Here is a 106,626-nt window from a genome sequence, read left to right as displayed (position 1 = left end):
TCCATACAGTTTTTTACAACCTTGACTTTTTTTTTTTTTCTTGATTAGAGGGACTACTAGGGAGGAACTGGGTTCCTTTTGACTTTGATTCAATAATTTCTCAGAAGCCCAGTTTTAGCTGCCAGGAGTCTAGTTATACCCACTTTTCATCCACTTCACCAAGCATTGAGTTTTGTCCAGAGATTTGTGAAGGAAGAAATAGAGAATGCAGTTTGTAATTTATGATCGGTGATTGCTGAACTCATCAAGCTTCACAGAGTGTAATGCTTACCGTATTTTAATTATTCTCTTGCAGATTTGGGACCCAAGTTAGACTCTGATTTGGAGTTCAAAACCAGCCTGAGCAACCCAGCAAGACCCCCATCAAGAAAGAAAGAAAAAGGAAGGAAGGAAGGAAGGGAGGGAGGGAGGGAGGGAGGGAGGAAGGGAGGGAGGGAGGGAGGGAGGAAGGGAGGGAGGGAGGGAGGGAGGAAGGGAGGGAAGGAGGGAGGGAGGGAGGGAAGGAAGAAACAAGGAGGGGGGAAGGAAGAAAGGGAAGAAAGGAAGGGAGGGAGGGAGGGAAAGAAAGAGAGGGAAGGAAAGCAGGAAGGAGGGAAGGAGGCAGGCAGGCAGGAAGGCAGGGGAGGGGGAATGGGAGGAAAAGAAAAAGAAAGAGGGAGAAAATAAGGAAGGAAGGAAAATAAAGCAGGACAGAAAGAAAAGAATAACCTTCTTGATGATACAGAAATCCTGCTCACACATCCCGCAGCTATAGTAGCATACACATGCAACTTATAACAACGATGACTATTTCTGCAACCCAAGCTGGCCGCCACCACCAATACTGTGCAGTGAGTAGTTGAACATGAGTGCTTTTCCAATGACCTCAGTGCTGTTGGCTCTCTATCCAGTATTCATCCTGGCTGTGACACCTGTCCATAGTCATACATGTCAAGAACTCTATACGATTATGCAATATGCCTAATGTGAAACGCCAAAGGAATGCAAGCCTCTGGCAGTGATCTCCTCAATTCTGCACGAGCATCTACTGTTTGATCCACCAAACCCACTTTGGAGAATTTATCGTACAAATGAACCTGCTCACCTACAGAAAGGTGTGGGTACAACATTACGCATTACAGCATGAATTTGTTCCTAACGTCCAGAGATTGGAAACAAGCCAAAGGTTCATTAACAGGAGTCTGGTTAGATACAATGTGTAACTATGAAGTCTGGTTAGATACACTGTGGTACTATGAAGTCAAATTAGATACAGTGTGTTACTGTAAAGTCCCATTAGATACAATGCAATGCTATGAAGTCCCACCAGATACAATGTGGTACTATGAAGCTGTGAGAAAGAATAAGGAAGCCCTCTATGTCTGGCTACAGAAAGACAGGCAGTGTCATGTAATTAGGAGAGGAAGAGCAAAGTGCAGGCTGCCTTTAGTGTAAAAAAGAGAGAAAATAAGAAAGCATATTCATATTTGCTTACATGTTTTGCATAAAGAAATTCTAGGAAACGTAAACCACAAAGGAAAGTATTTGTGGGGATGAGGTGGTGAGAGGATGGGAACAGGACAGATTTGGTTTCAGAAAAAGAGGGGTTTGGTTTTGTTGTTTTACTGTATTATATATTTACTGTATTATTTTAATATTTGATTATTTTTGACCACAGTGAATATACTACATATTCAGGGTTAACAAATTAATTTACAACTACAGCCGAAAGAAGAGAAGGAGGAGGAGGAACGAAAGGAGGAGAAGAAGGAGGAGAAGGAAGAGGAGGAGAAAGAAAAGGAGGAGGAGGAAGAGGGGGAGGGGAGAGGGAGAAGGGTGAGGAGGAGGAGGGGGAAGAAGGGGAGGGGAGGGGAAGGGAAGGAGTCAGAGGGGAGGAAGAGGATGGGGAGGAGGAGAAGGAGGAGGAAGAGGGGAAGAAGGAGGGGGAGGAGGAGGAGGGGAGGAGGGGAGGGGAGGGGAAGGGAAGGGGCAGAGGGGAGGAAGAGGATGGGGAGGAGGAGAAGGAGGAGGAAGAGGGGGAGGGAGGGAGGAAGAAGGAGGAGGAGGAGGAGGAGGGGAACACTGACCCCTCAGGTCTCTCTTATTGAAGACTTTCTCTCTCTTGGTTTTGCTGGGTAGATACAAACCTCAGTGGCTCACAGTGGGAGGGACCTGCACGCCCCTCTTCTAACCACCCCTCCTGGGCTCATTTGTGCGCGCGCACACACACACACACACACACACACACACACACACGCCAGCCATGCTCAACTCATTTTGGTTTCCTCAGCACCTCCATTCCTTCTTGCCCCTTGCTTTGCATGGATTGTTCTCTTTTCTGGAAAGTCTGCCTTTGCCCTCCACCCCACCCTGCAAATGTCACCTCCTCCAGGGTGTCTCCCAGATTTCATCAGGTTTATAAATGATAAATGACGCTTGTGCCTTCAACAGAGCACCCAGCTCTGTGTCTATGTGTCTCTCTCTCACTAAATCAAGACCCAGTGGAGGGTAGCTCTGTCTTCTTTTCATCTTTATGTACTTTGCCCACATTCAGCATGTACCTCAGCTTGGGAACTGTTTGTTGAATGAATAAAGAAAACTTAATTAGTATAGTAGACTTAGACTTAGTTTACTTAGTGCGCTTTTCCTTTGAAATTCCTGCAACACTGGCCTGCACAGGCACTGGCTGGACGCACAGCCTTAGAACAAGTGTGTCCCTCTCTAAAGGGAAGTAGTTTTAAAGAGCGGCAGGATATTGACTCCTCCACTGCCAAAAACATGTGAGGACACAATCATCTCTCTTTTTTATTTATTCACCTTGTGGGAATTGTCATTACAAAAACTGGAAAAAGGCAACTGAATTTCAGACCCTCAATGTAATACTACATTGATGCTTAATCTTTTCTTAGGATACTGAATTCCCATGGTCTTGAATTCTGTGTGGCAGAAGAAGCGAGTTCCAACCCATGCATTTCCCCTTCGTCATCTCTATTTTTCTATCCCAAACGCCTCTACAAGGATCTTCCCTTTTCGAAAACCCTGTTCTCAAAAACTGGTTCAACCATCCTCCAGACACACTAACACTATTTATCCCTCAAAAAAAATTTAAGGTTCATAATGTTTAGTAATATGTTTATTATATTCCTGAAGTCATCAGAAGGCACAATTAGCATTAATTTTGCCTTATTTCCTAAAAGTGCACACACACACACACACACACACACACACACACACACACACGCCAGCATTTGCCTTCATCTTTGCTGTTCTGAATTAATGTGTAATTCAGTGCCAGGCAAACAGTTCTGAAGAAATATTTACCAGTTGAGCAATGATTTGTTTCTACAGAAATACTTAAATACTGAAAAAAAAAAAAAAATCTTAGCCCAAACTCGAGAATCATTTTTATTTCTTTGGGAAAGATGCCGAGAGCAGCAAGTTGCATCCTAGTTTTCTGGGCTTTAACCTGGGACCACAGCAGACCAGGGACAGGACAGAGGATGTGCTGACACTCTGGAGTGAGCCGGAGCTTCTGCCCCACCTGCCCCCACACCCCACGCCAGGCCTCCACCCTCGTGCTTTCTTTGACTCTAAGGCATGAAGACAGAGAAGCCAGAAAAACATGAAGCTAATCCCCAGGGTGTGTTTTCTCCCTGCAGAGTTGCCAGGTGTGTCAGACAGATGTTGGGGCATCTCCAGAGAGTTTTCACCAAAGGCTGCAGGCATGTCTTTGGAAGGGTTTTGGCTAACATTAGGCAGTGCTGGTTTTGTGGCTGATGCTCAGAGATACCAAGCCCTGACAAAGAGTTCTTTAGGTGACATCGGGTTCTTTAGGTGGTGCTGATGGGCAGGTTGCCCGACGGGTGGGGAGGAAAGCCTCTTCTCGTGAAATACATGTCGCATGTTTGCATCTCCCAGGAACAGACTTGAACAAAAGATGTAATCTTTCCTGTACATCTCAGAGTTATCTGTATACAGAGATCACATTCCCTTGAGCAGAACAAAATTTACTGTTGCCAATGCGTGATAAACTCTGGGTTTTCTCAAATATCAAAGCGTTGCTTTTTCAGTCAGTTCAGGGTTCCTCACCTTCCCACTTATCCATTGGGTTGGCTCTAAGTTTCATGAAGTCATCAGGATGTAGGGTGGGGGTGAGGGAGGAGCCACTGGTCTTGTCATCACCTGTGTTATGGGCTGAATATTTGTGTCCTCCTCAAATTCCTTTGTTGAAGCTCTAACCCCCACTGTGATGGTGTTAGGAGGTGGGGCTTTGGGGAGGTGACTAGGCTTAGATGAGGTCAGGGGGACAGAGACCTCATGATAGGATGAGCATCCTAGTAAGAAGAGGAGGACAGGACCAAAGAGCTCGTTCGCTCTCTGCCTCTCTCTCTCTCTCTCTCTCTCTCTCTCTCTCTCTCTCTCCCCTTCTCACTCACTCTCTCTTTCTCTTGTCCACACACTTTCTGTCATTCTCACTCTCTCTGTCTCTGTCTCTCTTTGTTCCCTCCCCCATTCCCCTACCACCGAGAGAAGGCTGCTGACTGCCAGCCTGGAAGAGAGCCCTCACCGGGAACAAAATCAGCTGGGGCCTTGAGCTTGGACTTCCAGCCTCCAAAACTGTAAGACAGAAATGTCTATTGTTTAAGCCCGGGAATGTCAGAAATGTCTATTGTTTAAGCCCGGGGCCTGTGGGGTTTTGCTATAGAAGGCTGAGCTGACCAATGCAATCTGTTCACGCTGGTCTGTGCGCCAGCATGTCTGGGTTAGAACCATGTCTGCCTCGGTGCTGGACTCCACACAGTGCCTCAAGTGCCCATCTGGCCACCAGTTATAAGGATTATCCCTGTCAACCTGCAAGACGTCTCCAGGATTGCTGCTTTTCTGTACCCCATTCCACCTCCTTGGTCACCTAGGGGAACGTGGGCTCCTTCCTTCTCCATCAGGAGTGAGGGCTTGTCATAGAGTCCACAGACATGTCGCCAAAAGCACAATCCACAGAAGAAAACGATCAATGAATTAGACTTCGCCAAAATCTAAAACTTTTGCTTGTAAAAGTTCCTGCCAAGAGGATGAAAACATCAGCTACAAACTGGAAGAAAATATTTGCAACCATGTATTTAACAAAAGACACCTATCTAGAAACTTTTATAGCTGTAATCCCAGCTACTTGGGAAGCTGTGTCAGAAGAAACGCTTTAACCCAGGAGGCAGAGGTTGCTGAGATCACACCACTGCACTCCGGCCTGGGAGACAGAGTAAGACTCCATCTCTCAAAAAATAAAAACTAATAATTATTAAATGAAATGAGTAATTTGCACTATGCAATATAGACATGTAAAAAACCTGTACCTGTACCACCTAAATATTAAAAGAGAGATAATGCCCAAAGACATATTTATTTTGTGTAAACAGGGTCAGCCTTCAGAGTTCCAAGAAATTAAAGAAAAATGTAATTACTGCCAATATTTTAAAACTGGAATATCGCAAATTAAAAATTCATACTTTCACTGGTGCAGTAGCTCATACCTGTAACCCCAGCACTTTGGGAGGCTGAGGCAGGCAGATCACTTTGAGGTCAGGAATTCAAAACCAGCCTGGCCAACAGGGTGAAACCCTGTCTGTACTAAAAATACAAAAATTAGTGGGATGTGGTGGCGGGTGCCTGTAATCCCAGCTACTCAGGAGGCTGAGGCAGGAGAATTACTTGAACCCAGGGGGCAGAGGTTGCAGTGAACTGAGATTGTGCCACTGCACCCCAGCCTGGGTGACAGAGCGAAACCCTGTCTCAAAAAAATAAAAATCTTATTTTAAAAATTAAAAAATGGAAATAAATAAAATGGTGAATTTGATGTCATATAAATTTTGCCTCAATGTTTAATAATTATTTTTAAAAACAAAAGAAAAACCAACCTGTCATATTCCAGTAGTACTAGTACAGTGAACTGACACAGGAATTCAGATTTTAAATTTGCAACAATTGCAGGTAGGCTGGGACGGAGACGTGGAGAAAACTGTGAAATAATAGAGTGTGTTTTCTGAGTCAATTTGATGGTTGAGCTCCGCAGTGATAGCCCATCTATTAGGGGCTTGTAGCAGCCAGTAATGAGTTTCAGTGACATGAACATTCTTGAGATGAAGATGGTTCTTTTGTGGCATAAATTCTTCAAAGCAGTTCAAGAGTTTTTAATTTAGTGAAGATCTTTGCCCCTGCAATTCCCAGATGCAAATGTGTAATCCTACTAAAATATCTTAAATGTCTTATTGACAATGTTAATTCCTAAGACATAGAAAAACCCTGACAGTGGTCTATATGGCTGTATCCAGGCACTTTGTTTGAAATTAAATGTGTGCATCAATTACATCCACAATGCAGAATAAAGGCAGCGAGAGTTTGCATGCTAATGATAGCAAGCCTTTCTATGTTGCTTACATATGCAAGGCATAGTTCTAAGTGCTTTACTTACAGTAAACTCAGTTAATCCTCTCAACAACCCTACAAGGTAGAGGCTGTGATTATCCTGACTTTACAGATAAGCAGAGAAAAAGACAGGTTAAGAACTTGCCCAAGTTGATATGGCTAGTAAGTGGTAGCCCAAAGTAGTCTTACTTTGTTTTACTTCTTCTTCCCAAAATACTGTTTAAGCCCCAGGAATTTAAGCCTATGTGTCTGTGTGCACATGCATGCATTTGTTTAATGTCAGCTTTCAGAATTTATGACATGACACGATCTTTGTCAATGTGTCTGTGTTCCAAAAATACAAAGGATTCAGGTGGACATGTTGGCTCACACCTGTAATTCCAGTGCTTTGGGAGGCTGAGACAGGAGGATCACTTGAGCCCAGGAGTTCAAGACAAGCCTGGGCAGCAAAGTGAGGCCCCATCTCTACATATATATATTTACAAAAATTAGCTTGGCATGGTGGTGCATGCCTGTAATCCTAGCTACTTGGGAGGCTGAGGTGAGAGAGGATCGCTTGAACACAGGAGATCAAGGCTGCAGTGAGCCAAGGTCATGCCATTGCATTCCAACCTGGGCAACAGAGCAAGACCCTGTCTCTGAGAGAGAGAGAGAGAGAGAGAGAGAGAGAGAGAGAGAGAAGAAAGAAAGAAAGAAAGAAAGAAAGAAAGAAAGAAAGAAAGAAAGAAAGAAAGAAGGAAAGAAAGAAAAAGAAAAGCTCCCCAGAGACTATTATGAATATCTCCATGCACACAAACTGGAAAGTTTTGAAGAAATTGCTACATTCCTGGAAAAAAACAACCTCCCAAAACTGGATCAGGAATTGAAATCCTGAACAGACCAAGATCTAGCTCCCAAACTGAATCTATAATTTAAAAATCTACCAACAAAAAAGAGCCCTGAACCTGATGGATTCACATTTGAATTCTACCAGACATAGAAGAATTCTACAGAAACCTGGTACCTATTTTACTGAAACTATTACAAAACTCATTCTACAAAGCCAGCATCATTCTCATACCAAAATCTGGCAAATATACAACAACAAAAAATAATAATAAAGAAAGAAAAAAAGAAAAGAAAACTATAGGCAGATATCCCTGGTGAATATAGATGCAAAAATCCTCCACAAAATTCTAGTGAACCACATCTGGCAGCAGGTCAAAAAATTAATTCACACCATGATCAAGTATGGTTTATTCCTGGGATGCAGGGTTGGTTCAATATGTGGAAATCAATAAATGTGATTCACCACACAAACAGAATTAAAAACAAAAACCATATGTTTATCTCTATAGATGCAGGAAAAGCTTTCAATAAAATCTAGCATCCCCTCATGATTAAAAGTCCTCAAGAACCTAGACATTGAAGGAACACACCCCAATAATGAGAGTCTTCTATGACAAACCCACAACTAACAGCATGCTGAATGGGCAAAACCTGGAAACATTCTCCTTAAGAACTGGAACAACACAAGGATTCCCCTCTGACCACTCCTATTCAACATAGTACTGGAAGTCCTAGCCAGAGTAATAAGGCAAGAGAAAGAAATAAAAGATATCAAAATGGGAAAAGAAGTCAAATGATTTCTCTTTCCTGGTGATACAATTCTGTTACTGATGATACAGTAACTAAAACAGCACAGTGTTGGCATAAAATGAAAGAAAGGAAGAAAGGAAGGAAGAAAGAAACAAAGAAAGAAAGAAACAAAGAAAGAAATTCCTAGATCCTATAAGACAGCAGCCACCCCTTAGCCATTCCTGTAGTCCTTTGATCCGTCCATAGTGATCAATACCCTGTCTAGCATATAATAGGCACTTGACACAGTTTTGTTCCATTGAACCCTCCAGTGAATGAGTTCCTTTATAAAGAGCCATGTCATAACAATTATAGTGATGACTGACATTTATGTATCACTTACTGTGTTCAAGACTGTATTTGAAATGCTTTACAAAGACTGAGTCTTTACAATAACCCTATGAGATAGGTATGATTCTTCCTGTTTCACAGATAAGGAAACTGATGCCCAGAAAGGTGCAGCAACGTGCCCAAGGTCATAGCTAACGAGTAATACAATCTCAGGTTGTCTGCCCTCAAATCCCGTACCCTTAACCACAACGTACACTGTCTCACGGGCCGTACAGTCTAACAGCGTCTGCTGCATGCAGAAATACTCAGTAACTATTGATTGGTTGATTGGCTGCTTAGTTTCCTGTAATGAGTATCTACATCGTCTGTTATGTAAGTGCAGTTTCTGAATAATACGTTATAGATGAATCACCCTTATATATTCATTCTGTTTGTACATTTGGTATCAGAATCGATCTATAACGGTTTTCATACATGACTATGCTTTGGGAGAGGAAAAACTACATCCTTGGTTCTAGTGCTATTGAGGGTGTATTTATTTAATACTAGAGTAATAAAGCCCCTTATTGTATTATTTTTTTTCTTTTTTTTTCTTTCTTTTTATTGCATTTTAGGTTTGGGGGTACATGTGAAGAACATGCAAGACTGTTGCATAGGTACACACATGGCAGTGTGGTTTGCTGCCTTCAGCACGACTTAGTCCTTTACACCCGCCCACTGCACGTTTCATCAGTCCCCAGCATGGGGCGCTGCTTTATCTTCCAAGTCCTGGTCCCTTCCTTAGCACAGGTTCGGGCCATCAGCTGGAAACAGGCGAGCACCTCCCGCCATCTAGCGGAGACTCACTTTGAAGACTATTTCAAGGGAATGGCTGCTCCCCTAGGAGCCTCCTGTGGATACCGTCCAACCACCACAAGCAGAGCTACACATGAAAGTAACAGCAGAAACTCTGAATAAAACAGGAGTCTTTCCCCCCATAAGCGGTTGCTCTAAAGTTATTTTCCCAAACTCTCCCAGGTTGCTGCCCCTCGTTCCTGAGTCCACACAGCAACTTCCTACGGAACACGCCCTCTCTGAGTCTAGAAAAGAGCACTGTCCTGATCCGTTGACCACAAAGACTGACTTTCTGCACTGTATGAGGAAGGGGCTCCCAGCAGAGTCAGGGTCACCTCCTGGTGCCTCCGGAGAGGCTGCAGGTCGTGATGGAAAGCACAAAAGTGTGTGGGATCTAACGAAACTAAAGAGCTTCTAGAGTAAACAGTCTACAGAATGGGAGAAAAATTTTGCAATCTATCCATCTGACAAAGATCTAACACTCAGCAACTACAAGGCACTTAAACAAATTTGCAAGAAAAAACAAACAAACAACTCCATTAAAAAGTGGGCAAAGGACATGAAAAGACACTTCTCAAAAGAAGACATACATTTGGCCAAAAAACATGAAAAAAGTTTGACGTCACTGATCATTAGAGAAAAGCAAAAAGAAACCACAGTGAGATATTATCTCACACCAGTCAGAATGGCAATTATTAAAAAGACACATACAAAGAAAAAAGAAAAAAACAGATGCTGTCAAGGTTGTGGAGAAAAAGGAATGCTTTTACACTGCTGGTGGGAGTATAAATTAGTTCAACCATTGTGGAAGACAGTGTGTTGATTTCTCAAAGACCTAGAGCAGAAATACCATTTGAGCCAGCAGTTCCGTTACTTGGTGTATAAGGAATATAAATAATTCTATTATAAAGGAACATGCAAGTGGATGTTCATTGCAGCACTATTCACAATAGCAAAGACATGGAATCAACCTAAATATCCATCAGTGTTAGACTGGATAAAGAAAGTGTGGTACATATATTCCATGGAACACTATGCAACCATATAAAGGAACAAGACTATGTCCTTTGCAGGACATGGATGGAACTGGACACCATTATCCTCAGCAAACTAATGCAGGAACAGAAAACCAAATACTGCATCTTCTCAGTCATAAGTGGGAGCTGAGTGGTGAGAACACACAGACACACGGCCAGGAGAACACCACACACTGGGACCTTGTGTGTGGGGGGGAGGAGGGAGAGCATCAGGAAGAATAGCTAACGAATGCTGGGATCCCTCGGTGATGGGATGGTCCGTGCAGCAAAGCACCATGGCACACGTTTACTTATGTAACAAACCTGCACATCCTTCACATGTACCCCTGAACTTAAAAGTTGAAAGAAAAAAAAAAGAAAGAAAGAAAGTACAAATGTTTAATGCATAGTGACCCTTCCTCAGCGAAAGTCACTCACCTTTGCTATCTATGCAAATGTTATTTGAATGTGCTATTCTGAACTCCCAAGTTTGAGGGCCCTCCCAAGCTTCTTGCAAATTCTGGGGCTTATCCTCACAGTCACATTGACTTTCCTTCATGCTCAACTCCCAACCTCAGCACTTTCCTCCACTGGCTGATGTTATTCTACACCAAGAGCCAGTTTCCTTCTGCTTCCAGGCACAGGAAAGACTGCCATCCCCCCACCCAACTGAAATTAAGCATGGCCACGTGGCTTGCAGTGGCCAGTGAACTACCAATGGAAGACATGCCACACGTCCAGATGGAAGCATTTCCCCACGTGTCCTCCATGTTTCTCTGCTCCCTGCCACATGCCATGCCTCTCAGCCGGGGCCTCCGGAGTGAGGGCCACACATTTTTCTTGAAATGTGTATGAATAGCATATTCTTGTACAACAGTTTTGAATCTCTATCCTGACCTACCTTCAATGGTTTACCTCTAATTTGGTAAAGTCTTTTATATAGTATTTCACCCAGAATTGAATGCAATGTTTTAGGTATGGTCTACCCTGGAGAATGCACTGAGACTTTACTGTAGTACTTCTAGAATTTATATTCAGCACATCTTCTTTTTCATCATTTGTGTTTATTTCAAGCATATTTCATTTGAACCAGTTTAGGGAACTCTAGGGCCCTGTTTCTTAACACTAAATTAATGTCTTCTAGTTAACGTCATTATAGTCATCAGAGCTTTTCTGGTTGGATTTGTTCAAACAACTGGTTCTATAATTAACCAGATGAAAATTCATTCCAATTTCATTTCCCACCTCGTCCATGATAAACACATTACAGTCAATTTGTGCTTGTCGAATCTGGATCTGCCAGTTTAGAAACAGCACAGGAAAGAGAAGTAAAATTAGTTCAAATTAATGTTCAATCAAGCACTCTATCATCACCAATTCTTAGGCAGTCAATGGCCCCTTGCCATTTGCAAGCTCTAAAATCCAAGGGAAGAATCCAGCTACGACATATGGGAAGTGTTTATGGGTTACGTGTGTGTTACCAGCTCCCGGGTCTGCTGAAAAATTAGTCTGCCTCTCAAAATCTGATGAGGACTGACCTATGTCTCTGGCTTGGCCTCAAGCCCAACATCTGTTATGCCTGAAGATGGTGTGGTTCCTGCTGCCTGCTGAGACCCTTCTGAAGGTCTTGGGAGGCTGTAGTGCCTCATGCCTGTAATCCCAGCACTATGGGAAGCCTGAGCAGGACGTTCTGTTAAGTCCAGAAGTTTGACAACATAGTGGTACCCTGTCTCTACAAAAAAAATAAGAGGGTCTTGACTGCATCCTCTCTGCCCAGCTTTATTTCCAGACTCTCTGCCCCCTTTTCCCCCACCTCCTGGACTCCGGGGCCCAGGCTGTCTTCCTCCGGCCTCGTTGGTCTGCAGACCCGCCCACCGCGCACTCACGCTCCGTGCCCAGTGAGCTTCCCACTTTGTTTCCATCCCATAGCTACTGAGCCTCAGTCATTAAACCCCTCCCATACACACGTGTCAAATTGTTTCCTTTTCAAAAGTGTTCTCAAACCATCCTTTTAAACGCGGCATGTGATTTTCTTTTATTTTTGTAATACATTTTACTTGCATGTGATTTTTTAAATCGAGTCTACTACAAACTCGCCAATCTACATTTACAGAAATCTAAATATTTTCCTTTTTGAAAATTGAAGTAATCTAATAGTCATCATTTACAAGCACTTTGAATTCAGAACTTCTTTCTGTGCCCTACAGTATAATTAGTCTGGGAAACAATTCTTTAAATGACGTCAGGCCGGATGCAGTGGCTCACACTTATAATCCCAGCACTTTGGGAAGCCAGGGCAGGCGGATCACCTGAGGTCAGGAGTTGGAGACCAGCCTGACCAACATGGCGAAATCCTGTCTCTACTGAAAATACAAAAATTAGTTGGGCATGGCGGCGTGCACCTGAAATCCCAGCCACTCGGGAGGCTGAGGCAGGAGAATTGCTTGAACCTGGGTGGTGGAGGCTGCAGTGAGCTGACATGGCACCACTTCACTCCAGCCTGAGCAACAGAGTGACTCTGTCTCAAAAAAAAAAAAAAAAAAAAAAAGAAAAGAAATGTAGAGACAAGATCTGGCTATGTTGCCTGGGTCTCAAACTTCTGGCCTCAAATGATCCTCCTGACTTGACCCCCCAAAGTGTTGGGATTACAGGTGTCAGCCACTGTGCTGACCTGTTTTAACACTGCTAGTAGTAACTAGCAGTTAACTAACACAATGTGTTCCAGAAACTGCTCTAAGTCCTTCATACATGCTCATAGGTGAGTATTATTTATTATTCCCAATTTTCATATGAGAACATTGAGGCACACAGAGATTTTCCCAAAGTCATGAAGCCAGCTCGTTAGTCAGAGAGGCAGACTGGGTAAGGGGTTGATGGGGAGGCTGTCAAATCACGCTGTTCAGTCCAAGTCCCCGTGCCACCACCCATCTGGGCCCTGCATCTTGACCTTCCCACTTCTCCAGGCACAGCCTGGCCGCACACATAGCCTGGAGAAAGTCCATTTTCTACACATATTTGAGCTCTGATGCCTTCTTTCCAGTTGTAAAGACTTTTTCTCACAGCTTCTTCAAGGATTGCCTGTTTTAATTTCCAAAGATGACACTTGATTACTCTGCTACATCTTTTGCCCTCTCTTGGCCACATGACTTAACCACTCTGAGCCTTTCATCATCTTTTCAACTAGAGGATTCAGCGAGAAAACCTCTCATGTCCCTGGTGGCTCAGATATCCAAACACACCCTTCGCCCTGTCTACACCTTGGAGGGAGCCACAGTTACTCATGTGAAGGTGCTTCCCATCCTGTACCTGAAATACCGGCACCGGATCTTGTGTGATGGTGAGACCACCTCCAGATGGGACTCTTTCCTCACCAGAAAATGCCCAGACACCCTGGGAAGAACAGCAAAAGCTGCTAGACTGGAATTGACCTATCATGGCTGGTCACATGGCTACTCTACTCTTGATTTCTCTACTCTGGCAATGGATTTGAATTTGAACTTCAGAGGCAAGGAAAACAGAAGAGGAAAGAACTGAAATGCTCAACAGCAAAGCCAAGTTTCCATGGCCTAAGAACCAATGAAAGAGTCCACTCCCTGCTCTCTAACTTCCCTTTTCTGGCTTGTGATACTGCTGTTCAGTTTCAAATATTTTTCTTCAAAAATGTCTTCATCTTCTGGCCCTAAATGACACAAACCCATACCTGGCCAGGCACACTGGCTCACATGCAACCCCAACACTTTGGGAGGCCAACGTGGGTGGATTGCTTGAGTCCAAGAGTTCAAGACAAGCCTGGGCAATGTAATGAAACCTCATCTCTACAAAATATACACACATGCACAAATTAGCTGGGTATGGTGGTGTGTGCCAGTAGTTTCAGCTACTTGAGAGGCTGAGATGGGAGGATTGCTTGAGTCCTGGAGGTCAAGGCTGCAGCGAGCTATGACTGCACCACTGCGCTCCAGCCTTGGTGGCAGAGTAAGACCCTGTCTCTATTAAAAAACAAAAACAAAAAAACCACACCTCTGAATTAGAGAGGGCAAAAGATGTAGCAGAGTAATCAAAGGTCATCTTTGGAAATTCAAACAGACCATCCTTGAAGAAGCTAAAACAAAAATGTCTTTACAATCACAAGGAAGGCATCACAGCTGAAATATGTGTAGAAAACTGACTTTCTCCATGTTATACGCAACCTGACCCACCAAACAAGCAGGTCAGGGTCCAATACAGCTATTTTTCCAGCGAATTCATCCAGCTTTGACTTTGGACTTTTACAAACATGCTCTTTCACAATGATAGGGCTGGAGCTGAATGCTATAAATGTGAGGCCGCTGTTCTCATACCATCAGCTAAGCCACAATGACTTACACTCAGTGATGAATCTCAAGTTTATTGATATTTGTCAGAATTCCCAATGAGTACTAAATGTTATCTCTTTGTTCAAACATTATGAAATATTGTGAGATTTTTTTTTCTTATAGATTTCCTACTGGTTTTCACATACATGAAAGTGAATATTCTTGTGGCATTTATAGTAGTGATTTCCATCCTGTAAATCAGAGGCATTTAAGTAACAGTGAATATTTTCTGTTCACCATGTCACAGCTGCCCAGGCATGATGGGAGGGGTTGGCAGTGGGGTGCGGAGTGCAAGGGGAGAAAGATCTCAGGTTCAAGACCCAGTAGCCTGAATACACAGCCTACTCTGTCGTGCTTCTGAACATTGAGAGTTAGCAAACGCTGTTGTTGATTCTGTTTGTTCGTTTTTGTTTTTGTTTTTAAGACTTTGGGATCAGGCCAAGCGCAGTGGCTCATGCCTGTAATTCCAACACTTTGTGAAGCCAAGGCAGGTGGATCACTTGAGGTCAAGTAATGATTTAACACACTTCATATGGTTCTTCAATCGATTTTTTTTTAAAAAGCCAGGTGCAGTGGCTCATACCTATAATCTCAACACTATGGGAGGCCAGGCAGGAGGATCACTTGAGGCCAGAAGTTCAAGACCAGCCTGGGCAACACAGTGACACTGTGTCTCTCAAAAAAAAAAAAAAAAAAAAAAATTAGCTGTGTGTGGTGGCACATGCCTGTAGTCCTAGCTACTCAGGAGGCTAAGGCAGGAGAATCGCTTGAGCCCAGGAGATCTAGATTGCAGTGAGCTATGAGCACATCACTACTGCCCTTCAGCCTAGGCAACAGAGTAAGACACTGTAAAAATAAATAAAAAGGAAAAGAAAAGAAAGAAAAGAATTTAAAGATAAACAAGTACGTAGACGTGCCAGGCACCAGGAAGGGCTCAGTAAATTTTAGCTGACATCATTATGATGTCTGGACCATGAATGAGAAGGTGTAATGTGGTATGTTTCCAGCCTGGGCTTTCTCCAATTCTGAGACTGGGCAGTACTGATTTGCCACTGACCTGAGCCCGGCTGAAGTGGGCAGCAGAACCAACACTGTTACCTTAATCAAAGACATTCACGAAGCACCCTCGCTGCAGACCTGGTAACAGGTAATCAGTCAGAGAGGGGGGAGCATGCGCAGTGAATTCTTTGCTCAGAAAAACCACCCTGTGTCTTCTCCCACTTTTTCCAAATTTTTTCTGCTTCAGTTTAGATCAGAGGATTTTGTTTCTTGGAATAGTTCCTCACTTGGACCTTTAGAAAGGATGACAATTATCTTTAGGTCTCTCTAATTTTAAAATGAATAGAAATCAGCAAAACAAAACAAAACAAAAAAGCACATCCATCTGCCCCTGACTTGTCTGTCCTCACACTGAGCAACTGCTTCTGACTTTCCTGTTTGAATAACCTCTGGGTGTTCGATCCACCTACACAGCTCAAGTTTGAGCTCCAGAACAAATATTTGTCCCAATTTTGAACAAAGTTAGAGAGCTTTTTTTCCTCTTTTTTTCTCTTTCTTAAAGCGAACTGTACTCCTCTGCTGTTCCTTTGAACTTGGTTCAGTAGGAAGAAGTGATATCCTCCCCAGACCATCTGCTTTGGGGAGCTTGGCAAAACTGTCCAGCAAAATGAAACGACTCACGTGCTTTTTCATCTGCTTCTTTCTTTCTGAAGCACCAGGCTTCGAAATCCCCATAAATGGACTTTCCGAAGTAAGTACTTCCAGATCGCTCCTTGCTGCTGTCCTGTACATACGCTCAGTAAATAGGCGATTGCAATTGCCATACCATAGCCCTATTCTGTGTGTAATAGAAACTTACAATAAAATTCACCTGAGTGCAAGTAGTTACTGTTATAATTATGGGAATGTGTATTTACCTTTTAAAGCATTAACAGGTTTTGCCTGAGAATTAAGTCAAGGTCATTGGGTAGGCATCAGAGTGTAGTATTTATGGAGTGACAGCTACTCACTCCTCATCTAAAAAATGGGGATAAAAATAGACCTAACCCAAAGTTTGCTTTGAGAATTAAATGACACAGTGTAAACTATCTAGCAGAGTACCTGGATGAGTAAGTGCTTAATAATTATTAGCTATTATGATGATGAAGAAATATTATCACTCTTTTACTAGGGGTGTAAGAAAAGTCATTATCAAAGCACACTGTTTTTCATACCTAAGTGAACAATGACATTTGTAATAAGGGCACTTTAAGTATTCCTACTAAAGGGGAAGATGGCAAGCAGGATGGAAAAGTACAAGAATAATTCCCACGGAGCGTAGGTCTCCACAGTTGTCCCCTAGCCATCTCCAACATAAGGAAAGTCTTGGGCTGAAAGGCTGTTTCTGAAAATCATACAGGAGCTATTTTTATGCCAGAAAAGCAAAGTGTGTTATAGGAATATCCCAGCAAATGCAAAGGCTTGTAATACTTGCAGAGTGGATTACCTATAAAAATGCCAGAGGATATGATACCATATTTACAAAGGAAAATATCACTCTGTCTGCCTTGAAACTATCGTATTTTCCAACACTTAAAAGCCACCAGAGTGTGTTGGAAATCTCAAACTGAAGCCAAGACATCCAAATGCGTTTGTGCTTTTTCAGTCATTTCTAACTGGCATTCCTTTTATAAAATACCTACATTTTTAACTTGGGGAGATGTATGGTTTATGTCTGCCCAGTCAGGCACTGCAAAGGCCTCTGCGGTTTACCCAGAGACTTCCCCAGATACCCACCTAATCACTGGGTTGTCCTGATCCCTGTCTTACCACCTGTGGGCAAACTCAAAACTGAATTTTCACATCCAACAAATGTGAAGGTGTTACCTTCCACTTGGACACCTCTGAGACATAGCTAGCAAATAGAAATATATTGAAGAAATCATTTTATGCTAAATTGTGATTGTCAAGAGGTAGAAAAAATAATATAAAATGATGAATACCACCAGCTATCTCTTTAGCGCTAGATACTTTTTTAAGTATCTATTTTTTTTTTAAATTAAAATCCCATTTTTTTAAGTTTGTAGAATATGAAGATCTGGTGGAACTGGCCCCAGGCAAATTTCAATTTGTGGAAGAGAACCAGAGATATCAGGTATGGTAAGCTTTACTTCCAATAGGCAAAATAAATGAAAGTGGTTATGGCAAAAGAACTGAGGTAAGTGTTAAGATGCCTTCTGCTAGATTTTCTTTCTTTCTTTCTTTCTTTTTTTTTTTTTTTTTTTTTTTTTGAGACAGAATTTCACTCTTGTTACCCAGGCTGGAGTGCAGTGGCGTGATCTCGGCTCACCGCAACCTCTGCCTCCTGGGTTCAAGCAATTCTCCTACCTTAGCCTCCAGAGTAGCTGGGACTACAGGCACCTGCCACCATGCCCAGCTGATTTTTGTATTCTTAGTAGAGACAGGATTTCACCATGTTGACCAGATGGTCTCAATCTCTTGACCTCGTGATCCACCCGCCTCGGCCTCCCAAAGTGCTGGGATTATAGGCGTGAGCCACCGCACTCAGCTGGATTTTCTTAAGAGCTTGTTTTTTTTAGCAGAGAAGAGTCCATTGGTCTTATACCTTGGTGGAAAGATCACCCAGGTGAAATAAACAGAGAAATTAACACAGCTGCTCCGCACCCTTCACACCATAATGGTCAACTTAGTACCTTAAAGAATACATGGCAAGGCACAGTGACTCCTGCTTATAATTGCAGCACTTTCAGAGGGAGGATCGCTTGAGGCCAGGAGTTCCAGACCAGCCTGGATAACATAGCGAGGCCCTATCTCCGCCACCCAGTTAATATATGTATTAGCTGGGTGTAATGGCATGCACCTGTAGTCCTAGCTGCTTGAGGAGCTGACTTGGAGGATCACTTGAGCCCAGGAGTTAAAGGCTGCAGTGAGGTATGATTCCACCAGCCTGGGCAACAGAGAGAAACCCTGTTCCCAGCCCATTTAAAAAAAAAAAAAAAAAAAAAAACAGAACACACAGCTGTTTTCTTTAAAACTTAAGATTCTGACATTATTTCCTGCCTTATGAGGAAGGATTTTGTTAGGAAGGCCTTCTTATTTTAGCGATGACAGACACTCCCACTTGCAGCCTCACATTCTCCTTCCTCTGGTTACTGAGAACACCTGAGAAGGAGAACTGGCCACACTGGAAGTTGCAATCCTGGAGGCCACCAGCAGCAGTACAGACAAAACCTTCTAATTAACGGGGTGAGTTTTCCAGAACACCAGGAAGGGCTGGCTTGGCTTCTTCCCTGTGGAGCCCACATGCTGAGAAAGGAGATATTTACAGAAGCAGCAAACACTAAGCCGATCAATGACTTATTTTGTATGGGTATGAACTTTTGACTTTCTGAAAATCCAGGGGTTTTTTTTGTAGACCAATAATATTAAAACCCAATAAGCAAGACTTCATGTCACAACTTACTTAGCCACAAGACAGAAAAATTCATCATTGAGGATTGCATTCAGGAAGTCTATAAGAAGAGGTCAACCACTGACCTCACCATGTCACACAGCACCCACTAGAACCTCAGATCACCCCAAATCAGGCAAACTGAGCTTATATCCAACACCCAGTTTCTTGGACCTTTTTTTTTTTTTTTTTTTTGGTGGAGTTTTGCTCTGTTGCCCAGACTGGAGTGCAATGGCATGATCTCAGCTTACCACAACCTCTGCTTCCCAGGTTCAAGCGATTTTCCTGCCTCAGCCTCCCGAGTAGCTGGGATTACAGGCATGCACCACCACACCCAGCTAATTTTGTATTTTAGGTAAAGATGGGGTTTCTTCATGTTGGTCAGACTGGTCTCAAACTCCTGGCCTCTGGTGATCCACCCACCTCAGCCTCCCAAAGTGCTGGGATTGCAGGCGTGAGCCACTGCGCCCAGCCGTCTTGGACCTGTTATTAACAGCTCACCAGACATTACATGTTCACCCACTACTCTTAAGCCACTCACTTTCAAAAGCAAGGGAATTGCCTTTGTCTATGTCTGCAGGACAGTCAAGTGTGTGGATAATCTCCTGGCATCGTGGTTAAGAGCATAGAATTTTGTAGGTGCCAGTCACTGTGCTTGGCTCTGGGGTTACACTGTAGAGGAAATACATGAAAATCTCTGCTTTTATGTAGCTTAAAGGAATACACAGACGTTAGTCAAATAATCCCTCAAATAGAATGAATCTTTATGAAGCAAGCTCTGCAGGAAGGAATATGCTCCTGCAAAAACATTTAGTAAAGGAGACGGACCTAGTCTTGGGGTGTGTGGAGGAATTCTGCTGGAGCCGAGGTCGGAGGCGTGAGTCGGAGTTCTCTATATGAGGGTTGAGGAACCTAGCGGGAGCAGGGCAGACGGTGGGAACAGCATGCCCACAGCCTCATGGCAGAATGGAGTTTCTAAGTCTCCATTCAACTGAATAAAAAACGGAGCAAATAGCATCAAGGGGATATATGCTACCCAGGGTGCATTTGGTTGGCTATTTTTATTTAAAAGTTATTTGTTCTAGCATTATATCCAAGAATGACATGCAGGCAACCAAAACTTGTTGAGAAACTCACCAGTGGGAAAATAGTTTTCAAGAATGTTCAGTATTTATGTCTCAGCTCCAGTGAATGAATTGAAGAAAAATTTAAAAAAAAAAAATTTTTTTTTGACTGAGGAAATGGTTTTGGCCCTCAAGGTAGTAAGTGACATACAGTTGGAGAATGATTTTCTAACTTCCTTTCACAGAGGAGCCTTCCAGGAGAATCGGGAGAAACCATGGTAAGTTGACTTTGATGATGTCACAGATTGAATGATTTTCCTGTTAACCATTGCTGGGAAATCAATCTGGGCATCTCTTTTATCTTTGTCACGGAGTATTTACCTGACTTTCAAAATACTGCCTTGCCCAACTGTTTGGCAGTGTTTCTAAAATTCAGCTTTAAAAAGTGCAGTCTTTTCAGACAGGAGAGAGGCCACCAAGAAATGAAGGATTTCTTCTCTTTGTCTTCTTGAGTTTTGTCATATAGCATAGGCTCCATCCCACTATATAAATTTATGTATTTATTCCAACTTAACCATTTGGATTTATGTATTTATTTTTATTTATTTATTTATTTATTGAGACAAGAGTTTTGCTCTTGTCACCCAGGCTGAAGTGCAATGAAACAATCTCAGCTCACTGCAATCTCCACATCTGGGTTCACACAATTCTCCTGCCTTAGCCTACTGAGTAGTTGGGATTACAGGCATGTGCCACCATGCCCAGCTAATTTCTGTATTTTTAGTAGAGACAGGGTTTCACCATGTTGGCCAGGCTGGTCTTGAACTCCTGACCTTGGGTGATCCGCCTACCTTAGCCTCCCAAAGTGCTAGGATCACAGGTGTGAGCCACTAAGTCTGGCACCATTTTGATTTAAAGTATGACACCTGACAGCTTTGGAGAATAAAAGAGTGCCTGTGGGAAGGAAATCTTAAACACAAAATGGCCCAGTTCCCTGAGATGTTCAGAGTAGACTTTCCTGTGGCAAGAAAACAGCCAGCCTGAGGAAGTGGTTTATGTTGTGCTTCCTGCCCTGAACTGGTGAAAACCTCCAGAAGTGCACAATTCAGGGGGAGGAAGGACACCTAGATTAGCCTGGATTTTATTTTAGCTTGAGGTGAGCTGCATGGTCAATGAGTCGAAAGGTTTAATGTTGGACTGCAAAGTGTGGGGAATGAGACCTGGTGTTTGCTGAGATCAGTAAATTCTTTTGGAGAAAAAAAACAAAATCTAGTGGGTCCCAGAGTTGTCATAGACCTGAAGGAGCTTGCTGCTCTCAGGCACCTCCTGAAAGACGTGGGTTTCTAGGACTTTGCCTTTGAGCAGCATACTTATATAAGAGATTCTTCACACTGGAGCTGCTTTAAATCAGTAGCGGTCAGGCAGGGAAGTCCAGAGTGTTGGACTGATACCTGCATCGGAATGCCCTGTCCAAGATCAATGCCCTTTGCTTACACCCATCAGTGTCCTCCTAGCTTGGTTTGACTTGGGGGAGAAGAAAATGACTCCAGGTGAAATTGTAATAGACATACAATCTTAATTTGTCTATTACAAATTAATAGGCAAGACTACCTTGTCTATTAAGGTAGAGAGTTGTAGGGAGGGTTGCTGGAGGTCACATGTGGGTTTTCACCCCACAGCACCTCTGTCTGCCCCTTACTGAAGATGCAACCAGGGTCCTCTTTCAAGCTCGCAGTCCAGTATCCTTTCCCCAGCTGGTGGTCCTGCATTTGGAGCTATTTCCTGGACTTCCTTGATCCGATCTGGCTTTCTAGAACCATTTTCTACTTGTATTTTAATGATTTTTGAAAAATCATTATTTATAGATTCCTAGGGCTGAAAATGCTTTTTAGCTCAAGGTATCTTGAAACGAAGGCAGATTTCTGCTCATTGGATGTTCCAAGAAGTTAGGGGAATGCTTAATCATACCGGAGTTCCGTCCTTACCAATGCCCTGGAATTGTTCTGCTAGTAAAACAAGTAAAATGCAGTGCTGTTAACATCAAATGCACTACACCTGATGAAGTTCTGTGTGGTTTTCCATTAGTACAGTTATGCTTTCTTGCCAATTTCAGGAAGAGGTTGATCAAGTAACTCTTTATACCTATAAAGTCCAGTCTACCATTACTTCTCGGATGGCCACCACCATGATCCAGAGCAAACTGGTGAACAACTCCCCGCAGCCTCAGAATGTGGTGTTTGATGTTCAGATTCCCAAAGGAGCCTTCATTTCCAACTTCTCCATGTGAGTAACTTCTGTGTAGAGCCAGAAATTGTGTGTTCTCTACTCACAGAATCAAAACCCCTCATGGTTAGAATGGACCTTCATGGTCAACTGTCCCAGCGGCTCTCACCTCCAGAGCTGTGGACCATCTGGATGTCAGGGGTCATTGTGACCCAATCAAACCATTGGTCCCAATGGTTTGATCCTGTTCAAAGCATTAGACTTTGTGAATTATTTACTTTTTATTTCTAATAAGTAAAAGCAAACTTAAGGCTATCTCTATGGTAGCAACCTCACACTTACTTGTATTTTAATATACTTTCTTGGGAGGAGAAAAATATACTGGGTTGCTTAGGCTTATAGGAAACCACATAAAAGCATGTGCACAGCAGTCAGTGTCATCTGCCATATGTTTCTCTATGGGAAAAAAAAAGTTGAGAACCACAGATTAAATCCAATCACTTATCCTGTGCTTGACCTCCTCTATAACACCCCTGACAAGTATGTGATGATTTGCTTAATGATAAACTCACTGTTTCCCAAGACAATCAACTCAATGGTTGACAGCCTGTTGAGTCATTTCTTGCACTTAATTTAAACATTTTCCACTTTCTGTCCAATGACTCTAGCGAGAATCACATAGAATTTTTTAAAAGTTCTCTGCAAAATACATATTGAAGTGCTCACAGATGAAATGTGCCATCTGAGCTTAGCTGCTTCTTTTTTTTTTTTTTTTTTTTTTTTTTTAGCTTAGCTTCTTAACAACTGAGGTGGAAAGCATGATGGTATAGACCAATTAAGATTGACTGAGTCCTCATAATGGTGTAGATCAGTGATGGCTTCATGGACATCACATATTAGTCTCTCCATTTTCTATGTGTGTGAAATTTTTCATAATAAAAGAAATGTTAAACAACACCAATACTTTCCAAACAGTTAATGCCAGTTATCCACTTGGAGGCTTTATGTATCAAAAGTAAATATTCTGTGTTCCTCCAAGTGATTGAAATGATTTCTATGTCCAAATATCAAGGTGGCCATCCCAGAGTATATTCCAGGTGATCAGTGTCCCTCTTAAATTGCCAAGAACACAGCACAGAATCATGCAAAAAGCCTAGCTATTATTTTTTATGAAGACGTTAGGTTGAGTTACTTTTCATCCACTTTTTTTTTCTTTTCTTTTCTTTTCTTTTTTTGGAAATGGAGTTTCACTCACTCTCGTTGCCCAGGCTGGAGTGCAATGGCGTGGTCTTGGCTCACAGCAACCTCCACCTCCTGGGTTCAAGTGATTCTCCTACCTCAGCCTCCCGAGTAGCTGGGCGCACAGGCATGCGCCATCACACCTGGCTAATTTTGTATTTTTAGTTGAGACAGGGTTTCTCCATGTTGGTCAGGCTGGTCCCGAACTCCCGACCTCAGGTGATCCACCTGCCTCGGCCTCCCAAGGTGCTGGGATTACAGGCATGAACCACTGTGCCAGGGCCCATCCACTTTTGCCTTTCATGCGCCAAGGTAATCAGTGATCATTGTGGATAAATAGTAAAGGGTTCAGCCACCATGCACTCTGGCTGCTGAAAGTGGCAGTCATGTGAACGCTATTTTCTCAACAAAACCGAGTAGCCAGAAAAAGGCATAATGTCACTTTGATTGTTATCCTTTGAATTGGCTTTAAAATGTATCACTTCTTTTGTCTGCCTTTTCTAAAAAATAAAGGGAGAAGGAAAGGCTTTTCTGTAGTGGTATTAGAAGACCCCATGTCTAGAAATGACATTGAAAATTATTTTAATAAATTTCTGTTTTTAAACCACATCATCAGAACTTACTCTAAAGATCTCTTATTTCTGTTTTCCCTCCTTTTTTTTTTTTTTTTTTTTTTTTTTTTTTTTTTTTTTTTTTACTTTAAGTTCCAGGATACAAGTGCAGGATGTGTAGGTTTGTTACATAGGTACACATGCACCATGTTGGTTTGCTACATCTATCAGCCCATATCTAGATTTTAAGCCCTGCACATGTTAGCCATTTGTCCTAATGCTCTCCCTTCTCTTGTCCCCCACCCCATAACAGGCCCCAGTGTCTGTTGTTCCCCTTCCTGTGTCCATGTGTTCCCATTGTTCAGCTCCCACTTATGAGTGAGAACATGTGTTTGGTTTTCTGTTCCTGCGTTAGTTTGCTGAGGATGATGGCTTTCAGCTCCAACCGTGCCCCTGCAAAGAACATGATCTTATTCCTTTTTATGGCTGCATAGTATTTCATCCTTCATTCTTTTCTTCTATCTCATTACATAGAAGATTTCTTCTATCTCATTACATAGGAGATTTGAAGTGCAAAGGACAGAATCGTGAAACATGCATTTACTTTGATCTCCCTCTGTTTTGGGTCAAATTTTTAAGACCAGAGAAGAATTTAAAATGAGCTGTGTAGACTGATGTACCAGCCAAAATATCCCTTCCACCTTTTTTATCAAGATCCCGAATATTCCATAGGAGGTGATTTCCTTTGTCCTAAAGACTCCTTGGCCTTTGAGGCTTAGTTATGATCTGATGGAAGTGTGATGGCCTTGACCAGCAGTGTGACCTTGAGCAAGAGTCAACTGTCTCCTGGGGTCTGATGTCTCTCATCCAAAGGGGCAAACCCAGAAGTGTGCCTCAACACACGTGCTGTTGGCATTTGGGGCAGGAAAATTCTTCAGTGGAGCTGTCCCTCACATTCCGGGATGACTAACGTTCTTGGTGCCCTCCCACAAATGCCAGCAGCACTTCCAGGTCATCTCAACAACCCAAACTTCACACATTTCTAAATTGCTCCTTGGGAAAGACATTGCCCATTTGAGTACTAGAAGTTCCCATTTACTTCCAAAGTTTCAGATTCTACTGCTCTGACCAACCATTACTTGGTAAGGATTAGGTGCTAGCCAGCTAAAAGTATGGTGGAGAGAGATGAGATGCACAGAGAAGACAGGTCCCCAAGGGAGGTGGTTTCTGGATAAACACCAGCATGGCAGGGGATCCACCAGCACCTTCCCCCGTTTTTCTTTATTCTTTTCCATCCTTGCAGAGGAGCATAATATTCTGTCTTCATCAGCTCTGGCTGCTATGACTTAGTACTGTAAAACACATGGCTTATAAATAGCAGAAATTGATTTCTCACAGTTCTGAAGGCTGGGAAGGCCGAGATCAAGGTGCCCAAAGATTTCATGTCTGGTGAGGGCCTGTTTCCTGGTTCAGTCAGGATGGAAAGAGATGAGAGAACTCTTTGAAGTCTCTTTTGTGAGAGCACTAACTGCTATTCCTGAGGGGAGCGCCCTCATGACCACCTCCTAATGCCATTGCACTAGGAAGTAAGGTTCAACATACACATTTGGGGGAACATGAACATTCAGTCCTTTAAATACCCCACAGCTATTATGCCAAATTCTTTTTCTTTTTCTTTCTTTCTTTTTTTTTTGTCTTTGAGATGGAGTCTTGCTCTTTCACCAGGCTGGAGTGCAATGGCGCAATCTTAGCTCACTGCAACCTCCACCTCCTGGGTTCAAGCGATTCTTCTGCCTCAGCCTCCTGAGTAGCTGGGACTACAGGTGCGCACCACCATGCCTAGCTAATTTTTTTTTTTTTTTTTTGTATTTTTAGCAGAAACAGGGTTTCACCATATTGGGCAGGCTGGTCTCGAACTCCTGACCTCATGATCTGCCCACTTCAGCCTCCCAAAGTGCTGGGATTATAGGTGTGAGCCACTGCACCCAGCCAGCTATGCCAAATTCTTAACTCATAGAATAACGTGATGAACCAAAAGTAACGAGATAATTCGGAATTTATCAGTCACCTCTCTAGTCACATTTGTCATTCGAAGGGAATACCCAAAGAGAACCATGCTTAATCTAAAAGATGAAATTCAAAAATGAGGAAAAATCTAAAGACAATGGCACACGAGGGAAAGGTTTTAGGATGGAAGCCTACCTAACCCCTCTCAAGCCACACTGTCCAATAAAGAAAGTCCTGTCTATGGATGAGTCAAATGCTTCCCTTCTTATTTCTTATAAACATGAAATGATCACTGCCCTCATTCATTAAATCAGCCTTGTTGGGTTGTTTGCTTGCTCTTGTTTGTTTTGATAATCACTATTCTGGGCCTGGCGTGGTGGGTCACACCTGTAATCCCAACACTTTGGGAGGCCAAGGCAGGTGGATCACCAGGTCAGCAGTTTGAGACCAGCCTGGCCAACATGGTGAAATCCCGTCACTACTAAAAAATGCAAAAACATAGCCGGGCATGGTGGTTCGCACCTGTAATCCCAGCTACTCAGGAGGCTGAGGCAGGAGAATCACTTGAACCCAGGAGGCAGAGGTTGCAGTGAGCCAAGATTGTACCACTGCACTCCAGCCTTGGCACAGAACAACCCTCTGCCTTGAGGAAAAAAAAGATTACTATTCTGACCAACTGGTTGCCTTCTGTCATTTTCTAGGACTGTGGATGGCACAACATTTAGGAGTTCTATTAAGGAGAAAACTGTGGGCCGAGCTCTCTACGCACAGGCCAGAGCAAAAGGCAAGACGGCTGGCTTGGTGAGGTAAGGCCTGGCGGGCAGGGCTTCCCTTGCATCTCCATGGTGCCTTCCTCTCCTGCTTCCTTCCCGCAGCAGCAAACTGGCCTCCAGAAAGGCCCAGCACCTGAGCCTGAGGCAAACTCGTGCGGTCAGTTGGTAGAATGAGGCAGTGCAGTTTCTATCTTCCTAAAGGTCCCTCTTCAACCAGTGGGTTTCAGGTGATCGATCACATGTTTGTTGTGCTTACACCCCTTAGCTTGCAGGTAGATGGATGTTCTGTAAATAAACACCAATTTTTCTAAAGAGTGAAGAGAGGGAGGAAAGTTTGAAATTTGCCTTAATGATTTATTCTGCCTTTTTTTTGTTTGTTTTCTTTTGAGATAGGGTCTTACTTTTTTGCCCAGGCCAGAATGCAGTGGTGTGATCCTGGCTCACTACGACCTTGAAGAGGAATGCCTCAGCCTCCCAAGTAGCTGTGACTTAGGGTGCACCACCACGCCTGGCTAATGTTTTTAGATTTTGTAGAGATAAGGCCTTTCTTCATCGTCTAGGCTGGCTTTAAGCGATCCTTCCACGTCGGCCTCCCAAAGTGCTAGGATTACAAGCTTAAGCCCCCATGCGGGGCTGCGACAGGGTTTTTGCTTTGGGGTTTTTTTGCTGTTTTGTTTTTCTGAGATGGAGTTTTGCTCTTGTTGCCCAGGCTGGAGTGCAATGGTGTGATCTTGGCTCACTGCAACCTCTGCCTCACCGCAACCTCTGCCTCCTGGGTTCAAGATATTCTCCTGCCTCAGCCTCCTGAGTAGCTGGGACTATAAGCATGCGCCACCACATCTGGTTAATTTTCTATTTTAGTAGAAGAGGGGTTTCTCCATGTTGGTCAGGCTGGTCTCGAACTCCTGGCCTCAGGTGATCCACCTGCCTCAGCCTCTCAAAGTGCTGGGATTACAGGCATGAGCCATCTATTTACTTATTTCATTTTTAAAAATTATTCCTTGTTTATTCTAACACTGGAATCACCCTCATTTGGTAATTTTGCTGTTTTTTCTTGGAAATCATAAACACCTCAAAATCAATGATCACATTGAACTCAATATGTCTGTGACTAAAATTAGGCCTTATGATAGAAAACCACACTTAGACCAGGCACGTTGGCTTACACCTGTAATCCCAACACTTTGAGAGGCCGAAGTGGGTGGATCATCTGAGGTCAGAAGTTTGAGACCAGCCTGGCCAACATGGTGAAACCCCGCCTCAACTGAAAATATAAAAATCAGCCAGGCATGGTGGCAAAAGCCTGTAATCCCAGTTACTAAGGAAGCTGAAGTAGGAAAGTTGCTTGAACCCTGGAGACAGAGGTTGTAGTGAGCCAAGATCATGCCACTGCACTCCAGCCTAGCAGCAGAGCAAGACTCCAGTTCAAAAAAAAAAAAAGAAAGAGAGAGAGAGAAAGAAACATACTCAACTTAATGCAGTAATAAAGTTTTTCTTTTTGAAGAGCTTCAAAAATATCAAGAACTCCTCCAGTGAGCCTGAAATGCAGTATAGGAAGGGTGTGCTGTCTTTGAACCCTCCAACCTTGGGTTTGAGTCCTGGTCCCACAGTGGACTGGATATAGGGTCTTGAGCAGGTGACCCATCCTCTACAAGCCTAACGTTTTATCGTCGGAAAAGTCAGGGTAATGATCTCCATCTAGCAGAGGTGCTGTATCAGTGATGATAGAGGTCAAGTTCCTGGCCCAGGATAGGGGCCAATCCCTGGAAGCTTTTTGCAGATAACACTCAAGTCGGTAAGAAGCTCTGGGAGCAGGAGATCAGGTAGGAGAGGAGACTGAAGCTCTTGCTGGGATTCAACTGATCTAGAAGCTGCACCATGTCTAGTGTGCCTACTGTTCACTTTCGTGAACTACTGAGCAGGTCGGATCGTCCAGGAAAGTCTACACCCCCTCTGCCTAGGTTTTGGGTCTTGCCACTCAATCACGTGTCTGTTGACTTTTGTTGGGGGCTTTCACCTTTAGGAGCAGGGCTCTTGACATGGAAAACTTCAGAACGGAAGTCAATGTCCTCCCAGGGGCAAAGGTGGAGTTCGAGCTTCACTACCAGGAGGCGAAGTGGAGGAAGCTGGGCTCCTACGAACACAGGATCTATCTGCAGCCTGGACGGCTGGCCAAACACTTGGAAGTAAGCATGGATCTGTAGGGTGGGCAGTGACACTGTCCTTTGATAGTCCCTGACCCTGATTTATACGTTCTGCTGTCACCACCACTTGTGGTGTTGGATGCCACTCAACTCTGCAAGACAGTGGGATGTGTTGAAAATAGGGTGGGTTTGGAGTCAGCACATCACTTCCTTACAGCTCTCAATCTCCTTAGCAGCCGTGTTATGGTGGTTTCCAAGGTCTGCGATAACAAGTTACAGCAAACGGCACAGCTTAACACAACAAAAGTTGATTCTCTCACAGAAGTCTGAAGTCAAGGGGTCTGCAGAGCTGCCCTGTCTCTGGAGGCTCCAGGGGAGAACCTGTTCCTTGTTTTTCCTGCTGCCTGGCAGCTGCTGGCATTCCTTGGCTTGTGGCCTTGTCAGGTCACTCCAATTTCTTCTTCGGGGGTCCCATCCTCTCCTCCTCTGAGCATCTCAAATGCCCCTCTGCCTTTCTCTCACAAGAACACTGATTAGATTTGGGGTCCACCAGGTAGTGCAGGATGATCTCAACTCAAGATCCTTAACTGCATCTGCAAGGACTCTTCATTCACGTTCACAGGATCCAGGGGTTGGACATATCTTTAGAGGGAGGCCACCATTCAGCCCAAGACACTAATCTCCAAGAACAAGTTATCCTGAGTCTCCGCTGCCTCATATATGAAGAGAACTGTAGCTGGGTGCAGTGGCTCATGCCTGTAATCCCAACACCTTTGGAGGCTGAGGTGGGCAGATCACAAGGTCAGGAGATCAGGACCTTCCTGTCCAACATGGTGAAATCCTGTCTTTAGTAAAAATACAAAAATTAGCTGGGCTTGGTGGTAGGAGCCTGTAATCCCAGCTACTCCAGGGGCTGAGGCAGGAGAATGGCTTGAACCTGCGAGGTGGAGGGTGCAGTGACGGAGATCGCGCCACTGCACTCCAGCCTGGGTGAAAGAGCAAGACTCTATCTCAAAACAACAACAACAAAAAATCCTGTAACAGACTTTTGTTTCTCAGTTCTTCTTTTTACTTTTATTTTAAGTTCAGGGGCACATGTGCAGGTTTGTTGTATAGGTCAACTTCACTCCACATCACAGGGGTTTGGTGTACAGATTATTTCACCACCCAGGTAATGAGCATAGTACCTGAGAGGGAGCTTTCCGATCCTTACTCTCCTCCCTCCCTCACCCTTGAGGAGGCCGTGGTGGCAATTGTTCCCTTCTTTGTGTCCACGTGTACTCAGTGTTCAGCTTGCCCTTAGAAGGGATAACATGCAGTGTTGGGTTTCCTGTTCCTGTGACACGTGGCAATGACAGGCGCTCGATGAAGGTTAAGTGGGTTGTCTCCCCGACACCCCAGCCATCATCACCGCAGGGGAGCGGTGCCTAGGGCACCCACTGCCTTGCTCTCCGTCTGAACTCACCTCTGCTGTCCTCTTCATCTCTTGCTGTAAAGACTAAACTGCTCTTTTCTTTGCTCAAATTCTTGTGACATCATATGAGCATTTAGTGTTAGAGGCTGAGCTAGGCAAGAGAAAACCTGCAAGACACACGGGCCAGCATGCATACAGGCTGTGAATCGCCGGGAGACACAGGAGATGAAAGGGAATGAATGAATCATGATGAAACTGTAATCCTCATTTGGAAAGCTGCATGGCTGATCAATAATACCCACTGTTGGGCATCGCTTCCCTGCCAGAGTCCATGCTGTTGAGTTTCTCTCTGGGTCACTCCTAGCACAGACCGTGCTTTTGCAGGAATTGATAAAAGATGCCCTTCCTCCAGGCAAATGTGGCCCCATGCCAGGGCACATGACTTGGCCAAGATGCTCTGTACAGCTAAGTGTGGGATGCTGGGTGTTTTTCCAGTAGTGATGATGGATGGAAGTCAGTCACCCACATTCTCTTGCTCAGTGCTGTGAATCCCATGGCAAATAATGTGAAACAATGCTTAGATGTGATTAGCATCTATGCCTAGAATGAGACAATCATGGAGACTGTCAACAATAATTAATAAAAACTGAGTGACAGCCTGGGCGGCACAGCAAGACCTCATCTCTCCTGAAAAAATGAATAAGTAAATTAGCCAGGCATGGTGGTACACCCTGTATTCCCACCTACTTGGGAGGCTGAGGGAAGAGGATAGCTTGAGCCAAAGCAGTCAAGGCTACAGTTAGTTGTGATCACCCCACTGCACTCCAGACTGGGTGACAAAATGAGACCCTATCTCAAAAAAAAAAAAAAAAAAAAGAAAAAGAAAAAGAAAAAATAGCAGCTAAGTAACTCAGAAACATAGAGTCAAATACCATGTGTTCTTACTTGTAAGAGGTAGCTAAATAATTTGTACACTGGGGTATAGGTTGTGGAATGATAGGCGTTAGAGGCTCGGAAGTGTTGGGGGGGAGTGGGGAGATTCGGAAGTGTGGGAGGGTGGGAATAGGGTGAGGGGTGAGAAATTACTTAATGGGTGCAAGGTACATTACTTGGATGGTGGTTTCACTAAAAGCCTAGACTTCACCCCTGTGCAATATAGTCATGAAACCAAACTGCATTTGTACTCTTTAAATGTATACAAATTTTTCAAAATAAATACATGAAAATATAAATAAACAAATCATAGAATAAAATTTAAAAAAGAAAAAAATGGCAGCTCTGACTATGGTTTTATCAAGGATCACCAAAGGGGATTTCCCCAGATGAGCTCTGTTCAAAGCAAGAAGACAGAGAAGAAATAAAAGGACCCAAGATTTGCGGAAAATGGTCTGTTTTTGACAGGTCTACAGACCAAATGCAGTACTATTTAACAATGACTTTTCTTTTTTTTTTTCCCCTAACAATGCAAATGCTCTTATAAATAAAAAGACTAGAATAGAATGAAGAGGGAGAATTGACTCCTGGGGGAGCCAGGTGGAAGGGGAGTTCTGAGTTGGCAGAAGGGAGTTAAGCCTCCGTGGTGAGATGAATCCCATGACAGGGAACTTCCAGATCCTGCAGGAGAGATTCTGGAGCTGTGCTGGGAAAGCCTGCGGAGGAGAAAAGTATCAGAGGACTCATCTGTAATTTTACTTCTTGCTTGAAAAGACTTTAAAGACTTTTAATGCTTTGGGCAATTCTCTCTCACATCTCTAGGTAGACGTGTGGGTTATCGAACCCCAGGGAATGAGATTTCTTCATGTTGCTGACACATTTGAAGGCCACTTTGATGGTGTTCCAGTCATTTCTAAAGGACAACAGAAGGTACCCTAGCCCTATACATTGCCAGGGATCCATGGGTGCCCTGGCTTGTGGGTTCTACTCTCCTCTTGTGCTCTGTGGAATAGGAAAGCAGGCTGGTATTGAGCTGAGGGCACTGTCTGAAGAAGTGGTGATCCCCCAGCAGAGTCGAGGGTCTCCCCAGGATACACAGCTCAACACTCCCAAGGATTTCCTTCCATTTTGACCAGAGAGTGTCCCTTTGTGTCCCTAAGTCACCTACTTGAGCTGTAGCTAAAGGGCAGCTTTCACATCCTATATGGTGGATTTTCATTCACTAACCCTAGCAAGAAACGTTCAGCTCTCTCTGCTTCAATGGCCAATGATAACAAACTATGACTCCTGTGAGGACAGACTCCTCTAAGAACATCAGAACAGTTCACAAACTCTTTCCAAAGTGGGCAGTTGGCCCTTCTATCGGGGGGGTAGGAATTTCATTGGCTCTCTTCTAAAAAGGCCTGAAACCTTGCAACCCCCACGGCGGGCTGGAGACGCTCCCTGCAAAAGCCCTGGCTTGTCCTTCCCATTGGTAATGGGCCCACTGGTGTGGCCGGAATGCAGAACGTCCCCTGGGCTGCTCCTCTCCCCTGTGTCCTCGAGAAGGGGCCACGCCAAACTCTCACTGGAAGGGGCTACAGGCAGAGGCTGTGACGTCGCTGTTCTTTCCAGGCTCACATCTCCTTCAAGCCCACAGTAGCACAGCAGAAAATATGCCCCAGCTGCCGGGAGACTGCGGTAGACGGGGAGCTGGTGGTGCTGTACGACGTGGACAGAGAAGAGAAGGCTGGTGAACTGGAGGTGGGTGCAGGCTGTCTCCGGTTCAAGCTCATGCCGAAGAGCTGCTCCTTTTTGAAAAAACTCCCAGGCATGTTGGTGGTTTCCAGCTGACAGGGCAAGTGTTTCTAGTTGCCGAGAAGGGACTAGAATCATATTCTTTAAATATACCGCTAAGCATTATCTTTTGTGTCTTGAAAACTGAGTAAGACATCATCAGGTTTCACGCTCTTGTCCCAGGAGGTGATTCCTGGACCTCATATGAAGAGCAATGGGAAATTACAGAACAGGAATTTTAAATAGGCTCCTTTGCAATTAGACAGTCTAAGAAAACACAGAGATTACGGGGTGAGGAAGAAGACACATCCACAGCCCAGAAAGATATAGAGCGAGCGGTAAATTTCTGGGTCAAGGTTTATCGTGAGCTTTCTGGAAAAGTTTCCTTTCCCCTTTGGTCATGCCTTAGATGTGTGTCTCTCTTTCCTTGTACTAAGGTACTGACCCTTAGAACGTACCCCAAACCCCAAGAGTCTCTCTAGGGACAGCGAGCAGAGCACACACCCTGCACCTGGACACTGGTGTTCTGGAGAGAGGCGGCCAAAGAGCAGTGGAAAGAGAATTAGGTGAGCCAGTTGTCAAGCCTGCAGCAGAAGACACAGAGTGGTCAGGAGTCCAGCTGGGGTAGCCTTTCATTAACTTCCAGAAAAATCCAAATTTTCGAAAGTGGTCCATACACGTCCTTGGTGATCTGTCCTGCTGATTCTCCAGCTAGTTCCCTGAATTATTGGATTCTGCGTCTGCATCTTGCTGAACCATGTATAGAGCCCCAAGTATGCCAATTTCTCTCATCTCCAGAGCTGTGCTGTCTGGAACTCTCTTCCCCATTCCCCACCCCGTCAACCTGGCCTAGCTCTCAAGAGGACAGCTAAGCCTGAGCTCATCCTCAGGTTGCAGTGGAGATGCTGTTTCCTAGAGAAGCGTTCCCTGCGTGAGTCAGATACACAGCTGGCTCTTGCTGAGCCTTTTACTTCCTAATCATGGTGATGAACACGCTGCGCTGCACATCGCCTCCACTTACCCTTATCCTCTGCTGGCCCTGAGCCTCCTGAGGGTGGGGGCTCTGCCTGGTTCACCACTGGCTAGCAGGGCACCTGGAACAGGGGCTCTCTGTAAAGACTGAGTGACATGGAGTAGCATGGCGTGGCATGGCGTGGCATGGCAAGGCGTGGAGTGGAGTGGAGCAGCGTGGAGCAGAGCAGAGTGTCATGGCATGGAGTGAAGTGGCATGGAGCAGTATGGCATGGAGTGGAGTGGCATGGCATGGAGTGGAGTGGAGCAGAGCAGAGTGTCATGGAGTGGCATGGTGTGGAGTGCAGTAGAGCAGAGTAGAGTGGAGTGGCATGGTGTGGAGTAAAGTGGCATGGAGCTGTGGGGCATGGAGTGGAGTGGAGCAGAGAAGAGTGGAGTGGTGTGGCATGGAGTGGAGTGGCATGGCATGGAGTGGCATGGTGTGGAGTGCAGTAGCGCAGAGCAGAGTGTCATGGCGTGGAGTGAAGTGGCATGGAACAGTATGGCATGGAGTGGAGTGGAGTGGAGTAGAGTGGCCCGGCATGGTGTGGAGTGTAGCAGAATGTTCCGGTAGGAAAGCATGGACCCTCACAGCAGAGGATGTTGGAGAACAGGCAGGAAAATATGGAGGCGAATGCACATCAAGCTCCACCTCCTCCTCACTGTAGCCCATCTCTCCTCTCTGAGTCCCCAGGTCCCCATCTCCCGACCTTCTAAACTTGAATCATTATTTGACTCACAAATACGTTCTGTTTTTCAGGTGTTTAATGGATATTTTGTCCACTTCTTTGCTCCTGACAACCTGGACCCAATTCCCAAAAACATCCTCTTTGTCATTGATGTGAGTGGCTCGATGTGGGGAGTTAAAATGAAACAAGTAAGTGTCCCCTTATTTGCAGTGTGGGGAGGGACTCCCTATATTCTTTGATCCCCACCTAAAAATGTGCAATTATTCTGCTGGATGTGATGGCTCACACCTGTAATCCCAGCACTTTGGGAGGCGGAGGCGAGCAGATCACTTGAGGTGAGGAGTTTGAGACCAGCCTGGCCAACATAGTGAAACCGTGTCTCTACTAAAAATACAAAAATTAGCAGGGCGTGGTGGCGCACACCTATAATCCTAGCTACTTGGGAGGCTGAGGCAGGAGAATTGCTTGAACCCAGGAGGCAGAGGTTGCAGTGAGCTGAGATTGTCCTACTGCACTCCAGCCTGGGTGACAGAGTGAAACGCCATCTAAAAAAAAAAAAAAAAAAAAGTGCAATCATTCTGTCTCTCCTCCCTACTTAGGGCTAAAGCTCAGGATCTGTGGTTACTGACTGTGGGTGTAAACCTTTCCCAAAATTGTGTGATTATTGTGTTTCACAGGACATACACCATCTTCTAATCATTCCTCCTGTGTAAAATTCCCTTCCTTCTCTTCCCCCTCTTTCCTGTCTTCCTCTTTTCCACTCTCTATACAATATTTCCTTGAAAAATTGTCTCAAAACTCCCCTTTTTGAAAAATGTAATTTCTGTATAACCCCTTCTTACAATGACAGTCACATTCTCTTTGCTCTTCTACATAATATTTTATTTTAATATTTTGTCATTGTCCACATATAACTATTAAATCTGTATATGCATATTATTTCTAATTATACTGTAACTCCTTGAGAGCAGCTATCCCGTCTCATGTTTTCAGCTCGGAGCTCAGTATAGACTTACTCAGTGAAAAGTGAGGTGTATAGATGCAATTTTAAAGACCAAACAAGGAAATGCCTTAATTTACCCATCATTCCATTCATCCATTCAACCAAGTTGGACAACCATCTAACCATTCATTCAGCAACTATTTTTGACCACTTAAGAGTTCACTACTACTCTAAGATCTGTAAGCAACCTAAAAGAAGCCCCTGTCTTTCGCAGACCCTATCCGTCCGGGTCTGTACTCCCAGGCAGGGTTTCTCAGCAGTGGTCCTATTGATATTTTGGATGGAGTCATTCCTTGTTGTGGGTGGGCTGTCTGGTGCATTGCAGGGTACTTAGCAGCATGGTCTGTGGTCTATTCACCAAATTACGGTAGCACAACCTCCCCTGCATCCTAACAATTAAACATGACTTCAGACATTGCCAAGGGTCCACTGTGGGAAGTAATTGTCCCTGGCTGAGAATCACTGCCCTAATACAACAGGTTATTCACTGCCTCCTTCCTTCCGTCATTCATTCATTCATTCAACAAATAGTTATGAAGCACCTACTATGTGTCATACACTTAGTTCATCCATGAGCAAAACAGATCCAACATGTGAAAATAGAAACCACACAAAAAAAAACTCATGCCTGCCCTCAGGGTGCTTATGAAACTTACATCTGGGGGAGAGGGGACAGAAAATAAACAACACACATACAAGTACAAATGTACAAGTATGTTCAATGGCAGCATTATGATAAAAGTTTTTTTAAAAAAATAGAAGAGTATGTTAGAAATCAAGGGTGGCAATTGGAGGGGGATGAAATTTTGAATAGTCTTGTCATCTAAATATGGGGTTTCCTGGAGAAGACCCCTAAGGAGATCCCTAGAAGGTAAAGAGAAATCTGTGCAGATACCTAGGGGAATGCCAATGCAATGAACAGCCCGTGAAAGGGTTCTAAGTCGAAAGCGTGCAAAAAACAGAGAGAGGTGCCAGTAGAGAAGGGCAGTGGGAGACGAGATCTGAGAAGCAAGAGGCAAGGTGGCTCATGGAATACCTGTGCAGTCATTATCAGAACTGGCCCCCACAAATTGTTCTGAAGGTAGTGTAAACAGTATATCCTGAAAGGTTAGCTGTAAGGCAAGGGAAGAAAAGAGAACTGACAGATACCCCAGGACTTTAGCCTGAACGACTAGAAGGATGGAGTGGCCATCCATGAGTTGGAAAAGACTAAGACAGAATCAGACATGGCAGGGAATGTCATTATGTCTGAGATGTCTATTAAAAAAAAATAAGTGGGGGAGAAAAATCAAGAGAGGATGAGCCCCTGGAAGACAAATGAGGAATTTGTGTTCAGGAGAGAGATGGGAGCATTTGCTGGTGACAGGTTGAGTTGCATGAGAAATGAAGATGGACCATTGGATTTAGCGACATCAGCATCACTGGTGACCTTGGCAAGGGCAGTTTCAGTAGAGTGACAGGGATGAAAACCCAAAATGAATGGGCTTATGAGAGAACAGGAAGAGAAGGCTTGGAGACGGTGCGTTTAGACAATTCTGCCAAGAAATTGTATTGCAGAAGAAAGCTGAGAAATGAAGAAAGTGGATGCACATGAGATTTGTAAAAGGCTGAAAAATAACATGTTTTTATGTTGATGGAAATGTACCAATAGAATAGGGGAACTGAAGTGACAAAGGACGATGGCTAGAGCCATGTTCTTCAGTCAAAGAGAGGGAATGAAATCTAGTTCATGAGTAGACGGGTTTGCATTAGGTGGAAGTACTGCTAGCTGTTCTTTATTACCGGGTAGAAAAGAAAAATGTATGGTACAAATATTGCTAGTTGGGATTTTACGGTAGTGGGAGTCTGTGGGAATGTTCTTCTGTCCACTTCAGTTTCTGAGTTGTGTTGGAATCAAAGTCATCACACATAAGCTAGAGAAAGAAGGTGATGGTTGTGGTTTAAAGAGAAAGATGAGGAAATAGTTTAAGAGACTGGGTGAGTAGATGGACTTGAGAAATATGTTTTATTTTCAGGTATCAAAAAGGTAGCACTCAAACTTCATGAACCTTAACTTAAAGACTAATCAAACTGGTTGTGCATAGCAAAATAAGATAGTAAAGTATCAAAAAGCCAACAATACATGCTCAGAATAAATAAGGTGTACGTCTGCACTGACTGAGGTGGGCTCAAGAGGTTTTCTGGAAGAAGTTTAGTTTGAGTCGAACTTGAAGGATGACCAGGATCAATTATTGGTCTTCCTAGTTCCTCTGAGGCTCAGATTTTCTGTAATGGGACCCATCTCTATTCTCTATTGAAATAGACGGTGGAAGCAATGAAGACCATATTGGATGACCTCAGAGCGGAAGACCATTTCTCTGTGATTGATTTCAACCACAATGTTCGAACTTGGAGAAATGATTTAATTTCAGCTACTAAAACACAGGTTGCAGATGCCAAGAGGTATATTGAGAAAATCCAGCCCAGTGGAGGTGAGTGCCTTGGGCTAAAGCCCGGAAAGACACTTCCTTTGGGTTCAAATCATGATTCACTTAAGAAGTATTATCCTATCACAGTGGTCTTTGCCCAATCTTCAAGGGCCTGCCTTAAGTAATACATTTATTGGCAATGGATGAGTGCTAAGTTTGCAGTGAAAGTAGAATTTGTAATCCAGCCCACACAAACTCTGAACCGTTCTAATCTATCTCAGTAAAAGGTTCAATGACACTGGCCTTCTTTATTGCTTACATAAAACATAAAATGTCACTGTCTTCAGAGTATCTCAGCAACGCTGATTTGGATACTTTAATCTGGTGTTTAACAAACTAACAGTCTGTGCTTTGAAAGGGCAAATTCATCTCTAAGGGGATAGTTTACCTCAAAGTGAATCTTTCACTGCACTGGGAAACCACCAGCCTGAGCACAGCTTGCGTCACTCGGAAAGCAAGCAAATGATTTTGGCATTGAATAAACAACATATAAGTGATCAGCAGACATTGAGTCTGAATTCAGGATGGGATTTTCTGTGTGGTGAGAACGCATAGCCAACATTTCATTATACCACCTCAACAGGCACAAACATCAATGAAGCACTACTTCGGGCCATCTTCATTTTGAATGAGGCCAATAACTTGGGACTGCTGGACCCCAACTCTGTCTCGCTGATCATCCTGGTTTCTGATGGAGATCCAACAGTGGGCAAGTGTCACTTCAACTTTCTCAACGACAAACACTTTCACTCTTGTTCCTTAGAATGGTGGTTTGCCTAAAAGGGGGACTCTGATGCCATTTGCCTGAGTTTCTAGAACATTTTAAACCCATGCTTCCAAAAGGAGGTCTTATGATTCTGCAGCCCTCACCCCTTAAGCTACTGCTCAGACACTTTCAGCAAGGGTGCACTTGAATGCCTCAGTTTCACCTCCACAATATGTGGAAATTTGAGTATGAATTTTAATAGTGTGTGGCTAGGATTGCTGATGCATTCTAGGGAAATGCATTTATTTCCTCAACTTGAGCAATGTGAAGATGGGGTGTGGGGTGGCGAATGGTGAGTATTGATCCCGGATCTCCCAGCAGTACCTCTGGAGGCCACAGTGGCAGGGTCCCTACTGTTCTCCTCACTTCTCCCCGCTGCAGCTGGAGAAATGACTGCTCTCTGACACAACCTTTCAGTTAAACATTTTTCTGTCTACAAAATGGCATCAACATCTCCCTACTTCTGTTATTTACTTTTATTTTTGTTACATTATTTGATTTGATTTGATTTATTTGTTGAATCAGGGTCTTGCTCTGTCAACCAGGCTGGAGTGCAGTGAGGCACACATAGCTCACTGCAGCCTCAACCTCCCGTGCTCAAGTGATCCTCCTGCTTCAGCCTCCTGAGTGGCTGGGACTACAGGTGTGCACCACCACACTCGGCTAATTTCTTTTCTTTCTTTTCCTTTTTCTTTTTCTTCTCTTTTCTCTTTTTTTTTTTTTTTTTTTTTTTTTTTTTGAGAGATGGAGTCTCACTATGTTGCTCAGGCTGATCTTGATGATCTTGAACTCCTGGGCTCATGCAGTCCTCCCACCTCAGCCTCCCAAAGTGTGGGGATTACAGATGTGAGCCACTGTGCCCAGCTATCTTTGTTTTACTTGTGTCTTTATCCTGGCTACTGTAAGTAATAGTGAGTGCCAGGTTGTGTTGCCTGAGTATGCTGTCATACAGACCAGGACTGGGTCTGATACCTCCTGACACAGCTAACAGAATGAAAATGCACGAGGCAGTAACAGTGGCAGCCAGAGCTTTAGAAAGCCAGGGAGCAACCATCTTATTAACAACCAGACTAGAATGAGCCTTTGTTATGTATCTGTTGTAGAGCCAGTGATTTTTCCCTCAGATCACATTACTTTTAAAATTCAAGTTTTAAATAAAATCCTAAGGTAGAAAAGGACATACAGTTTAAAATAGTAAACTGGCCGGGCACGATGGCTCACACCTGTAATCCCAGCACTTTGGGAGGCCGAGGTGGGTGGATCACCTGATGTCAGGAGTTCAAGAACAGACTGGCCAACATGGTGAAAACCCATCTCTACTAAAAATTCAAAATTAGCTGAACATGGTGGCATGCACCTATAATGCCAACTACTTGGGAGGCTGAGACAGGAGAACCGCTTGAACCCAAGAGGGGGAGGTTGCTGTGAGCCGAGATCGCACCACTGCACTCCAGCCTGGGCAACAGAGTGACACTCCGTCTCACAAAAGTAAAAATAAAAATAAACCATAATTTGGTTTAATTATGGTTTTTCACTTCTGTTTCTCATCCATCCAGTTCCTGTCCCTGGAATCAGTCACTGGTTGCCAGTTTCTGATGTATCTTTCCACAGATAGTTCATGCTTGCCTGTATACTATATATACATGTTTGCAGATGTGTGTGTATGCATACATACGCATGCATACATTTATACATGCATGCATGCAAACACATCCTATGTACCCTGATAGCTACTTTGTTTTTTTCCTCCTCTAAACATGTCCTTGAAATTGTCTGGGATATATACATAAAGACTTGCTGTGTCCTGTTTAATAACTGCATAGTATCTCACAGTTTCAATGTACCATCATCTAACCAAGAGCCTTCATTGGTGTATATTTATGTTGTTTCCAAAATGTTGCTATTCCCAAATAATGACCCACACTTCATTTCAACATGTATGAGTGCATCTCTAAGAAAATCTCCTAGAAATTGTGTTACTGGGTCAAAGGGTAAGTGCAGTTTTAATCTGGACAGATTTTACTAAACTGCCCTCCTTAGAGTTTCTAAAAACTTTATAACATTACTTCTTCATTCCTTTCCTTTATGTCATCACCAACTTTAGGTGAATTAAAACTGTCAAAAATTCAGAAAAATGTGAAGGAGAACATCCAAGACAATATCTCCTTATTCAGTTTGGGCATGGGATTTGATGTGGACTATGATTTTTTGAAGAGACTCTCCAATGAAAACCGTGGAATTGCTCAAAGGATTTATGGAAACCAGGACACATCTTCCCAGCTTAGGGTAACATTTTCTTCTGTTCTCTTTTTTTATTCTTCACTGGAAATCATTTAACTATCCATGTCTGTTGCATACATGAGACATAACTGAGCTTAACTCAAAATGGTCATGATCTCAGCCATATTTGGTTGCAAGGATCAGGGAAGTGCTCAGTTCCTTTCTCACGTTTCCCTCCACCCTCATATTTCTGCAGTAACAATGAGGTATGAGGCAGACATGGGAATGGCTTTCCTACCCTCTGAACAAAATCTTCTGAGCATCATCAAAGCTCCCTGTAGCTCTCCCGCCCCACTGGCAATCGGTCTTCTTATCATCATGGCCAGCGGTTTTCCCTTTAAAGTGCATTGGCATCTTGGTATCAATTTTTCACAATGTAAATTTTCTTAACTATTAAGATACAGGTCGAATGCAGTGGCTCATGCCTGTAATCCCAGCACTTTGGAGGCCAAGGTGGGAGGATCACTTGAGCCCAGGAGTTCAAGACTACCCTGGGCAACATAGTGAAATCTGTCTGTTCAAAAAATAAAACACTTTTCAATTAAAGTATATATATTGAAAAGATACAAACTGCTTGTTTGTTTTGACTAAATAGATGAGAAAATGACCTAAGAAAAGAAGAACACATCTTTCCCCACCCTTTGTCAGTACCAGGCATCATATTTAAATCTGGGAACAAGTAAGAGATAAAATTCTAACTTGGGGAATAGTAACCCAGCTGACTTCTTTAAAAAATTAATTATTATTATTATTTGAAACAGAGTCTTGCTTGTGTCACCCAGACTGGAGTGCAGTGGTGCGATCTTGGCTCACTGCAACCTCTGCCTTTTAGGTTTAAGCAATACTCATGCCTCAGCCTCCTGAGTATCTAGGACTACAGGTACACGCCACCATGCCTGGCTAATTTTTATATTTTTAGAAGAGACAGGGTTTCACTATGTTGGCCAGGCTGATTTCAAATTCCTGACCTCAGGTGATCTGCCTGCCTCGGCCTCCCAAAGTGCTGGGATTATAAGTGTGAGTTACTGCGCCCAACCTCCATCTGACTTTTATCATAAGTTTGTCCACGACTTTTTCACACTGACCATAGCAGGAGGGGGAAAAAATGCCGGGCTCTCAAATCAAAGGTAATGTTCTCAGCAAGTTTTCTCTCTGTTTTGTTTTCTCTCTGTTTTTAATCTGATAATTATGAGCATTTTCTCTTGCCCCAGACGTCCTGTGTGAATAAATTAAGAGGTATCTGCTGATCCTTCAAAGAATCTCAGAGTAAAATGTTTTAGATCAGCTGGGCGCCTAATCTCTGTACTTTGGGAGAGAGAATCCCGCCAATTTTAGCACTTTGGGAGGCTGAGGTGGGCAGACCACAAGGCTAGGAGTTTAAGACCAGCCTGGCCAACATGGTGAAACCCCATCTCTAATAAAAATACAAAAATTAGCCAGGCTTGGTGGCGGGCATCTGTAATCCCAACTACTCCAGGGGCTGAGGTGGGAGAATTGTTTTGAACCTGGGAGGTGGAGGTTGCAGTGAGCCGAGATCCACTGCACTCCAGCCTGGGCAACAGAGGGAGACATCGTTTCAAAAAAAAAAAACAAGACAAAACAAAACAAAGAAAAAAAAATAAAATATAAAATGCTTTAGATCTGCAAAGCAGTATAAACATAATTTCTCTCTTCTCTCTTCTCTCTCTCTCTCTCTCTCTCTCTCTCTCTCTCTGTGTGTGTGTGTGTGTGTGTGTGTGTGTGTGTGTGAATTGCAGAAATTCTACAACCAGGTCTCCACTCCATTGCTCCGGAATGTTCAGTTCAACTATCCCCAGACAGCAGTCACGGACGTCACTCAAAACAGTTTCCATAACTACTTCGGAGGTTCAGAGATTGTGGTGGCGGGAAAATTTGACCCTGCTAAATTGGACCAAATACAGAGCATTATCACTGCAACTTCGGTACTTCCTCTTATTGGCTTATTCTACTAATTGGCCCCTAGATACAGGCCCTCTTGAATGTCAGTTCTGCTTGCCCGGAATCATACATGGGGAGCAGAAGCCGTCAGTGATGGAGAAGGCAGGAGAATATCTCTGCCATCTTCCCAGCTGTTCCATGCATCCTTTCCACCCAAGCCCAATCCCAAGTACAGGAATACATTTGCTTCCTCAGTAGCCTTTGCCTTCCATTTCTTTTTTTTTCCCCCATGCATTTGTAGCAGGTATTAAAAATGTGAATTGATTAACTATAATTCCATTCCCAAGTGTCTCTCAACTGACCCTTCCATCATCTAGGCTAACACGGAGTTAGTCTTGGAGACCCTGGCCCAGATGGATGACTTGCAGGATTTCCTATCGAAAGACAAGCATGCAGATCCCGATTTCACCAAGAAACTGTGGGCCTATCTAACCATCAACCAGCTGCTAGCTGAACGGTAAGAAGAGAAGGGTACCCACACCACGAGGTCTGCAAAACTGAAATGTCCACCATAAATAGGTGAAGTCATACACAGAGAGTTTGGAAGCAAGAAAGACAGCAAATTAGTACTGGCTTGGATTATTAGCCTCCACTAGTTCTGAACACTTTAGAGAAAGCTGGGTTCGCTCTTTTTTCTTCTTTATTGAGGTATACATATGGTAAAGGGTGTAAGATGAATGAATTTTAAGTGTACCATTCAATGGATTTTGATATCATCCGTGTAATCATCACCCAGATCCAGATGCAGGTTTCCTTCTCCTCCCTCAACGCCTATACCCCTCCTCCAGGGGAAACCACTCTTTCAATGTCTGTGGTCATCACTTTTGCCTGATCTTGAATTTCACATAATCATGCAATCTGTATTCCTTTGTTCCTGGCTTCTTTCCCTCAATATGATGTTGGTGAGATTCATCCGTGTTGCTTCATGTATCAGGCATGTATTTACATTTACTCTTGAAAACAGCTTCTTGTCTAAAGAGAAATGAATGGTTATTAATGATTGTGATGTTCCCTAAGAGAGGCCTCGTCCATGCTCATCTATGTCCCCTCTAGCTTCTCAGCTGAGCTACGTCTCAACTCTCCAGGATAAAAACTGTACCCCCAGAGCAATGGATGGTTCTTTGACCACCTGCATCAAAATTACACGGAGCTGTTTGATGAAAGTTCCCATTCCCAAGCCTCCTTCCACCTATTAGCTCAGATTCTCAGGAAAAGGGAACAGGGTCTAAATGGGGCTGGGAAAATGAAATGCAGTTGTATGACTGAACTTCCAGAGAAAATCCCTGATGCCGATGAGATTAGAAGAAATACGCAAGGCTGTGAACTCTGGCTGTGAAGTCAACGAGAAATAGCTGCCTCTCTGACAGAATCGCATTGGATGTATTTGCAGGCATATAGCAAATTGCTGCAGAAGTTAAATATTGTTTGTAAAACAATCTCTAATAAAAAGATCAGCAGTTGCCAAAGGTTGAGGGGAGGGAGATAGGTGAGTGGGTGGAGCACAGAGCATTTTTAGGGCAGTGAAAATGTCCTATATGATACCAACTATGGACATCTGTCATTATGCGTATAACCAAACCCATAGAATGTACAACACCAAGCGTCAGCAACGTTAGCTCTGTGGATTCTGGGTGACGATATCTCAGCTTTTTCCATTGCAACAAATGCACCACTCTGATGTGCGATGGATGTTGATAGCAGGGAAGGCCGTGTGTATGCAGTGGGGACATAGAAAATCTTGATACCTTCTGCGTAATTTTACTGCAAACCTAAAACTGCTCCAAAATATAAAGTTAAAAAAATGCCTTAGGGGCTGGGCACGTGGCTCACGCCTGTAATCCCAGCACTTTGGGAGGTTGAGGCAGATGGATCACTTGAGTCCAGGGGTTTGCGACCAGCTTGGGCTACGTGGCAAAAGCCCATCTCTACAAAAAATACAAAAATTAGCTGGGTGTTGTGCTGTCTACCTGTAGTCCCAGGTATTTGAGGGAGGAGGAGGGGCTGAGGCCGCAGGATCGCTTGAGCCCGGGAGGTTGAGGCTGCAGTAAACCATGACTGGGCCACTGCACTCCAGCCTGGGCAAAACAGCAAGACCTTGTCTCAATAATAATAATAAATAAGTCAATAAATAACGCCTTGGGACTTAGCTAGATAAAATACTCAGCTTCTGGAAGACTGTGAGTTCTGTTTCTCGGTTACTTTGCGGCCCCACCACGCCCCCAGGTTGGACCTCTGAGTGGTAAGGTGCAGGGTTGGGAAGCTGACCGGCGCTCCCCTCAAAAGCAGCCATGCTCCATAACACCTCTATTTGTTAAGTACAGAAGTCTGGCTCCTACCGCTGCCGCCAAGAGAAAAATTACAAGATCTATCCTGCAGATGTCTTTGGACCACCACATTGTGACCCCGCTGACCTCGCTGGTGATCGAGAACGAGGCCGGGGACGAGCGCATGCTGGCGGACGCCCCGCCCCAGGATCCCTCCTGCTGCTCAGGTCAGGGCTGCACCTGTGGGGACAAGTGGCCAGGCAGCTCTCCTGCCCCGGGGGGATGTCCTAGCGCCTCCGCTCTGTCCCACCCCAACCCACCTCTTCCTCCCAGCCCTGGGCCCTCCTGTGCCCAAGCTCTTCCTGCCAGCTGGGAAGAGGTTGGATGATCGCTGTGGTCTTTGATCGTTTTGCTTACATGTTTCCCAAGAAAATTTATGAAAACCTAAATACCCCTTCCAACATTTTTTGACATCAATATTTGAAATGTTTTATCTTAGACTGGGCAATATAGTGAGACTCCACCTCTAAAGAAAAAGATTTTTTTTTTTATTAACTGGGTGTGATGGTGGGCACCTGTAATCCCACCTGTTTGGGAAGCTGAGGCAGGAGGATCTCTTGAGCCCAGAAGGACCACGGCACTCCAGCCTGGATACCATCACAGCTCACTGCAGCCTCCAATTCCTGGGCAACAAATATAATTTCTCCATGAAATTAACATAACCACAATATATTATAAATGTTGACCTTTTAAATTGAAACTGTTACATCACCATTTTCAATACATCTAATGAAACAGAATACCTAATTGGATATTCACTATTCATTCATTTAAAAAAAACACGTGACATTTTGTATCATGTATTGATATGAATGAAAATTGGATATTCATTCATTAAAAAAATACATGAGCAAATCCTATATTACAATTATTAGAAATTGGCCAGGCAAGGTGGCTCATGCCTATAATTCCAGCACTTTGGAAGGTGGGGATGGGTTAATTGCTTGAGCCAATGAGTTCGAGACCAGCCTGGTCAACATGGCAAAACCCTATCTTTAGAAAAACTACAAAAATTAGTCAGGCATGGTGGCCCATACCCACAGTCCCAGATACTTGAGAGGCTGAGGTGGGAGGTTGCTTGAGCCTGGGAGGTGAAGGTTACAGTGAGCCAATCAGGCCGCTGCACTCCAGCCTGAGTGACAGAATAAGACATTGTCTCAAAAAAAAAAAAAAAAAAAAAAAGTTGCTGAAAGTTTTATATTATTCCTCTTTCTAGTTGAACTTGTATTTCCACTCCACATGCCCAGCAGAGCTATATCCTTTAGTAATATATTTTTATGCTTCTTTTAGTCATCACATCACTTTCACTTCTCTATAAGAAAAAAAATGCTTACAAATTTTCATTTCAATTAAAAATTTAATTTAAAAATCATAACTATAAGATTCTGAGAATTCAAAATTCTCTTCTGAACTGGGTGTGATTATATTACTACTAGTAGCCAAGTGAACAAAATAATATGAATATATTATAAATTTGATTACATGTAAGAAGTAAAACTGGAGTGGAAATAATCTATAATCTCTTATTGAGAAAAATGTGACTGGGTGTTTTTCACGTAATCATGCGTTAAGTATTATTTATGAATGGTTTGACATGATTCAGCATCAATTCTACTTTTAAGGGAACTTGTGTGGGCAGAAGTCCCAATAGACATTGGTTGGCATAGATGAGCAGATAGAAATGGCACGTGTCTGGTTATATTCAGTTAGTTGCTTATTTGAACTCTTCCAAATTTGTATGCCAAAACCTGCATATGGATCTAAGCGTTCAAAAAAATGTGTATGATTTATCAGCTGACAACGTGAGCCCTTCTTGGATTTTGTTGAAAGCAAAGAATTGGAAGCCCTGTGACTTGTGAAAGGATTCGATGATCGGAGTCAGGTTTTTGGTCCTACACCAATATTCCAGTGGATGTTTTGGTTTCTGGGGAACTTTGTGGGAGGGGAGTGGAGAAGAGCAGTCCTGCTTGTAAACTAGGAGAAAAAGGCTTCTTTAGGAAAGAGTCCATGTCTAAACTGAGACTAAATTGCCTTTAAAATGGTCCATGCTCTCTGCGTCCTGCAGGAAGTCTCCAGGCACCCCCGAGAGTGTACACACCCAGGGCTAGGAGACCTCAGATTTATAAGTCTTTCTCTTCTCTTTCTTAGAGACTGGTCCTACTGAAACATATATACATATAATACATATACATATATATATATATATATATATTAGATACTTAGGGGCTAAATGTGTAAGTTACGTGGGTATATTGCATGTTACTGAGGTTTGGGCTACAAATGACCCCGTCACCCAGGTAGCCAGCATGGTGCTCAATAGTTTTTCAACCCTCCCCCCACCTCCTCCTTTCCCTACCTCTCTCCTCTGGAAGTCTCCAGGGTCTATGGTTTCCATCTTTATCAGAATAAAGGTTCAGGATTCGGAGGTCAGGAGTTGGAGACCAGCCTGGCTAACATGGTGAAACACCATCTCTACTAAAAATGCAAAAATTAGCTAGGCATGGTGGTGAGCACCTGTAATCCCAGTTCCTCAGGAGGCCGAGGCAGGAGAATTGCTTGAACCCAATTGCTTGTCCGTGTAGTCCCCAGTGTTTACTTCTCAGTGTTGTACCCAAGGTAAGAGAACATGTGGTATTTGGTGAAGTTTATTAGGAACTCCTTACATACAGAGAGAGATCCAAGATGGCTGGTCACTAGCAGCTCGGGATTGCAGCTCCCAGTGAAAGTGCAGAGAACGAGAGGACGCCACACTTTCAGATGAATTTTTGTTGCTCATGCACCAGGAGATTCCATACAATGGAAGGATTTTCTGCATTTTTAATTTCGTTCGAGCATGACACCAAGTTTACTGCACCTGGTCCAGGGCTCAAGGAACTCTGACTCGTGATGCCCCAGTGACAACAGCCTGGAGCCTCACAGCTAAATAGATAGATTCCTTTCGAGACATGGCTTTCTCAAAGAGAGATAGCCTGGTTATCAGATAGCAAAAAGTGCCTTTTGTTGTCATGTGAAATCTCTCTCTCTCTGGGAAACTAAACTGCTCGGCTTGTTTGGTGAGTGAACAGGGATGGAACCCGGGCCTTCTCCTGGACTTGGCTCCCAGGCCTGCATTGTATTCACGGGGCCCTTCCCCAGCCCTATAAAGCGGTTCCTCCCACTGCCACCCTTGCTCAGGTGCCAGACTCCATAGAGAACTGTATCCCAGGGCCCTCCCGCAGCAACATGCCAGAGGGAGCCCAAGAGAACTCTGGAATAAAAACAGGAGAGAAGTCCGGGTGCGGTGGCTCATGCCTGTAATGCCAGCACTTTGGGCAGCCAAGGTGGGCAGATCACCTGAGGTCAGAGGTTCAAGACGAGCCTGACCAACATGGAGAAACCCCATCTCGATTAAAAATACAAAATCAGTCAGGCTTGATGGCGCGTGCCTGTAATCCTAACTAAGTGGGGAGGCTGAGGCAGGAGAATCACTTGAACCCGGGAGGCGGAGGTTGTGGTGAGCAGAGATCGTGCCATTGCACTCCAGCCTGGGCAACAAGAGTGAAACTCCATCTCAAAAAAAAGAAAAACAGGGGAGAAAAACCTAAGCTGACAACATCTGGTGGAGCGTAAAACAGATACTTGGCATGGTGAGCAATTTCCATGGAAACGTAAACCTGGAAACTAATAGATGCAGGTTTTTCTACACAGGGGCCCTGTATTATGGCAGCAAAGTGCCTTCAGGTTCCATCCCGTCGTGGGCCAGTCCTTCCCCAACGCCGGTGACCTCCATGCAGGCAGAAGGAGCTAAGGTGCTGGAGTCCACGCCACCCCCACATGTGATGAGAGGTAAAGTTTCCACACTGCCTGCACATCCCAGAACTCAACCGACCCTCATCCTGGAATGCATTAAGTGTGCAAATGAGGCCGGGTGCAGTGATTCACGCCTGTAACCCCAGCACTTTGGGAGGCCAAGGCGGGCGGATCACCTGAGGTCAGGATTTGGAAAATTTAGCTGGGCATGGTGGCATGTGGTTGTTGCCTAGCTACTCAGCAGGCTGAGCTGGGAGGATCACCTGAGCCTGGGAGGTCAAGGCTGCAGTGAGCCATGATTATGACATCGCACTCCAGCCTGGGTGACAGAGGGAGATGCTGTCTCAAAAAAACAAACAAACAAAAAAACCAACAACTCTATTTTTCTACACACGTGTGTGTGTATGTGTTTCTTATATATGTGAGTGCATATTTGTGTGTATTTCTTATTCCTTATGTCTTTCTTATTCATTTTTGATCTCTAGCATCTCATCTAGAACATACATTTTTAGCTACAAAATAAATATCCACTATATTTGTAAACTAACGTAGTATTCTGACGAAGGCTCCCTGACAAAGGGACAATGGACTGTGAACCACTGGGTCTGTCCCCAAGGCCTGGAGGAGTACTAAGCATACACTAGAAGCACAATAAATGCTTGTTCAGGTTAAATAAAGATGTTCGGGGATGACATACTGCTCAGAATCATCTTCCTGCGTATGATTTTGTTGACATTTGCTTTGTATATTTTCCAGTTGAAAATGACCCACACTTCATCATTTATCTGCCAAAAAGCCAAAAGAACATTTGTTTCAACATTGACTCCGAACCTGGAAAAATCCTCAACCTGGTTTCTGACCCAGAATCAGGTAAAATAAAAAGAAATTATATACGTATTAGGCAGTTAGATCATTGCCATTCTTTCCTGTCACTACCTGGGATTTCTTTCTTTCTCCCTTAATAGAAGTTTTATATATTTCAGTGATAATTAGTGAGAAATTAAATTATAAATATATTATTAACTATTTTGAACAACTATAGTTCAAAATATGTATTCTCTCTCTGAGTATGAACTAGCAGATCTTGTTGTGACATAATTAATTTAAATACCAGCCAGGTGCAGTGGCTCACACCTGCAATCCAGCATTTTGGGAGGCTGAGGTGGGTGGATCACCTGAGATCAGGAGTTCAGTACCAGCCTAGCCAACAAGACAAAACCCTCCCCCACTACTAAAAATACAAAAAAATTTTTCCAGGTGTGGTGGCATACACCTGTAATCCCAGCTACTCAGGAGGCTAAGGCAGGAGAATTGCTTGAACCCAGGAAGTGGAAGTTGCAGTGAGCCAAGATCAGGCCACCGCACTTCAGCCTGGGCAACAGAGTGAGACTCCATCTCAAAAGAAAAAAAAATTAACTTAACTACTATATGATAGTAATTTATTTAAATTAAATTTTATTAAATTAAATAAAATTTAATTCTGTGCCTGACATAAATTTTATGTGATATAAAATCATTAAATTAAATTGTATATTACATTAACATAAGTTATAAAATGAGAATCACAAAGAAAATGTTATGCAAATCCTGAAAGAAAATTTTAATAATTTTCCAATATTGCCAAGTTTCATACATTTGAATTATAGTGCCCACACATCCAAAAACACAGCACACAAGAGAAAAAAATCATTCTTTCTTTTCTGTAGGAATTGCAGTCAATGGTCAGCTTGTTGGTGCCAAGAAGCCCAACAATGGAAAACTAAGCACCTATTTTGGGAAACTGGGATTTTATTTCCAAAGTGAAGACATGAAAATAGAAATCAGCACTAAGACCATCACCCTGAGCCGTGGCTCTAGCACTTCGACCTTGTCCTGGGCCGACACCGCTCAAACTGTGAATCAGAGGCAAGTATGGTTCCTTCTGAATTCGGGCCTGTCTTTAACACATGACTGTCTAAATAAATCCAGGCATCAGTGACATCAGCATTAAAAAAAAATCATCCACCAGGCACAGTGGCTCATGCTTGTAATCTCAGCACTTTGGGAGGCCACGGCGGGCAGATCACAAGGTCAGGAGATCGAGACCATCCTGGCCAACATGGTGAAATCCCATCTCTACTAAAATCTACACAAATTAGCTGGGCATGGTGGCGCATGCCTGTAATCCCAGCTACTCAGGAGGCTGAGGCAGGAGAATCGCTTGAACCAGGGAGTTGGAGGTCACAGTAAGCTGAGGTCGTGGCACCACTGCATTCCAGCCTGGCGACAGAGCAAGACTGTCTCAAAAAAAAAAAAAAAAAATCATTTTAAATATAAGGAACTTGAGGTTCAGAAAAGTTGTTCTCACACTATGCTGTTCCTGGCAGTGGGCACTGCCCTGGTGTGTTTTTGGTCACCGTTGGGTCCCAGGAGCACTAGTCTAGTGTCTGGCATCAGTAAGCACTCAATATGTGTGTCGGTCAGTGAGCAAATCTGAAATCCACAGCTGACTCTGTCACAGAGTGAGCTCCAAACGCCATGATGTGTCCTATGTGAAGAACCTTCCCAGTGAGTATCTGTTAATAGATCATTTATCTATAAACTATTGTAAGCGCTTAGATAACTAGCGGAACTGAAGAGTTCATATTAGGGGTGAGGAGAAGGACTTTCTAAAAAGGTCTGTTCTGAAATGGTTTAATTCCACTTGGACTTTCACACCAGGGTTCTGACCTCAGTGAAGAAAGAAAAAGTGGTAACTATCACTGTGGATAAAGATATATCCTTCTCTGTTTTACTTCATCGTGTTTGGAAGAAGCATCCCATCAATGTAGACTTTCTGGGAATCTACATATCCCCTACAAACAAGTTTTCACCTAATGCACATGGACTCATAGGTAAAGTGTCTTTTTACGATCTGGCAAGGGTGGGGCCACGCTAATTCTCTAGCAGGTTTGGCTGACAGTGGTTACAAGTTGGAGACATGGCAGGTGTGGGCTCAAGAGCACAGAGAACCAACATAGCAGTGTGGGGTCACTCGGAAATGTGACAGCAGGACCTTTTGCCATTCCAGACAAGGGTGTCCAGGGCCAGGATTTCAGCATCACAAACTAGGCAAGTTAAGACAAGGAACAAAGTACACATAAGATATATGTACGCAATGACTGCTATTTATACAAAATTTAAATCTGCAACATGTTTATGGGTTATTAAAATTATCTAAATTCTTAGGTTCTGTATAGTACACATGTATTGATTTACAAATAAATGATTTATTAAGTGAAAAAAAAAAGACAAGGAACAGATACATTTTAAGTTTTACGTTAAAGATTTTTTTTCTAACTGAAGTGAGGTGAACATATTTAGGACATCAATGATAACAAGCAGAACATCCTGGACAACTGTCCCTAGTATTTTAAGAAGGGTCAAGTATAAAGCCTGTGGCATCACAAACAAACCTTGTTCTTGTGAGCTGAGCTGAGCTCTGCTCTCAGGCGCTGAGCTCACTCTCCTGCCATCAGGGTGCTGGATTTACTTAACAATCCATTCCAGGGGTCCCTAAACTGCGGCCCCCTGAGGCCATTTATCCGGCCCCCCACCGCACTTTAGGAAGGGGCACCTCTTTCATTGGTGGTCAGTGAGAGGAGCACAGTATGTGGCGGCCCTCCAAAGGTCTGAGGGACAGTGAACTGGCCCCCTGTGTAAAAAGTTTGGGGACGCCTGCATTAGACCAACCTCATATTTCAAATAACCATGAGCTCCAGGCACGGTGGCTCTTGCCTATAATCCCAGCACTTTAGGACCTGGGCAGGCAGATTACTTGAGAAGTTCAAAACCAGCCTGGGCACCCCATCTCTACCAAAAAATTCAAAAATACAAATAATTCAAATAATTAGCAGGGTGTGCTGGATCCTGCCTGGAGTCCCAGCTGCTCATGAAGCTGAGGTGGGATCACTTGATCCCAGGAATTGGAGGCTGCAGTGAGCTGTGACTGCCACTACCCTCTAGCCTGGGTGATAGAGGGAGACACCATCTCTTAAATTAAAAGAAAAAAAAAAAAAAAAAAGGCCAGGTGCAGTTGCTCACTCCTGTAATCCTAGCACTTTGGAGAGTGGACTGAGTCCAGGAGTTCAAGATCAACCTGGGCAACACGGTGAAATCCTGTCTCTACAAAAAATTAGCCAGGTGTGGTGGCTCGCGCCTGTGGTCCCAGCTACTTGGGAGGCTGAGGTGGGAGGGTCACTTGAGCCCAGGAGGTAGAGATTGTATTGAGCTGAGATAGCACCACTGCACTCCAGCCTGGGTGACAGAGTGAGATCCTATCTCAAATTAAAAGAGAGAGAGAGAGAGAGAGAGAGAGAGAGAGATTATGAGCAGCACAAATGAGCTCCCAGGGACCCTCCCTCCCATCACCACTCCCTTTTCCTCTCAGCTTGTCTTTTTTTCTTTTTCTTTTTCTATTTTTTTGAGACGGAGTCTTGCTCTACCTAGGCTGGAGTGCAGTGGCATGACCTCAGCTCACTGAAACCTTTGACTCCCTGGTTCAAACAATTCTTCTGACTCAGCCTCCCGAGTAGCTGAGACTACAGGTGCGCACCACCATGCCCGGCTAATTTTTGTATTTTTAGTAGAGATGGGTTGTTACCATGTTGGTCAGGACGGTTTTGAATCCCGACCTCATGATCCGCCTGCCTCTGCCTCCCAAAGTGCTGGGATTACAGGCGTGAGCCACCGTGCCTGGCCTCAGCTTGTCTTTCTACCCTAGAAATCCTGGAGAGTGGACCCAAATGTAGCATGGAGCCAACGATGGGCCTGTCTTCTTATTTAACCTACGATTTTACAATGTGAATCAACGTCTGATTCTGTTTCTCTAGGCCAGTTCATGCAAGAGCCAAAGATACACATCTTCAACGAGAGACTGGGAAAGGACCCCAAGAAGCCAGAGGCCAGCATGGAAGTGAAGGGGCAGAAGCTGACTGTCACCAGGTAGGGACAGTGACGAAAAGGGCTTGTGTTAGAATTGGACCCACACAGCAAAACAGAGGAGCAAGAAGAAGCATTGTAAGCACTACCTACATCACACTAAACAATTCATTAGGAATAGACACACACACAACATTCGCCTAAGGACACTTCCGATATCCCACCTTCAATGCAAGTAATGACCACGTATCTGGGTGCCATGGGATGCCAAGATTAACCTGTTGTTCTCTTCATACATTAGAAGCCCAGCCGGGCGCGGTGGCTCACGCCTGTAATCCCAGCACTTTGGGAGGCTGAGGCGGGTGGATCACGAGGTCAAGAGATCGAGACCATCCTGGTCAACATGGTGAAACCCCGTCTCTACTAAAAATACAAAAAATTAGCTGGGCATGGTGGCGTGTGCCTGTAATCCCAGCTACTCAGGAGGCTGAGGCAGGAGAATTGCCTGAACCCAGGAGGCGGAGGTTGCAGTGAGCCGAGATCGTGCCATTGCACTCCAGCCTGGGTAACAAGAGGGAAACTCCGTCTCAAAAAAAAAAAAAAGAAAAAAAAGAAAAAAGAAGCCCTTACGAGAGCTTCACAGATTGGATAGTCAGACACATTGATCAAAGGAGAGAATCGTAAAAACACCTGTTACCACAGTGCTGTGGAATGAACGTAGATTTTTATATCAGGGTAGAGCCTTCCTTTTGCACACAGATCTCTGACTGCTTTTTTCGTAGCTTTTCCTATGTATACCACTCCCATATGCTTCATCTGAAGTGAGACCTTAGATGCTTGTAACGTATTCGGAGTGTAAAAGTCTTACAGATCTTCGTATTTTTTCCCAATTCTTTACAGTTGTCTTACCCATGCCGAATTTGATCTCGTCTTAAAGCAGTTTATCCCTTTTTAGAGTTTTTCTTTTTTTTTTAAGACACAGTCTTGCTCTGTTGCCAGGCTGGAGTATAGCTGTGTGATCTTGGCTCACCACAACCTCTCTCTCTCCAAGTTCAAGTGTTTCTCCCGCCTCAGCCTCCTGAGTAGCTGGAATTAAAGGCATGCACCACCACGCCCGGCTAGTTTTTGTATTTTTAGTAGAGACAGGGTTTCACCATGTTGGCCAGGATGGTCTCAATCTCCTGACCTTGTGATCTGCCCGCCTTGGCCTCCCAAAGTGGGATTACAGGCGTGCATGGAGGCACATGCCTGTAATCCCAGCTACTCGGGAGACAGACAGAATAATTGCTTGAACCCGGGAGGTGGAGGTTGCAGTGAGCTGAGATTGCGCCAGTGCACTCTAGCTTGACTCCATCTAAAATATATATGTGTGTGTGTGTGTGAATGTATAAATGCATTTACTATAGTGACAAAGAGTAAATGATGGGCCTCTATTTGATCTACCACAAGCTCCTTGTGGTTCGTAACTGAAACTGAGCTGTCTCGTGGGCTGGGTACAGTGATACACTTACAAGGCTCATTCATGCAACATGCCAGATCCTTTACAAATTGTTGGCTTCTTTGCCCTTCAAGTGGAGGGCATGAATCCGCTAGAAACAGCAGGTATCGCCCTTAAACACATGGAAAGTGCAGTGAAGGGAGTCTCCAATGCATTTTTTTTTTTTCAACAGAGTCTTGCTCTGTTGCCCAGGCAGGAGTGCAGTGGCGTGATCTTGGCTCACTGCAACTTCCGCCTCAACCTCAGAGAATTGTTCGAGTGATTCTCGTGCCTCAGCCTCCCAAGTAGTTGGACTACAGGCGTATGTCACCACACCCAGCTAACATTGTTTAATTATTATTTTTAGTAGAGAGAGGGTTTCACCATGTTGGCTAGGCTAGTCTTGAACTTCTGGCCTCAAGTGATCCACCTGCCTCGGCCTCCCAAAGCGCTGGGATTACAGGCATGAGCCATCCCGCCTGGCCGCCAACTCATTCATTAAGTGTCCTGTGAAGTCAGCCTCAACACTGTGGAGTCTTTGGTCTTGTTCCTGCCTTCTTTCCATTGGCTACAGTTTCCCTTGTTGGAAAAGTCCATTTGGGTCAACTCTAAGGGTTCTTTGAGTTCTCTAAGGACACTCCGCTGATTCTGTCCTTCCAACACCAAGCCCCAGATTTGGTGTTTCACACGACTTGGGGAACAGCAATAGTGGGGGGTGGCAGATGTGGATATCAGAAGGAACACGAAGAACAGCAAGGAAAAGAGGGGATCTTTTGTCTAGAGATGCCCAGCCAGCCGTGCCTCAGTCTCCCCATAATCACATGCATCGCTTCCTTGCAGGGGCTTACAGAAAGACTACAGAACGGACGTGGTGTTTGGAACAGATGTCCCCTGCTGGTTTGTGCACAACAGTGGGAAAGGCTTCATCGATGGGCATTACAAGGATTACTTTGTGCCTCAGCTCTACAGCTTTCTCAGACGCCCTTAAAAGTTTATAGTTTGGGAAATTTTATATATATATATATATATATATATATATATATATATATGCATTTTCCCTGTCACTTTTGCAGATATCCTTCGGTTTGAATAATTAAAACGAACCAGGTATTGGGGTGGTTTACAAAGCCTGTAAACACAGCTGAAGAAAATAAACATTTTGCAAATGAGCTTTTAGGATTCGAGACCAGCTTGGGCAACGTAGTGAGACCCTGTTTCTAAAAATAAAAATATTAAAAACACATATAACTGTCTAGTTCCAAATTGCTGGTGGGACTGTAAAATGGTGCAGCCATTCTGGAAGAGTTTGGCAGAATTGAAAGTTTCTGTCCACATAAAATCCTGTAAAGGGATGATCACAGCAGCGTTATTCACAATAGTCAAAAAGGAGAAACAACCCGAATGTTTATCAACTGACGAATGGATAAACAAAATGCGGTAGATCCATGCAGTGGAATATTACAAAGCCATCAAAAGAACTGAAGTACACCCACACACTACCACATGGATAAACCTTGAAAACATGATGCTAAGTGTGAAGAAGCCAGTCATAAAAGATGACATGTTACATGATTCCATTTATATGAAATGTCCAGAGAGGGCAAATCCACAGAGATGGAAAATACATCAGTGGTTGCCTAGAGCTAGAGCAGAGGGAAAAAAAACAGGGATTGACTAGTACAGGGTTTCGTTTTGGGGTTTGAAACTGTCTTAAAATCAGACAGTGGCGATGGTTGCACAACTCTGCAAAAATACTAAAAACCACTGAACTGCATGGATATTTTAAATGAGTGATCTGTATGGTATATGAATTACTACCATAATAAAGCTGCTTTTACATTTGTAGTTTGACATTTAAAATTTAATTACATTTATAGTTCAACTTTACTGCTCTACTACTGAAAATATAAATTTAGAGTGTATGAAGGATTTCCTCCAATTATATGATTCTAAATTGTCATATAGAAAACACTTTACAACATTCTTTAATGAAGATATAAAATCATCAAGTAAATTACAAAGGAAACAAAAATAAGGACAAAATTACATAGTTTTTATACTTTGTGAGACATAATTAAATTTTTCTCAAAGTTTAGCTGAACAACTATACAGTAATATTTGCAAAAGCCTGTTTCTTTTATACAAAAGAATCCCCTAACACCGTAGAGTCTCATAATGCCTTGGTGAACACCAATTTGATGCTTTAAGATTTTAATGCATGGTTAACAAACTTTCAAACTCAGGCAAGTTTAGAAATGTCTTCATATTGAATTCCTTCAACTCTGCGTCCTTTTAAAGGGCCCTACAAATTAAAATAATTTAAGAGAAGGTTAAAAACACACATTCGTAAACGACAGAAAAAATGACACCACGCTTATGGATACAAATTTGCCTTCTCCATATCCCTAAAATGCCATTAAGGTTATTAACACTTCTATACATCTATGAATCTTAAGAATAATCTATGGCATTCTCCGGGAGGCTGAGACAGGAGAATTGCTTGAACCTGGGAGGTGGAGGCTGCAGTGAGCCGAGACTGTGCAACTGCACTCCAGTCAGGAAGACACAGTGAGATCTGGTCTCAGAAAAAAAAAAAATAATAATAATCTATGGCATTCTCATTAAGCACTACCATATTTTCTTCAGTGACATCTGACATACATTATCAATAGACACTGTGGCAGAGACCTGCTAGCTGGTCAGTATCACCTCTGCTTCCTGGATAAATAGCTAATTTCCTAGCTCCCTTGCGGTTAGCTGTGGCCATGCATGGAGATCCAGCCCATGTAAGCAAACAGAACTGATGGCCTAGGTGCACTATCCCCAACACACCTTCTTCCAAGCTCCTTTTGCCTACCCAAAGCACACAGACATGGCAACTGGAGATGCCACTTGAGGGCAGTAGAGCCACTAGTTGGAAGGACTCTGGGTTCACAAACCACTACTGACTGTATTATCTCTGCTACCTTAAATCCCTTATGAAAAAAAGGGAAGACATTTTAAAAAGTGGTTGACCTCTGGTTCCCTCCCTCTTGACAATGACTCTACTTCCCCCACTAATTTTACTATGCCAAATTGAGTTTTAGATTCGATCTGAGGGAAAAATGAATATAAAACTGTACCTTAGAAAAGACTTCCCTGATCAAATATACCCACTTGGGCTTTTGAGAGTGAAATGTTAACTTCTCCCATGTTAACCCCCACTGTCCATTGGGGGGTTTCCTTTTATAGGAAACATCCTTTTGTAGGCATTACAGATACTCAAACATGTCTGTTGAGGTTAGCCGTGATAGTTACACTGGTCTAGGTTATAACAACAGTCTAAATTTATTTTCTTCTTTCATATCCAACAAAAAGGGAAAGAAGAAAACTTAATTAATCAAAGATATTTTCTATCGCAAAAGTAGATATAACGTGGGAACACAGAGGCTGAGAATATGGGCTGTGGACCTATATTCCTCAAGTTCAAATCTCACTTTCAACAACTGATTTAACCTCTCTGTCCTTCAGTTCTATGTCCCATTATCTCCCAGTGGGGACAATAGTAATGTCTCTATGATTGGGTTATTGGGAAATATAAATGAGTTATTTCATATAAAGTGTCTACACCTGGAATTTAATACGAGTGAGAGCTTGATAATTTTCAACTCTAATTATTATTTAATCTTTTGTTTAATATTTGAGAGTTGGGCAGGGCACAGGGCTCTCGTCTGCAATTCCATCACTTTGGGAGGCCAAGGGAGGTGGATCATCTGAAGTCAGGAGTTCGAGACCAGCCTGACTAACATGGCGAAACCCTGTCTCTACTAAAAATATAAAAATTGGCTGGGCATGGTGGCAAGTGCTTGTAATATCAGCTATTCGGGAGGCTGGAGCAGAAGAATTGCTTGAATTCAGAGGTGGAGGTTGCAGTGAGCTGAGATCACGCCATTGCACTCCAGCCTGGGCAACAGAGTGAGGCTCTGTCTCATACATAAATAAATAAAATTTGACAGTTAATCCTCTCCCTTGCAAAATATAACATGATGATGATGATAATGATGACAATGATGATGACTCTAACCCTGGACTGAGATTTTAACATTTTTTTTACCGCTTCTCTTAACAACAAATAATTATCATATTTAAAGGAATTAAATTCCCAGATAAAGTATGACCTAGGTTGGACTTTTCACTATCATGTTTAATGGCCTATGGTCAATTATATTTTTCTGATAAGAACTATAAATCTGGACAATAAGGGAGCCAGACATTTAGGTTTATAGGACAAACAGCTGAAAAGCTGAGGCTATTTAGAAACAGTTTATTAGATGTTAAAAATTTGCTTAATAAATGTATAAATTTCAAATATTATCAATGACATAGAAACCTAAGATGCCAGAAATGATAAAAACAACCACTTGCAAAATTCAAGTGACTCAGAAAAAACCACAGAAACATGAGACACATACATGCACATACAGGGCTTTTTAAAAATTTTTATTTTTAATGAGGGCAGGCTGAAAAAAAAAAGAAAGAAATTAGGAGGTAGATTCCCTTCTTTTTTTTTTTTTTTTCTTGAGACAGAGTCTCGCTCTGTCACCCAGGCTGGAGTGCAGTGATGCAATCTCAGCTCACTGTAAACTCTGCCTCCTGGGTTCAAGTGATTCTCCTGCCTCAGTCTCCCGAGCTGGGACTACAGCCATGCATCAACAAGCCCAGCTAATTTTTGTATTTTCAGTAGAGACAGGGTTTCTCCCTGTTGGCCAGACTGGTCTTGAACCCCTGACCTCAGGTAATTCATCTACCCGGACTCCCAAAGTGCTGGGATTACAGGTGTGAGAGCCACCATGCACGGCTGGTAGATTCTCTCTTCTAAAAGAAGTACCTCTTGCTTTGCAATCAAACAGAAAGGCTTTTCATGTGGATTTGCTCCTAAGTTCTACCTCAATACAGAAGAGGAAACTGGGTCTACCGTGCAGAAGGTGAGAAACCAGCTCTTGATGAATGATACAACCTGCAAACCAAAGTTATCGAGATGGAACTTAACACAGCCTCAAGAGTAATCAGCTGTTTCGTGTTTCCCTGAGATGAAAACATGAAACAGGATCTGCATGTGATAGAGCTATGAAATTAATAAGGCAAGTTTCATGTTTGGTCCATGCAAAAAAAAAAAAAAATTAATAAGGGAAGGATAAGCAAGTTGTCAAGGAAATAGTGGATTTTCTATTGCCTTATACTGATTGAGTCAGAGAAAATCTTACAGAGTTTTTTGTTAAAACTCAATCTGCTAATTTAGTCAGACTGACACATGCCTCAATGCCAACTAAGAGTCCTACTGTCCTTTTCACCACCTTAGTTTACATAGTGAGTAACACTTAGCAAGTAACAGTTTCTAGGTTAGCATTGTGAGGATCAGAATTCTCTGAAATAAGGACCTAAATGGTTTTTCCAGAAAACCTGCCTAGGCACATATTTTGCAACAGGTCCATGGGCTTAGGGAGCCTATAAACTCCCCAAGAGAACAAATAAAATTTGGCAATTATATGCAATGTTTTGAAGAGTCTAAAGTTTCATTAAACTCTCTAAGTATCTATGACTCCCAAGCTCCCCCAGAAATACTAAAACTGACTGTACTGGGGATGAAAAACTCTTTTGTTTAGCAGCAAGGAGACGCACTGCAGTAGCTCAGAGTTCTGAAAGTAATCTTTCTTTCTGAAGATATCTTGGGCCTCACTCATAGACCTGTCAGTGAAATATCAGTCCTAAGTCAATAAACAACTTTATTTATATGTCAGAGTTCTTTAAATTACTGTATTGATCTCTGCTACCCTTAAATCTTTTATGAAAAAAGGAAAGACATGTTAAAAACTGGTTGGCCTCTGTGGTTACCCGTCTCCTGACAGTGACTATACTTCCCACACCAACTTCACTATGCCACACTGAGTTTCACATTCAATATGAGGGGAAGAAAGGATACGAAACTGTACCTATTATACACGCTTTCCTAAAATACCAAGATTGGAAAGGAACAGACCAAATATTAGTGGGGTTTATTGCTGGGCTGGGGAATTATGGTTAATTTTTATAACTATTTATATTAAATTATGTTTTGCAGGTTTTACGCATGAGTACACATTTCTTTTGTAATCAGAAAATAAAATACTTTAGCAATGGTAGAGTCACTGGAGAAAATAAGCTTATGGATTTCCAAATAGGATAGAAGGCGAACAAAAAACTCACATTCTAAAATAAAGAACAATCCAGTTAAAAAGAATTACGGCACATTTTAAAAGCATTTTGAAATTTTTGTCTTTGTGTAAACAAACTTACGGTTTCAATGACTATAGTAGCTGAAAAAGTCTTCTCATTGATGGATTCTAGGGTTCCTTCATTTCCTCTGTAGCCTCCATTTAAAACTAGAATTCTTTTTCCTATGATGGAAAAGAATATACAACTTAATGCAAAGAAATATCTCCGCTTTTCTTCTAACTTGTTACGGCAAAATGTGCCACACTGAATAAAAATGAAAAGCAAATCCCTTTTTGTTAGAAGTTCTCAATCATTTAAGAAGTGTGTAGTATTTTAGTGCAGTGTATGAATACTTTGACCACTCGAACACTGCAAGACTTCTCATTTCCCCTCAATTACTTGTTAAAGGAGTATAGATGTTTTACTTTTAGACTGCAAGGAGTATACGGTACTTGGAGAAAATGTTCAGAGTCCAGAAGTAACCAGAGAAAACTTGGCTTACCTTGTCTTTTTGCAAAATTCATAAGATGGTTTGGCAGCTTTGTAAAAATTTAAACTTATGCCTACCATGTGACTGAATCATTCTATGTATTTACCCAAGAGAAAAGAAACCATATAGTCACACAAAGCTCTGCAGATGTATGTTCACAGCAGTTTTATTTTTAACACCCAAAAGCTGTAAATAAGCCAAATGTCTATCAACAGATGAGCAGATAAACAAACTGGTACAGTAGTCCCCCTCATCCCAGGTTTTGGTCACTCTCAGTCAACGTGGTCTGAAAATAGGTGTGTACAGTACAGTAAAACATTTTGAGGGAAAGGACCACATTCACGTAACTTTTATTATAGTATATTATTATAATTGCTCTATTTTATTATTACTGTTCTCAGTCTTTTACTATGCATACTATAATTCATGTAATGATAAGTATGTATGTAGGAAAAAAAATAGTACATATAGGGTTTGGTACTCTCCATGGTTTCAGGCATCCACTGGTGATCTTAGAAGGTAGAGGATAAGGAGGGAATACTGCATATCCATACAATGACAAGAAACATACAGCAAGAAAAATGAATGAACTACAGATACATACAACCACATAGGTAAATCCAAAATAATTATGCTGAGTGAAAGCAGCCAGACCGGAAAACAGGACACATTTATATTTACATAAACTTAATTTATAGAAAAGTCTAGAAAAATATGAACTGAACTAGAGTGACAAAAAGCATGTCAGCAGATGGCTAGGAAGACAGGGGACCCAGGAGCAGAAGGCAGGAGGGAGGGATTAGAGAGGGAAATGAGGGAATACATTCATCATCTTGATTGTAGTGATGGTTTTACGGAAGTAGGCACATGTGAAAACGTACCAGATTGTATACTGTACATATTTGTGATTTATTGCACATCAATTATAACACAATACAGCTAACGCAAATTTTTCTAATCTGTAAAAAGTGTTTTTACTTTAGGGGGAAAAGAATAAAGAATATGATCATTGGAAGCTCCAGAGACTGATGTTATCACTGCATTGGCAATGAAACCCCCAGGAAGATTTTGAATCAGAGGCAAACGACCTGGTCAAAGTAGTGTTTATATTCAGATATGGATAAGCTTCCAAAAAGTAAAGGCACCAAGGGAAAAAAAGCAAAATAACACAGACTTTCACTTGACTATCGCAGAAAGCTAAACAAATATATCACAGGTTTAACATCCCTAATCTGAAAATCCAAAATTTGAAAAGCTCCAAAATCTGAAACCTTTTGAGTGCTGATATCATTCCACAAGTGGAAAATTCCACAGCTGATCTCTTGTGACAGGTCACTGTCAAGAAGCAACCAAAATTATTTAAAATATTGTATAAAACTACCTTCAGGCTATGTGTATAGGTATATATAAAAAATAAATGAGGCTGAGTGCGGTGGCTCACATCTGTAATTCCAGCACTTTGGAAGGCTGAGACAGGTGGATCACTTGAGGTCAGGAGTTCGAGACCAGCCTGGCCAACATGGTAAAACCCTGGGTTTACTAAAAATACAAAAATTAGCCGCATATGGTGGTGCATGCCTGTAGTCCCAAATACTCAGAGGCTAAGGCAGGAGAATCGCTTGAACCCAGGAGGCGGAGGTTGCAGTGAGTTGGGATCATGCCACTACATTCCAGCCTGGGTGACAGTGAAACTGTGTCTCTAAATAAATAAATAAAAATAAAAATAAAATAAAACATAAATCAATTTTGTGTAAAGACTTGGGTTCCATCCCCAAAATATACAATTATGTATATGCAAATATTCCTCCAAAATCCAAAATTGGAAACACTTCTGGTCCAAGGATTTCAGATGAGAGATTCTCAAGCTATAACCATAAGCCTAATATAACAAATGCTATCTATATATGTCTATGTTTTGCTTCAGGGGAAAAAAAATATGTATTCCAGGAAAAGAAAATCCATTCACACCACAAAACAGCTTCATCAGAGAGCCGGTAAACTATGCCACCGTTGAAGCCAAATAGAGATGAGTTATGCTGGTGGTTAATATTGCTGAAACAGAAAAATAACTACAACCATCAAGTATTGTCAAAATATTGTGGTTTAAGAATGGAACCACTCATTCGAAGGCATATGTATTAAATGGTCTGCAAACAGATTTACCTGGTGCTGGAATTACTGTCTCTAAATGAGTCTGGTCAAGTTTCAGCTTGTCTCCAGAATCAATCATCTTTACAACAGCTGTATATTTGTCAATTACTTCCTGTCGTAAAATGAACACTTTTATAATAGAAGAAATATGTGCGCACTTATTTGAATGAAAGTAATAAAGTAAAAAATAAAAGTAATTTTAGTAAAATAAAGTAGCAAAGTAATAAAATAAAAAAACTTGAATAAAGTAAATGAAATGAAGATGAATAAAATACCAATCAAAAGATAAGAGTAACTCCTTCTATAAATGGCACAATTTTCTAGATTCCATATATGATTTCCAAGTCTATCGTTCTCAATAAAGAACCCAATTCAAAGCTTAGTTAAGGTTTTCATCTGGAAAGAATAACAGATTGACGGTCCTAGAGTAAGACTTTAAGCACTCCAGCAAGAGGGGTAGTTTTGCCTAGCTTAATGTACAGGGCAAGAAGGGCAACTGAGCCAGGCACAAGCTGGGTGCTGGAATAAAACTAAATTTAGGAAAGGCAAAAATGGAGAAAAGGCCTAGAATGTTGACACAAACTTTAAAATCACAGAGTAGGTCAGGTACGGCAGCTCACACCTGTAATTCCCAGCATTTCGGGAGGCTGAGGTGGGTGGTTCACCTGAGGTCAGGAGTTCGAGACCAGCCTGGGCAACTTGGTGAAACTCCATCTCTACTAAAAATACAAAAATAAGCAGAGTGTGGTGGCTGGTGCCTGTAATCCCAGCTACTTGGGAGGCTGAGGCAGGAGAATCGCTTGAACCCGGGAGGCAGCAATGGCAATCACCTGAGATCCCGCCACTGCACTCCAGCCTGGGCAGTAGAGCCAGATCCTGTCTCAAAAACAAAAATAAAAAGAAATTAAATCCCAGAGTACCCAAAACATAGTCTGTCAGGCACAACACAAGAAGTCCTCTTGAGACCTCTGAGAGTATAATTATTAGGCTGGTGTAAAAGTAATTACTGTTTTTGCCATTACTTTTAATATATGGCCTATCATTAAAAAATAAAATACATTTTACTGACAAGCAAGGCATGTATGCTAAGGCTTTAAAGAGGTGCTGACAGGATCTCATACATACTATCTGTCCTAGTAAGAAAACAGACCAAAGTTAAGTATAAACTATGGATGAAAAAGAAATATTTCTCCAACAATCATGAATACAGCTTCCATTTCATGGAATAATCAAGAATTTTAGACACAGTACTTCTCTACTAAGACTTGATTTTCAAGAAATATCAAAATAGCTCCACTCACTGACCCTAGCTTTTTTCACAAATTCCATTCGTAATTGCATGTCCTTACCTTTACAATACCCTTTTTCTTATGATATTTCTCTCCCAGTTTTTTGGTTATAATTTTCACAACAATTTCCTAGAAAATAAAAAAACAACAGAAAGATAAAAGGAAAGACAGAAATTATTGTTCATAATTTACTTCTTCCTTTTAAACTGTGTTCACCAAAAACCACAGGAAAACGTAAATTGCTCTGCCGAAGAAGAAATGCTGGAGTTCTCTGCCTTCCCAACGATGGCAAACATTTCCTTAGCAGTCTTTTATTCCTTCTTCCCCTTTTTGTTCAACGTGGTTAGCAAGAGGAAAAAAAAAAAAACAAAAAAAAAAAAACCATACATACATATATCTATATATCTATATCTATCTATCTATCTATCTATCTATATATATGCACAAAATGTCTGATTTCTACATTGAAGATTTCTGGAAATCTAAGACTGTTATCTGAATACATCAACTCCAGTACTTGGTGTCTTTCATAGATAGTTTCTTTCTCTCCATTCCAGTAAGTAAAAAACTGGGGTGTTCGCTGCTGATCAAAACTCGGATTGCAGGAAACTCACTGGAAACTGCAAGGCACTGAGCCTTGAAGCTTATGCAGGAGAGTTAGCACAATGCCTCTTTCACGTTAGGTTGCTTTGAATTTTGATACAAACGAAATTCCTCCATATTAGTTATAGCTAAAGGTATTGTTCTTCTAAGCATCTAATTCTCAAATGGGAGGGAAATCTGGGCTTATTTCATATTAATGAATTTGAAGTCTGCTTCTTTATCATTGTTTTCCTGATTTGGATTAGCTGTCTAAAAGCTAATAGTGAAAATTAAATTGCCTAACAATGCAATATTCACTGCAGTGATTCTATATTTGCTACTTCAAGTGAATATATCAAAGAGATGGTCACAAATCCTTCATAAAGCCATGCTTAAAATCATATTAACAAAACTTTAGTAAGGACTTTGGGGAGAGGGTATTTAATAGTAGAAAGATATATTTAAGGAAAACATGAATGATCTTATTCTGAAGTCTCTCTTTTACGACTTTCTAAATGAAGCCAATTAATGCCAAAACAACTTCTCCAATTTAGCCATAGTATTTTCTGGGCTAATTTCTCAAAGGCTCTTATGGGTTCATACTCTAGTAATTGGAAGATAATTCATTACATCACTGTACTTACTGGCCCTTGCCCACAGTAGATCTGTTAAAAATATTTTCTTTCTGAATTTAAAAATTAGGCACAGTGGCTTACGCCCATAATCCTCACACCTTAGGAAGCTGAGGTAGGAGGATCACTGACCAGCCTGGGCAACACAGTGAAACCTCTTCTCTATAGAAAACACAAAAATTAGCAGGGCATTAGTGGTGCATGCCTGTAGTCCTAGCTACTCTGGAAGCTAAGGTGGGAGGATCACTTGAGGCCAGGAGTTTGAGACCAGCCTGGTCAATAAAACAAGTCCCTGTCTCTATTTAAAAACAAAAAAAAGAATAAGACACTGAAAGTTTTATGAAAATGTCATGTCTCTGTAAGCCTAAAATCAAGCATTAATAAGTAATAATATTTAAAATATTGTTTTTAAAAACTATTTTTAAATTATTATTTTAAAATGATAAGCAACAATAAATAAGCAATAAAATAAAAAGCTCCCTTGAGTTGGTAAAATCAAAGCCTGCTTTTCTTTATGACGTACATATTAATAAATGGACATTCTAGTTCCAGTAAGTTGTAAATTGAACACCAACACTGAGCATTTACAGTTCTACTTTTTGATCTCATTTCTGAAAACACAACCTTTTGTTCTATAACAAAAAGTGAAAATTCCAGGCTCAAATTCAAGATGTCCATAAACAAATTTAGCACTAAACTGAAGGGATATTATTGGTCTATAAACATGAAGTAGCCTCCAAAAGGGATGCAACCAATGATGAAAGATCTAACAGGAAGAAAAGTCATTATGAGTTATAACTAATTCTATTGGGATAGGTTGCACGTGTGTGAAAAGTTTAGTTACTTAGAATACAAAATGTTACTTAGACCATTCACTGAAATGTACGTTTAGAACTGAGAAACTCCAACTCAATACTCACGGGCTGTAGCCAGTAGTCTGTTCGGGCAGTTCTTTTCTTTTCCTCTTCAATCTATAGATACGTAAGAACGTCTGAAAATCCTCATTTGATTTCAAAGTACCATTCTATTTGGCAAAATAACACCCTAAAACCGTGAAGTCTTTTGCTTCACAGAAGACCAATGACATAACTTGCAAGCTCTGATAAATACAAATAAACATTATTTGTCATGAGTTTTTGATGGAAAAACAAACTTTCCTTTTTAAAAGTACGTGATAAAGCAAGTCAATGGACCTAGTAAGCAAACAGAAACAACCGCTATTTGGCTGCAAGACCAGCCAGTGCCTGCCTCACCCACTGTCTCCCACGTGACCGTCGGGAGCGGGAGAAGAGGGTATGTTTTCATGCAGTAAAATCCTAGCGCATGGATCAATGCAGCACAGCCTGGTAGCAAACAGGGGGTTTCCTGTTTGAAAATGACAGTAAAGCTCATAAGTGAAAGGGAAGAAAAACACCAAGAGATAAATAAATGAGAGGGACTCAAAGAAAAGAACGCTGTCTGGCTGTTATGGCGAAAACATCTTTTTCTCTCTCAACTGCTTGCTGTGAACTCTAAGTACCAGTTTTCAGTGGGATCCAACAATGTAATAATCCCTCAGCTGATTCGAAACCTCGTTTTAGGCTGGGCATGGTGGCTCAGGCCTGTAATCCCAGCACCTTGGGAGGCAGAGGTTGGTGGATGACTTGAGGTCAGGAATTTGAGACCAGCCTGGCCAACACGGTGAAACCCCATCTCTTCTAAAAATACAAAACTTAGCCGGGCATGGTGGCACACGCCTGCATTCCCAGCTACTCCGGAGGCTGAGACAGCAGAATTGCTTGAACTTGTGAGGCGGAGGTTGCAGTGAGCCAAGGCCACATCACTGCGCTCCAGCCTGGGCGACAGAGTGACACTTCATCTCAAAAAAAAAAAAAAAAGACAAAACAAAAAAACCCTTATTTTAAATCCTTCAACTTTCAACAAACAATGTTCTAAATTTGGTATGCATTATTGTCAAAGAAGATCAATTTGGCTTTCCATTTTACTCTGAATAAAATTAAATTTAAAACATCCCTGCCACTGCATGTAAGACCTCTGGGGTGTGGGCCCTCCTGGCTCTCTAACTTCAAACGCTGCCCTGTGCTTGCTGCGCTCTAGCCCCCTGGGCCTTCCCTTCAGATGCCTGATGGTCCCTGACTAGGCACAGTTCACAGGCTCTCTCCCCACACCCTACCCTCAGACCTCCTTGGCACTCAGCATTTTGTGATCATTTGCTGGTTCACTGATGAACAGCTCTGTCATTAGAGTGAAAGCTCTGTGACTAACAAGGACTGCTTTTCTTTCTATACAATGCGCAGCACGTAACAGTGACTCTGTTTCACAGTATATTCATCTTATATGATACTTTCAGTTTTTTAGATCGCCCTGCATGGTGTGAGGACTAGGAACAGAGAAGACTGAACAGCCAGCTGGGTGCGGTGGCTCATATCTGTAATTCCAGCACTTTGGGAGATCGAGGCGGGTGGATCACCTGAGGCCAGGAGTTCAAGATCAGCCTGGCTACCAGCATAAGAAAACCTCATCTCTACTAAAAATACAAAAAATTAGCTGGGCGTGGTGGCGGGCACCTGTAATCCCAGCTACTCAAGAGGCTGAGGCAGGAGACTTAGTTGAACCTGGGAGGTAGAGGTTGCAGTGAGCTGGGATTGCACCACTGCACTCCAGCCTGAGCAACAGAGCACAGAGTAAAACTTTGTCTCAAAAACAAAGAAAAAAAACAAAGACTGAACAGCTATTTTCTATCCTTTCACAATGAAGAAAAGAGATGAGAAGACAGAGGAAATAATATTAAAGAAAAAAAGTTAGCTTCTTATACCCATTTACTCTTTCTTTTCTATCCTGCCTCTTCTCTTCTGCCACTTACTTTATTAATTCTTTGATAAGGTAGGCTATGTGTTAGAATGAAGAAAGCGATATTTAGGAGTATATTAAGAACTTTCTGCAGAATTATTCTAGAGTCTTGAGTAGATTTAGAGCCAAAGTATGGCCTGAAATATGGACAATCATGTATTTCCAGTGATTTTTCACATAAACTTAGCCATCAGGCTAAATCAAATTAAAACCATGTCACAGTGGGCCAGGTGCAGTGGCTCACCTATAATCCCAGCAATTTGAGAGGCCAAGGTGGGCGGATCATTTGAGGTTAGGAGTTCGAGACCAACTTGGCCAACATGGTGAAATGCCATCTCTACTAAAAATAGAAAAATTAGCCAGGTGTGGTGGCACACATTTGCAATCCTAGATACTCGGGAGGCTGAGGCAGGAGAATCTCTTGAACCTGGGAGGCGGAAGCAGTAGTGAACTGAGATTGTGCCACTGCACTCTGGCCTGAGCACAGAGAGACTCTGTCTCAAAATAAACAAACAGGCCAGGCGCGGTGGCTCACGCCTGTAATCCCAGCACTTTGGGAGGCCGAGGCGGGTGGATCACGAGGTCGAGAGATCGAGACCAACCTGGTCAACATGGTGAAACCCCGTCTCTACTAAAAATACAAAAAATTAGCTGGGCATGGTGGCACATGCCTGTAATCCCAGCTACTCAGGAGGCTGAGGCAGGAGAATTGCCTGAACCCAGGAGGCGGAGGTTGTGGTGAGCCGAGATCGCGCCATTGCACTCCAGCCTGGGTAACAAGAGCGAAACTCCGTCTCAAAAAAACAAACAAACAAACAAACAAACAAACAAACAAAAACACATCACAGCTTTCTAGCTAGGAGGTGCTAAGTAGAAGTCAAAGTCAACAGGAGAATATCGGTTGAAGGAGGGAGGCCAACCATGGAGGACTCCAATTTCTGACTGAATTTTACTGACCGTAACTGCACAGGGAGTTTTAAAGACAGAACCTGAGGCATAAAAATGAACCTATTTAGGTGGGGCGCAGTGGCTCATGCCTGTAATCCCAGCACTTTGGGAGGCTGAGGTGGGTGGATGACTTGAGGTCAGGAGTTCAAGATCAGCCTGGCCAACATGGTGATACCCCGTCTCTACTAAAAATACAAAAATTAGTTGGGCGTGGTAGCGGGTGCCTGTAATCCCAGCTATTCCGAAGGCTGAGGCAGGAGAACCCTTTGAACCCAAGAGGCGGAGGTTGCAGTGAGTCGAGATCGTGCCATTGCACTCCAGCCTGGGCGACAGAGCGAGACTTCATCTCAAAAAAAATAAAAACAAACAAACAAACAAACCTATTTAGAGGGGCTCCAGCTCTGCTTCAGGGAACTGTATGTAGCTAGGTCACTATTCCCTAGTCCATATATGATAATTTTTCTACTTTTCATTCATCTAATAAATAGTGAAATGATTTAATTTTCCTTATGTTCGAATGTATGCAGTCCACAAACTATACCTCCATGATTTCATCCAGTGCAGATTTCTTTTTCTTCTTTTCTTTGGACTGAGCTGAGCTCTGGGAAGATTCTTTTCTTTTCACTGATGCTGAACTTCCTATAGTCTTCAGTGCGCTTGGTCCCAGAGTACTGATGAACAGGAGAATTATGCTTGTTAACAAGAAACATACCCAGATGAGTCCTCTGTGATGTGCAGAATTCACAATGTAGAATAAATGTGTTACATGATGAATTTACAGGAGATCGGTGAAAACCATGGAGTACCTGTCTGCGTCTCTTACAGAACTATCAGCACTGTGTGAGCATTTAACCTGTGCTATCTTTACCTCTCTGGACCTTCTCCTCATGCCTGCAGTCAGTGATACCATACTTTGTATAGTAGAATGATGGTAGGTAGCCGGGTGATATTTTCTGTTTTACTTAGTACTTGACATGTTTTTTTTTTTAAGATCTAAGTTTTTTCGCTGATTCAGCCTATCTATCTCCTTCCACACTCCTAGCCATTTATTCAGTAGTGTAAATAAATAATGACCAATAAACAAATCCAAAAAACTTAGATCTTAAACAAAAAAATGTCAAGTACTAAGTAAAACAGAATATATCACCCAGCTTAAAAGCAAATTCCAATAGATACTGGTACTTGAGTATCTTGTCTTACTCATCTTTTTTAACCTCCAAAACAAAACTGAATGCATTGCATGCCAGAAATAGTGAATAAAGATTTGGTGAAATATATAAAAATTACAAGAGAAGGTAACATAGAAATTGGATAGAACTACCTGATATGCCAGGTCTTGGCAAACGACAGCCTCAGGGCCAAATGCCAGCTGTCACCTACCACCGGCTTTTGTAAATAAGTTTACTGAAACTCAGCCATGCTCAATTCCTTTCTGCACTGTCCACAGCTACTTTCTTACTAAGACAGCCAAGTTCAGTTATTGTGACAAACATATCTGGCGAAAAAAGCCTAAACTCTTTACTATACGGCTCTTTACAGAAAAAGTTTGCTGACCCCTCAAAAAACTCACAATGCAGCAAGTAAAAGGAAAATGCATACCCAGCTAACATTTAAACTCTGACAAGTGAGCTAAGATAGGGAAAGAAACAGTTTTATTGAGCACACAAAGAACCATGAAATGGATAAGGATTCATGGAGAACCCGAAATTTATTTGTGTAAAACACATCAAATTGAGGCTTTCCTCAAAAGACAGAATCATCTCATGACAGGCAAATCGGAAAAGAACAGTTGCTAGCTGGGCGCAGTCAGGTACGGCTGTAATCCCAGATATTGATAACTGGGAGGCTAAGGCAGGAAGATCACCTTGAGCCCAGGAGTTCAAGTCCAGCCTGGGCAACACAGCAAGACCCCATCTCTTTTTTTTTTTTTTAAACAAAAGAACAATTGCTAAAGAACAACAAAACCAACAAAAACTAAAAAAGGTGAAAACTACAACTAGAAAAAAAATGACCTACAATACTTTAAAATGCAGTAATCAACATTTCACAAAAATCCTAAAGTTTTAAGGTATCTGTGAATGATGCAGCTCACCTTGACTTAGAAGATGTTGCTCCGGATGAACATGCTCCTTTACTCAAATTAAACGTGACTAGAAGAAGAAAATGTTATTCCATGCATACATTTCAGGAAAACCACAGTAAAACTTATCAGATAACATACTACAAAGTATTCACGAGGAACTCAAGGATATTTTCAATAAACATGAGCTAAATGTTCCCATGTGGAGATCACACATTTCTGTAAAGTGTCCCCAGCTGACACCCACAGAATGGGAGGAACTTTGCACGCCATGTCACTGTGGCAGACCTCACGGGCTGCTTCCCACTCCATCCCCTTCTCCTGGGGAACAGTACTCCAATTTTGCTTAGGTCTCCACATCTCTTGCCTGTGGCTCAGGGGACGTAACACCATCTTTATCTCTGGGGTAAATTCTGATTGTCTAAAGCAATCAACATAATCCCACTGACTGTTGGGTGGGCATGTGACACAGTTCTGGCCAATGACATTTGAAAGGAAATCTATTAAAGGGAGCAGGTCTTCTTGGAAAAGTATCCTTGCTCCTAACAGGATTCTAGAAGTATCATAGATACTGTGACTCCGTTTCACAGTATATTCATCTTATACGATACTTTGCCATCCTCTCGACAATGCAGAATCTGAATGTGATGGCTGGGGTGCTGGCAGCTCCCTTTAATAAAATACGACATGCAGGAATTCTTACTATGGCAAGATATTTCTGAATTGTTTAACTGTAGTCAATTTTGTTACTTACAGCTATCCTATCCAATACATTAGTATTACCTTTTCATTAAATCAATAAGAACAATGTAACTCAGATTAAGACTCTTGCTCCCAGATACATTGACAGGTTGAGTTTTTAACAAAGCCTGTATAAAAGCATCTATGTTACAAAAAATAAATAAACAAAAGAAAAAATAAAGCTACCTTTCTCTTCATCATTTTCTCTGCTTAATTCCGTAAAAGTGGGGACCTCCTAAGAAAAAGAAAGAGTTTGAAGGTTTTGGTGTACAGTGCATTTCCCATCACCATTCAACAGGCCTAAATTATGACTTGTGACCTGTGTTGCCAAGGTGCTCTAATACGCAAGTGATTAAGATCCTAATTAAGAAATTGCATGCTTTTGGCTGGGTGTGGTGGCTCACACCTGTAATCCCAGCACTTTGGGAGGTCGAGGTCACGGAAATCACCAGAGGTCAGGTGTTCAAGATCAGCCTGGCCAACTTGGCGAAACCCCATCTCTACGAAAACACCAAAATTTAGCCAGGCATGCTGGTGGGCACCTATAATCCCAGCTACTCAGAAGGCTGAGGAAGGAGAATCTCTTCAACCTGGGAGATGGAGGTTGCAATGAGCCGAGATCATGCCACTGCACCCTCCAGTCTGCGTGACAGAGCGAGACTCTGTATCAAAAAAAAAAAAAAGAAAAGAAAGAACCTACATACTTTGGCTGGGTATGGTGGCTCGTGTTTGTAATCCCAGCACTTTGGGAGGCTGAGCTGACGCAAGAGGAATGCTTGAGACCAGGAGTTCAAGACCAGCCTGGGCAACATAGCAAGACCTCCATCTCTGTTAAAAAAAAAAAAAAAAATTAGTAAATTAGCCAAACATGGTGGTGCACACCTGTAGTTCCACCTACTCAGGAGGCTGGGGCAAGAGGATCACTTGAGCACCAGAGGTCAAGGCCGCAGTGAGCTGCAATCACGCCACTGCCTTCCAGCCTGGTGACAGAGCGAGACAGTCTCTCGAAAAAAAAAAAAAAAAAAAGAAAGAAAAAGAAAATTAGGCTGGGTGTGGTGGCTCATGCCTGTAATCACAGCACTTTGGGAGACCAAGGCAGGCGGATCACCTGAGGTCAGGAGTTCAAGACCAGCCTGGCCAACATGGTGAAACCCTATCTTAAAAAAATAAAAATAAAAAAAAATAAAGTTAAAAAAAAAAAGAAAACTAGAACGTACATGCTTTGCAAATATTATCCAATTGAGAATTATTCTAAATACCAAAAAGTAGCTTTTCTGTACCAAACTACAGAAATTTACCTATATTTTTATTTCTATTACAACTTAAACAGGAAGTAACAAAAATATAAGGCAATAAACTTTAGGAAAAGCAAAGCTTTTTTCATTTTATTTTTTAGTGTGTTCAAGAACAGACTAACCTAATGAATAATCACTAGTGGTATACTGGAACAACGGTTACTTCCGGGAGATGAGGGTATGAACTGGCAATGACCATGAGGAAACCCTCTCGGATACTGGAAACACTCTATATCTTTATCTGGGTGATGGTTCCACAGGTCATTTGTCACTCTTTCTAGACATGCATATTTGTAAAAGCTCATTGAACTATCCACATAAGATTAATTGCATCTCATACACTTTAATCAATGTATGCTAGAGCTCAATAGTAACAGTTCAAAAAACACTCCACAGCTAGTAGTTTCACATACACACCAGGCTGTATTTGCCTACTCATACACAACTGTTAGAATGTAAGCCACAGGAGGCCAGGTGCAGTGGCTCACGCCTGTAATCCCAGCATTTTGGGAAGCTGAGGAGGGCAGATTACCTGAGGTCAGGAGTTGGAGACCAATCTGACCAACATGGCAAAACTCGGTCTCTACTAAAAATAAAAATAAAAAAATCAGCCAGGCATGGTGGCTTGTGCCTGGAGTCCCAGCTACTTGGGAAGCTGAGACATGAGCATCGCTTGAACCTGGGAGGCGGACGTTGCGGTGAGCCGAGATTGTACCACTGCACTCCAGCCTGGGCAACAGAGTGAGACTCTGTCTCAAAAAAAAAAAAAAAAAAAGAATGTAAGCCACAGGAGAGTTTTTTTTAATCTTTTGTTCACTGATTATTCCCTGCCCCTAGAAGAGGCCTGGCACAGAGGAGGTGCTGATGAATATGTGTTGAAATAAATGCTTCAACCTAGTTATTCCAGCGCCTCAGCCCCTACCCTCTCCCATTCACCTGGCTTGCACTCACTGGTTCTTCAAGACTCCTCGGCACTGGGGCTGTATGCACCCTCAAATACTCTCTGTCCTCCCCAGGCTGGAGATAACATTGCTTCTCTACGTTGCCACACAGTGTTTACCTCCAGTACTGAATTATTATAATCAGTGGAAATTATCTGTGTAAATGTCTTCCCATTAGGTGGTGTCTCTATTTAGATATAAGGAAATTGAGCTTTAGAAAGATTATGTAATTATACAAGATCATGAAGTTAGTAAGTCAGGAATTAAACCGAGGTTTGTCAATGCCAAACGCTGTGCTTTTGACACCAGGCTGGCTCTCCTCTTAGTTAAGGAACAGTGCCCACAGAAACTCGATTCAATGTTGAAAACACAAGCCACTCTGCTTCCTTAGACCTTTGGACATGGCCTTTCAGGTGGATGTTGCTTGCCCACCTGTTCCTTCCCTTCCAGACCTCTCCTCACTTGTTCTTCAATAAATTTGGCGGTTTTTTCTTCATCATCAAGGTCCTGTTTTTTCTTTTTCTCCAGTTCCAGCTGCCGGCGGATAGTTTCTGGGTCCCTGTCTATGTACTGAATATACCAGCCTTTTGGCGTCTCGTCCACTTTGCACAAGCCTTAAAAACACAGCAGCCGCCATAAATTAGCATACAATCAAAGTGAAACATAAATATAAACGTGTTTCACCTCTGCATATTTATTCATTCAAACACACTCAAATCAGGCCAAGTGCAGTGGCTCAAACCTGTAATCTCAGCACTTTGGGAGGCCAACACGGGTGGATCCCCTGACGTCAGGACTTTTGAGACCAGCCTCGCCAACATGATGAAATTCTGTCTCTACTAAAAATGTAAAAATTAGCTGGGCGTGGTGGTGCACACCTATAATCGCAGCTACTCAGGAGGCTGAGGCAGGAGAACTGCTTGAACCCAGGAGGCAGAGGTGGCAGTGAGATGAGATCACATCACTGCACTCTAGCCTGGGGAACAGAACAAGACTTGGTCTCAAAAACAAAACAAAACAAAACAAAACAAAACAAAACAAAACAAAACACCAAATACACTCAAATACATTCAAATACACAAATTCATGCAGCGTATGAAATTTTCCATATTTACACTTAATGAAATTAAGATACTGTATGTGGATTCAACCGAGGATCAGAAATATTCAAACAAAAAAAAGTGGATGGTCACATCTGCACTGAACATGCACTGACATTTCTTTCTTGCCATTTTTTCCTAACAATAGAGTATAAAAACTATTTACATAGCATTTACATTGTACTAAATATTGTAAGAAATCTGGAGATGATTTAAAGTATGCGGGAGGATGTACACAGGCTAAATGCAATTATTACATCATTTTATTTTATTTTATTTTTGTTTGTTTTTGTTTTTTTTTGAGATGGAGTCTCGCTCTGTCGCCAGGCTGGAGCGCAGTGGCGCAGGGTGTGCTCACTGCAACCTCCGCCTCCCGGGTTCAAGCGATTATCTTGCCTCAGCCTCCCAAGTAGATGGGACTTCTGGTGCGCACCACTATGCCTGGCTAATTTGTGTATTTTTAGCAGAGACGGGGTTTCACCATGTTGGCCAGGATGGTCTCGATCTCTTGACCTTGCGATCCGCCTGCCTCAGCCTCCCAAAGTGCTGGGATTACAGGCTTACACCACTGCGCCTGGCCCATCATGTTATTTTATATAACAAACTTGAGTATCTGTGGATTTTGGTGCCAGCAGGGGGTCCTGGACCCAACACCCCAGGGATATGGAGGAACAACTGTATTATCTTGTGTAATATTTACTCAATTCTAAGTATTTAATATCCAGTGGTTATATGATGTTCTATTAACTTAATACAGAAATGATGCTCCCATGCCGGGCGCGGTGGCTCAAGCCTGTAATCCCAGCACTTTGGGAGGCGGAGGCGGGTGGATCACAAGGTCGAGAGATCGAGACCATCCTGGTCAACATGGTGAAACCCCGTCTCTACTAAAAATACAAAAAATTAGCTGGGCATGGTGGCGCGTGCCTATAATCCCAGCTACTCAGGAGGCTGAGGCAGGAGAATTGCCTGAACCCAGGAGGCGGAGGTTGCAGTGAGCCGAGATCATGCCATTGCACTCCAGCCTGGGTAACAAGAACGAAACTCCGTCTCAAAAAAAAAAAAAGAAATGATGCTCCCAAAATGGAATCAAGTAACACGACAAATAAAACATCGACCCAGTTTTTTTTCTCTTTTCCTTTTCCAAACGTCTCATCCTATGAAGATTAGAAATGGGAAAGAAAAAGCAACTTTAAAATCTCATTCGTACCTTCTCTGCCCAGCCACTTAGTAAAATCGGTCAGAGTTTCCCACTGAGTGGCATTCATGTGGATGTGTTCTCGGTGGCTGATGTATTCATTGTAGACAATGTTGTTGTGGACCCTTTTAGTGCCTGAGAACGAAATACGACACAGATGATCCTGAGAAGATTATGTGATTTATAAAGTTATCGTTTGCACAACACTTAAAATCTTTACCAAAGCGTCTCCTGAGAAGTTCTAGGAAGTCATTTCGGAATTCCCTAATAAAGAAAGAAAGGAAAGCATTAAGGTAATTTCTACAAACATATATCATCATTTTTGCAGTAGTACAGTTTTTTGTTTTCGTTTTTGTTTTTGAGACAGAGTCTCATTCTTGTCACCCAGACTGGAGAGTAATGGTGCAATCTCTGCTCACTGCAACCTCCGCTTCCCGGGTTCAAGCAATTCTCTTGCCTCAGCCTCCCAAGTAGTTGGGATTACAGGTGCCCGCCACCATATCTGGCTAATATTTTTTGTATTTTTAGTAGAGACAGGATTTCACCATCTTGGCCAGGCTGGTCTTGAATTCCTGACCTCCTGATCCACCCACCTCAGCCTCCCAAAGTGCTGAGATTACAAGTGTGAGCCACCTCGCCTGGCTTTTTAGTGCCATTTTACAGATGAGGAAAATAAACCACAGAAAAACTTAAATAGGTCATCCAAAGGCATACAGTTTTTAAGTGGAGAAGGATTTGAGTTTGGGCAGTCTGAATGCAGAGCCTATGTTCTTTGTCACAATTGTGTTAGAATGAAAGACAGTTTCCCATATTTGAAGTGGAAGAAAGGAAAAACTAAGTTGTGAGAAATAATTTTGTAAGAGTTTTATACTATGAATAACTTTCAAAAGAAGATAAAAATTGAGCAAAGAGAGAATACACTTCTGTTAACATATAAGAAATAATAGAATCTCCAATATTTGAAATATTAGCCATCTATTAAATATTCAACTGAATAAAGCTTATAAGATAAAGAGTTCTTTGAGTTACTTACTCTGAAAAATAATCCATGAACTGCTGAGGATTTTCTGAAGCCAGCAATAGTTGTCTCTGATGAGATTCGGACATACAATGACACTTAAAGCCATTCTACAAAAAATGTAAAAGTAATAAATTCTGATTTAGATCATCAAAATGGGCTCTAAATAGAAGTATTTAGTTAAAACCCCAATACATCTGCTCTTTGATGATAAATTAAAAAATAATCAAATCACTAGCTGTAACTACCCCATCAGCTTTTTCAAAAAATTTTTTATGGAGTTGAGCTTTGCAACTCTGCTAATCAAAGAATAATCCTTGAGATCAAAGAGACAGCAGAGGAGCGCTGTAGGAAACAGACATGAATAAGAAACACAACAGGCACAGAAACAGAAACAGAAGAAAAGTTCCATTTTTTAGACTCAAGTTAACCAACTCTTATTGAGCACTACTTTATACAAAGTGTCAGACAAGTGTTTAAAGCAGTGAAATGGGTCATTAGTGAATTTCCCTCACAGAAACTACTTTCACTCACTTTCCTCTACTTCAGCTCACTATCTAAGATACATTGCTGCATATTCTGTTAGCCTTGTTAAACATATTAAATCTGTACCTTCTTAAAATGACTGGAAAAAAAATACAAGTTTTAATTTAGTATCTACCTCTCCTTAATATTGGAACCTCATTCTTCACTAGTAATAGAAACAAAAGATGTGCCTTTCTGGTACTCCCTATCTCTATCTTAAGCACACTCACTCAGGCCAGGAAACCAGAAAACATCCTAGATTCCTTCTTCTCCTTCTACCTTCAATTGAATAGGAAGTCTGTTTGGCCTCTTAGCAACCCATATCCAGTCCCTCTGTTCAATCTCACTGACACTGTCCAGATTTCCACATTCGAACTTGCTCAAGCAGTTTCCTAATCTTTGGATCATGGACCTCTTACATAATTTTTGTCTCTTGTGTATATTACCTATAAGAATCACAGTTATTATTTAAATTTATTTTAAAAGAAAACTTGGTATCAGCCTCTTAATTTAAAAAAAAAATGTTTTGCTTTCCATAAATTAAAAAATAATAATTATATAATGAACAAACAATAAAGTTACTAAATCCTAGAAACCTAAGAGTCAATTGGGGGGATACCATGGCTATGTCCTTCATTCTCTTCAATCTTCCACTATCAGGAGACAGAAGACAGGGAAGGGAAACTGTAGGGGTCACTTTCTCCCTCTCCCAGCCCACCTTCTAGGCAGGGAAGGGCAATGAATAGATCTGAGGGCAAACAGGCATGGAACCACCACAGAGGCCTCACTCTGAAAATTGGTAATTACAGAAAAGAATTCATCCTCTACTCCTTTCCCATAAAAATTGCATCTCAGTGTAACATTTAAGGATGGACAGACACAGTGGCTCATGCCCGTAATCCCAGCACTTTGGGAGGCCAAGGTGGGAGGATTGTGTGAGTCTCCGAGTTCAAGACCAGACTGAGCAACACAGTGAGACCTCCATCTTTACAAAATATTTTTTTTTAATTAGCCAGGCAAGGGTAGTGTGGTGTGCTTATGGTCCCAGCTGCTTGAGAGGCTGAGGCAGGAGGTTTGCTTAAGCCCAGGAATTGGAGGATGCCGTGAGCTATGATTGAGTCACTGTACTCCAGTCTCAGCAAGAGTAAGACTCTGTCTCAAAAAGAAAAAAATAAGTTTAAGGATAACCAAATAGCCCTAACTGATGAGCAAATGCTCATTTGTACAAAAGCATGGCAGCCAATAGTAAATGTCAAAAAAAATTAGAAAAAGAACCTCTTAGCAACTCCTAGTTAAACAACTGACTCAGGCAAGGAAACTAAAACACACAGGTAAAACATTAATGGGAGACTACATATACAGGCATGATTTCTAAATATTACTCCATTAGTCACTTGCTCTTACAAAGGGGAAAATATTACTTTCTAATACTATTTACAAGCTGTAACCTTTACTCAATTTAAGTATTACCAAACAATATTGCCTTCCTTATGTGATGCTGTATGAAATATATAAGATCACCTATAAAGAATCTATATGCTGGGCATGGAGGCTTGCGCCTGTAATCCTGGTACTTTGGGAGGCCAAGGCAGGAGAATTGCTTGAGTCCAGGAGTTTGAGAGCAGCCTGTAACATGACTCTATCTCTATAAAAATAAAAAAGCTAATTAGGCATGGTGGCATGCACCTGTGGTCCCAGCTACTTGGGAGGCTGAGGCAGGAGGAGGATTGCTTGAGTTGGGGAAGTCAGGGTTGCAGTGAGCCAGTATCACACCACTGTTCTCCAGCCTGGGCTACCGAGCAAGACCTTGTCTCAAAAAAAAAAAAAAAAACCAACAATATTCCTCCCCGCAAGTGTTTAACCTGAACCTAATCCATATCACTTACAAAGTATTCTTTCTCCCCAAAATGTCTAACCTAACCCAATCAAAGGCTTTAGATATAATTTCCAGTTGACAGAAACCACGAGTTAGAAGGCAAAAGACGGCTGGGCACAGTGGTTCACACCTGTAATCCCAGCACTTTGAGGGGCTGAGGAGGGTGGATCACAAGGTCAAAAGATCGAGACCATCCTGGCCAACACAGTGAAACACTGTCTCTACTAAAAATACAAAAATTAGCTGGGCATGGCGGTACATACCTGTAGTCCCAGCTACTTGGGAGGCTAAGGCAGGAGAACTGCTTGAACCCAGATGGCAGAGGTTGCAGTGAGCCGAGATAGCACCACTGCACTCTATCCAGCCTGCCGACAGACTGAGACTGTCTCAAAAAAAAAAAAAAAAAAAAAAAGGCAAAAGGCAAGGAGAGGAAACAAGTCCATATACATGGGATGCTACAGGGCAACGGCCCAGCCTCCTCTCTTCAACAAGTCAATGTGAAGAAAAAGAAGGCTGGGGGTGGTGGTGCACACCTGTAATCCCAACACTTTGAGAGGCTGAGGCAGGTGAATCACCTGAAGTCAGGAGTTTGAGACCAGTCTGGCCAACGTGGCAAAACCTTGCCTCTACCAAAAATACAAAAATTAGTCTGGCATGGTGGTAGGCATCTGTAATCCCAGCTACTTGGGAGGCTGAAGCATGAGAATCACTTGATCCTGGGAGGCAGAGGTTACAGCGAGCTGAGATCACGCCACTGCACTCCAGGCTGACAGAGCAAGACTCTGTCTCAAAAAAGCAAGAAAAAGGGGTGGAGGAAAAATGGGTTCTATTCTAAATTTAGAATATAGAGAGAATTAAATTTAGAGAAAACTAAAAGTCCTAATAACCCAGAGCACAGAGGACTTTTGGGGCAGTGAAACTATTTTGGGAGATTTTATAATGGTGAATATATGTTACACATTTGTCAAAACCCATAGGATGTACAACAAGAGTGAACTCTAATGTGATATGGATTCTGGATGACACTGATGTGTCAGTGTAGTTTCATCCATGGTCACAAATATCACACCTTGTTATAGGATGTTGATGATGAGGGAGACTGCAGGGGGGCAGGGGTCCTAATAACCAAATCTATAACAGTTCATGGCTTTTTATTGAATCTTAATTTAAAGAAACAGTTGGAGGACAACTGAGAAAGTGTGAATGTGTATTAGATGACAAAGAGGAACTTCTATTAATTTTGTGTGTTGGTGAGATATATTGTGGTTATACAGAAAAATATTCTGAAATTTTAGAGATGCCTATTTAAGTATTTCAAAGGGAAATATCCTGATATTTGTAATTTACTTTAAAATATTTTTTAAAAAGTAAATATGGCAAAATTACTTAAAGTGTTAACTCTGAGGTTATGGACTGCATGCTTGTGTCTCCCCAAAGGTCCTATGTTGAACCCTAACCCCCAAGGGGATGGTATTATGAGGTGGGCCTTTGGAGGTGACTGGGTTTAGATGAGGTCATGAGGGTACAGCCTGTATGATGGACATGGTGGGACCCTGTCTCAAAAAAAAAAAAAAAAAAAAAAAGAGGAAGAGAAGTCTCTACTAGAGCTTGCTCTATTTGCTTTGTGAGGATAGAGAGGCAGCTTTCTGCAAACCAAGAAGACCCTCAGTAGAATCTGACCATACTAGCACCTTGATCTTGAACTTCCCAACATCCAGAACTGTGAGAAATAAATTTCTGTCATTTAAACCACCCAGTCTACTGCACTTTATATGGCAGTCCAAGCAGTCTAAGACAGTAGGTAATGGACATATAGACATGCATTAACAGAGAGAACTAAAGAGAATAACTGTATCAATGTTAGTCAGTGTGAGTCCCACCTAAAATATCTCTTCCTTCACTTGTAGAAACACTAGATTAGATTATTCCAATTGCCTCAGTGTTCTTCCACCCTTACCCAATCCAGTCCAATCTCCGGGGGAAAATATGATCACATCGCTAGGACGCACAGCATTCCATCAATCACCTCTGTCATGGGGAAAAGTGTACATTCCATAGTGCAGCAAACAAGGCTTTTCAAGATCTGCTCAGACTCCTTGAGCCACTCTTCATACACTTCACTCATTTAAAACTCAACGACAAGCCTACAAGTAGGTGGAATTATTATTCCCTCTTTACAGATAAGTAAAGGAGAATAAGTAAATAACTTGCCCAAGCCCACACACGGCTGACAAGTGGCCCAGCTTAACTTTAAATTTTGACAGTCTGATGTATCTATAAACCAGGTAAATCCATCATCTTAACCACAATATTATTCTGTGCCGGGTACAGTGTAGGTCTAAATAAATGCTTGCTAAAGAGCTTAGCTCTCCTTTTTCACCTGACCCCAAAAGAGGTGTGAATCCTAACCACCCTGCTTCTCTTAAGAGCCAAGCCAAGTCAGAGCTGATGACTGTTCCCGGCCGCCCTCGGCCTCGCATCCAGGACCTGATCCTGGACTCCCAGGGGCGCTCCTGGGAAGACGGGCCACCGCGGGCCCACTCACCTCGTCCCGGCACTGCTTCTGGCACATCTGGCAATACCAGCGCAGCTTCTGCAGCCCCTTGGACTTGATCCTGTTGGCGATCGCCTTGGGAGTAAGAAAATCCGACTTCCCCATGGCGACCACAGCAGCGACCACTTTCCGGACCCCAGTGCCCAGCCAGCCGGAAATAGAACCAAGCCGGCGGCGGTGGGCGGGACAAATCCCTGCGGAGAGGCGGAAGGAGGTGGGGCCTGGGAAGACTGGCTTGCAACGCTCGCGAGACTCTCTTCGCCGTAGCGCGAGGAAATGAGACTGGAGAAGAGAGCGAGGTGGGAGGGGCGTGCTGGGGGCTTCTGCGCAGGCGCGGTGAGGCCTGAGTGACCGACCTTCAGCCGAGCTGCGGCTGCCATGTTCTCTCGCGCGGGCGTCTCTGGGCTGTCGGCCTGGACCTTGCAGCCGCAATGGTATGAGAGCTTGCGGGAAGATCGCCAGGACTGCAAGGGATGGAAGATCTCGGGCACGGGTCAGGGAAGGGGGGATGGGCGCGGGGGCCGATCTGGGGTCGTGGGGCCTAGCTGGACCCCCGGCCCCTCGGAGGCGCGGGGTAGCGGGGGCTGCAGGATGCGGCTTTGAAGTCGGCAAGGCGTGCTCAGGGCCGGGCTCCGGCCGAGCCAGGTCCCGCCCCGTCCCCTGAGGCCGGAGGGCCGCCTGGGACCTCCGGACTGCGGCCTGAGTCCAAACTGACGTCTGGACGGCCTCGAGATCCCTCGGCTAATCAGTACTTCCTGAGCTTCCACTACGAGCCGGGCCCCCAGTCTCCGGGCCTGCAGGGTAACGGGGGCCTGAGAGGCAACCCCGGGGAAGGTTAAGTCGTGCTGTCTGCCCTTGACGCCCCATGAAACCCTCCAGCGCTGGGCAGACTGACCCTTTCAGATCCGAGCGAGTCACAGAGCGTGGCGGTCGAGCACCTCCCGTGTCGCAGGCGCTTTGCTGGGTGCTAGAACAGCGAAGGCGAGCATCCTCGGTGCCCCCGAGGGTGGTCTTGGTGCAGAAGGGACCCTACAGATCTGTCTGATGGCGGGGAAGGGAAGGACACCTAGCACTACCTTGAAACCACTTGCTGAAACCGTAACCCTGCAAGGTCATGAAATTGCCCCGAGGTTTTAGGCGAAGGAGTTCGGTGGGCTTTAAGTGGCATTGCTTAACTGCCATGCAGCCACAGGGTGCCACGCGTCTCGAGAATTTTAAACTTTAGTTCCGGGTGGGGGGACTGTGTTGGGGGGAAATGCATGTTAGAAAGCCTGGAAGCCGGCAGGTAAAAGTTGGTTTGTGTTTGGTGCTGTTCAGTTTTGAAGCTTGACAGAATCTGGAAGAATTTCAGACACACTGCCAAGAGGATTATGGGCTGCATCGTAGCAATTCCCTGCTGTTAACAGTATGGAGGATTTCTAAGGCACTACAGTGCTAAACTAGATTCTTGTATCTTAATTTATGTGAAGGGACCATAAAGCATTAGTTGAAATAAATACATTTTTCATTAGGCAGATAACTGATAGTAATATAGGAGATTTTCAGAATGAAATCTGATGTGAATAAGCCACATAAAAATTTTGGCGGCTTGGCCTTGGAAGTCAGATCTTTTTTTTCCTCTCTAATATGGAAAAAGAGCATTCATGGGAATTAAAAGGTCACTGTAGTTGAATTATCAGTTATATAGACGGTCCCACTTGTTAACTGACCACTCAGCAGCCATTAGCTGAGTGCCTGCACTGTGCCCGGTGGTGCTGTGGAAAGTGCCAAAATGTGACGGTGAACAAATAGATGAGGTCTCCGTGAGCTTCCTGGGACAGCGCTGGCCGTGCAGTAGAGCTCCGTGAACATCAGCCCTCCTGTCCTTACCCTCTTGCCACGCATTCATGTTATCTGTCAGTATTTTTAGAACCTTGGTTTCTAAGTTGATCTTTAAAAAAATGGAAAGAGTTTCTGAAACTAAGACAGAATGTTTTACAAAAAATTTTAGAAATACCTTTTTTAAAAACATCTGTAAGATCATTTGAAGCTCTTTTAGTAAAGGATCATTTTAAATAAGAGGTCTTTGTTGGAGACAATTACTGTTTGGAGCTTAAATCAGAACCTCAATCAGCATATACAGGTCCTAGTCCTGGCCTTAATCCCGTTGGAATATTGCTTTTAAATCATCAGTCGACAGTGTTCCACTGCAAAAGCACAGTCTGTCCTCTTCCTTTTCACGCATTCCGTCACTCTTGGTGCTTAATGTCTCTCCTGCCTCTTCTGCCATTTCTCTTCCCATTAATTTAATTACCTTTCTAATTCAAAAATTAAAACCACTTCACAGAATTAATTTGGAAGGGGGAAAAATACCTTTGCCTTAACCGAGCCATGCAGAGGCATATTTCCACGGTTCTGTTTTGATTATTGGAAGTTTTTAAAAGTACAATTTGTTATTGTTTTAGTTTTTGTTTTCAGAGAGGTTATCATACTAATGTAAACTAATAATTAGGCTTACTTAATTTCACAGTGGTTATTTTAATAGCTGTTAGGGTATCGCCAAAATACCCTACCTTTTTGAAAATTAAACTTTTTCATAAAGTAGCATTTAAGAAAATGGAAATAAAAAATTCAAGAGAAAGAGTCCCAGATTTTACTGTCTTCAAATCTGGGAAAAACACATTTCTATTTCGTAGTGTTGAGAAGTCTCTAAAATGGAACTGTTTTATAATAATGTGTCAGTAGTCATAAACTATATACACTGAAAAGGAGATGGCATTTCAGGAGAGAAAACACAGGTTGTCATCTGAGAGCATGAGGGCAGATATTTACTAGTAAATGTAAAAAATGTGAGGCAGCAGAGTGTAGTACTGTATAAAGACAGAGACTCTGTAGCCAGCCCTGAAGGGCTCCATTCAGACAGCAGGGATTGAATTCTGATTGCCACTTAGCAGCTCTGTGACCTTGGGTGGGTTACTTAGTGCCTGTCCCGCCAGTTCCTCATCTATCAAATATATGCAATAAAAGTCCACAATTCAGTGGGTTAGTGTGAGGATTAGAGTATTTGCAAAGCATGTAGGACTCCGGGAAAACCAAACGCTGTATATCAGTAGAAAAATGAACTGTTTTAAAGTACAGTTTCTACATCAAATATAATGTCAGAAGATTGCTTGGACTTGCCAAAAGAGCAAAAGAGGAGGCAGTCATGGGTGTGGGTTGGAGAAGTGTGATGGAGTCAGTTTTTGCTGGTGACAGTGATGGGCTTTTACACATTTACTGTCAAGAGTTAGAGGTACTTCATAATTTTCTTCTCCTTGAGATTTAGCCAATGTTGGCTTCCTTTGTTTGTTTGTTTGTTGAAGACAGAGTCTCTCTCTGCTGCCCAGGCCAGAGTGCAGTGGCATGATCTCAGCTCACTGCAATCTCCACCTCCTGGGTTCAAGCAATTTTCCTGCCTCAGCCTCTTGAGTAGCTGGGATTATAGGTGACTATCACCACACGCAGCTAAATTTTTGTAGTTTTTATTAGAGACAGGGTTTCAGCATGTTGGCCAGGCCGATCCTGAGCTCTTAACCTCGTGATCCACCTGCCTCGGCCTCCCAAAGTGCTGGGATTACAGGTGTGAGCCACCACGCCCAGCCAATGTTGCTTCCTTTTTAAGTTTTTATATATTTTATTATACTTCTTAAAAATCTTCAAAGAAATCTTCAGAGTTTCTCTGAAGGGTGTCATTCCTGACTCCCTCCTCTACTGCCTTCGTCAGCTATTCTAACAGTGCTGTGTGGTCATGGTTAGATAGTGAGAATCCGTAGTCCATTTGATTCTCTCTCCACTGCGTTTCTTAGTCTCCTGAGGATTTCTCAGGACATGTGTAATGATTCAGAGCTTTTATCACCTCATTTGCAAAAAAAAAAAAAAAAAAACCTTTTTTTTTTTTTTTTTGAAACGGAGTTTCACTCTTGTTGCCCAGGCTGGAGTGCAATGGTGCAGTCTCGGCTCACTGCAACCTCTGCCTCCCAGGTTCAAGCGATTTTCCTGCCTCGGCCTCCTGAGTAGCTGGGATTACAGGCATGTGCCACCTTGCCTGGCTAATTTTTTGTATTTTTAGTAGAGATGGGGTTTCACCGTGTTAGCCAGGATGGTCTTGATCTCCTGACCTCAGGTGGTCCGCTCACCTCTGCCTCCCAAAGTGCTGGGACTACAGTGGTGAGTCACCGTGCCTGGCCACAAAAATGTTATATTTAATAAAGGAAGCTATATTTAAAAGAGTTCAATTAACTTATCACCGTTCTTACTCAAATTATACCTAAAAATTAAAGTAGTAACATAGACAACTTCAGAATTAAATGAAAGTTTTAAAACACACGAAATTAGGGCAGGTGCATAGCGTGATCACAAAAGATGCTACCTCTTCGTACCTCTGACTTGGAGGACTTAAGGAAAACAAAACCTTCTGTGTTTGTCCAAATATGGTATGCAATTCAGATTTGTTCCATATGGTATTCTCTGACTAGAAACTTACGTCAGTTAAATTGAAGTGTTTGTTAAAACCGTAATATCCAAGTGTGGCTTGTTATAGCCAATAAATTTTGTCTTTAGGGGGAAAAGTCATTACTACACCAAAAAAGGAAGGTTGGCCAAAAAATGGCGTTACTTTTCAAGTACGATTATGAAAAGCTGTTGCTAGCAGAATAGTCATGGCAGGTAGTTTGTGCTCTGAAATAACAGAGCTTGTCAGTATTTGCCAGCTTTTATCTTTTCCTTTAGTAGATCCATTCTTAAAACCAAACCTAATATTTTTTGTGCTGAGATGGAAGAATCACCTGAGCCCAGGAAGTGGAAACTGCAGGGGTCCCCGATCACGCCGCTGCACTCTAGCCTGGGTGATGGGAGTGCGACCCTGTCTCAAACCCCAAAACACAATGGTCCACTCTTTCTGTTATACATACAGTTCTATGGATTTTAACAAATACGTAATGACATGTATCCACCATTACAATATCATACCAAAGAGCTTCACCGCCCTAAAAATCTCCTCTACTGTACTCTCCCCAAAACCCTGACCACCACTTCTCAGCTATTGCTATGTCCTCGGCTTTTTTGGCATGTCATATATGCAGAATCATATAGTATTCAGTCTTTTTTCAGACTGCCTTCTCTCTCTTAGCAGTATGCACTTAAGTTTTCTCCATGCCTTTTTATGACTTAATAGCTCCTTTGTCGTTTTGGGGAATAATAGTCCATTGTATGGATGTATCAGAGTTAGGTTATCCATTCATTCATGTATTGAAGGATGTCTGGGTTGCTTCCAACTTTTGGCATCATGAATGAAGCTGCTTTACATGCCTGTGTGTAGGTTTTATGTGGACATAAGTTTTCACCTCAGTTAGATAAATACTGATTGCTGGATCATAAATCAAGACTATGTTTAGCTTTATAAAAAAACCTGCCAAAACATCTTCCTAAATGTCTGTGTACCATTTTACATTCTTGCCAGCAATCAATGGGACTTCCTTTCGCTCTGCATCCTTATCATTTGGCGGTGAGTTTTTCAGGTTTTATCCATTCTTGCAGGTGTGTTGTGGTAGCTTAATGTTTTAACTTGCAGTTCTCTACTGACGTAATACTGAACATCATCTTATGTGCTTTTTGCCATCTTTTTTTGTTTGTTTGTTTTTGTTTTGTTTTGTTTTTTGAGATAGAGTCTTGCTCTGTTGCTCAGCCTGGAATGCAGTGGCGCGGTCTCTGCTCACTGCAACCTCTGCCTCTTGGGTTCAAGCAATTCTCCTGCCTCAGCCTCCCCAGTAGCTGGAATTACAGGCATGCACTACCATGCCCGGCTAAATTTTTCTGCTTAGTGAAGATGGCATTTCACCATGTTGGCCAGGCTTTTCTCAAACTCCTGACCTTGTGATCTGCCCATCTCAGCCTCCCAAAGTCTTAGGATTACAGGCGTGAGCCACTGCACCCAGCCCTGCCATCAATTTATCTTCTTTGGTGAAGTCTCCAGATCTTTTGCCCATTTTTTAATGTGGGTTGTTTGTTCTCTTATTGCATTTTAAGAGTTGTTTGTCCCAACTTAATTTTTTCTGTCGTGGATCATGCTTTTGGTGTTGTATCTGATAACTCATTGCCGAGCCCAAGGCAACTGGGTTTTCTCCTGTGGTATCTTCTAGAAGTTTTACAGGTTTGCATTTTATATTTAGGACTGTGATTCATTTTAGCTTAAGTTTTTATGAAATTTGTAGTCATTGTACAGATGAATATTTTTGCATATGGGTGTCCAGTTGTTCCAGTACCATTCATTTGTTGGGAAGAATATCCTTTCTTCCTTGAGTTGTTCTTGCTTCTTTGTCACAAATCAACTATTTGTGTGGATCTGTTTATGGGCGATTACAGTAACTTGAGAGGAAGTCTTGAAGTCAGGTAGTGTCAGTCCTGACAATATTGTTTGGCTTTTCTAGGTCTTTGGCCTTCCCATATAACCATGAAAATCAGTTTATTGATATCCACAAAGTAAATTGCTGAGATTTTAGTGCATTTTTTAAAAAAATTGTAAAACACTATAACATGAAGTTTATCATTTTAACATGTAACTGTGTGTGGGCATTTTTAACTTCATACTCCAGTAGTTCAGGGTTGGTGTAGAGAAATGCAACTAGCTTTTCATATACACTAACCTTATATCCTACAACCGTGTTATAAATGCTTATTGGTTCTAGGAAGGGTTATATTCTTTGGGATTTTCTACATAGAAAATCGTATCATCTATGAACAAAAACAGTTTTATTCTTTCCCTTCCAGTCTCTATGCCTCTTATTTTCTTGTCTTACTGCATTAGCTAAGACTTCCAGTATGATACCAAAGAAGCGTGATGAATGGGGACATCCTTGTCTTGTTCCTAGTCTTATGGGGAAAACGCCTAGCCTCTCCCATTAAATCAGGGTTTGTTTTTGTTTTGTTTGTTTTAAGCAGCTGAGGAAGTTCTCTGTTGCTAGTTTGCTGAGAGACTATCATGAGCACGTGTTAAATTTTGTTGAATGCTTTTTCTGCACCTGTTGATTGTATGATTTTTCTTCTCAACCTGTTGACGTAATAGATTATATTGATTTTTTAATACTGAACCAGTTTTGCATACCTGGAGTAAATCCCATTTAGTGATGGTGTATAATTCTTTTTAATACATTGTTGGATTCGATTTGCTAATACACCGTTGAGTATTTTTGCATCTAATCTGTGCTCAGGAGAGATATTAGTCACTGTCCACCGAGGTCATTAAATTAGAGAGACCTTAGATCATTCTTACTGCTTTCCTTTCTACTAAGAATGTATATGTGAAGAAGTTATATGCTCACAAATCTAGTCTCCTGTTGCTTTGCCAGCATCTTCATCCAGGTTTTTGATGTTTCTTGTGAGGCTGCGGCAGCCATGTTTTCAACGTTCATCAAAACTCCAACCTCATTTTATGCTTGTCACTGCCATCTGAGATACTTTGCAGAAATACTAAACTGATTTGTAGGCTTATAAACATTCGTTTCTCTGCGAACCTACAAATAAGATTTTAACTGATTTCCTTTTTAAAATATTTCAAAATGTTAAATATTTAAAGTAACAAACCCAACTCATGTCTCCAGCTTCCCCGTCTGCCATTTCTCATTCTTTCCTGAACATGAATCCTCTTAACACGACATCTTGTTCCTGAGAATCCCTCCTTTGTGCACGCATATACTCACTGCTCAGTTCTCCCACGTAGCTTTGCCCTCCAACACAGGCACTTTGTATGGATTCGAAGGCAGAAAGATAACCTAATATTTTTAACATGTCTTCCCCAATTAGGACAGGAATTCTCTCATATTCATCTTTCACCAATGTTTTACTTAAGTCTAATCATTTTCACTACTGCACATTAGCACTTCAGTTTTAAAGACTTGAAAAAAAATATAAAATTTTATATAAATGTAATTTTTCATAAATCTTGTTTATGAGGTAATAATACATCAGAGACCATGTGTTTACCAGTGCCTGGAATGTAGAGCAAATTGGCAAATTGAGTTCAGTTTATATAAAGTGTGCTTTACACGCGTGGTCATGTTCAACTGTATCATTGATTTTAAGCATTATTGGAAGAGGTTGCTGTGAACTAAGGAAGTTTTTAGAGTGGCTGGCCTTGATTTGAAGTATAGCTGGACAGCCAAACAAGGGGAGGGGCTTTTCTGTCATGGAAGCAAGATAAGCAAAGATATGGCGGTGGGAATAGAGCATGTGTGAGTCCATGGAGCTTGTTGACTTCAGGGAAGGTGGTGTTAGAGCCAGGCCAAATAAAAGGAGGCCTTCCATAAAGGGATTGGCTCTGCTACTAAGGAATTTAAATATATGTTTGTTCATATACATTCTGAGTCCTGTATTTGATAGATTGTGCTTTATGGGGTAGTCTTTAAATAAATATATTAACTCTGAAAGTTTTTCTTGTATAATGGAACTATTCTTCAAAAAAACTGAAACATTTTTAAAACTTTCATCCTCAGGATTCAAGCTCGAAATATGGCAACTTTGAAAGACAGTGAGTATGTTGTTTGTCTCAGTATGTGAATTAAGAAAAACTAAATTTTGACAAATACAAATAACTTTCAAAAATACACCGCTTTAGCCCATTGTCTATTTGGTCAAAACTGACCAAATGGATTTCCATTATGTGTCTGGGACATTAGACTTGTTCTGAAAAGACCAGTGAGAAAGGACACATGAGAAAGCCGTGTTCTGTTGTCTGAGGAACGATAGTGATAGAACTAGGAAAAAACTAGACCGTTGTAGGTGTGTGTTTTGGGGGGCATATGAATAATGTTACAGAATTATATGTAAAATAATGTTATGGAATATGTGGTTAAGGCAATTTTCAATACCATTTAAAGTTTTAAATGTATTTTATTGTCTGTGTTGCCGTTTAGCTTGTCCTATATAGTAGCTAGTCTTAGTCTTGCCTTTCATTAGTACTAGTTCTAATATTAAGACTGGTTTAGCATCATGCTGTTTATCTAAGTGCTCATTATTCTGCCTTGCACTTTAGAAAAATATTCCCATAAATTCACATTGAAGTTATACTGTAATTCCTTTGTCTTAACACAGCACTTCCATTTTTTAGTTACCAGACGACTGAAGTCCATCAAAAACATCCAGAAAATTACGAAGTCTATGAAAATGGTAGCAGCAGCAAAATACGCCCGAGCTGAGAGAGAGCTGAAACCAGCTCGAATATATGGATTGGGATCTTTGGGTAAGGGAATAGTGTAATTCACAAATTATGAAGAACTGTTTAACACAAGACTACTGATAACTTGCATTTAGAGCTTACAGTGATGTCAAGCCTGTCCCAGTAGTTGATGTGTACTTGTTTTTCATCCACATTCACTTGACACGCAACAATAACAACCCTGTGCAGGTAGGAACTGTTAGAATCTCTGCTTTGCGGTGAGAAAACCTGAAGCACACGGAAGTTACGTAACTTGCCTAAGATCACATATAAAAGGATGAAGAGCCTCTCTTTGGACATACGTGGTTTGGTGTCAAGGCCTGTGTATTTGTTTGCTTTGTGTTGTTCTTTGAGACAGAGTCTCGCTTTGTCGCCCAGGCTAGAGTGCAGTGGCGCAATCTCAGCTCACTGCAACCTCTGCCACCCAGGTTCAAGCAGTTTTCTGTCTCAGCCTCCTGAGTAGCTGGGATTGTCTGGGATTCCAGGCACCCACCACCACGTTAGTAGAGATGGGGTTTCACCATCTTGGCCAGGCTGGTCTTGAACTTCTGACCTCATGATCCACCCAGTTCAGCCTCCCAAAGTTCTGGGATTACAGGCATGAGCCACCGCACCTGGCTGAGCCTGTGTATTTGTTAACCATTATATATGACTATGTTAACTTTTAAAATATCCTGGAATTTTCCCGGTTATTAAGTATACCAGCTAAAGAACTTGGATCAGCGCATTAGATGCAAGGGCTTGATTTCATCCTATGACTTGCAGTGTCGCATTTTAGGACTGCAGCGGGGGCAAAGAGGGGGCAGTGCAGTGGAGCTGACTGAGTGGTCACGGATTTGACTCATGATGGGGTTTTGAGAATCTCAGTGATGTTGAAGGAGGAAAAGCAGCTGAGAACCTTCGTTTTCAATCACTCTTCTTATCTTTTCAAAAGCATGAAGACATTTTTCCTTCAGAAATGTATGTAATTCATCCTGAATTAGCCTTCTTAATGGAAAAGAGATGTGATATGGCAGTTTAAAAAGAATTTATATTCTGTTTTTAGATGCTTTTATACTTATTTGATTATGAATTTATCTTGGAAATAAAGTTGTAAAGACCTGGAAATGGGAAAGATGTTCCTATTTTAACTTGTAATTACATTCTTTCTCTTTTTTATGATCATGCTGTCTTGTTCTGAGTTGAGGCTAAAAGAATTTTTAACTTAAGGAAGATTTATGCAAATTTGATAGTAAAGAAAATCATGCAGTGAACCCCTATCTACCAAATCCTCAGTAATCTCAACTTACAGCTGTCCTCTGTGGGCTTTTGGGTTTTTTTGGTTTGGTTGGGGTTTTTTTTTTTTTTTTTTTTTTTTTTTTGTGTGTGTGTGTGTGTGTGTGTGTGTGTGTGTGTGTTGTTTTGTTGTTTGTTTTTTGTTTGTTTTTTTTGAGGTGGAGTCACACTCTGTTGCCTAGGCTAGAGTGCTGTGTTGCAATCCCTGCTCACTAAACCTCCACCTCCCAAGCTCAAGCAATTTTCTTGCCTCAGCCTCCCGAGTAGCTAAGATTACAGACTTCTGCCACCATACCTGGCTAATTTTTGTATTTTTAAAAGAGACAGGGTTTCACCATGTTGGCCAGACTGGTCTTAATCTCCTGACCTCAGGTAATCCACCTGTCTCGGCCTCTTAAAGTGCTGGGATTACAGGCGTGAGCCACTGTGCCTGACTCAGCTTACAGCTGTCCTAAGAATGCTTGCTTCCACTAGTCAATTGCCAGCTAAATTTAAATGCATATTTTGAAAATAGCCAACTGCTTTGTAAATTAGAGATTTACTGTATTTAGCGTAAGTTGCATATAAAAAATTACTGCTTTGGTTTGTTTTTAAGCTCTGTATGAGAAAGCTGATATCAAGGGGCCTGAAGACAAGAAGAAACACCTTCTTATTGGTGTGTCCTCAGATCGAGGACTGTGTGGTGCTATTCACTCCTCCATTGCTAAACAGATGAAAAGCGAGGTTGCTACACTAACAGCAGCTGGGAAAGAAGTTATGCTTGTTGGAATTGGTGACAAAATCAGAGGCATACTTTATAGGTAATTTAAGTATATATTGTTTATTTTCATAAAGGTGCAGCATGAATAAATCTCTCAGACGTTTTGACAAACTATCAAAACCTTCAAAAGTTTATTCAAACAAGGTATTCTTTGGGGGTGCCTTTTTTGGCATGCTTTCAGGGAGGTGTTTGCTCAGTTTTTCTTTTTCGAGGATATATTGGAACATACCTATTTTCTTTCCCCTATTTTTTGTCTTTGCTTCTTCATGCGGACCGTAAGTTGAATACCACGAGAATATCCAAAGCTGTTGGCATTAAGCCAAATGAGGCATCTGAGCAGCTGTTAGAGCCTGGAAATGTGAGCTCCTAACGTTCATTAGGGTTAGAAGGAGAGAAAAAAAGGCAAAAAGAATATAAAACAAGACAGACCGAATTTTTATTACTTCTTTGCAGGTGCTGAGGGAAAGGAATTATGATAGATAGTGTGTGGAACAACTTGAAGACCTGATCCGTGGTGATAATGTTTTCTCCTGCCCGTCCTCTATGCTCTGTCAACAGAAGTCTTGTGAAAACTAGTTTATGTGAGCTTTTGCTTTTCTTATAGGACTCATTCTGACCAGTTTCTAGCGGCATTCAAAGAAGTGGGAAGAAAGCCCCCTACTTTTGGAGATGCGTCGGTCATTGCCCTTGAATTACTCAATTCTGGATATGAATTTGATGAAGGCTCCATCATCTTTAATCGATTCAGGCAAGCAAGATTTAAAAATCAAAGCTTTTTTGTGTTCATGTTTTTGTTCATATTTTGAATTAACAGTTAAAATTATTTTTGAGATTTACATTTTTTTTGTCACCTCTAGGTCTGTCATCTCCTATAAGACAGAGGAAAAGCCCATCTTTTCCCTTAATACCATTGCAAGTGCTGGTAAGTAGTTTTTCTATGACACATATTTTTTTGCATGTAGAATGGAGAGATTTGTACACTAAGGCAGACAATGTCAGGTTGTCTGGTGGTAGCCGTAGCAAATGATTTGGGGCTGTTTCTTTTTTGGTTTTTGTTTTTGTTTTTGTTTTTTATACTGAGTCTCACTGTGTCACCCATGTTGCAGTGCAGTGGCATGATCTTGGCTCACTGCAACCTCTACCTCCCGGGTTCAAGGGATTCTCCTGCCTTAGCCTCCCAAGTAGCTGGAATTACAGGCACATGCCACCATGCCCAGCTAATTTTTGTAATTTTAGTAGAGACAGGGTTTGGCCAGGCTAATCTTGAACTCCTGACCTCAGGTGATCCACCCACCTTGGCTTCTAAAAGTGCTGGGATTACAGGTGTGAGCCACTGTGCCTGGCTGATTTGGGGCTGTTTCTGAGAAGTGCCATCTCTTGACTCCCGTGATACTTAACTCAGTCATTGTTCGATAACTCCTCCTCTATTCCGTGATTAATTGAACAAATCAGTGTCTATTGAGGTTCATCATTAGACTTTTTTTGTCCTCAAGGATTGAAGAGCGTAGCTGGAAATTGGCTTTGCAGTTTTCTTTTGGACCTCTAGCTACAATACAACAGAAGCTCTAGAATAGAGAGTTGAACAGTGTTCACAACTAATTTACATTGACCAACTCAATTCTCTTAGTTTACTGTTCGAATATAGTCATCATTGATCATTGAAGCCTCCTGGAATAATATTCTGGAACTGATCTTAGTTTTCTAAGTCTTTTTTCCCTTGTATATACCATCTATTTTCATCTGTTTTCTAAGACTTCATCTATTTTCAAGTATGTACTTTACATGTTAATGTTTCTGAAATTGAGATACCTCTATCAGCCAATGGAATATCATTTGTAATTGACTACATTGTTTTCTCTCCTAATGAGAAATAAAGTAGGTGTTACAACCAGCACCATTTTAAGTTTGATGAAATATAGTACTGTTTCACCACTTGACCCCAATGAATGAATTTTGAAATGTACTATTAAATTTCTACAACATTGAAACTACAATTCATATCAGTTTCTAGTTCTCCCACTCTTTCCTGTGCTTAGAAAGGTTTTCTGTCTCTCATTTTCCAGATTGATACATTCAGATTTCTTCACTAATCAAATGACTAAGTTGGAATTATTGCACAGGTTGAGTATCCCTTGTGTGAATGTTAAGACCAGAAATGCTTGAGATTTCAGAATATTTTCATATTTATAATGCAGTATCTTGGGGATGGGACCCAAGTCTATATACCTTATACACATAGCCTGAAGGCAATTTTATGCAGTATTTTAAATAATCTTGTGCCTGAAACAAAGTTTTGAATGGGACCCCCCACACAAGGACAGGTGGGGAATTTTCCACTTGTGGCATCATGTTAGTGCTCAAAATGTTTCAGATTTTGGAGCACTTCAGATTTTGGACTTTGGGATTAGGGATGCTCAACCTGTATTATACTATATTGATTTCAATTCATTAATTTTTTTTATTGGAAAAAGCACTGAGTGCTTGCTGGCTTTGTAACAGACACATGCTAATGCTGTCGAGCTGGCTTCATAACCACGAAATATGGTACAGTTATTTCAGATATTGACTTAATTTTTCTAATGTTATATATGTGAAATAGAATATTAAATGCTTTATTTATACATTATATTTTGCTAAAAATATGCTATCATCTACAGTGTGGAAATAGATGAAATTATTGGAACAGGTTCCTTTACCTTACATTAATTTCTGCTCTTTAATTATAAAGTATTTTATGCTGAAAAGCTGTTTTTGATGAATTAGTATTTGCTCTATATAACTTCAAAGGAACTCATCACTTGTTTTAACAGAGAGCATGAGTATCTACGATGATATTGATGCTGATGTGCTGCAAAATTACCAAGAATACAGTCTGGCCAACATCATCTACTATTCTCTGAAGGAGTCCACCACTAGTGAGCAGAGTGCCAGGATGACAGCCATGGACAATGCCAGCAAGAATGCTTGTAAGTACGCAACAGGGACGGTGCCAGCAGGGAAGCTTGTGAGCACACAGTGAACCTCAGCTGAGGGGAGTCTGTGGCCGAGAGTAGCTTCAACAACATTAACATAATATTCCTCTACCTGTAGGAAAGCATATCTTGACAGGTAGATGACTTCCAAGTACTGTGAAAAGTTACCCTATGGAAGATGTAAAAATATCTTCATAAAATTTTTTGAGAGACCAATTTTGGTGTCCAAAAATCTCTTATTTTTAAATTAAGCAACAGAAGTTAGTGAACAAGTTATTCTTTTCCAGTTTCAGATTGTATTGTGTAAACTTTTTGTTTTGTTTGTAGCTGAGATGATTGACAAATTGACATTGACATTCAACCGTACCCGCCAAGCTGTCATCACAAAGGAGTTGATTGAAATCATCTCTGGTGCTGCAGCTCTGTAAGTAATTCTAGGTTGTTGCCTTCAGAGAATTCCTTTTCCTCTTGCTGTGTCTGCTTGTTTGGATGCTTAAAAGTTTTTTGTTTTTGTCTTTTGAAGTTGAAATGACTCATTGCTGAATCTTGCATTCTAACTCTTAAGATATAAAGATTTGGTTAAAAATGGGATCTCTTTGGTTTGTTTTTATTGTTTCAGCTGGAAACACTCAGGTTTAGTTTTTACCTTTCTAAAGCATTGGGAATAAGGATGTGGGTAATTCAATACATTCATGAAATCTTTTTTTGGAATTTAAACAATTGTAAGCCAAGCTTTCTGAGTTACAGAGCTAGTTTCAGATTTGGTTTTACATAAATCTGTAAACTATTGCCATGTTGAGAATGTCCAGGAATTTTTTAACCATTAGGTTTTCTATATCAGTACCATACAGTAGTATAGCCATCCCTCAGTATCTGCAGCGGATTGGTTCCAGGACTCTCTCTTACCTCCCCCAGGATACCAACATCTGAGGATGCTCAAGTCCCTGATATCAAATAGCACAGTATTGCATATCATCAGTGCACAACCTCTCATATACTTTTAATTATCTCTAGTTATGCTTACCATGCTATGTAAATAGTTGTTGTATTGGTTTTTGTTTTTATTATTTGTTATTTTTTATCTTTTTTCCAAACATTTTACATCTGCTGTTGGTTGAATCCATGGATACTGACGGCCAACCATATACTGCTTTCCTCAGGAAGATTTCTTAGTTGTTGAGAAACTTGAATGTTTATGAAAAAAGGGTTAAGATAATGGGAATTTTATTCAAAAAGTTATTAAGTTGCATGCCCACTCTATGCTTAGTACAGTGCTAGACACAGTGTTCAGGAAGTGATTCTCTCTTTTAAGGCACTTATATTCTAATAGGTTAAGAAACATACAGGTAATTTTGATGAGATAAAATGTGTAGTAAGTTCTTTTTGACTCGTTCCCTCTTACACAATCAGTCACCATGTTCTTTAAGTTTTACCTTCTAAATATTTCTTGAATCTTCCCCCTTCTTTATGCCCACTTAATGCAGATCCTTGTCATTTCTCTCCTGAGTTAAAAAAGATAATTATGTGAGTGCCCCTTAAGTGCCAGGCCCTGTGCTAGACACTGAGGAAATAGTGGTAACAGTATTTGCCTTCAGAGAGCTCAGTCTTAACAGTAAAGGCAGACACTAAGTAAGAAACCATAGCAGAACAGAGGTTACTAAACTGTGGCTTGGAGCTAAGAATGGTTTCTATGTTTTTAAAGGATTATAAGAAAGAGAGTGATGGTGTGTGACCCACAGAGCCTAAAATACTATGTAGCCCTTTACTGAAAAAAAATTGCCCATTTTTGTGACAGGGTTATGAGGAAAATAACAGTCAATTCTCTATTATACAGTCATTCTGCAGAAACACTTGATGTATGTGATCCTGTTTTTTCTGGTCACCAGCACTCTTTCCAGTCCAGTCTCTTACCATTACCATTTCTCACTTCCTTGAACCTCAGCCACCTTTATCTGCTTTGGATCTACAGATTTGTCACGCTGTTTCTCGTGGCCAGGGAATGGCATGAGCTTCAGCCTGAAGATCCACTATTTCTTCCCTTGCTCCCTTGATTATTTATCTGACTGCCTCCTGTATATCCTTCCTTCCTTAAGGGGGAATTCTTTCTTCCAGAAAACACTCCTTCCTTCAGTCTGAGTGAGGTAGCCTTCTTTAGCATCTTGGCTTCTGTTTAGCTCAGCTCTTAATAGCCTTGTATCAGGAATTGGCTTTCTATTTGTCTTTGTGTTCCTTGAGGCTAGAATGGGACCATATCTTAATTCACTTTTGTGTCCCCATCGCCTGGTACATACCTCCTGTGAATGTTGAATGAATGAATGAAATCCCATGTGTATTAAGAACTGGAAGTTCAGAAGAAGGACATATACATTTTATTGGGTGTATGGAAATGTGGGGCCATGTTTAGGATTCAGGGGAAAGTTCACTATTTAAAGTGTTCCTTAAGTGTTATCTTTCAAGGGTAGAAACTGGGCAGAATGCCGGAGAGACACAGATAGAACTGACTGAGCCAACAGAGACTGTTGTGTAAGCTGGTAGTTAGATCCATCAGCCTTGCTATCCTAAGCATTCTTCTTCTCTTATTTTACTTTCTAAGCACGGCTTTGTTAGGACTAACCCATTCACAGCCTGGTCATCAGTGTTCTATTAGCATCACAGCAATACAGTCTCATGGTATCTAGCTTGATGAACTCGGTTAGGATACTCTCTCTGTTACTCAGCTTTGTCATCTGTAACATGGGGACTAATACAAGGACTAAAACCTTCTATTAGCCATTATCCTTCTTGCCATTTACCCCATGTTAAAGCCAGGCTGATTTCTTCTTGGATCTTAAGTGTGAGAAAGCCTGCGGGAAGGAACAACATTCTGAAGGTTCGTGAGCTGTGTGAGATCCAGAGAACCCCAAAAAAAGGAATGTTAGGTATAACCTGTGATGATACAACTTCTACAAAATTGAGGACCAGCCTATTTCTTCATTAGGAAAGTAGGAACTGACTTAAAAGTAGCAAAATCATCTGAGTGCAGTGGCTCACGATTGTAATCCTAGCATTTTGGGAGACCGAGGTGAGTGGATTGCTTGAGCCTAGGAGTTCAAGACAAGCCTGAGTGACACAGCAAGACCCTAATCTCTACAGAAATGAAAAAATTAGCCAGGGGTGGTGGCATGTGCCTATTGTCCTAGCTACTCAGGAAACTAAGGCAGGAGGGTTGCTTGAGCTGGGAGTTTGAGGCTGCAGTGAGCTATGATCATGCCACTGCACAAAACCAAGAATGGAGGAAAAGGAATCCATATAATTAGAAATTGAGAATTAAGTTTTTGCTTTCTAGGAAGGTAGTCTAAATCCTTATATGAAAGGTTAGCTATGCAATGCCAAGTTTGGATTGCTTGTGAATGGACTTCCATGCTCTGTAACCAATCAGTTCTTATGAATCAAGACTAATAATATTTAAACATATTTGGAAAAGAAACAGATCAAAAAACAAAAACATATCTGGCTATTTAGTAATAAAATTTAAGAGCATGAGTAAACCATAGTATTTGAGGTTCCAAGTATTAGTTGGCAGCCTAAAAACTCTAAATGTGGCCGGGCACAGTGGCTCACGCCTCCAAAGTAATTCCAGCACTTTGGAAGGCTGAGGCAGGCACATCACCTAAGGACAGGAGTTCAAGAACAGCCGGCCAATGGCGAAACTCTGTCTCTAAAATTAGCTGGCGTGGTGGCAGGCATCTGTAATCCCAGATACTCGGGAGGCTGAGGAAGGAGAATCACCTGAACCTGGTAGGAGGTTGCAGTGAGCCGAGATCATGTCACTGCACTCCAGCCTGGGCAAGAGGACGAGACTCCATCTCAAAAAAAAATAAAAAAATCCTCTAAATATATTGTGTTAATTTATAGAAAAACTGTCATTTAAATTATGTGTTCATAGTCTTGCCTACTTGCATGAACATGTTTTCATTGCTTCTAACCTGGAATGAAATCTATGTTGTGTAACAGTCATTGAGTCTGTTTTAAAGGAATCTTGTGGTAAGTATTTTTGCCTCATACACTCAAGGTATCAAGTTTAAAACTTGACTTACTTTTATTGGAAAGCATACGTGATTAACTAGCATGGATTGCTTCTTGACCTGCTTGTTTTGTGTTTGTCTTTTTCTTCTAATACAATAACCAGGGATTAATGAAAATCAAGTTCCATCCTCAGACAAGAGGTAAAGTTTACACTTTCTTCCCATATCTGTTCAGAAAAGAAACCTATTCAGATATAAGTGAAGCTAATTTAGTAATCCTAGAAGTGTCCTCTGAGAGGTTTAGATGGATGGGCCACTTTATAGTAGCAGCCAGCTCATGGGAGCACCTGGGCAATGCTGGTGGGCTTTTTTTGTAGTGAGCGTGGTGATCATCCAAAATGTGCATATGAGGAAATCAACTTTGAGGATAGACATTAACATTATTTTGAGATATTATATATAAGTTGGTGAAGAGTGGTGGTTCTCAAACTTTATGGTCTCAGGAACCCTTAATGCCTGATTGATTTAGCAGAAGCCAGCTAGATTTTCATCTGTCTACTCATTTTGTTGTGCTGTCTGGATCACATGGCCTCTGGAAAACTTGACTGTTTACTCGATAATGAGAATAAAACAGGCAAAGTAACATTATTATGAAAATAGTTTTGCCCTCAGGAACCCCAAGAAAGGTTCCTCAGGCCAAAATTTGAGAATCACTGGTATAGAGTTAACACTTTAGTGTAAATTCAGTTCTCTGTACTCCACTTAAGTATGTATTAATATTTCTCTTGACATTATTTTCCCAAAAAATACTGTTTGATTTTTTGATTTGTTCTGTACTTTGTTTTCCAGGTAAAGAAGGAAAATTCAGCCAGCTGATTTTGTTTTTAGCTTACTGCTGCTGTCTTTGTCAGAAAAAAACTGTTTCTCCATTGTTTGAATTACCGAAGACAAGATATTTGTAAATTATCTTACAATAAACAACTTAAATAAGAAAATCATTGTTTTTCTTATATAAGAACAATAGATACAGTTTTTGAAATGGGATAATACTAAAACATTTAAAAATATTAACATGCTACTATTAAAATTTTTTAGTAGAAGATAATTTAAGAGGCTCTTTTGATTTGATAGTGCTCCACTGACCTTTAAACGTCTAGCCTCTGTGGGGATAAGGTAGAGGGAAGGGGCTGCAGGCTACAACCTCAGCCCGGTTCTATGCCTTACTACAGCCTTAAAGAAAAGTCAACGAGGCTGGGCACGGAGGCTCATGCCCATAATCCCAGCACTTTGGGAGACAAAGGCAGATGGATCACTTGAAGTCAGGAATTTGAGGCCAACAAAAAAAAAAAACAAAAATTAGCAGGTCTGGTGACACACACCTGTCGTCCCAGCTACTCAGGAGGCTGAGGCAGAAGAATTACTTGAACCCGGCAGGTGGAGGTTGCAGTGAGCTGAGATTACACCACTGCACTCTAGCCTGGACGACTGAAGCAGACTAGCAGACTCCGTCTCAAAAAAAAAAAAAAAAAAACTACTGGAAGCATTTGCTTAGAATTCTGGATATAAAAATCTAAGCATATACTTACTCTAAATAAATCATTTAAAACATCTTTTTCAAACACAGAAAAATATGATACTCACATTTAAATAACAGTTAGGATTAGATGCCTGAGTTGATTCCACACTCCAAGTTGGCCATGCCAAAATATCAGACTTTTCCCTGTTTGTTTAAAATCAGGAACTTACGGTTTTCTTTAATTACAAAAGCAATATATAAATTCTAAAATATATAAAATTATAGACTATAAAACCCATTCTCAGCAAGTTTCTCTTGACTTTTCAAAACAGGTAAATGAATGCATGTATTTAGAATGAATTCTTTAAATATTTACAACTATATTCATAGCAATGAATAGAAAGGTGATTAATGAACTGAGCACAGCTTTGGGGTCATTTTCTAAATCCCCTGAAAGTTTTCAGGAGCCACTTCTGAAGGAAGGGGTTGGTGGCTGAAGCTATGAGAAAGAAATAGCTCACAACTGAGGAATCAGGTGGAGGCGTTGTGTGAACCGGTACTAGAAACCTTTTGGGAATGCTGGCAAGGAACCAATCCCCTGCTCTGAGGGCTTTTGTCTGGTGTGTGTGTGTGCACATAAATGCACGTACCACTGTACCTAGCCAATTTTTTTTTTTTAAGAGATGGAGTCTTGCTCTTTTGCCCAGGTTGGTCTTGAACTCCTGGGCTCAAGTGATCCTCCTTAGCCTCCCAAAGTGCTGGAATTGCAGGTGTGAGCCACCGTGCCCAGCCTGTTTTGAATTTTGCTTTTAAGCTTGGCTTGGCCCACTTCCAGTTTCCAGCACAGCAGAACACATCTGTGAGGGTGAATTGAGTGTCCTAGACACGGGAAGGAGGAAAAGCAGGAATCTGAAGTCAGTCAACATAAGAAAAAATCTGTGTCTGAACTAGAATACTAGCTCAGCCCTTACCAGCTGCGACCTTGTGCAAGTTACTTAATCTTTCAGTTTTATCATCTAGAAGATAGAGATTAAAAGGTCGTTAGGATTAAATGAGGTAATATTTAAAAATATTTAGAATCTGACTTGGAGTAAGTGCTATATTCTAATGTCTGCTCTATGTAAAAGTGGTCACCAGCTCAATATAGCATTTAATGATGCTCCTCTGTATACTGGCACTCTTACTCTCTGAAGATACAATGGTAACGAAACACTTCCTTGCAGAAGCTTACAGTCAAGGGAACACAAGCAAGTGACAGAATGTAGTTACAATTGGTGAGCCACAGGAGGGTCACTGACTCAATTTGGGAACAGAATAAGGGACTGAGAACACCGTCCAGCCTGGAGGAAGGGGGTCTAAACAGTCCTCAAGGACCAGTGATCAACAGTAGAGATTAAACTACTAGAGCTAACTGGTGGGGAGGAAGGCTTTCAGGCCAAGGAAGCAGAACAAGCAAAGTCCAAAATCTGTTCAAATGTGCATTCTGAGAACTGCTGATACAGAGAACGAGAAAGGGAAGATGAATCTGGAAAGGTGCATGTGCCATGCTGTGGTTCAGACATGTAGGAAGGAATCAAAGAGTAAGCTTGAAATTTTCGCCCAACTTCAGTCCTCTCCTTTTGCTAAGTGGCATAACACAGTGCAATTACAGTGAAAACTGTCTATGGGTAAGGTTTATTACATAGTTCAAACTGCTATCCTTTTAGTTACTGATTTATTTTGAGACAGAGTCTGGCCCTATCACCCGGCTTGCAGTGCAGTGGCAGGATCTTGGCTCACTGCGACCTCCCCCTCCTGGGCCATCCTCCCACCTCAGTCTCCCAAGTAAGTGGGACTACAGGTGTGCACCACTATACCTGGCTAATTTTTATATTTTTAGTAGAGACAGGGTTTCGCCATGTTGTCCAAGCTGATCTCGAACTCCTGGCTTCTGAGTCTGAGCTTTGATCCCAGGAAGACATTTCATTCTACAGATCGTGGTGTCCCGCTAAGCTGTGTGCGGACTCCGCTCATAAGGAAGCAACTGCTCTCCATTTCTGCCCCTGCTACTCTTGAACAAGTTCCTGACTCCTGGCCTCGACTGTTCACTTCTAATCACTCTCTTAAAACAGTAGCTTTATTGAGATGTCATCCACATGCCATGAAATCCACCCTTCTAAACTGCACCACTTGGTGGTTTTTCTTCCATTCACAGCGATGTGCTCTAATCCTCTCCATATATCATTGCAAGATGAATTGTTCTAAAGGCAGTATTGAAATCTGACTACCCGCCAGGTACTATGCTATATATTGGAGGTTTTAGTGAATGAGATGAACACAGAGCCAGCACCCACCTCCAAAGTATACAGCAAAGAATGGAATGATTTTTGTTGTGGGCATCGCTCAAACATTAATTACGTTTGAGTTATAATTGGACATCCAAGCAGACATTAGTCATTAGATGCAGTTAGCAACACTGGTATGGCACTCAGGAAAAATCTGAGATAAAGTGTTTTATTAAGGAGTCATCTTTACACAGCTAATGATGAAAACCACTGAGGTGAGTCCTATGAAAAGAACAAACTCTGTAAAAGCAGGCAAAGACTGCCAGGCATGGTGGCTCATCCCTGTAATCCCAGCACTTG

At 42.1% G+C, this 106,626-nt stretch overlaps 3 protein-coding genes across 8 annotated transcripts; 2 read left to right on the top strand and 1 right to left on the bottom strand.

Moving 5' to 3' along the window:
- The first annotated feature begins 16,048 nt into the window (after positions 1–16,048).
- ITIH2 (inter-alpha-trypsin inhibitor heavy chain 2) lies at positions 16,049–56,996 on the top strand. 2 transcript variants are annotated; one of them, XM_003939031.3, is made up of 21 exons: positions 16,049–16,259; positions 17,568–17,642; positions 20,269–20,301; positions 22,137–22,306; positions 26,745–26,849; positions 28,840–29,002; positions 32,130–32,237; positions 32,922–33,050; positions 34,855–34,971; positions 38,089–38,257; positions 38,838–38,963; positions 41,125–41,306; positions 43,058–43,243; positions 43,577–43,716; positions 45,581–45,750; positions 49,271–49,408; positions 50,129–50,242; positions 51,079–51,277; positions 52,073–52,245; positions 54,223–54,334; positions 56,589–56,996. In XM_003939031.3, the coding sequence occupies exons 1-21, from the start codon at positions 16,176–16,178 to the stop codon at positions 56,734–56,736; spliced, it is 2,841 nt and encodes a 946-aa protein (XP_003939080.3). In that variant the 5' UTR covers positions 16,049–16,175; the 3' UTR covers positions 56,737–56,996. The 2 variants fall into 2 exon arrangements, with proteins under 2 accessions (XP_003939080.3, XP_074261171.1); XM_074405070.1 differs by lacking the exon at positions 20,269–20,301 and having other exon boundaries at positions 16,068–16,259.
- Positions 52,601–84,429, bottom strand: KIN (Kin17 DNA and RNA binding protein). 3 transcript variants are annotated; one of them, XM_010349685.3, is made up of 13 exons: positions 84,241–84,429; positions 79,310–79,404; positions 78,497–78,540; positions 78,289–78,411; positions 76,411–76,592; positions 73,929–73,977; positions 73,014–73,071; positions 71,463–71,613; positions 68,044–68,094; positions 65,970–66,038; positions 64,633–64,732; positions 62,061–62,161; positions 52,601–58,050 (listed from the first exon to the last, which is right to left on the bottom strand). In XM_010349685.3, the coding sequence occupies exons 1-13, from the start codon at positions 84,352–84,354 to the stop codon at positions 57,988–57,990; spliced, it is 1,200 nt and encodes a 399-aa protein (XP_010347987.1). In that variant the 5' UTR covers positions 84,355–84,429; the 3' UTR covers positions 52,601–57,987. The 3 variants fall into 3 exon arrangements, with proteins under 3 accessions (XP_010347987.1, XP_003939077.1, XP_039334533.1); XM_003939028.3 differs by having other exon boundaries at positions 71,463–71,592; XM_039478599.2 differs by lacking the exon at positions 52,601–58,050 and having other exon boundaries at positions 58,057–62,161; positions 71,463–71,592.
- A 142-nt stretch (positions 84,430–84,571) lies between these two features.
- Positions 84,572–103,481, top strand: ATP5F1C (ATP synthase F1 subunit gamma). 3 transcript variants are annotated; one of them, XM_003939029.4, is made up of 10 exons: positions 84,572–84,683; positions 92,754–92,788; positions 93,368–93,499; positions 95,346–95,550; positions 96,115–96,258; positions 96,368–96,432; positions 98,321–98,476; positions 98,810–98,906; positions 102,651–102,687; positions 103,336–103,481. In XM_003939029.4, the coding sequence occupies exons 1-9, from the start codon at positions 84,628–84,630 to the stop codon at positions 102,655–102,657; spliced, it is 897 nt and encodes a 298-aa protein (XP_003939078.1). In that variant the 5' UTR covers positions 84,572–84,627; the 3' UTR covers positions 102,658–102,687; positions 103,336–103,481. The 3 variants fall into 3 exon arrangements, with proteins under 3 accessions (XP_003939078.1, XP_003939079.1, XP_074261170.1); XM_074405069.1 differs by lacking the exon at positions 84,572–84,683 and adding an exon at positions 84,719–84,742; XM_003939030.4 differs by lacking the exon at positions 102,651–102,687.
- The last annotated feature ends 3,145 nt before the right edge of the window (positions 103,482–106,626 follow it).

This window comes from Saimiri boliviensis, chromosome 8 (genome assembly GCF_048565385.1).
Source record: "Saimiri boliviensis isolate mSaiBol1 chromosome 8, mSaiBol1.pri, whole genome shotgun sequence".
Lineage (NCBI taxonomy): Eukaryota > Metazoa > Chordata > Mammalia > Primates > Cebidae > Saimiri > Saimiri boliviensis.
Note: the sequence above shows the minus strand (reverse complement) of the source record. Positions and strands in the feature narration are given on the sequence as shown.

Excerpts from the sequence above, each read along its gene's own strand:
- ITIH2 (XM_003939031.3), top strand. The coding sequence starts at position 16,176 with ATGAAACGACTCACGTGCTTTTTCATCTGCTTCTTTCTTTCTGAAGCA. Across the intron at positions 16,260-17,567 it reads CCATAAATGGACTTTCCGAA|TTTGTAGAATATGAAGATCT; the intron begins GTAAGTACTTCC and ends CATTTTTTTAAG. Across the intron at positions 50,243-51,078 it reads GGTTTCTGACCCAGAATCAG|GAATTGCAGTCAATGGTCAG; the intron begins GTAAAATAAAAA and ends TCTTTTCTGTAG.
- KIN (XM_010349685.3), bottom strand. The coding sequence starts at position 84,354 with ATGGGGAAGTCGGATTTTCTTACTCCCAAGGCGATCGCCAACAGGATC. Across the intron at positions 73,978-76,410 it reads GTCTGGAAGGGAAGGAACAG|GAGGTCCCCACTTTTACGGA; the intron begins GTGGGCAAGCAA and ends TCTTTTTCTTAG. Across the intron at positions 64,733-65,969 it reads AGAAAAAGGGTATTGTAAAG|GAAGTAATTGACAAATATAC; the intron begins GTAAGGACATGC and ends ATTTTACGACAG.
- ATP5F1C (XM_003939029.4), top strand. The coding sequence starts at position 84,628 with ATGTTCTCTCGCGCGGGCGTCTCTGGGCTGTCGGCCTGGACCTTGCAG. Across the intron at positions 84,684-92,753 it reads TGGACCTTGCAGCCGCAATG|GATTCAAGCTCGAAATATGG; the intron begins GTATGAGAGCTT and ends TTTCATCCTCAG. Across the intron at positions 98,477-98,809 it reads CAATGCCAGCAAGAATGCTT|CTGAGATGATTGACAAATTG; the intron begins GTAAGTACGCAA and ends TTTTGTTTGTAG.